The sequence below is a fragment of the Cibotium barometz genome, chromosome 2, assembly GCF_041138505.1.
Source record: "Cibotium barometz isolate CiBa-2024 chromosome 2, ASM4113850v1, whole genome shotgun sequence".
Classification (NCBI taxonomy): Eukaryota; Viridiplantae; Streptophyta; class Polypodiopsida; order Cyatheales; family Cibotiaceae; genus Cibotium; species Cibotium barometz.
This window is the reverse complement of record NC_141047.1, coordinates 15,118,741-15,262,919: the sequence shown is the minus strand read 5'-3', so window position 1 is coordinate 15,262,919 and position 144,179 is coordinate 15,118,741. Positions and strand designations below refer to the sequence as shown.

At 41.9% G+C, this 144,179-nt stretch overlaps 5 protein-coding genes across 6 annotated transcripts; 4 read left to right on the top strand and 1 right to left on the bottom strand.

Moving 5' to 3' along the window:
• The first annotated feature begins 7,308 nt into the window (after positions 1-7,308).
• On the top strand, positions 7,309-9,825 carry LOC147640700 (Thiamine pyrophosphate dependent pyruvate decarboxylase family protein). Of its 2 annotated transcripts, none has more exons than XM_086814310.1 (3): positions 7,309-7,696; positions 7,933-9,110; positions 9,190-9,825. In XM_086814310.1, the coding sequence occupies exons 1-3, from the start codon at positions 7,480-7,482 to the stop codon at positions 9,502-9,504; spliced, it is 1,710 nt and encodes a 569-aa protein (XP_086670436.1). In that variant the 5' UTR covers positions 7,309-7,479; the 3' UTR covers positions 9,505-9,825. The 2 variants fall into 2 exon arrangements, with proteins under 2 accessions (XP_086670436.1, XP_086670443.1); XM_086814317.1 differs by having other exon boundaries at positions 7,381-7,696; positions 8,137-9,110.
• Positions 9,826-70,215: 60,390 nt separating this feature from the next.
• On the top strand, positions 70,216-132,104 carry LOC147640698 (COP9 signalosome complex subunit 8-like). Its single transcript, XM_086814302.1, has 5 exons — positions 70,216-70,418; positions 91,769-91,848; positions 92,280-92,461; positions 130,985-131,092; positions 131,701-132,104. The coding sequence occupies exons 1-5, from the start codon at positions 70,275-70,277 to the stop codon at positions 131,838-131,840; spliced, it is 654 nt and encodes a 217-aa protein (XP_086670428.1). The 5' UTR covers positions 70,216-70,274; the 3' UTR covers positions 131,841-132,104.
• Positions 107,406-108,457, bottom strand: LOC147640699 (uncharacterized). The gene is made up of 2 exons (XM_086814298.1): positions 107,975-108,457; positions 107,406-107,844 (listed from the first exon to the last, which is right to left on the bottom strand). Exons 1-2 carry the CDS (start codon positions 108,367-108,369, stop codon positions 107,511-107,513), a joined length of 729 nt encoding a protein of 242 aa, XP_086670424.1. The 5' UTR covers positions 108,370-108,457; the 3' UTR covers positions 107,406-107,510.
• A 4,713-nt stretch (positions 132,105-136,817) lies between the features above and the next one.
• Positions 136,818-137,615, top strand: LOC147640697 (uncharacterized). The gene has a single exon (XM_086810867.1). The coding sequence runs from the start codon at positions 136,818-136,820 to the stop codon at positions 137,613-137,615; it is 798 nt and encodes a 265-aa protein (XP_086666993.1).
• Positions 137,616-138,163: 548 nt separating this feature from the next.
• On the top strand, positions 138,164-138,853 carry LOC147640696 (uncharacterized). Its single transcript, XM_086808766.1, has 2 exons — positions 138,164-138,269; positions 138,400-138,853. Exons 1-2 carry the CDS (start codon positions 138,181-138,183, stop codon positions 138,731-138,733), a joined length of 423 nt encoding a protein of 140 aa, XP_086664892.1. The 5' UTR covers positions 138,164-138,180; the 3' UTR covers positions 138,734-138,853.
• The last annotated feature ends 5,326 nt before the right edge of the window (positions 138,854-144,179 follow it).

Sequence of the window (144,179 nt, the reverse complement as noted above, 5' to 3'; positions counted from 1 at the left end):
CACCTCCCCAGAGAATCGTACGTGTTCTTTGAGAGATGAGCAAAATAGTGCAGTACTTGCAAAATTAGCCTTATACCTCTTTACTACAAGCTAGAGTAGTCATTTTCTTGGGTAAGAGGTGGGAAATTGTAATTTGGACATCCTTGGGGCCTACTAGAAAAAATGTGGATGATTTTTTGAAGATGAGGAAGCCTCATATATCCTCCATTGCTCATTGTAGTGCATCCGCAAGCCAATTTATTCAAGGTATATCATAATTTACCATTTCCTTGTTATTTCTCATTAAAATTTGGCAGTTTAAATCTAAATGCATTATAATTTCATAAATTTTACACAAATTCCTAATCGAGTGGCACTTAAGGACTAGCTTTCTTTTATTTGTACATTAATTTAATGCACAAACCTTATGAAATTTAATAAATTTTACACAAATTCCTAATCCAATGGCACTTAAGGTCTAGCTTTATTTTATTTCTACATTAGTTTAATGCACATACCTTTGTGAAAAACCTTAGAACAATCTTTTTATCTTAAACTTAGAAAGTAGATGTGGATACTCAAATCCTAGCCTCAGGATAAAATTCTAATGTCTCAAATTAGGAAAGAAGCCTTAGGCTAGCTTTATTTCTAAAGAGAGAAAATTGCCTAAATGCATTATTTTCATGTAAAGCCTAGCTTAGAGTTTCCCTTAGGTTTATGAGTAAGGAAATGAGATTAGTAGGTTTAGAAATTAATTGAGAATTTAAGGTTAGCTCTAGGTCTAGAGAGAGAAAGTGGAAATTAGAGTTGTAGAGAGAGTAAGAAATTATTTTAGATCAATTAGAAATTATGGTATAAATGTTTAGAATTCTTTTAAAAATTTAGTACAAACAATTCCAGAGAGAGAGGAAGAAAACAAGGATAATTCTAGAGAGATAACAAGAAAATATAGTGAGAGAAAGAGACATGACCCCCTAAACAAGTAGAGTTAAGGCCAAGATTATATTCAATCGTAAAATTTAATTTAAAAAAATCAAGATTGGTTCAATTACGATTAAGTTCAACCTAAACTCTCTCAATGAAGGTATAATTTTAGAGGGAGCAAGTCTTGGTTAACCTCTATTAGAAAGTCTTGCTGCTTAAAAAGCAAGGTTATATCAATTAAATAAATTTAGAGAACCTTGAAAACGATAAATTCAATGAATTTTTAGATGTATAGTTTTAGAGAGAGAAAGATGAGAAACTCTCTCTCTCTCTCTAAATTTATAAGATGTGAAATTTAATAAATGAAGGATCAAACCTTATTTTTTAACTCGAATAAAAAATTGTAGAATTTGTGTGAATTAGTAAGAATGTTCTCTCTAGTAGACCCATCTCGGTCGGCCGTGGGTGCATTCCTGACATGATTGGTGTGAGGGACAGGAAGCGACTCTAGGTGTGTATCAAGCAAGTATATGTGACTCCTTACATCAATGCCTAGAGTGTTCATGCTTCTGGGAGTGGTGTGGCTATCACAGAAGCGGTTCCTTTTGATGTTTTCATGGGTTTTGGATTCAGATGTGAAACTTTTTGGGCTCCTTCGGTCAACAAAGTGGTACAAGACTATTCGAGTAAAAAATAGTGGAAAAATAAATTTTATTTTTATATAATTAAAAAATTTGTAAAAGGATAAGGATCCAATTTCTCTCCCCTTTAAAAGAAAATATTTATAAGAGGACAAGGAACAAAAATTGTAAAACGATAAGGATCCAATTTCTCTCCCCTTTAAAAGAAAATATTTATAAGAGGACAGGACAAGGAACAAAAATTGAGAATCCTCTCTCTCTCTCTCTCTCTCTCTCTCTCTCTCTCTCTCTCCTAATAGAAGATATATTACCAAAATTACTTTACAAATGGACACATGGCTGCCATGTGATGTACTAGCTTTCCCTCACTAATTACTCCGAACCACAGGTGTAGCTCGGAGTACCCTCATCCAATATATAGTAGTGTCCTTCTCCACCAAATGAGCTGACCGCAAGGAAGAGACTTGCCACAATAGTAGCCCTTTTATATGACATATGTGAGCTGTAATATCAACTTTTGCATCAAATATGAAGGCATTCGTAGTTAACCAGATATGCCACAAACCTATCCATCCGAAAAAATGAAAGAAAACTGAATGTTCTGGGTTATCCAGCCGATTCCAAATCTTGCCAAAAATCCAGTCTTTAACCTTTATGGGCCTATCTATCAATAGAGTCCATACGACGCAAGTAAGGAAATCCCACACCTTCTTTGCCACCAGACATGAAATGAAAAGATATGGACATGTTTCCAAGCATGTAGTACAAAACACACAATTACCAAAAGCAATCCATCGCTTTCGCAATTGGTCCCCTAATGGTAGGCCTCCAACTAGCCTTGCGCCATAGGAACACCTTCTCTTGATATGGAATCTTAGACCACCAACCCTGTAAGATTGCTTTCTTCCACCAAGCTCTACTCTTCTTGATGTTCCATACCCTATTAGCTTGCTCAGTGATCCAGCGCTTATCTTCCATCATCATATGGTACACTTGATGTTCCATACCCTATTAGCTTACTCAGTGATCCAGCGCTTATCTTCCACCATCATATGGTACACTTGATTTGTTGTACACTTGACAATGTCCTAAGGCTTTCTAAATGCCCAATCTAACCAAGTTGCTGATGCTCCAACTCAAGAATACCACCAAACGGTGTAAGTGCTACCCTCACCTTATCCCATGATTGTACATATCCACGTGGAACCCGAAAATATTGATGGATTTTCCAAAAAGATAATAAGCAACCTCTACGGGGCAACAAAGCATCTAGAATTCTCACTAGTCCCAATTAAGTCATTTTATTGAATTTTGGTCGCTCAACAAGTTTGTCATGCCACTCTAGAAGTTGTGAAGTAGCCAACACCTCACCTGCCATAGAATTCAACTACAACCGATGATCTGAAGGCTTCCAATGTGTGCCAACACCTCCTTCCATGAGATCATCAAATGAGAAAGGAGAGGTGAAGCCACCACTCGAACTTGTTGGGAACCATTCACTACATCCCACCATTCACTACATCCCACCATGAAGCCACCACTCGAACTTGTTGGGAACCATTCACTACATCCCACCATGTATCATCAATCTTGGTATTACCATGCACAAGTGCGACGTTCTCGATGAGGGCCTTAGCCATTACCACCCATGGCTCTTGAGAGACACATATTTTGCAATAAAGGCCCTCTCCTTGCAACCATATGTAATCTGACATCTAATAGAGTTACCCCTCCACTCCTCTTCAAAGTAGTAACATGTTCCCAAGAAATCCATGTCTGCCCTGGCTTATTTCCTACTCTTTTCCATAGCATAAATCTAATTGGTTGTTGAATCTGATGAGCTTTGCTTTTCCATGGCAATAAAGGCGAGAAAAAAAATATCATGCTAATCATAATGAATTGTGCCACTTTAAGCCGAACATGTATAGGCCAACCTCGAGATTTTCAATACACAAACTTATCATTTATCCTTGTAGAAATCCATGCCAACAAAGCCTGTGAATCAACATCAACTCCAATCGGGTAACCCAAGTGGCGTGTGATGCATCCCCTTTGTATGACCTACCCATTCCATCCCAACCCAAGCAAATCTCTCTTGGTACAGCTTATCAGAGCAGATTTTGCATATTAATGCATACCTTGCAGCAAGACCAAAAGTATCCCAAATAGCCATGGTCTTCTAAACATTTGAGACTTAAGGAACATGAAAGAATCATCTGCCAATGCCTTGCCGACCATCTTTTCTCCACATGGAAGTGTAAACCCTACAACTTCACTGTCCTCCGCTAGCTTATCCAGTCAAGATAAGATTGGATGTGTAACAATTGCAAAGAGTGGGCATCCTTGCCTGACCGATCTTGTCAAATGAATGGGCTCAATCACCCCACCATTAATCATAAGCATAGCCACTGCATGTTGGCTAATAGTATAAATCAAAGAAGACATGCGAGGGCCAAATCCCATAGCCTGCATAAGGTGTGAAAGAAAATACCAACTAACGTGATCATAAGCCTTTTCAATATCCAGTTGAATCATAACCACCTCTTGCCTTGAAGCCCTTACATAATCAATTCCAATTTATACATTTAGAATATTATGCAAAATATTCCAACCTTTAATAAATCCATATTGCCTTGGATGAATCAAAGGAGGAAGAAATCATTGCAACATGTTGGCCAAGACCTTTTGCAAATATCTTATACATGGGCCCCATCAATGTGATTGGTCTCCATTGACGTAGATTAACTGGGGATGAAACTCTAGGCAATAAGCGTACAAGCCCAATCTTCCAACTTGTAGGCATGATACCTGTATTCTAAACCTCCTGTAAAATAGAAGCGAGAGGGGCCTTCAACTCATCAACATACTTCGTGAAAAACTCATTGGAGAGCCCATCCCATCCTGGACTTTTCTCTTTAGGCAAATGCTTCAACACAGCTTCCACCTCATCCTCAGAAATATCTCTTTCCATTTCATTTACAGAAACATCTGATACCTGGTGTGACGAAACAAGTGAAACAAAGACTCTCTAGCTGCAATGACATCAGGAGATATGACCTCTTGTGAACCCAACAAATGGCGATAAAAGTCCATACACACATCTAGAACACAAGCAGGATCAGTAATCAATACTCCTTGTCTATCTTGCGTCATGACAATATTCTCACGTGCATGCTTTTGCTGCAAATAAAAGCAAAGAACGTATGCGACTGGCAATTAGAATCCAGTAGGGCATCTATTCAAGACATAAGGTTATATCTCACATATTGATTATTGTGCAATGCTGCAACCTAATGGGACATAGCTATCTCAATGTCATGGCAAGAACCGTCCTCTTGAACCACCTGGTTCAAATCAACCAACAACGATTCTAGGTTCCGTAACTTCTCCTTGAAATATGATGAATTATGAATCCCATACTGGCAAGCAAGCTTTTGAATATTGAACATACAACACTCCAAGCTAACACCCCAACATAGATTACATGGTTGTAACACCTGCAACAAAAACTGATGGAAAACAGTATGCTCCAAGAAAGTTTGGTTAACCTTAAGAGGAGCCTTTCTCAATAATTTGCTATAAGCATCCACATAATGGCTATGCATCTCCAATACCAAAGGGAAATGATTTGACAAAATATGATTATATTCCACCTACATCTCCGGCAGAAACAAATCATGCTGGCAAATATACATTCGGTCTACACAAGCTCTTGTACCCATGTACTGTTGAGAGGCATATGTAAATACACTCTCATATGGGTGTAGCCATGACCACATATCTTGTTTCAAAACTTGATTGGCAAACACATTCCAGCTGAGCCTCTCTGGCCCATCCATAATAGAGTGAGGTGTAGAAGCATGCTCCGGCAATTCACATACATTAAAATCACCCAACACAAAGCCAGGCTTAGCGTTGCACAAACACAATAAATCATCCCATAAACTGACGATGCTGTGCAACACCATTAGGCGCGTACAACCCCAAAAGCCATAATGTTTCATCCATAGACTCCACTTCCACAATAATGAACCGCCCCTGGACATCCTGCATAACCAATGATGGGTTAAACTAAGATTTCATTACAATCATGACCCCTGATTGTGTAGTGGGGTGCCCACTATAAAACACATGAAATTCCTTGTAATCAAACACTTGTCTAGCCATGGAATGTTGTCCACAGCACAAAACATATCCCATTGAGCTTGACGCCACATGCAATAATTCTTGGACAGTGAACACACACTTTTTATATTCCAAAGAGCAATCTTCATAATCCATCAAAAAAACAGAAAGCCAATCAATGAGAGGTACCACCATCGGCCTCTCTTTCCTTAAAATATTGCACAAGATCCTCAATGCCTTCTCTCTCCATCTATTCCCATACTCTTCGCGCAACAAAACATCCACCCGTTCCTTCTCACCTAAAGTACGGGCATCACTAAGTGATGTATCCAATCTCTACTTAACATCCAGATACTTCTTGTCCTAGCCCGAGACCATAGCCCCTTTTCTATCAAATAGAAGAGGAAAATTTACTTGGTTTTTTTTTGTAACTCGAGGTCTCAGATTATACCGAGAGTGTGAAACCCTACCTTGGTTATCTTTCTCTGGAGTCCATCTTATGGCACCAGGACGAAATGATGAAGAGGCAACATGATCAGCACCCACATTTTGATTACCACTAGAAGTAGATGTCTGGCGAGCGCCTCTCTTCACCACCACAAGCTAAGGTCTATCTTATGTATCTGCCAAAACTTGTTTACCTTTATCTACCACTCGCTCACTTTGTTTTGAGTGTGCAAATAATAACCCTGCAAGTGTAAGACCAAGTGCTCAGCGGCGGCGGCTGACTCAAGTGACGAGGAACGCAAGAAGTCAAAAGAAATGCAAAATCCTCTCCAACATCCTAAAGGGCGTTTGCTTCTCCTCTCTCTCTCTCTCTCTCTCTCTCTCTCCATCTCTTTTTTTTTGCGAGAAAGAAATGCCATCACTTTCCACAATGTGTATGGGTAGATTCGAACCCAACACCTCCAAGGCTCAGCAAAACCATATCCCTTATAATTGAGGTGAATGTATGATGCCTTGCTCTATCACTCAATTATAGGCACTTGAAGGTTGCTAAGCCCTTCTAGAGTGATTTTAGCCTGCCATAGAAGGGGGTTAAAAATGTAACCTTGCTAAAGAAGGGCATGTAAAAAAATTGGCCTTCATAGAAAGGGCACTTGTATGATTAATTAAAGAATATTTTTATATATACACATTGTGTATATCTATATAAAGGTTTTATTCATTTTTTAAGGTAAGTATACTTGGAAATTATTGGTTCTATTTTGAAATCTATGGTTAGTTCTTATTCAAATCTTTAAAAAGAATTGTATTTATGTTTGTTGGAAAACTATAAAATACCATTAAAAGGTAATATTTGCATTATAGCCCATATATTGACGGGCATCATGCTCGTTTTTTGGCATTTTGGTTGTAAAATTACATCCACTTATTTAGAGTGACAGATCAAAAATACATCCATTTTGGTTGTAAAAATACATCCACTTATTTGACCGATCAAAAAAATACATCCACTTATTTGACCGATCAAAAAAATAAAGTAAAGAGAGAAAAAAAAAGGGCATTATTTATATTCAACCCGTCATTTTGAAGGGTGAGTCGTGATACCTTTCGCACACGTTTCTAATTCTCTCTTGTTTAAATTTAGTATTATTTATTTATTTTTATTTGTTTCAGTCTTCATGCTGTGTATTTTGGTCTACCTTTTCTAATTCTTCTCTTGTTTAAATTTAGTATTATTTATTTGTTTCTTACCTTTTGCTTCCTCTACTGCTACTCCTTCCGCGTGACATATTTCTTTTTTAACACTGCCATCCCTGTGCTCTGCGCCATAGCCAGAGCTGTGTGATCTGCTGTGTCTCCAGCCATGGTGGATGGAAACTTGATGGTGGCGCGTGCCCTGGCCAAGGTGGGCATCGAGCATATGTATGGCGTGGTGGGCATCCCCGTGACCTCCGTAGCCGCATGCGCTATGAAATCCGGCATCCGATTCATCGCCTTCCACAACGAGCAGGCCGCAGGCTATGCCGCCGGTGCGGCAGGTTACCTCACAGGAAAACCAGGGGTCTTCTTGACCGTCTCAGGCAAGTGCTCCATCTCCAATTTTTTCCCTACAAAATCAATACGCCTAATTTTACTGTATTTCAATAATGGTGTGCCTTTTTTGTTACCATTACTTTGGTGTTTTGTTTGTTTAAAGTAATATTTCTCATGCAGATCTCTAGAATTGGAATAATTTTGGGCATTGATTACAGATTTTGGAAGAAAGCCTGTATGTTGCCAGTTTGTTTTGATGTCCTAAAAGGCCTTGTTTTTGCAGGCCCCGGCTGCGTCCATGGACTGGCTGGCCTCAGCAACGCCATGATTAACACATGGCCTGTGATCATGATCTCGGGCTCCTCTGTGCAAGCAGATGTTGGCAAAGGAGACTTCCAAGAGCTCGATCAAATCGAGGCTGTGAAACCCTTTGTAAAATTTGCTGCAAAAGCAAAGGAAATCACAGACGTTCCTCGCATTATTTCAGAGGCAGTAGCTGCTGCTGTGGCTGGGCGGCCTGGTGGAGCGTACATTGACTTGCCTTCTGATGTCCTTCACGACACTGTCTCAGAAGATGAAGCAAATAAGCTTTTGGAAAGCATCGAAATGTATGTACCCACTTGGGCACAGCATCCTGGGAAGCTCAAAGAGCTTGCCGCCCCCACAGACGACATCGAAAAAGCTGTGGCCTTGCTCAGAAGTGCTAAGAAACCCTTGCTTGTTTTCGGCAAAGGAGCTGCATATGCCCATGCAGAGGGTCCTCTTCTTGAATTCATTAAGGTCACACAGATACCCTTCTTGCCGACGCCAATGGGAAAAGGGCTCGTTTCAGATGCGCACCCCCTCTGTGCTGCAGCCTCGAGATCACTAGCTATAGGGCAATGTGATGTTGCTCTTGTTGTGGGTGCCCGGCTTAATTGGGTCCTTCATTTTGGGGAAGCCCCAAGATGGTCAAAAGATGTGAAATTCATACTGATTGACATCTGCAAAGAGGAAATTGAGCTCCAGAAGCCAGTGCTTGGTCTAGTGGGTGATGCACGGGTAATCTTACAACAAATCAATGCAGAAATCAAGGATGATCCATTTACCCTTGGGGACAAGCATCCCTGGTTGGAGGCTATCAGGGAAAAGACTGTCAAGAACATGGAGAAGATGCAGGAGTCCTTAAATAGAGATGTAGTGCCTTTCAACTTCCTCACGCCCATGAGAATCATCAAAGATGCATTGTTGGAAGTGGGTTTGCCTTCTCCGGTACTTGTATCGGAGGGTGCAAATACAATGGATGTTGGGCGGTCTGTGCTGCCGCAAATAGAACCAAGGACAAGGCTGGATGCAGGCACCTGGGGTACAATGGGTGTAGGACTAGGTTATGCCATAGCTGCTGCATCAGTTTGTCCCCAGAGGCTAGTGGTGGCAGTTGAAGGAGACTCGGCATTCTGTTTCAGTGGCCTTGAAGTCGAGGTATTGCATTTCAAGTAATTATCTTTTCTGTTTTGAGAGGTTTGCTTGAGCTCTTTACTCATCACATCTTTGTTTGCAGACTTTGGTTAGATATGGCTTTCCTATTGTGGTGATCATTTTCAATAATGGTGGTGTGTATGGTGGAGATCGAAGAAATCCGGAGGACATAGTGGGTCCCCACAAGGCAGATCCGGCACCAACATCCTTTGTTCCAAATGCCCGGTATGATGTGTTAATGGAAGCCTTTGGTGGCAAGGGCTATTGTGTTGCGACACCTCAAGAGCTGCAGCATGCTGTCAAAGAGTCTTTTTCAGCAAGAAAACCAGCTGTCATCAATGTCATCTTAGATCCATATGCAGGGTCTGAAAGTGGCAGAATGCATCACAGAAATTGATCTTATACAGCAGGTGTTGCTGCCAGATTGTGGATGTGCTTAGAGCTACTTTTCTACGAGCTATGCATGCAAGAAGTTTCCAATAAATTTGGCATCAAAAAACGCTAAAGGTGTAGCTGTAAGATTTTCAAGTGTGTTGCTCAAAAGTCTTCATATCAATATTTTGTCTGCTCGTCAGGTTTACTAAGGTTTGATATCAACAGAAATGGGTGGAGGGTTGGCAGGGGAGATCTCCTGCCTATGTAGGTCATTTCTGTGGGCTTGCCTAAGTGCCTTAGGTTGTGTGTCTTTTGTACATGCTTGATAAAGTTCATCCGGGATTATTATGCTGGCCAGAGTGATCCTATCTGTTCTAACATGAAAACATGAAACCATGTGAAGTAGAACAAGCATGTAAAGACCCTCTGCATTGATCACCAAGAAGCAAACAAGACGGGGAAGGAATAACAGTCAGGCCAAGTTTAGAGGAAACCAGCTTGCGCAAGGTGGCACACGATTGCTATGGCATTAAGCAGGTGGGGGATGCAATCAATAATAAGAAGTGCATTACATATTTGAACCTTATGCATGCCTTTTATGTATTAAAGGCAAATTTTGAAAAGATGACTGAAGTATATGAAAATATTTGTCATGCTTGCGATATACTATACTATCCTGTCAAAGGCATTGAGTAAAAATATTTGCTTGCCAAGAACTATGATTCTTAATCTTATTGAGCCTAGAGTTAAGATTTTGAAACTTGTTTGTGTGTCAAATTGAGATAATATCAATCCAATGTTCTAAACTATGTTGATTGTAAATATGTGGAATAGTCCATGTGGACATGACCAATCTTTAAGTCAAGAGTTTACCTTAGTCTTGTCGAAACATGTGTCAATAGGGTCTTGCCTTAGAGCCGCAAACAACTATAACTTTCCTATGTGTGTGCAACCCATCCATCACGTCCTCACTTTGCACACCCATCCATCACGTCCTCACTTTGTTGTCACAATGGAATGTTCTTTGCCAATGGAGTGAAGGGAGAGCTCTCTCCTCTTAGATGGAGACAAATAGAGATGGTCCTTCGTGATGGTACTCCCATATAAAAGGCAAGAAAAGCAGCTATTGAAAGAGGAAAACCCACAAGCAAACTTATTCAAGCAAGCATCGAAGCGTATACAAGTAAGCAAGAGTAGAGAGGTGCTAACAAGTATTCTATTGAAAGGGAATGATTTTATTGTAAAAAATGACTTTATATACAAGTGACTAGTTTTCACACTAGGTTGACCAAACTTGTCGAGTCTCTATTGCTAGTCTTAAGCCAGTATATACACAAAGCTCGGTAGAAGAATCCGTAACCTCAATGCTCAGAATTCAACAATTGCTGACAATGAAGATAACGCAGAGCATAAAGAAAGATGTGCTAAAATAGAGAGAGAGAGAGAGAGAGAGAGAGAGAGAGAGAGAGGGGACAAGAGGACACAGTATTGGGTCGTGAATACTCTCCGTAGGGTTCCCAACACGAATGGTGTATTTGCTTTATTAGAATGATGTAAATCTGTAAATAAAGGTTGGTTCTTAACGTGCACTCTTCACCTTGGTTGGAGTACTCCCCTTGGCTGTCCTGGCTCTTGGAACATACTTGCCCTTTGTGAATTGTGAGACGCAAATTCTAGTTTACCTATTTATAGGTCTTGAATAAGCTAGTTGGCCGGCCCAAACAAGGGTCACAACTGCTTGTAAATTTTCCCACGACTAAGTCCCATAGCATGAAATGCTTATTTAGGCAGTCGCTTTCACACTAGCTTGGTTGCACATGCTTTGGCTACTGTTCTAGCCTACGCAGGGCTGTGGGATAGCCTCTATTGCTTAGCCGCTTGGTTGCGCAGGGTTGTGGGACAGCCTCTATTGCTTGGCCGCTTGGCTACGTAGGGTTGTGGGACATCCTGTATTGCTTGGCCACCTTGCTGGGTAGGGCCTCTAGGCCGGTCGACTGCTTGGCCAGGTCCTTTGGGGTGGTCGACAGCCTGCCCAACCCCTTCATGGACTAGTGGGCAACACCTAGGGCCTTCCTTAGGCCCCTTGGGGTGGCACAAGACCTACCTCTTGTCTAATCAAGGGATGTAATATCCCATTCCTGGGATAGCCCTAAGGGTTGGCCTCGTCCTACATGCAAAACTACATGCTTCTATAGACGCATGGTGTCCGGTCGCAAACCGAACGCTCAGATCATCTGACATCATTTCAGAGGGAGACTCATAGTACGGACTAGCACTGCTTCATGTATAGGACAATGCACACCTAACCTTGGACACTAGTGGAATCCTTGTTGACTCGTGCCAGACTAGGCTCACATGGGACCAATTTCTACTCCAGGTCCTACACCTTCTTGTTCAAATATGCCCACGTGGCATCCAAGTACGAGATGCACATGACATCCCCTTTTACTTAACTTGACAGAAGCATAGCCTCCAAATAGTTTGTCAATAAAGCCGGATAGTCTTCGAAGAAGTCTTTATCAAGCCAAACTGCTTCGTGGGTCGAATGGCTTATCAGAGGAAAGTTTGGGATTCCTGGCTCACATTTAATGGTCACTGGGGCTTTGGACACATTTTGGATAATCCGAAAAGTGTGCCTGTCCCAATCAATATCTAGCTGAAACTTGTGAAACCATTGAATTCCCAGAATTATGTCTACTCTTACAAGAGGGGCAACCATAAAATCTCGCACAAATTCAATGCCCTAAATCACTAATTTAGCACCTTGAGCTTCAAATTTGAGGCTCATCGTCATTCTTGTGCTAAATCCCTCGACATTCATGTCTATCGAAGTCAAGATGAAATAGGCTCACTGAGCGGCCTGTTTCATGACCACATCCTCCGTGCTGCCCCGCCATTGTCAAACAAGACGATTCTCTGGCCACCTATGTAGCTAAAGTTCTTGAAAAATTCATTGCTCATACTCCTGGTCTTGAGCGCCCTTTTGCTTATCTTTGAGCTCTCGGCTCTAACGATTGCACCAACTGAAGAACTGGGCTCTGAAGAACTAGGGATAGCTCTACTGGGGTCTCTGTGGGAGGAGCTAGCTCTCACCAGTGAAAGCCGTGGAGGCTGGGGTGGTCGTTTGTGGAGTGGTGGTATTTTTCAAAGTGCAATCTAACCATCCACTATGCGTGTGGGAGACTTTTTGGACGCTTCTGGAGATTAAAAACCAACCGTCCTTCTAGGAACAGGAGTCACACTGAAAGGAGTGGTCCTCCGGAGTCTAGAAACTAACCCCACAATCGAGAAAATTTGTTCTTTCCTTTTTTCTGGTTTTTTGGTTGAATCTTCACACTTGAAGAAGGCTCTGATACCAATGTAACATGCGGAAGCTCAGTGGAAGAGTTGGTAACTTCAATGCTCATACTTCAGCAATCATGCACGACAAAGATAACACACATCATAGAGAAAGATGTGCTGAAAAGAGAGAGAGAGAGAGAGAGAGAGAGAGAGAGAGAGAGAAGAGGACACGGTATTGGGTCCCAAATACCCTCTGTAGTAGGGCCCCCACCACAAATGGTGTATTTTCTTTATTAGAATGATGTAAATCTGCAAATAAGGATTGGTTCTTGACGTGCACTCTTCACCTTGGCTAGAGCACTTCCCTTGGCTGTCCTGGCCTTTGGAACACACTTGTGCTTTGTGAATTATGAGATGCTTGAATTGAATTCTTGTTTGCCTATTTATAGGTCTTGAATAAGCTAGTCAGTTGGCCCAAACAAGGGTCGACATGTTCTGAATTTTCCCAGGACTAGGTCTCATAGCAATAAATTCTTATTTAGGCAGTCACTTTCACACTGGCTTGGCTGCGCATGCTCTTGTTGATATCTAGACTACTGTCCCAGCCTGTATAGGGTTGTGGGACACCCTCTATTGCTTGGCCAGGCCCCTTGGGCTCTGGCCAACAGCCTGTCCATCCCCTTCTATAAGCTGGTGGGCAACACGTAGGGCCTTCCTTAAGGCCCCCTTCGAGTGGCAGCCGACCCCTTGCCCAATCAAGGGATGCAATATCCCATTCCTGGGGTAGCCCTAAGGGCTGGCCCCACCCTACATGCAAAACTACATGCTTCTACAGACACTTGGTGTTCGGTTGCAAACCCAACACTCAGATCATCTGACATCATTCCAGAGGGAGACTCACAGTACGGACAGCACTACTTCATGTGCAGGACAATGCACACTTGACCTTGGACACTTAGAGTGGAACCCTAGCTGACTCATCTTGGACTAGGCTTACATGGGACCAGTTTCCACTCCAGGTCCTCCACCTTCTTGTTCATATATGTTTGTGTGGCATCCAAGTGTGAGATGCATGTGACATGAAGTCCTTAGACTATTCCTATTTGACATTAAGCATAAGGTAAGGCTGCTTTATATGTTCCAGTGCTATCTTACCTTAGATTAGTGCTCATTTGAGTGGTAAGATGGTTACAGTAGGTTGGGTAGGTAAAACCATGTTAACCTACCGAGTGGTTAACATCCCCCCTTCTAATCGTGACCACGTTCAAACCATGTTAACCTACCGAGTGGTTAACATCCCCCCTTCTAATCGTGACCACGTTCTTGCATCACCCAAGTTGGTGTCGAACTGGCTGTCGGGGTGAAAAGGTGCGAATAGTCCAAGAGGCGTCGTGAAGTTGGCATACGAGGTGAAGTGGTATGATTTGGGATCGATACATAGTTGGACACAGGGTAGAGTGGTGAGAAGATTAGGTAGCCCTGGAGATAGGCAGCGTGTCAAGGCAACATCATGGAATGTGATTGGGGATGTAGAAGTTCTTCATGTGAGGCCTCTGGTGGTTGTGAAAGTGGCATGGATCCTTAAAATTTTGGTAGTGGGTAGAAGCGGCTCGTATCCTATGATTGTCAGAATGAGGGCTAGGACATTCATGGAATGGTTCACACTGGTCGATGACGCTTGGTATCTTCCTAGCATGACATGAGAGTATGTCTCGATCTCACATCGTGATGTTGAGAGATGAGGGCCCCACTTAAATCTCTACTCTCATGGGTAGGCTTCTAGCTAAATGATACCTTCCAAGTCTTTGCTTCGGCACCGTACTTTCCTTCTTGGCTAGTTAGGGTATTGCTTCTTCGTGACCTCCCTTAAGGGTTGTTGAGGTTGAGGTTTGGGGGGTGGTCTTCATCTTTGTCAGAGCGAGTTTTGGGATCTCCATAATGTTTTGAAGGGGTGGTCGACGTAGTGAGGCAAGAGGAGTGTTGAGTTACCTGAGGTGATAGCTTGTAAGCGTGGAGGATGAGACTTTGGATGTTGATGGGTGCAGGGTGCCCTCATCTACCTAGGGTATAATAACCATTCCAAAGGGAAGCACAAGTGTTGCGGTTCTTTTGTTCCAACTAACTATACAATCAACAATCCATCTCCTTCCAAGGATGATACACTCTTTCATTGTATCTCTGGGGATCACATAAAACTTGTAAGACAGAGGTTTAGTTCCAATATGAAATTCAACTTCAAAACAACCAACGGTCATGGATTGGGAATTGTTTGCCCCGCGATAATGGTTGTTGTGGATGGTGTAAGGTCCACATCTCCCAATACACATTGTGGCTAGCCTGCAGTGTCAACTAAGACGGGCCATGTAGCTCACCACACAAAGGAAAACTAAAGCTAGATTTTTGTTACCGATGTGAAACTTATAAATGGTTATTTTCTTCATCACATTTGTATGTGTGTTCAAGTATTTTTTCATTTGATATGTTAATCACCCAACAAATAGATAATATAGGAGACAAATTTCTATATCTAGAGAACAGGAATTCTAAGAAAGGAAAAGTGATTGTGTAGTGTGATGGATCTTGTGGAAAGGTATTTTTGTGCTTTTTGTTACACATATAAGGAGAAAAAACCTAAGAGTAGGAGAGAGAAGTTAGGAACAAGCCCTAGGAGTAAGAAATTTAGATTATAAACTTGAGATAAGAGTAGGGACTTAGGAGCATGAGTGGGAACTTGAAAGAGGAAATCACAAGAGCATGGAGCAAGAGAAAGAATGGGAGTAAGAAATCAAGAAGTAGGATTAAGAAGCTAGGCGATAGGAATACACAATTGAGATTTGCAAATCAACTTTATTTCCATAATTGTAACATGATCAAAGCTTGATGGTTGGTAAAATAATCTTAACTACTCATTATGTGGGTAACCTCATGCAAAGTTTGGTAGGATGAATTTACACAAATCTCCTAGCTGCATGCCAACCAGCCCCAAACTTTTAGGAGCTGTCCAAAATAGTGCCTAGAGATGAACCTAAATGGTGGCAACACTTTCTTTCGCAAAGTTGTTTCCCATAATAAGATCTATCTACTTATATGATCTGCATCATGGGCTAGTGAGAGATTTTCTCAATAATTCTCCCTAGTCATTTAGCAATTATAGGTAGAACCAAGTCCAATCACTTGTATGGAGGTTTATACATCTATAATGTACTTTAAAGAGCGTGCGAAAGTAATGGGTGTGTAACCATGGCTTTGTGAACTTATAAGGATTGGAAATTGACTCAATGCTCCAAAATTAGGTCTTGTAACATCTTCCACATTAATACAAGCATTACCTTTGTGTCCACAACACTTTGTCTATTATTCAATTGTTTATTTTTGTACTTGTTTCACTTGAGTTGAGCTTTCCTATCTCCCAAAAGTTGACACCCTCCTTCATCACACATCAACTTAGCTCCCACTTGCTTCCCATATCCACCTTCACACTGCACACACCCTCCTTCATCACACATCAACTTAGCTCCCACTTGCTTCCCATATCCACCTTCACACTGCACACACCCTCCTTCATCACACATCAACTTAGCTCCCCACTTGCTTCCCATACCCTCCTTCACACTAATATTTAGCCACCCATTGTGTCATTTAAGTATATACCATGCACTATAGGTTACCTCTTCCTTCGTCAACTATCTACGTGATTATGATTTTCTTATGCTCCTTTCTTTTCACACTTATCACCCCCATGGTCACATCACTTCTCCACCCCTCCCACATGGTAACCTATAGTGCATGGTATAGATATACCATGCACTATAGGTTACCTCTTCCTTCGCCAACTATCTACGTGACCATGAGTTACTTATGCTCCTTTCTTTTCACACTTATCAATCACCCCCATGGTCTCCACGCCTCCCACATAAGCAACCACATAAATAGCTATATTTTCTACTTTCTCCATCTCTAGGCTATGGGTTGAGCTTTCCTATTTCCCAAAATTCTTGCTTCCCATACCCTCCTTCACACTAATATCTAGCTGCCCACTGTGTCATTTAAGTATGTACCATGCACTATAGGGTATCTTTTCCTTTGTCAACTATCTACATGACCATGATTTTCTTATGCTCCTTTCTTTTCACACTTATCACCCCCATGGTCACGTCACTTCTCCACCCCTCCCACATGATCAACCTCACAAATAGATATATTTTCTACTTTCTCCATCCCTAGGCTATGGGTTTTAACATCCCAAGATGACATAATTCATAACCTTTATGGCTGCACTCATATGGATACACTTCACCTTATTTGACCTATGCCTTGTTCTCCACTCACTCACTCACTCTTGACCACCACATTGACACATGGGCATTGAGACTGTTGTGTGGTGGTAGCAACCTTGGACATATCCTTATAACGTGGCCTCATGTAACTTTGCCCTTGCCACTCCAAACACACTTTCGCCCATCTCCAAGTGCTGGAATAACCAAGTCTACTCCATCTTCCATGTAACTTTGTGCACCTGTGTCTCAATTCTTCCACCTACTTTTCCATGCTTGCATCTTACTTCTAATACTCACTTCTAATAACAGCACTATTATTGGTTGCATGTCCTTGTGTCCATACTCACAATTTTGCTCTTCCAACCTAGTGATCTTCACACAACACATAGCATTCACAACTAAGATTTCATGCACCCTCCTCAACTTGCTACCCCTCCACATAGTCAGTCAATGTGTTTCTAGTACATCCCACTAATAACCCCTCATATACACCTTTTTTATTTGTCCATGAGGGTGCAACCTCATAGCACAATTGTCAAACCATTACCCACACTAGCCCCTACATTACAAAACCCATCCCGATGATTTAACCAACTTGTCTAGCCCATCACTTTTAAAGGTGTGCACTATGATAGTGATTGATCTCTACTTCATAATTGGCCCTACCTTTTCTATTTCATGCTTTCATTGTTGGGTGATACTTGGGCACCTATGTTACACATTTCAAGTTCACCATCCCCTTGCCTTGTATTTTATGCCTCCATCTATGTTCACTTGGCTTGGTCTCACCTATTGAATTTGGATTCCTTTGACTCCATTGACTCGGTCAAAGTGTTGATTAGGCTAACAATATTCCATGAGCATTATCCCCTGAAGCTTGAATGTAAGGTTGAATGGGAAACTATTTGTGGTTACTTTATTTTAATGATAAGAACTTATAACCATTGTGATTCTATGCTCCCAATTGCTTTAGCTTGCTTCTAAGAATTTAATCAATAGGGTACAAAGCTATTTATAAGTGCTCTCTACTTGGCATAATGGCCATTATCTTGGAGTCAGTATGTCATCAAATTATAATTCAACTTATAATGCACCACCAAAAGTTTCATAATCAAGAGAGCACTAAATTTATTCAAAAAATAAAAATTATGATTGTCTATATCACTTCTTTAGACCTTAGCCTTGTTAGTGAAGATATTACCACACCACTATGAACAAAGCTACATGAAGTCTAGCACTAAAAATTATACCAGCATCAAGATGACTTGGCTTGCTATCCCTAAATGTCACATCCAAAGAAGTGGATGTTAGCCAAGAAGGGAATGACGTTAGCAAGGTCAATGCCTTGACTTGGTAAGTGAGAATTAATGATTAACAAAGGAAGTAGTTAATGGAAGTTCCAAGGATACAAGGATAGACTATAAGATTGATGTGTGTAATGATTAAAGCTTTAGCAGCAAAAGGATAAAACACATGAGCTACATATAACTAGTGAGATAGTGTTATAATAAACTTGGGAGGTGTGACTAGTTTTAAGTTTGCATAAATATCCGGCTAGGGGGCCTGGGAACTCTTTTCCTTGGTACCCGGGACAAAACCTAACCAAATTCCTAATTGGATCCCATCACTACAGTGATTGGGCGGTTGGCTAACCTATGGGGCTGATGGGGTTAGGCTGGACTGATGGATCCCTAAAATGAGACTCAATTCTGTTATGATACGATAGATGAAGTACATCTCGGCTAAAAATTGTTCTATGGCAACAGCTGTGCCTCTTAATGAGGAAAAAAGCGTTGGTCTCTATGATGCAAGTGCAATTTTCTTCCTTGATCTGACTGAGTGTCTTTAGAGGTTCGGTCGGATCAGTTTGGTTAGTGATGACCTTGACTACGTTAGAGTAAAAATATCCTGGAGGAATCGCCCGTGCGGGGCGAGGGAGGTTTTTCGAGTTCGGTTTTGGAAGAACTGAGGGATTAGTCTCTTGTCCATATATCCGTGGTGGGCGAGGCCCCGAGTGAGGGACCCTGCCCCGCGCAAGAAGTGCTACTTCTGCTGCTAGCACCCCAGAATTTGTTGCACGGAGGGGACATGGATTTTTCAGCTGGTATCAGAGCAAATTGGCTAAAGTGGATCAACCGAGAAGCCCAAAATGTCAAAAATTTATGAAGTAACAATAAAAGGTTGAAATTGTGTGATGAAATTCATACAAATTGATATTCAGATTGAAATTCATAAATTAGTAATCGGGTCTTCATACGGAAGTACCGCAATTGTATGGAATCCCTGATTTGCTTGAGGCCTAGACATGATGGTAGTTACCTTATAATTCCAAGGACCGTGATTACTCGTACATATCGAGGGTATAATTGTAGCTCTTTATTGGTAGTATATACGAGTAAATCTAAGACCTTGAAATTATAAGCAAAAAAATGCTATTCAGATGATGAATTCGAATGATTTTAAAACTCTGGTTGAGAACTGATGAGTTGATTTGGATTCTGATTGAAAAATGATAATTCCTGAATTTTGGTTGAGAAGTGATAAGCTGAGATGTCATAATAAACCTCAGAAAGAGCTTCAATGTAAAGGCTTTAAAAGTGGTGGTAGGTTTCTCTTTCCACACGGTGAGGCTTAGGACTGTCAAAAATGATAAGGATAGATAATTGATTAGCGAGGCTTTAGCTTCTTGGGAGGAGTGGATGTAAGAGGTGGCCAATGACCAAAGCTAGTTCTTGTTAATCGCATCATAGCAGGTTTCTTTTATAAGGAGCTCAAGCTCCACCTACATTCTTCTCATGGTATCAAAGCATCGGTTTTTGTAATGAGCTCAAGAAACGAGAAAAGGAATCGGCAAGTGGGTAAGGGTAACTCCATCTCTTTTCCTTTGATTCAGAAGTAAATTTCTTTTCCCATGATTCAAAAGAAAATCTTTGTAGATAGTTGCTAGTCAAGGAGATAGTAGCAATAGGCACATTAGGAGGAGAAACTACCATAGCTTGTGGAGCCCTCTTTGGTGAAGCAAAAGTGCAGTGTATATTTTGTGCAAGGTTTTTGTAAATGCTCTACAGAAGTGTTAATAGTGATAGTTTCTAGTTGTGTAATGTTTCTTTGCATGTTTCGCATAAATTGTTATACACAATAGTTGATTTAATATGCTTACATAGACTTTGGGATCTACACATTTATGGAAAATTTATGTTGATGTGATTGGTCCACATAACAGGTTTCTAAAAGTACCATTAGTAATTGTATATATATATGTTAGACAAATTATTAAAGATTATAGGGTCGCTATGAGTGCCAAAGTTACTACAAGTTTCTTTGTTTGCCTACAAAATACCATACATTTGGCAATATATCTCGGATTATGGCTGATAATCTAGACAAGAAAAAGTTCCAAGCATGGAAGTTCAGGATGAAAAACTTCCTCATTAAAAAAAGATATTGGGAGTTTATTACATCATGTGATGAGAAGGAGCCCGAGCTTCTAGAAGTAAATTCCACTCCACAATAGGTATATGCCTTTAAGGTATGGCATGAGAGGGCCATCAAAGTTATGTATTGGCTTTCTATTAGTGTGTCTAATTGTATGATTGGTCACATGTACAAGATGCATCAACACCTAAAGATGTGTGGGATAGCTTGGTTAAGCTGTATAGCATAAGTACCAAGGATAGAAAGATGCAGTTCAAGTAAGCTACATAATGTGCAAAGGAATAAGATATATATTAATGATTAGTAATTTAATATTAAAGGGCTATGTATGAATGATTAATCATTAAAGATTAAAGGGCTATGTATGAATAATTAATCGTTAAAGATTAAAGGGCTATGTATGAATAATTAATCGTTAAAGATTAAAGGGCTATATATGAATGATTAATTGTTATAAATTAAAGGGCTAAGAATGAATGATTAACCACTAAAGATTAAAGGGCTATATATGAATGATTAATCATTAAAGATTAAAGGGCTATGTATTAATGATTACTCATTGAAGATTAAAGGGCTATGTAGTACTAATGATTACTCTTCACATTGAAGATTAAAGAGCTATGTATGAATGATTCATTAAAGATTAAAGGGCTATGTAATAATGATTACCCTTCATTGAAGATTAAAGGGCTATGTATTAATGATTACTCATTTAAGATTAGAGGACCATGTATTAATAATTACTATTCAGTGATTACTCATTAAAGATTAAAAGGCCATGTATTAATGGATTACTCATTAAATATTAAAGAGTCATGTATTAATGGATTACTCATCAAAGATTAAAGGGCACGCATATGCCCTTGACTCTATTAATAAACTATGTATTAATGATTACTCATTGAAGATTAAAGGACTTACAAATGCACTTACCTCTACTAGAGCACCGATTGATAATAATGACTTAGTATCGGTCACTTTGAATAGGCTTAAAAAGACTACGATTAGTTTCAAACATATATCTAAACTCAAGAAAATTTCCCGATTAAAGGACTTACAAATGCACTTGCCTCTACTAGAGCACCGATTGATAATAATGACTTAGTATCGGTCACTTTGAATAGGCTTAAAAAGACTACGATTAGTTTCAAACATATATCTAAACTCAAGAAAATTTCCCAAAATTTTAAGACCTTATAGCTCTTTTGATCAGCGAGGCGACGATGATGAGGAGATAAATGGTACAAATAAATCATCCTCCATCAATATTCTATAGGGGTAGGCCTTTTGCTGCATAGACACAATTAGAGGAGATGAATGTTGGGAGTAAATCATCCTCCATTAATATTATGTAGGGGCAGGCCTTCTACATAGGCATGGTTAGAGGTAAAGGTAGACCATCATCTAGAGAATGAGATACAGGCTGATAAACAAGAATCATGGACAATAACAATAGGATTCCAATTTGCAAACAACTGAAAGAGGCCACTCTAGATGCAAGGGAGCTAGAGAGGCAGAGGTGGATGTGGCAAAGAAATTAAAGTGGAAATATCAGTGATATTACAGCAAACCAAGGCATATAGCAAAGGATTGCAATAAAAAACAGAATAACATAAAAAAGGAGAAGTGGAGCAAGAACTCTATGCATCCTTAAGTAACCAGGCTGAAGATAGAAGTGAGAAACCTTTTATGATGTAAAATATGCTTAGTTCTATGACTATAGATATAATAAGTTCAATAGATCTATGATATATTGATTTGAGTGCCTCTAACTAGTCATGGTGAATGAGTGGCTTAGATAATTAAAGGATTAGGAGAAAAATTTGGTTTTGTAGAAACAAGTGATGATATAGCACACCCTATTATGCATGTTGGAAACTCCCTTTATCTCTACACATGATGGAAAAATGAAGTATCTTACTTATGTGCTTCATGTGTTAAGTATAACAAATAACCTACTCTATGTTAGGTAGTAACAAATGATTGAGCAGAGTAAGGTTTAACCCTCATGGATGTTATGTGGAAGGTTTTAATAACTAATGCCACTTGGCAAAAGGGAAATAAGGCTACCTAAAAAAGTGAAGGGCTGCAATGTTTGCACATAGTAGAGGTGTGATTGTAGGCATTGATATTTGGCATAAATACATTAGACATGTTAAAATTTAACAGCATGGTTGAAGAATATGCAGGCCTAAACTATTATTAAAGGTTTGCCAAAATAATTAAGCAAGCACGCTAAGCACACATTTATATATATAAGCATGTAAGCATGTGAGTCAAAGACCTCTAGACGTGGTGCATTCTAATGTTTAGCAAAGTTTAAAGTGGATGGAATACACACAGCATGCTAATTAGGCAAGTAAGCTAAGCATGTAAGCATGTAAGACCTTTAGATATGGTGCATTTTGATGTTTGGCAAAGTTTAAAGTGGATGGAATACACACAACATGCTAATTAGGCAAGCAAGCTAAGCACACATTTTTGCACGTAAGCATGTAAACATGTGAGTCAAATACCTTCGAATGTGGTACATTCTGATGTTTGGGGACCAACAAAGACAAAGTATCAATTAGAGGATGACATTATTATGGATCTTTTATTGGTGATCACACTAGGAAAGTGTGGTGGGGTATTTCATGAAAGGGAAAAGTGAAGCGTTAACTCACATAAAATCTTCAAAGTTATGTTAGAAAGACAAAGGAATGCACATAAAATCCCTGAGGTCAAATGGTGGAGGATAATATTTCATCTTCTCTTAGATGACACTACTATGTATAAGCGTATAATAGGTAGTTTGATTTACAAGACTATCATATTAGGCCAGATTTGAGTTATTCGATTAGATTGATGAGTTGGATATGAACTATTCAATTAAATTGGTGAGTTAGATTTGAGCTATTCAATTAGATTGGTGAGTTATATTTGAGATATTAAATTGGATTAGTGAGTTTGTTTGGTGAGTTAGTTTATGTAGGACCAAGGAAGCCACATTTAGATGCGACTAGGAGGATACACAGGTACATAAACTCCACAACACATTATGGATTTTTTTATGAGGTTGGGATACACGTACTACAGATACATGGTAACACCAATGCAAATAGGGTTGATAGAGTCTCAAAGATAGGAGATCTACAAGCAACTTTATGCCCTCTTTTTGGGAGTGCTACGAGTAGAAAAAAACAATCCACTAATGTTGCTTTATAGAGTACAAAGGCTAAGTACAGGGGACACTGCTATGGTGACATGTGAGGTACATTGGTTGCTTTATAAAGTACAAAATGTTGAGTACAAGGGGAAGAAAGGCTTACAGGAAGGCTGAGTACAAGGGGCATTGCTATAGTGACATGTGAGGTAACTTGGTTACTTTGTAGAGTACAAAGGTTGAGTATAGGGGGCACTACTATGGTGATATTTAATGTAGCTTGGTTGTAGAAGATGCTTGTAGATATGGGCGAGTCCAATATGGATATGGCTTTAGCCATATATATAATTTATTGTACAACATAAGCATATATGGGTGAACCCATGGATAGTGCAATTATCATTTATTATGAAAACATAAGCAACATACAATCTATTTACTAGTCTATCATGCTAGGACAAAGCACATTGAGGTGCATTATCATTTTAATGAGAGAGAAGTTTTTAGCAAGTGATGTGAATTTAGTTTATATCAGCACAAAGAATCAGTGTGTGAAGGCACAAAGAAGCTTTGCAAGTTTTTAGAAGCTTACTTGGAGTGCAAGGTACGAAGTTGAGTTTAAGGGAAAGTATTAAGGTATTGAGCTCATCTAACGTAAATATGAATGTCATGTCAACATGACACCTTTGCACTTTTACCATTTGCATGATTGGTGAATTTAGGGTTGATATACCACTAGGATCACACCAAAGTCATTAGGTATAGAGAAGCTTCACAAGTTTAGAATCTTACTTGGAGTGCAGGATATGGAGTTAAGCTCAAGGGGAAGTGTTAAGAGATATCGAGATCGACTAATGTAGATATGGATGACACACCAAGATGACACCTCTGCACTTATGTCACTGGCATGGTTAGTGAGATTATGGTTGATATACCACTAACAAGATGTCACCAACCATGCCATTGGGCTAGTTGGTGAGATTATGATTGATATACTACTAGTGGTTTTTAGGCTATATAATAGCCACTTTAGTTTACTAGCATTAAGGCATAATCATAGTACTAGCTCATATAGTCGAGTTCACACTATGGACCTTTTATGTTTTAGTAGTAGAGTGCTCTCATACATAGTATGTAGCCTTATCTTTATGTTATGGTTTTAGAGGAGTGAAGAACATAGAAGGAAATCGAACCATCCATCTCTCTCGTGTACTTGTATACTCTTATGTATGTGTGTGAAGAAGTTTTCTTGTAAGGAGCTCAAGCTCACCCTCTCCCCTGCATTCTTCTTAGGTAACACACTCAGGGTGTTCAATAATACAATTGCATCAAGTCTTTTATGGTTTGAATCCACAAGTTGAGTGCGGAAAATTTTGGTAGTGTTCATGGGCATTATTCATAGGAATTAAATTATTGCTAATATATACATCTAATTCTTTGCATCGTCATCTTAAAAGCTCTTTATCTCAATCACCCTTTAACTATTTGTTGTTGCAAGTGTGACAAATATTAATGGATGATGTCCTATTCGTAGTCTTCAATTCTTTTGATAATAGATCATTGTCCATGGGATGTGATTTCCATGTGTGGAGATTGACCTTTTATGTTTGGTCTTGGTTTCTTAAGAAAATGTGCTTATTGCTCTCGTCCATAACAATTAAGACTCTCATGTAGGGACACCCTAGGATGATGTCATACACACAAGGCTATTTGTGAGAATTCATTACGAGTAGGTGTGCTTGAAAGTCAAACAAAAGGTCTTAATCCTTAGGTCTTATAATACTCTTATAGGTCATGTTATAGTTCCATCTTCTAACTTAATCCATCAAGGTGCTACTTCCAAGAGTTCATTGTTCCTATGGGACTTTTCTCAACATCTCCATCCAAAATTACTCACATTGCTCCTACCAAAATGCTTAGTGGGGATGCATATCCCAAAACCACCATCCAAAACTACTTTTATTTCTTATCCTTTATAAACCATGGGCAAGATTGCATTTCACCAAACACTCTAGAAAGAAACACGTGTTGGCCCATTGGAAAATACATTAGACTCTTCCAAGAAATCCATTTTGATTACCTCTACTATATCTAGGGCTAATGGGTATCACATTTAGATAGGTTGTAATTATCCCCTTGCTTTGTGTTTAAGAAAATAGCTTACCTTAGCCTATGCCAAATCAAGTGTCATTTAGCCTTGCCATAGAGCCACAAATGCAACTTCCTGATGTGGTTTTTCCACCATCCATCATGTCCTCACTCCATTTTCACATGGAATTCTTCCATGGTGATGAGGGTGAAGGAAGAGCTCATTCTTGCCTTGATGGAGGTAAGAAGAGAATAGCCTTCGGAATGGTTTTCTCTCATAAAAGGTGGAAGCTCAAGCAAGAAAAACCTACACTCAAGCCTATCTATGCAATCAAACCATCAATCTATATGTATAGATCTATGAGAACACAAGCAAACAAGATAGTATAGAAGAGGGAGGGCACTCAGTCAAATTTGACATTAAGCAATACACATTCGTTCCCTTTTGTATTAGTAGCTTGGTGTGAAGGCTGGTCATTTGAGTCAATTTTGACATTAATCAATACATGTTCATTCGCTTTTGTATTAGAATACTTGTGAGCCCTCCCTCTTCTATACTGTCTTGTTTGCTTGTGTTCTCATAGATCTATACATATAGATTGATGGTTTGATTGCATAGATAGGCTTGAGTGTAGGTTTTTCTTGCTTGAGCTTCCACCTTTTATGAGAGAAAACCATTCCGAAGGCTATTCTCTTCTTACCTCCATCAAGGCAAGAATGAGCTCTTCCTTCACCCTCATCACCATGGAAGCATTCCATGTGAAAATGGAGTGAGGACATGATGGATGGTGGAAAAACCACATCAGGAAGTTGCATTTGTGGCTCTATGGCAAGGCTAAATGACACTTGATTTGGCATAGGCTAAGGTAAGCTATTTTCTTAAACACAAAGCAAGGGGATAATTACAACCTATCTAAATGTGATACCCATTAGCCCTAGATATAGTAGAGGTAATCAAAATGGATTTCTTGGAAGAGTCTAATGTATTTTCCAATGGGCCAACACGTGTTTCTTTCTAGAGTGTTTGGTGAATTGCAATCTTGCCCATGGTTTATAAAGGATAAGAAATAAAAGTAGTTTTGGATGGTGGTTTTGGGATATGCATCCCCACTAAGCATTTTGGTAGGAGCAATGTGAGTAATTTTGGATGGAGATGTTGAGAAAAGTCCCATAGGAACAATGAACTCTTGGAAGTAGCACCTTGATGGATTAAGTTAGAAGTCAAAATTGCTTAATGTCAAAATTGACTCAAATGACCAGCCTTCACACCAAGCTACTAATACAAAAGGGAACGAATGTGTATTGCTTAATGTCAAATTTGACTGACTAGCCTTCACATCATGCTACTAGTTCTAACCTTAAGCAAGTATATACACGATGTTTGTCACTTCCCCATTTATCATTAAGCAGGGTAAGGCCAATTTACAAACCGAACATCATCTTTAAAAAGATGGGATTTCAAGGTAAGATGGCAAAGCACCTTACGATAGGACCTAAACCATGTTAGCATACCCCCATTCCTACCATCATCTCACGATACCCCCATTCCTACCATAGTCACCAAGCTTGGGTGGTGAAGATGGATGTTTCTGGTTCCAAAGAGATGTGGATGGTCAAAGATGTAGTCAATGTAGAGACCAATCTTTGTGCTTTAAGGCCAAGGCCTATTGGGGTGAAGATAAAGTTTGGTTGTTAGCCCTTAAGTTAGGAAGCATGTCAAGGAAGCATGTCAAGGTAGCATGTGATGGAATGTGGGTGTAAAAATGCCTTGTGGGAGGCCTTGTCTCTTTGGGGTTATGATTGGGTGTAATGTGGGCATAAAAATGCTTAATCTAAGGGCCTCATCTCTGGGGTTGTGAGAGGTTTGGGATTATAAAGAAAGGGGGACCATGGCTTTGTTTTGTTGATTCATGCACCAAGACTATAGCAAGCTATGATTTCTAGTTCTCATGGTGGAGGAACTAGAGATTCAAATGATTCCTTATTTCTTGTCGCTCTTTGGTTGAACCCCCTTCCTAGTAGTGAACCACATCACCAAGGTTGGCAATGAAGATGTTGTCAATTCAAGAGAGGTGTGAGAAGTCAAAGATGTAGTCAATGAAGAGACCAATCTACATGAAGTCAGTGAGATGAAGAGACCAATCTACATGCTTCTCAGGGTCTATTTGTGGAGATAGAGTTGACCCTTGAGTTAGGAAGCATGTCAAGGTAGTATGTGGTGTAATGTGGGCATAAAAATGCCTGATGTGGGGCCTTAGCTCCGAGGTTGTGAGTAGGCTTGGGTCCATACAAAGACGGAGGGCCTATGGCTTTTTTTTGCTTTTTTTGATCAGCAAAATGACTGATGGTGGTCTAGGATTGTTTAGCACACAACAACGTATGATTCCTAGATCTCATGGTAGAACTAGCTTCATTATTGCTTATTGCTCTTTGGTGGTGAGGTTCTTGTAACAGTGAAGGCAGTTAAAAAAGAGGCAAATGGTCCAATGGAGACCACAAGCTTTTTTTTTTTATAGACACCTGGATGGCTATTGATGATGATGAGGCTTAGTGAAAGTGCTAGCTATTGTGAATGCCTATGCATGCAAGATGTGCTTGTAAAGTGAAAAGCCCTTGTGAGAATGTAGGTGATATGCAGGGGCTATAAGGTCGAAGGTGTGTACATGTGTGTTCTCCTCCATGTGAAAAGTCTTACTTGTTTCTTTCTTAAATTCATATATCTGCTTTTGTCAATTGGGGAATCAAGGTCACAAAGATTTTGTGGCATCCCTTTTTGATTTGGCGAGAGCTTTATATATCAACATGCCCATAAACAAAAGGAAAGTATTAGATTGGGCCCGATACGATCAATGAGACTTATGATGCCCTTTTGATGTGTACACATTGTCAAGATAATTACAACATAGCTAAGATCCTTTATAATACAATGATGATGTGACTAGACTTCGTTATAAAAATTGGACAATGTGAATGGATTATTGATGGTTGCATAGATCAAAGCTCATGGAGTGCTCCATGTTAATCAAAGAAATTTAATAGTAGTCCCTCCAACCCTTACCATCCTTCACTAATTGTAGTCCTTCCAAGCTACCTTACCATCCTTCACTAATTACTTGAATCTTGACTGATTGGTGAGACCAACCTTATCTGGCCCTTATTAATAGTCCTTCCAATCCACCTTACCATCCTTCACTAATTACTTGAACCTTGATTGATTGGTGAGACCAACCTTAACTAATCCATCATTGACTAATCAACATTTAACTAGTTTAACTTGATCAACCCCTATACCCCTACATTTATGGTCAAAGAACTTAGATAATGGATGCATGATTACATGGCTATGACTTGAGGAAAATAATTTTAAATAGGGCTTGGATAAGGGATGCGTGATTATAAGACTATGGCTTGAGGAAAATAATTTTAAATAGGGCTTGGATAATAAGACTATGGCTTGAGTAAAACAATTTCAAGTAGGGTTTCTTTTTTGCTTTAATTTTATTATCTATTTTCTTTTCTTTATTTTCAATTTTAGATTAAAATTTCTTTGATTAATCTTAGATTAATGGATAGATTTTTGCATTAGTTAGTTCATTAGATATCTCTTAGTGTTTTAAAATTAGCTCATTAGATAGCTCTTAGTGCTTAGAATCAATTTAAGTTTGAAATTTCTAAATAAGGAGGGAGAAAAACCCTAATTTGGGACTCAAATGTGCAAAAATGTGTGAGAACTTGCTCTTCCACATGACTTACATTTTCCACGTGCATTTCACATCTGGAAATTCATATACACTCCATTAAATTCATAACTACACATTATAGAGCATGTTCTTACTAACATATGTAGTTAAAACTAAAGATTTTAGTACAGTCAAGGTGGCCCTGGTCATAAATTAGCATATAGTTTCTTCCATGAACATTATAAGTGGCCAAATCAATCAATAGAACACACGTTTCACATATCCATCCATGCATTCAAGATCCTCTTCCATGTATGTACAAATGCATTCAAGATGCTGATAATGCATTCTTTATCATCTAATACCATTTCAAAAGCCTCTTTCATGTATTTTTCAACTCTTGTATGCACGGTTCTTCCTTGCATTTTTTTTACTCTTGTATGCATGGTCATGATGTTCTTCCTTGCATTTTTTTAATCTCAAATGCACAGTCACAATGCTCAGATTGCACAAATTCACAATCTTTATCCGTGTATTTTTTAAATCATATTCAATATTCACAATCTTTATCCATGTATATTTAAATCATGCATGCAATTTCATGACACTTATTCATGTTTACACATTGTGCAATTTTGACAATGTGATCTGAATGTCATCACTATCATTCCCTTTGCATTCATAATGATCTTTCACACATACTTTCCTAATCATTTGGAAGGCATTCTTGATCGCCTTCAATGTGTTCATAATCATAACCCATATACATCTTGAGCATTTAGGATGCATTCCCTTGTGGTTATGGTTGTGGTTGTGTAGAGGGTGTTCTCTCTGAGACAATATGAGTTTCTAAAGTCATCACCGGGTCAATTCCCTTGAGTTTTAACTCTTTTTTTCTGCCTTTGGCTTCAATTGAGTTTTTTGTAGTGGTTTACATTCTCTTTCGCTCTTAGCTTCTTTACATGTGGGGGAGTTGGCCTTGATGAGTCAGCTTCTTTCCTATGGTGCTTCTATGGAGTTTCAGTGGAGATCTCTCTTTAACTGGCCTCTCCATGGGCTCTGTTGACGACTATTGGAGGGCTTTGAGAACTAAGTAGATAATCCTCATGCATAGCAGTCCTACACCAAGGTACTGCTCTCCCAATGTCAAGAACTTTTCTAGCTCCCTAAAAACATATTCTACAAATTTATGAACTGCAGCCTTGGCATCTTGTTCTCTATAAGCCATGTATAGTCTTAGGAGTACCTCAAAGTCAACTTTAATAAAATTATCTAGATTGGAGAAGGAGAAGCAAGTGCATATGGCCTTGCCAAGTGTGACGAGGTTTGGCGTTACACATTAATCCAATGGGGCTTTATGATTTTGGTGGGACCAAACATCACCATTCTCTCTGCTTCAAATGCATTATGCTTGACCCATGCCTCGTTGACTCTTGGCAATCTAAGGGCATTTTTCATGGCTTCCATAGTGAGTCTGAGGGATGACTCTTTATCCCCCTTGGCCTTGCATGGAGTCTAACTCGAAGGCCTTTGTTGTTTGATTGTATGAGTTCATCACCTCTGGAAGTACCTTAAGTAGTCCATGCCCAATGGTGGCAAGATAGTCTCAAAAAGTATAATAGTCCTACTTTCTATAAAAGCTGATTGGGGTCTACATCTTTCAAAATTAGATGGTGGCATTCTATTGACTTGATGATTACATAATAAATCTTGTTTGTGTGACCGTCCTTACGTGGAACTTCAGCATGCATCCCCCTACGCTCTATTTCTTCTGAGCGGAAGTACCCCAGCCTATCGGCTGTTACCTTCGGCTGTTACCTAGTATGGGATGTAAGGGGAGGCATCCTCCTTGGTCGATGTTACAACTTTTACCTTTCTTGTCCTACTGAACTCATCAATGCCGCCTACTCCAGTTGTGCCTAAACAACTTGTTGCACTCTGTTATATGGAATATGTTGTGTGTGAGCTTCACAACCTTTGCAAAATAATTACTGATCGACAATGTAAGTGGTAATCACTGCTCTTCTGGCATGTATAAATTTTGGTATATTTTTGGCTGTGGGACTAACCCCGTTTCAATCCCGTAGAATGAAATCATAACTTACATAACCCTTGGCCTACATGACAAAATCTCCAACCATGCTATTCATGTGATCTATGCCAAAGTATCAATTTGCAAAGTGATGTTGTGTAGGTGCATACCTCTTCGGGTTTGCATATGGGAGATGAGTGGAATGTCAGAATGCTCCTATCCCCATGAAGCAGGACATGATGAAGAACACCATCAACAATCGTGAAAGTGTCTTGCCTCCAATCAGGAAAGGGTGCATACTCCCTAAACCACTGAATGCCAAGAATCATATCACAACGCAAAAAAGGTGAGATAATGAAGTCTCACTCAAATGTGGCCTTTTGAACCTTGAATTCAAATTGCCAAGCCTTATGGAATATAATCACATAAACACACATCCATCAAATAACGTGTAAATCTCATATTCTTTGCACAAACTATCTTACAACCAAATTTATGTTGCAACTTTGCACATAACTAAAATTTTGGCATACCTCTTACCCCATCTTCACAAGTGAGCTCTAAATGTTTAAGGACCAATGCATGGTACTTACCCTTTGAACATATGTATGACATCCAATGACAAAATGTTAGCAAGGCCCAAAACTGTGTGTGTGTGTGTGTGTGTGTGTGTGTGTGTGTGAGAGAGAGAGAGAGAGAGAGAGAGAGGTACCTTCTATGTTTGTAGGGAAGGGGGTGGCCAAGGTGAAGGGGGCTAAGAAGCCGATGATGCCATGAACAACCATGAAGAGGTCATGGGTTGTAGTCGATGGAAATGTAGTTGTTGCATGATGAGCTTGTGGGGGTGGTGTTGCTATCAATGAGCCATTGAGGAAGGAAGGGATATAGAAAGCAAGGTGCAAGGGGGCGAGGTAGTCCAAAGGCAGGTGGAAAGGTACCACGTGGTAGTGCAAAAGGTAGAGGTTGAAAGGTACCACCTGGTAGTGCAAAAGGTAGAGGTTGAAAGGGGAGAGCGACATCTCACGCCTCTCTTCTGCATCTCACTCCTCTCCTCTTCCACACCCTTTTTTACTTCACGTCTCTCCCTCTCTGTAGCTCTCTATGTGTTTGCTCTCATTAGATTGAGCCCATATTTCACTGTCTGCAACTGTAAGATTCCTCCCCCAGCCTCTCAGGATGTCCAGTATCTTCCCCTGTAATCAAATCCCTCTTTAGAAATATAAAAGATCTTGTTTCTACCAGTTTTGGCCTAGAGAGAGAAAATATTCTAGAAAGAGAATATTCAAATTTTAAATATTTTTGGATAGAAAGATACTTTACTCCTTTTGGATCAAGGTTTTCAGGGCAGGGAAATCAGGGGTCAAGATTCCAGACTCCAGCCCCTTCCGTCCAGAGTAATCAGGGTTCTTTCCACCAAAATCAGGGAAATCCCCAGAGGTAGACCCTCTATCCAACCTACAGTTTCAACCCAAAGTAATGCAAGACCTCCAACTCAGAATAGGGGAAGTCAAAGAGAGTTGTTCCCAAATCGGTCGTCCACTTCCAAGGCAGTAACGCTGGAAGTGATTGAAGAAGAAGAAGAAGATGAAAGAGATCATACTCCACCTGCGAGATGAGAACATCTCGCGTTTTTTAAGTGGGGTAGAATGTAAGATTCCTCCCCCAGCCTCTCAGGATGTCCAGTATCTTCCCCTGTAATCAAATCCCTCTTCAAAAATATAAAAGATCTTGTTTCTACCAGTTTTGGCCTAGAGAGAGAAAATATTCTAGAAAGAGAATATTCTGATTTTAAATATTTTTGGATAGAAAGATACCTCATCTTATTAAAATAAGTTCCCCTGAAACAGAAGTTCAAAAAGATTTTCAGAAGGTGCATTAGAAATTAAGTATAATCTATTCAAGAGACATTATCCTGGGGATGAAGATTTTTTTGAAATTTTAAATTAAGGTTCCTATGGACCAATAAGATTCATCCAAATGTAGGGAGGAGATAAATGAAGAAATAAAAGAAAAATCCCCCAAAAATGAGTAAATACTCACATAAGATGAAGAGTTGACTAAGGACAAGATTAATAGTTAAAAAAGGGAGATATTTAGAAGTAATGATACATTTTTGACACCTCTGCATAGGAGAATTTCCCTCGTGAAGAGGGCGCCTATTTCACATGCTTGAATGAGTTTTAAACTCCCAAATAATGAGATATTTTTATCTCTCCTCTCTCCTGTTTCAACTAGATCCTAAAAGTGAGCAAAACTGACCTAAAAATGCTCAAAAATTGACCAAATTGATCTGGAAAATTCTAGAATCAGTTTGCTTAGTTAGAGGCTCACTTTTTCCTATAAATAGAAGCCCTCCCCTTTGTTGAAACTTAATAGTGTTTTTGCACTGTTACCCTACCTCTCCCAAGTGCCAAAAACAATGAATTTTACTCATAATTCATTAGTTTTTGACCTTCCCTCTTCCAAAAGATTGGTGGCCACTCTTGTCTCAAACAAGAGTTGAACCTTTCCATTTATTTTATGGTTTTTATGGTTTTTTATGCTTTATGTCTTCTCTAAAATTGCAAATAATGTTATGCCTCATTGCAAAAGGCATTCCCCTCTCTTCTCTAGTAAATCCAACCATTCTCTATCCTAGGTGAATGATTAATGAAAAATCAAGTTTATTCATAATGTTTCTCTTAATAAATAAGTAGAAAAATGTTACTTTAGAATGATTTAAATACTCTTGATGCATTTCTAATTAAATTTAGAGACTTAAAATTGAAAAATGGTCAGCCATACAAAGGAGGTTATGGTGAAATTTTTCAAAAATTTGGAAATAAGTATTATCTTTCATTATTCTAAAAGAGTAATCCTTATGATTTCTATATTCTAAAGTGTCATTTTCATGCATAGAAGATGTATTTTGATTATTTGTATAAAAGAAATTTAGTTTTATTATAAAAGTATTACTTTCATTATATTTGATTTTTATGCATAGAAGTATGCATAAAAGATAAATTTTTTTATTATAAAAGTGTTACTTTTATCATATTTGATTTTTATGCATAGAAGTATGCATAAAAGATAATTTTTTTAATTATAAAAGTGTTACTTTTATCATATTTGATTTTCATGCATAGAGGTATGCATAAAAGATTATTATTTTATTGTAAAAGTGTTACTTTTATCATATTTGATTTTCATGCATAGAGGTATGCATAAAAGATAATTTTTATTATTATAAAAGTGTTACTTTTATCATATTTGATTTTCATGCATAGAGGTATGCATAAAAGATTATTATTTTATTATAAAAGTGTTACTTTTATCATATTTGATTTTCATGCATAGAGGTACGCATAAAAGATTATTATTTTATTGTAAAAGTGTTACTTTTATCATATTTGATTTTCATGCATAGAGGTACACATAAAAGATTATTATTTTATTGTAAAAGTGTTACTTTTATCATATTTGATTTTCATGCATAGAGGTACGCATAAAAGATTATTATTTTATTGTAAAAGTGTTACTTTTATCATATTTGATTTTCATGCATAGAGGTATACATAAAAGATTATTATTTTATTGTCAAAGTGTTACTTTTATCATATTTGATTTTTATGCATAAATGGGTGCATAAAAGATATTTTTATATTAAAAGTGTGATTTTCATCATCATAAATGATTTTATGCTTAAATTAGATGCATAAGAGAAATTCTTTTATTCTAAAAGTGTAATTCGTACTAAATTGGATTTATGAATGGAAAGATGCATAAAGAATTTATTTTAATCCAACAGTGTTATTCTCATCAATTTTAATTTTATGCATAGAAAGATGCATAAAGAAATCTATTTTTAGTTAAAGAGTTATTTTCGTCAATTTTGATTTTATGCATAGGAAGATGCATAAAAGATTGATTTTTAATTCAAAAATGTCATTCTTATTTAAAATGGATTTATGCATAGGAAGATGCATAAAAGATTGATTTTTATTTCGAAAGTGTTAGTCTCCTTAAAATGGAATTTATGCATAAATAGATGCGTAAAGAAATCTTATATCAAAAATAAGAATTCTCTGTATGTGAAAGAATGGATGTAGTTATACGTATGTGAAAGAAATGATGTAGATGTGGAATGTGGGTATGGATGTATGGATGTGAATGTGGATGTATGTGAATGTGAATGTGGATGTGTAAATGGGGATATGGATGTAGATATGGAATGTGGATGTAAATGTATGTGAATGTGAATGAGGATATGGAATGTGGATATGGATGTATGGATGTGAATGTGAATGTGGATATGGATGTATGGATGTGAATGTGAATGTGGATGTATGAATTGGAATGTGGATGTGGATGTAGATGTGGATGTATGAATGTGACTGTGGATGTGAATGTATGAATGTGAATGGGAATGTGAATGTATGAATGTGAATTTATGAAGGTGGATGTGGAAATGGTTGTATGGATGTGGAAGTGGATGTGGATGTATGAATGTGAATGTGGATGTGAATGTATGAATGTGGATGTGAAAATGGATGTATGGATGTGGATGTGGAAATGGATGTATGGATGTGGATGTGGATGTATGAATGTGGATGTGGATGTGGATATAAGAAAATGCGAATATGTATGTGAATGGATATGAAGTCGATATAAGCGAATGGATGAGATGAGATGTCATGTGAATCAGAATGTGAATGAATAATATAAGATCTGAACGAATGAGATATAATGAGAAATGGATGTGATAAGACGTAAGGTAAATTAAGAAAGATAGGAATGGATGTTATGTGAAGTGAATGAATCTGATGTGATGGGATGGAAAATGATGTATCTGGTGAAGAATGGATACACATATGAATTGATATTGGATTAAGTAATATGGATTGATGTGGAACAATTTGGAAAGATGTGAGTTCATTATAGAAACTGTAATTGTGAACTGTTTGTAAATGACTGTTTTATGTCAAGAATGTTGGGGAAGCATTTTGACTATCTTGAGAATGTGGTCGTGAAGACCTACCTGATAAAGTTGCAACTGCTGAACGGAGAGTCACTGGAGGACGTCTCGCGTAGCAAGGTCGACTGAGGTCTTGACCAGCCTCGGTTCGATTTAAATGGTGAGCTTCCGGTACGGTGGATGAGGGACCAAGGAAGCGGCCTATGAGTGAAGCTAGGGGTGACCTGCGAAGGATCCTAGAGGGTGCTGACCATACGGTGCTCGGGCTCTGGGTCGTCGAAGATACCCACACGTGTGTCGTGGAAGATATTGTAATAAGGAGTAAGAGTTGTTTTCTGAAACCGAGCATGGATTTGGTTGATTGACCTTGCTGGTCCTCAACGGATGAGTCCATGGCTCTTTTATATGGATCTGTTGGTTGATCTTGCTGATCTTCCACGGAGATTCCATTCTGTTATGTATATATATTGCCAGTTACTATGAGCTAAGAACTATCGAAAAGGCCCCTGAGTGAACAGGTGGTGAGCGTTCTGGTTACCAATGATGCCATAAGTACACCGATGAATGAATGATTGAAAATATGGATTCAACCACAGATTTTGAGGATAGTGATCAGTGACATAATGGTTTCATTAAAGGATTATTTTAAAGTTAGCTGATGTTGAGAAAAAGGCAATTTCATATTGGGTGTGTAAGTGGTGTGACTAGTTTATGTTTGCTTGAACTTCCGGCTAGGGGGCCTGGGAACTCTTTTCCCTAGTACCCGGGACAAAACCTAACCAAATTCTAAATTAGATCCCATCACTACAATGGTTGGGCGGTTGGCTAACCCATGGGACTGGATGGGGTTAGGCTGGACTGATGGATCCATAAATCGAGACTCAATTTCTGTTTAGTTCGATAGATGAAGTAAATCCGGGACAAAAATTGTTCTATGGAAAAGAATCAACGGCTGTGCCTCTCAATGAGAAAAAAAGCAGCGTTGATCTCTATGATCCAAGTATAGTCTTTTTCCCTCATCTGACTATGGGACTTACGGGTTTGGTCAGATGAGCTCAGTTAGTTAAGGCTTTTGACTACGTTAGGGAAAAGTTATCCTGGTGGAATCGCCCATGCTTTCCGAGCAAGAGAAGTTTTTCCGAGTTCGGTTTGACAGAATCGAGGAATTAGTCACCTGTCCAGATATCCGTGGTGGACGAGGCCCCGAGTGTGGGACCCTGCCCCGCGCAAGATGTGCTACTTCCGCTGCTAGCACCCCGAATCCGTTGCGCGGTGGGGACCGGGATCTCACAGTTGGTATCAGAGCTATTTGGCTAATGAGGATCTACTGAGAAGCCAAATATGTCAAAAATTTATCAAGAAGCACTAAAAGGTTTTAATTGTGTGATAAAATTCATACAATTTGATATTCAAACTGAAATTCGTAATTTGGTAATTCGGTCTTCAGATGGAAGTACCGTAATTGTATGGAATCCCTGACTTGCTTGAGGCCTAGACTGGATAGAAAGATACCTCATCTTATTAAAATAAGTTTCCCTAAAACAGAAGTTCAAAAAGATTTTCAGAAGGTGCATTAGAAATTAAGTATAATCTATTCAAGAGGCATTATCCTGGGGGTGAAGATTTTTTTGAAATTTTAAATTAAGGTTCCTATGGACTAATAAAATTCATCCAAATGTAGGGAGGAGATAAATGAAGAAATAAAAGAAAAATCCCCCAAAAATGAGTAAATACTCACATAAGATGAAGAGTTGACTAAGGACAAGGTTAATAGTTAAAAAAGGGAGATATTTAGAAGTAATGATGCATTTTTGACACCTCTGCATGGGGGAATTCCCCTCATGAAGAGGGCACCTATTTCACATGCTTGAATGAGTTTTAAACTCCCAAATAATGAGATATTTTCATCTCTCCTCTCTCCTGTTTCAACTAGATCCAAAAAGTGAGCAAAACTGACCTAAAAATGGTCAAAATTTGACCAAACTGATCTGGAAAATTCTAGAATCAGTTTGCTTGGTTAGAGGCTCACTTTTTCCTATAAATAGAAGCCCTCCCCTTTGTTGAAACTTAATAGTGTTTTTGCACTGTTACCCTACCTCTCCCAAGTGCCAAAAACAATGAATTTTACTCATAATTCATTAGTTTTTGACCTTCCCTCTTCCAAAAGATTGGTGGCCACTCTTGTCTCAAATAAGAGTTGAACCTTTCCATTTATTTTATGGTTTTTATGGTTTTTTATGCTTTATGTCTTCTCTAAAATTGCAAATAATGTTATGCCTCATTGCAAAAGGCATTCCCCTCTCTTCTCTAGTAAATCCAACCATTCTCTATCCTAGGTGAATGATTAATGAAAAATCAAGTTTATTCATAATGTTTCTCTTAATAAATAAGTAGAAAAATGTTACTTTAGAATGATTTAAATACTCTTGATGCATTTCTAATTAAATTTAGAGACTTAAAATTGAAAAATGGTCAGCCATACAAAGGAGGTTATGGCGAAATTTTTCAAAAATTTGGAAATAAGTATTATCTTTCATTATTCTAAAAGAGTAATCCTTATGATTTCTATATTCTAAAGTGTCATTTTCATGCATAGAAGATGCATTTTAATTATTTGTATAAAAGAAATTTAGTTTTATTATAAAAGTATTACTTTCATTATATTTGATTTTTATGCATATAAGTATGCATAAAAGATAAATTTTTTTATTATAAAAGTGTTACTTTTATCATATTTGATTTTTATGCATAGAAGTATGCATAAAAGATAAATTTTTTTATTATAAAAGTGTTACTTTTATCATATTTGATTTTCATGCATAGAGGTACGCATAAAAGATTATTATTTTATTGTAAAAGTGTTACTTTTATCATATTTGATTTTCATGCATAGAGGTACGCATAAAAGATTATTATTTTATTGTAAAAGTGTTACTTTTATCATATTTGATTTTCATGCATAGAGGTACGCATAAAAGATTATTATTTTATTGTAAAAGTGTTACTTTTATCATATTTGATTTTCATGCATAGAGGTACGCATAAAAGATTATTATTTTATTGTAAAAGTGTTACTTTTATCATATTTGATTTTCATGCATAGAGGTATGCATAAAAGATTATTATTTTATTGTAAAAGTGTTACTTTTATCATATTTGATTTTTATGCATAAATGGATGCATAAAAGATATTTATTAAAAGTGTGATTTTCATCATAAATGATTTTATGCTTAAATTAGATGCATAAGAGAAATTCTTTTATTCTAAAAGTGTAATTCCTACTAAATTGGATTTATGAATGGAAAGATGCATAAAGAATTTATTTTAATCCAAAAGTGTTATTCTCATCAATTTTAATTTTATGCATAGAAAGATGCATAAAGAAATCTATTTTTAGTTCAAAAGAGTTATATGTATGTGAAAGAAATGATGTAGATGTGGAATGTGGGTATGGATGTATGGATGTGAATGTGAATGTGAATGTGGATGTATGTGAATGTGAATGTGGATGTGTGAATGGGGATATGGATGTAGATATGGAATGTGGATGTGGATGTATGTGAATGTGAATGAGGATATGGAATGTGGATATGGATGTATGGATATGAATGTGAATGTGGATATGGATGTATGGATGTGAATGTGAATGTGGATGTATGAATTGGAATGTGGATGTGGATGTATGAATTGGAATGTGGATGTGGATGTATGAATGTGGATGTAGATGTGAATGTATGAATTTGAATGGGAATGTGAATGTATGAATGTGAATGGGAATGTGAATGTATGAAGGTGGATGTGGAAATGGATGTATGGATGTGGAAGTGGATGTGGATGTATGAATGTGAATGTGGATGTGAATGTATGAATGTGGATGTGAAAATGGATGTATGGATGTGGATGTGAAAATGGATGTATGGATGTGGATGTGGATGTGGATGTGTGGATGTATGAATGTGGATGTGGATGTGGATATAAGAATACGAATATGTATGTGAATGGATAGGAAGTCGATATAAGCGAATGGATGAGATGAGATGTCATGTGAATCAGAATGTGAATGAATAATATAAGATCTGAAACGAATGAGATATAATGAGAAATGGATGTGATGAGACGTAAGGTAAATTAAGAAAGATAGGAATGGATGTTATGTGAAGTGAATGAATCTGATATGATGGGATGGAAAATGATATATCTGGTGAAGAATGGATACACATATGAATTGGAATTGGATTAAGTAATATGGATTGATGTGGAACAATTTGGAAAGATGTGAGTTCATTATAGAAACTGTAATTGTGAACTGTTTGTAAATGACTGTTTTATGTCAAGAATGCTGGGGATGCATTTTGACTATCTTGAGAATGTGGTCGTGAAGACCTACCTGATAAAGTTGAAACTGCTGAACGGAGAGTCATTGGAGGACGTCTCGCGTAGCAAGGTCGACCGAGGTCTTCACCAACCTCGGTTCGATTTAAATGGTGAGCTTCCAGTACGGTGGATGAGGGACCAAGGAAGCGGCCTATGAGTGAAGCGCTAGGTGACCTATGAAGGATCCTAGAGGGTGCTGACCATACGGTGCTCGGGCTCTGGGTCGCCGACGATACCCACACGTGCGTCGTGGAAGATATTGGAATAAGGAGTAAGAGTTGTTTTCTGAAACCGGGCATGGATCTGGTTGATTAACGTTGCTGGTCAACGGATGAGTACATGGCTCTTTTATATGGATCTGTTGGTTGATCTTGCTGATCTTCCACGGAGATTCCATTCTGTTATGTGAATATATTGTCGGTTACTATGAGCAAGGAACTATCGAAAAGGCCCCTGTGAGTGAACAGGTGGTGAGCGTTCTGGTTACCAATGATACCATAAGTACACCGATGAATGAATGATTGAAAATATGGATTCAACCACAGATTTTGAGGATAGTGATCAGTGACATAATGGTTTCATTAAAGGATTGTTTTAAAGTTAGCTGATGCTGAGAAAAAGGCAATTTCATATTGGGTGTGTAAGTGGTGTGACTAGTTTATGTTTGCTTGAACTTCCGGCTAGGGGGCTTGGGAACTCTTTTCCCTAGTACCCGGGACAAAACCTAACCAAATTCTAAATTGGATCCCATCACTACAGTGGTTAGGCGGTTGGCTAACCCATGGGACTGGATGGGGTTAGGCTGGACTGATGGATCCGTAAATGGAGACTCAATTTCTGTTTAGTTTGATAGATGAAGTAAATCCCGGATAAAAATTGTTCTATGGAAAAGAATCAACAGCTGTGCCTCTCAATGAGGAAAAAAGCGTTGATCTCTATGATCCAAGTACAGTCTTTTTCCCTGATCTGACTATGGGACTTACGGGTTCGGTCAGATGAGCTCAGTTAGTTAAGGCTTTTGACTACGTTAGGGAAAAGTTATCCTGGTGGAATCGCCCGTGCTTTCCGGGCAAGAGAAGTTTTTCCGAGTTCGGTTTGGAAGAATCGAGGAATTAGTCACCTGTCCGGATATCCGTGGGGGCGAGGCCCTGAGTGTGGGACCCTGCCCCGCGCAAGATGTGCTACTTCCGCTGCTAGCACCCCGAATCTATTGCGCGGTGGGGACCTGGATCTCACAATTTGGGGAGAGATATCTGTGGGCGAGGCCTCGAGTGTGGGACCCTGCCCTCTCAAGATGTGCTACTTCCGCTGCTAGCACCCCGAATCCGTTGCGCGGTGGGGACGGAGATCTCACAGTTGGTATCAGAGCTATTTGGCTAATGAGGATCTACCGAGAAGCCAAATATGTCAAAAATTTATCAAGAAGCACTAAAAGGTTTTAATTGTGTGATAAAATTCATACAATTTGATATTCAAACTGAAATTCGTAATTTGGTAATTCGGTCTTCAGATGGAAGTACCGCAATTGTATGGAATCCCTGACTTGCTTGAGGCGTATACATGATGGTATTTACCTTATAGTTCCAAGGACCATGATTACCCGTATATACCGAGGGTATAACTATAGCTCTTTACTGGCAGTATATACGAGTAAATCTAAGACTTGAAATTATAAGCATTAATGCTATCCAGATGATGAATTCGAATGTGGTTGATATGATTTTTAAATTTTGGTTGAGAACTGATGAGTTGATTTGGATTTTGATTGAAAAATGATGATCCCTGAAATTTGGTTGAAATGTACTAAGCTCAGCAAAACTGCAATGAGGATGAATGGGGCGAGTCCCTATGATGATGTTCTTAACTAAAATGACGTTAATGACTTCAGCCAATCGCTATGAGACTAGTGAATTGTGCTGGCAGATTATTACTGTTAACTTTTGATCAGTAGATCAAGTTATGGGTTGATAAATTAAAAATCTGAAAATTTAAAATCCCCATGGAGGATTGTTTAGATAGAAAAATTCAGTCTGATGAACCATTATTGTATTAAAGATATGAATGAGATAATTCTGAATGAATTGTTAACTAATAATGCGTTCTATATGAGCATCTTTACCCCTTGACTCTGTGGGGAGCCGAGCTATTTAGAGAACCCCGGAATCAGTTGAATCAAAATTCGGATTGAATCATAAATAAAGAGACTTAACAAGAATTTTCGTATTGATAGGAACATGGACCGAGGTCATCGTGGTAGAAATGTTAACCCCCAACTCGATGAAGAAGAACTCGACCTGGATGTTCGTAAAACTCTTCATAGTTCGCTGCCTGGACCTTTCAAGGGTGAATCAGAATGTGAATGGATATGAAGTCGATATAAGCGAATGGATGAGATGAGATGTCATGTGAATCAGAATGTGAATGAATAATATAAGATCTGAACGAATGAGATATAATGAGAAATGGATGTGATGAGATGTAAGGTAAATTAAGAAAGATAGGAATGGATGTTATGTGAAGTGAATGAATTTGATGTGATGGGATGGAAAATGATGTATCTGGTGAAGAATGGATACACATATGAATTGGAATTGGATTAAGTAATATGGATTGATATGGAACAATTTGAAAAGATGTGAGTTCATTATAGAAACTGTAATTGTGAACTGTTTGAAAATGACTGTTTTATGTCAAGAATGCTAGGGAAGCATTTTGACTATCTTGAGAATGTGGTCGTGAAGACCGACCTGATAAAGTTGCAACTGCTGAACAGAGAGTCACTGGAGGACGTCTCGCGTAGCAAGGTCGACCGAGGTCTTGACCAGCCTCGGTTCGATTTAAATGGTGAGCTTCCGGTACGGTGGATAAGGGACCAAGGAAGTGGCCTATGAGTGAAGCGCTAGGTGACCTGCGAAGGATCCTAGAGGGTACTGACCATATGGTGCTCGGGCTCTGGGTCGCCGAAGATACCCACATGTGCGTCGTGGAAGATATTGAAATAAGGAGTAAGAGTTGTTTTCTGAAACCGGGCATGGATCTGGTTGATTGACCTTGCTGGTCCTCAACGGATGAGTCCATGGCTCTTTTATATGGATCTGTTGGTTGATCTTGCTGATCTTCCACGGAGATTCCATTCTGTTATGTGAATATATTGCTGGTTACTATGAGCTAGGAACTATCGAAAAGGCCCCTGAGTGAACAGGTGAGTGAACAGGTGGTGAGCGTTCTGGTTACCAATGATACCATAAGTACACCGATGAGAATGAATGATTGAAAATATGGATTCAATCACAGATTTTGAGGATAGTGATCAGTGACATAATGGTTTCATTAAAGGATTGTTTTAAAGTTAGCTGATGCTGAGAAAAAGGCAATTTCATATTGGGTGTGTAAGTGGTGTGACTAGTTTATGTTTGCTTGAACTTCGGCTAGGGGGCCTGGGAACTCTTTTCCCTGGTACCCGGGACAAAACCTAACCAAATTCTAAATTGGATCCCATCACTACAGTGGTTGGGCAGTTGGCTAACCCATGGGACTGGGATGGGGTTAGGCTGGACTGATGGATCCGTAAATCGAGACTCAATTTCTGTTTAGTTCGATAGATGAAGTAAATCCCGGACAAAAATTGTTCTATGGAAAAGAATCAACGGCTATGCCTCTCAATGAGGAAAAAAGCGTTGATCTCTATGATCCAAGTACAATCTTTTTCCCTGATCTGACTATGGGACCTATGGGTTCGGTTAGATGAGCTCAGTTAGTTAAGGCTTTTGACTACGTTAGGGAAAAGTTATCTTGGTGGAATCACCCGTGCTTTCCGGGCAAGAGAAGTTTTTCCGAGTTCGGTTTGGAAGAATCGAGGAATTAGTCACCTGTCCGGATATCCGTGGTGGTGGGCGAGGCCCCGAGTGTGAGACCCTGCCCCGTGCAAGATGTGCTACTTTCGCTGCTAGCACCCCGAATCCGTTGCGCGGTGGGGATCGGGATCTCACAGTTTGGGAAGGGATATCCGTGGGCGAGGCCCCGTGTGTGGGACCCTGCCCCGCGCAAGCTGTGCTACTTCCTGCTAGCACCCCGAATCCGTTGTGTGGTGGGGACCGGGATCTCACAGTTGGTATCAGAGTTATTTGGCTAATGAGGATATACCGAAGGCCAAATACGTCAAAACTTTATCAAGAAGCACTAAAAGGTTTTAATTGTGTGATAAAATTCATACAATTTGATATTGAAACTGAAATTCGTAATTTGGTAATTCGGTCTTCAGATGGAAGTACCGCAATTGTATGGAATCCCTGACTTGCTTGAGGCCTAGACATGATGGTATTTACCTTATAGTTCCAAGGACCATGACTACCCGTATATACCAAGGGTATAACTGCAACTCTTTACTGGCAGTATATACGAGTAAATCTAAGACTTGAAATTATAAGCATTAATGATATCCAGATGATGAATTCGAATGTGGTTGATATGATTTTTAAATTCTGGTTGAGAACTGATGAGTTGATTTGGATTCTGACTGAAAAATGATGATCCCTGAAATTTGGTTGAAATGTACTAAAGCTGAGTGAAACTGCAATGAGGATGAATGGGACGAGTCCCTGTGATGGTGTTCTTAACTAGAATGACGTTAATGACTTCAGCCAATCACTATGAGATTAGTGAATTGTGCTGGTAGATTATTACTGATCAGTAGATCAAGTTATGGGTTGATAAGGTAAAAATCTGAAAATTTGAAATCCCCATGGAGGATTGTTTAGATAGAAAAATTCAGTCTGATGAACCATTATTGTGTTAAAGATATGAATGAGATAATTCTGAATGAATTGTTAACTAATAATGCGTTCTATATGAGCATCTTTACCCCTTGACTCTGTGGGGAGCCGACCTATTTAGAGAACCCCGAAATCAGTTGAATCAAAATTCGGATTGAATCATAAATAAAGAGACTTAACAAGAATTTTCGTATTGATAGGAACATGGACCGAGGTCGTCTCGTGGTAGAAATGTTAACCCCCAACTCGATGAAGAAGAACTCGACCTGGATGTTCGTAAAACTCTTCATAGTTCGCTGCCTGGACCTTTCAAGGGTGAAGGGGAAAACTTGGGCGAGGCTGTGGAGAAGTGGATCGAATCAATGGAAGAATACTTTGATGTCACCGGGTGCAATGAGAAGAGCAAAATGGCTCTTGCAAGGCTGAAGATAGTGGAGACAGCTAGAGTGGCATGGAGAAACCATTGCGAGACAAACCGTCTCGACCGAAATACCCAAACCTGGACCGATCTCAAGGCTTACCTCAAACAGAGGTTTTGTCCCCCACGCTTTCTTGAAACTAAGATGAATGAGTTCTTGGAACTAAAGCAGGAAAACCGGACAATTGAAGAGTACCATCAGGCTTTTGCCCTTCTCCTTAAATATTCCCCTGAATTGGATGAAGAGCAGCTGATGGCCAGGTTAATTCGGGGAATGAACGAGCCATTGGATACTTTAGTCAAGAATGCAAAACCTATCTCAATGGCCGAAGCAATAAGAATGGCAAAGGATTTCGCCAAAGCCTTTGGTGTCAAAGCCCCTCCAAACCCAGCACCATCACCTTTCAAAAGGTTTTTATTCCCAGAAAGTGATTCCAACCTTCCTCCGCCTAAGAGATATCAAGGTCAAACCCAGGATATGGAAAATTCCAAAATGGAAGAAATATCCTTTTCCCGAAACTCAATCCCCTGGAATTCAACTTCAGAAGTTCCACCCTTGAACAAGAGAGTGAAATGCTATAACTGTCAAGGATTTGGACATCGCAGTATGGATTGCCCAACTCCTTTTGGATCAAGGTTTTCAGGGCAGGGAAATCAGGGGTCAAGATTCCTAGACCAGCCCCTTCCGTCCAGAGTAATCAGGGTTCTTTCCACCAAAATTAGGGAAATCCCAGAGGTAGATCCTCTATCCAACCTGCAGTTTCAACCCAAAGTAATGCAAGACCTCCAACTCAGAATAGGGGAAGTCAAAGAGAGTTGTTCCCAAATCGGCCGTCCACTTCCAAGGCAGAAACGCTGGAAGTGATTGAAGAAGAAGAAGAAGATGAAAGAGATCATACTCCACCTGCGAGATGAGGACATGTCGCGTTTTTTAAGTGGGGTAGAATGTAAGATTCCTCCCCCAGCCTCTCAGGATGTCCAGTATCTTCCCTTGTAATCAAATCCCTCTTCTGAAATATAAAAGATCTTGTTTCTACCAGTTTTGGCCTAGAGAGAGAAAATATTCTAAAAAGAGAATATTCAGATTTTAAATATTTTTGGATAGAAAGATACCTCATCTTATTAAAATAAGTTTCCTTGAAATAGAAGTTCAAAAAGATTTTCAGAAGGTGCATTAGAAATCAAGTATAATCTGTTCAAGAGGCATTATCCTGGGGGTGAAGATTTTTTCGAAATTTTAAATTAAGGTTCCTATGGACCAATAAGATTCATCCAAATGTAGGGAGGAGATAAATGAAGAAATAAAAGAAAAATCTCCCAAAAATGAGTAAATACTCACATAAGATGAAGAGTTGACTAAGGACAAGGTTAATAGTTAAAAAAGGGAGATAATTAGAAGTAATGATGCTTTTTTGATACCTCTGCATGGGGGAATTCCCCTCATGAAGAGGGTGCCTATTTCACATGCTTGAATGAGTTTTAAACTCCCAAATAATGAGATATTTTCATCTCTCCTCTCTCTTGTTTCAACTAGATCCAAAAAGTGAGCAAAATTGACCTAAAAATGGTCAAAGATTGACCAAACTGATCTGGAAAATTCTAGAATCACTTTGCTTGTAGAGGCTCACTTTTTCATATAAATAGAAGCCCTCCCTTTTGTTGAAACTTAATAGTGTTTTTGCACTGTTACCCTGCCTCTCCCAAGTGCCAAAAACAATGAATTTTACTCATAATTCATTAGTGTTTGACCTTCCCTCTTCCAAAAGATTGGTGGCCACTCTTGTCTCAAACAAGAGTTGAACCCTCAAACCATCAAGCCAAAGGAAAGCTCTCAATTTCATTAGTAAGCTAGTGATTCTTCTCTTTTTCATTTATTTTATGATTTTTTATGGTTTTTTATGCTTTATGTCTTCTCTAAAATTACAAATAATGTTATGCCTCATTGCAAAAGGCATTCCCCTCTCTTCTCTAGTAAATCCAACCATTCTCTATCCTAGGTGAATGATTAATGAAAAATCAAGTTTATTCATAATGTTTCTCTTAATAAATAAGGAGAAAAATGTTACTTTAGAATGATTTAAATACTCTTGATGCATTTCTAATTAAATTTAGAGACTTAAATTTGAAAAATGATCAGCCATACAAAGGAGGTTATGGTAAAATTCTTCAAAAATTTAGAAATAAGTATTATCTTTCATTATTCTAAAAGAGTAATCCTTATGATTTCTATATTCTAAAGTGTCATTTTCATGCATAGAAGATGCATTTTGATTATTTGTATAAAAGAAATTTAGTTTTATTATAAAAGTATTACTTTCATTATATTTGATTTTTATGCATAGAAGTGTGCATAAAAGATAAAAAAGTTTATTATAAAAGTGTTACTTTTATCATATTTGATTTTTATGCATAGAAGTATGCATAAAAGATCATTTTTTAAATTATAAAAGTGTTACTTTTATCATATTTGATTTTCATGCATAGAGGTATGCATAAAAGATTATTATTTTATTGTAAAAGTGTTACTTTTATCATATTTGATTTTCATGCATAGAGGTAGGCATAAAAGATTATTATTTTATTGTAAAAGTGTTACTTTTATCATATTTGATTTTCATGCATAGAGGTATGCATAAAAGATTATTATTTTATTGTAAAAGTGTTACTTTTATCCTATTTGATTTTCATGCATAGAGGTATGCATAAAAGATTATTATTTTATTGTAAAAATGTTACTTTTATCATATTTGATTTTCATGCATAGAGGTATGCATAAAAGATATTTTTTTATTGTAAAAGTATTACTTTTATCATATTTGATTTTCATGCATAGACGTATGCATAAAAGATTATTATTTTATTGTAAAAGTGTTACTTTTATCATATTTGATTTTCATGCATAAAGGTATGCATAAAAGATTATTATTTTATTGTAAAGTGTTACTTTTATCATATTTGATTTTCATACATAGAGGTATGCATAAAAGATTATTATTTTATTATAAAAGTCTAACTTTTATCATATTTGATTTTCATGCATAGAGGTATGCATAAAAGATTATTATTTTATTGTAAAAGTGTTACTTTTATCATATTTGATTTTTATGCATAAATGGGTGCATAAAAGATATTTTATATTAAAAGTGTGATTTTCATCATAAACGATTTTATGCATAAATTAGATGCATAAGACAAATTCTTTTATTCTAAAAGTGTAATTTCGAATGTGGATGTGAAAATGGATGTATGGATGTGGATGTGGAAATGGATGTATGGATGTGGATGTGGATGTATGAATGTGGATGTGGATGTGGATGTGGATATAAGAATGCGAATATGTATGTGAATGGATACGAACTCAATATAAGCGAATGGATGAGATGAGATGTCATGTGAATCAGAATGTGAATGAATAATATAAGATTTGAACGAATGAGATATAATGAGAAATGGATGTGATGAGACGTAAGGTAAATTAAGAAAGATAGGAATGGATGTTATGTGAAGTGAATGAATCTGATATGATGGGATGGAAAATGATGTATCTGGTGAAGAATGGATACACATATGAATTGGAATTGGATTAAGTAATATGGATTGATGTGGAACAATTTGGAAAGATGTGAGTTCATTATAGAAACTGTAATTGTGAACTGTTTGTAAATGACTGTTTTATGTCAAGAATGCCGGGGAAGCATTTTGACTATCTTGAGAATGTGGTCTCGCGTAGCAAGGTCGACCGAGGTCTTGACCAACCTCAATTCGATTTAAATGGTGAGCTTCCGGTACGGTGGATGAGGGACCAAGGAAGCGGCCTATGCGTGAAGCGCTAGGTGACCTGCGAAGGATCCTAGAAGGTGCTGACCATACGGTGCTCGGGCTCTGGGTCGCCGAAGATACCCACACGTGCGTCGTGGAAGATATTGGAATAAGGAGTAAGAGTTGTTTTCTGAAACCGGGCACTGATCTGGTTGATTGACCTTGTTGGTCCTCAACGGATGAGTACATGGCTCTTTTATATGGATCTGTTGGTTGATCTTGCTGATCTTCCACGGAGATTCCATTCTGTTATGTGAATATATTGCCGGTTACTATAAGCTAGGAACTATCGAAAAGGCCCCTGAGTGAACAGGTGGTGAGCGTTCTGGTTACCAATGATGCCATAAGTACACCGATGAATGAATGATTGAAAATATGGATTCAACCACAGATTTTGAGGATAGTGATCAGTGACCTAATGGTTTCATTAAAGGATTGTTTTAAAGTTAGCTGATGCTGAGAAAAAGGCAATTTCATATTGGGTGTGTAAGTGGTGTGACTAGTTTATGTTTGCTTGAACTTCCGGCTAGGGGGCCTGGGAACTCTTTTCCCTGGTACCCGGGACAAAACCTAACCAAATTCTAAATTGGATCCCATCACTACAGTGGTTGGGTGGTTGGCTAACCCATGGGACTGGATGGGGTTAGGCTGGACTGATGGATCCGTAAATCGAGACTCAATTTCTATTTAGTTCGATAGATGAAGTAAATCCCGGACAAAAATTGTTCTATGGAAAAGAATCAACGGCTGTGCCTCTCAATGAGAAAAAAAGCAGCGTTGATCTCTATGATCCAAGTACAGTCTTTTTCCCTGATCTGACTATGGACTTACGGGTTCGGTCAGATGAGCTCAGTTAGTTAAGGCTTTTGACTACGTTAGGGAAAAGTTATCTTGGTGGAATCGCCCGTGCTTTCCGGGCAAGAGAAGTTTTTCCGAGTTCGGTTTGGAAGAATCGAGGAATCAGTCACCTGTCCGGATATCCATGGGCGAGGCCCCGAGTGTGGGACCCTGCCCCGCGCAAGATGTGCTACTTCCGCTGCTAGCACCCCGAATCTATTGCGCGGTAGGGACCGAGATCTCACAGTTTGGGAAGGGATATCTGTGGGCGAGGCCCCAAGTGTGGGACCCTGCCCCGCGCAAGATGTGCTACTTCCGCTGCTAGCACCCCGAATCCGTTGCGCGGTGGGGACCGAGATCTCACAGTTGGTATCAGAACGATTTGGCTAATGAGGATCTACTGAGAAGCCAAATATGTCAAAAATTTATCAAGAAGCACTAAAAGGTTTTAATTGTGTGATAAAATTTATACAATTTGATATTCAAACTAAAATTCGTAATTTGGTAATTCGGTCTTCAAATGGAAGTACCGCAATTGTATGGAATCCCTGACTTGCTTGAGGCCTAGACATGATGGTATTTACCTTATAGTTCCAAGGACCATGACTACCCGTATATACCGAGGGTATAACTGCAGCTCTTTACTGGCAGTATATACGAGTAAATCTAAGACTTGAAATTATAAGCATTAATGCTATCCAGATGATGAATTCGAATGTGGTTGATATGATTTTTAAATTTTGGTTGAGAACTAATGAGTTGATTTGGATTCTGATTGAAAAATGATGATCCCTGAAATTTGGTTGAAATGTACTAAGCTGAGCAAAACTGCAATGAGGATGAATGGGACGAGTCCCTGTGATGATGTTCTTAACTAGAATGACGTTAATGACTTCAGCCAATCACTATGAGATTAGTGAATTGTGCTGGCAGATTATTACTGTTAACTTTTAATCAGTAGATCAAGTTATGGGTTGATAATTTAAAAATCTGAAAATTTGAAATCCCCATGGAGGATTGTTTAGATAGAAAAATTCAGTCTGATGAACCATTATTGTGTTAAAGATATGAATGAGATAATTCTGAATGAATTGTTAACTAATACTGCGTTCTATATGAGCATCTTTACCCCTTGACTCTGTGGGGAGCCGACCTATTTAGAGAACCCCGGAATCAGTTGAATCAAAATTCGAATTGAATCATAAATAAAGAGACAACAAGAATTTTCATATTGATAGGAACATGGACCGAGGTCGTCGTGGTAGAAATGTTAACCCCCAACTCGATGAAGAAGATCTTGACCTGGATGTTCGTAAAACTCTTTATAGTTCGCAGCTTGGACCTTTCAAGGGTAAAGAGGAAAACTTGGGCGAGGCTATGGAGAAGTGGATTGAATCAATGGAAGAATACTTCGATGTCACCAGGTATAATGAGAAGAGCAAAATGGCTCTTGCAAGGCTGAAGATAGTGGAGACAACTAGAGTGGCATGGAGAAACCATTGCGAGACAAACCGTCTCGATCGAAATACCCAAACCTGGACCGATCTCAAGGCTTACCTCAAAAAGATGTTTTGTCCCCCAGGCTTTCTTGAAACTAATATGAATGAGTTCTTGGAACTAAAGCAGGAAAACCGGACAATTGAAGAGTACCATCAGGCTTTTGCCCTTCTCCTTAAATATTCCCCTGAATTGGATGAAGAGTAGCTGATGGCCAGGTTAATTCGGGGAATGAACGAGCCATTGGATACTTTAGTCAAGAATGCAAAACCTATCTCAATGGCCGAAGCAGTAAGAATGGCAAAGGATTTCGCCAAAGCCTTTGATGTTAAAGCCCCTCCAAACCCAGCACCATCACCTTTCAAAAGTTTTCTATTCCCAGAAAGTGATTCCAACCTTCCTCCGCCTAAGAGATATCAAGGTCAAACCCAGGATATGGGAAATTCCAAAATGGAAGAAATGTCCTTTTCCCGAAACTCAATCCCCTGGAATTCAACTTCAGAAGTTCCACCCTTGAACAAGAGAGTGAAATGCTATAACTATCAAGGATTTGGACATCGCAGTATGGATTGCCCAACTCCTTTTGGATCAAGTTTTTCAGGGCAGGGAAATCAGGGGTCAAGATTCCAGACTCCAGCCCCTTCCGTCCAGAGTAATCAGGGTTCTTTCCATCAAAATCAGGGAAATCCCAGAGGTAGACCCTCTATCCAACGTGCAGTTTCAACCCAAAGTAATGCAAGATCTCCAACTCAGAATAGGGGAAGTCAAAGAGAGTTGTTCCCAAATCGGCCGTCCACTTCCAAGGCAGTAACGCTGGAAGTGATTGAAGAAGAAGAAGAAGATGAAAGAGATCATACTCCACCTGCGAGATGAGGACATCTCGCATTTTTTAAGTGGGGTAGAATGTAAGATTCCTCCCCCAGCCTCTCAGGATGTCTAGTATCTTCCCCTGTAATCAAATCCCTCTTCAGAAATATAAAAGATCTTGTTTCTACCAGTTTTGGCCTAGAGAGAGAAAATATTCTAGAAAGAGAATATTTTGATTTTAAATATTTTTAGATAGAAAGATATCTCATCTTATTAAAATAAGTTCCCCTGAAATAGAAGTTTAAAAAGATTTTCAAAAGGTGCATAGAAAATTAAGTATAATCTGTTCAAGAGGCATTATCCTGGGGGTGAAGATTTTTTCGAAATTTTAAATTAAGGTTCCTATGGACCAATAAGATTCATCCAAATGTAGGAAGGAGATAAATGAAGAAATAAAAGAAAAATCCCCCAAAAATGAGTAAATACTCACATAAGATGAAGAGTTGACTAAGGACAAGGTTAATAGTTAAAAAAGGGAGATATTTAGAAGTAATGATGCATTTTTGACACCTCTGCATGGGGGAATTTTCCTCATAAAGAGGGCACCTATTTCACATGCTTGAATGAGTTAAAAACTCCCAAATAATGAGATATTTTCATTTCTCCTCTCTCCTATTTCAACTAGATCCAAAAAGTGAGCAAAACTGACCTAAAAATGGTCAAAAATTGACCAAACTTATCTGAAAAATTCTAGAATCAGTTTGCTTGGTTAGAGTCTCACTTTTTCCTATAAATAGAAGCCCTCCCCTTTGTTGAAACTTAATAGTATTTTTGCACTGTTACCCTACCTCTCCCAAGTGCCAAAAACAATGAATTTTACTCATAATTCATTAGTTTTTGACCTTCCCTCTTCCAAAAGATTGGTGGCTACTCTTGTCTCAAACAAGAATTGAACCCTCAAACCATTAAGCCAAAGGAATGCTCTCAATTTCATTAGTAAGTTGGTGATTCTTCTCTTTTTCATTTATTTTATGGTTTTTATGGTTTTTTATGCTTTATGTCTTCTCTAAAATTGCAAATAATGTTATGCCTCATTGCAAAAGGCATTCCCCTCTCTTCTCTAGTAAATCCAACCATTCTCTATCCTAGGTGAATGATTAATGAAAAATCAAGTTTATTCATAATGTTTCTCTTAATAAATAAATAGAAAAATGTTACTTTAGAATGATTTAAATACTCTTGATGCATTTCTAATTAAATTTAGAGACTTAAAATTAAAAAATGGTCAGCCATACAAAGGAGGTTACGGTAAAAATTTTCAAAAATTTGAAAATAAGTATTATCTTTCATTATTCTAAAAGAGTAATCCTTATGATTTCTATATTCTAAAGTGTCATTTTCATGCATAGAACATGCATTTTGATTATTTATATAAAAGAAATTTAGTTTTATTATAAAAGTATTACTTTCATTATATTTGATTTTTATGCATAAAAGATAAATTTCTTTATTATAAAAGTGTTACTTTTATCATATTTGATTTTCATGCATAGAGGTTTGCAGAAAAGATAATTTTTTTTAATATAAAAGTGTTACTTTTATCATATTTGATTATCATGCATAGAGGTATGCATAAAAGATTATTATTTTATTGTAAAAGTGTTACTTTTATCATATTTGATTTTCATGCATAGAGGTATGCATAAAAGATTATTATTTTATTGTAAAAGTGTTACTTTTATCATATTTGATTTTCATGCATAGAGGTATGCATAAAAGATTATTATTTTATTGTAAAAGTGTTACTTTTATCATATTTGATTTTCATGCATAGAGGTATGCATAAAAGATTCTTATTTTATTGTAAAAGTGTTACTTTTATCATATTTGATTTTCATGCATAGAGGTATGCATAAAAGATTATTATTTTATTGTAAAAGTGTTACTTTTATCATATTTGATTTTCATGCATAGAGGTATGCATAAAAGATTATTATTTTATTATAAAAGTGTTACTTTTATCATATTTGATTTTTATGCATAAATGGGTGCATAAAAGATATTTTTATATTAAAAGTGTGATTTTCATCATAAATGATTTTATACTTAAATTAGATGCATAAGAGAAATTCTTTTATTCTAAAAGTGTAATTCCTACTAAATTGGATTTATGAATGGAAAGATGCATAAAGAATTTATTTTAATCCAAAAGTGTTATTCTCATCAATTTTAATTTTATGCATAGAAAGATGCATAAAGAAATCTATATTAAGTTCAAAAGAGTTATTTTTGTCAATTTTGATTTTATGCATAGGAAGATGCATAAAAGATTAATTTTTAATTCAAAAATATCATTCTCATTTAAAATGAATTGATGCATAGGAAGATGCATAATAGATTGATTTTTATTTCGAAAGTGTTAGTCCCCTAAAATGGAATTTATGCAAAAATAAATGCGTAAAGAAATCTTATATCAAAAATAAGAATTCTCTTGTATTCTATAAATAGATATGAGGATGTGAAACGAATCAAATAGATGAAAATGAACGTGGAATAGATGGCGATGTATGTATGTGAAAGAATGGATGTAGTTATATGTATGTGAAAGAAATGATGTAGATGTGGAATGTGGGTATGGATGTATGGATGTGAATGTGAATGTGAATGTGGATATATGTGAATGTGAATGTGAATGTGGATGTGTGAATGGGAAAATGGATGTAGATATGGAATGTGGATGTAGATGTATGTGAATGTGAATGAGGATATAGAATGTGGATATGGATGTGAATGTGAATGTGGATATGGATGTATGGATGTGAATGTGAATGTGGATGTATGAATTGGAATGTGGATGTGAATGTATGAATGTGAATGGGAATGTGAATGTATGAATGTGAATGGGAATGTGAATGTATGAAGGTGGATGTGGAAATGGATGTATGGATGCGGAAGTGGATGTGGATGTATGAATGTGAATGTGGATGTGAATGTATGAATGTGGATGTGAAAATGGATGTATGGATGTGGATGTGAAAATGGATGTATGGATGTGGATGTGGATGTGGATGTATGAATGTGGATGTGGATGTGGATATAAGAATGCGAATATGTATGTGAATGGATATGAAGTCGATATAAGCGAATGGATGAGATAAGATGTCATGTGAATCAGAATGTGAATGAATAATATAAGATCTGAACGAATGAGATATAATGAGAAATGGATGTGATGAGACGTAAGGTAAATTAAGAAAGATAGGAATGGATGTTATGTGAAGTGAATGAATCTGATATGATGGGATGGAAAATGATGTATGTGGTGAAGAATGGATACACATATGAATTGGAATAGGATTAGGTAAAATGGATTGATGTGGAATAATGTGGAAAGATGTGAGTTCATTATAGAAACTGTAATTGTGAACTGTTTGTAAATGACTGTTTTATGTCAAGAATGCTGGGGAAGCATTTTGACTATCTTGAGAATGTGGTCGTGAAGACCTACCTGATAAAGTTGCAACTGCTGAACGGAGAGTCACTGGAGGACGTCTCGCGTAGCAAGGTCGACCGAGGTCTTGACCAGCCTCGGTTCGATTTAAATGGTGAGCCATAAGTACACCGATGAATGAATGATTGAAAATATGGATTCAACCACAGATTTTGAGGATAGTGATCAGTGACATAATGGTTTCATTAAAGGATTATTTTAAAGTTAGCTGATGCTGAGAAAAAGGCAATTTCATATTGGGTGTGTAAGTGGTGTGACTAGTTTATGTTTGCTTGAACTTCCGGCTAGGGGACCTGGGAACTCTTTTCCCTGCTGGTACCCGGGACAAAACCTAACCAAATTCTAAATTGGATCCCATCACTACAGTGGTTGGGCGGTTGGGCGGTTGGCTAACCGATGGGACTGGATGGGGTTAGGTTGGACTGATGGATCCGTAAATCGAGACTCAATTTCAGTTTAGTTCGATAGATGAAGTAAATCTCGGACAAAAATTGTTCTATGGAAAAGAATCAACGGTTGTGCCTCTCAATGAGGAAAAAAGCGTTGATCTCTATGATCCAAGTACAGTCTTTTTCCCTGATCTGACTATGGGACTTACAGGTTCGGTCAGATGAGCTCAGTTAGTTAAGGCTTTTGACTACGTTAGGGAAAAGTTATCCTGATGGAATCACCCGTGCTTTCCGGGCAAGAGAAGTTTTTCCGAGTTCGGTTTGGAAGAATCGAGGAATTAGTCACCTGTCCGGATATCCGTGGGCGAGGCCCCGAGTGTGGGACCCTGCCCCGCGCAAGATGTGCTACTTCCGCTGTGCTAGCACCCCGAATCCGTTGCACGGTGGGGACTGGGATCTCACAGTTTGGGGAGGGATATCCGTGGGCGAGGCCCCAAGTGTGGGACCCTGCCCCGCGCAAGATGTGCTACTTCCGCTGCTAGCACCCCGAATCCATTGCGCGGTGGGGACCGGGATCTCACAGTTGGTATCAGAGCTATTTGGCTAATGAGGATCTACCAAGAAGCCAAATATGTCAAAAATTTATCAAGAAGCACTAAAAGGTTTTAATTGTGTGATAAAATTCATACAATTTGATATTCAAACTGAAATTCGTAATTTGGTAATTCGGTCTTCAGATGGAAGTACCGCAATTGTATGGAATCCCTGACTTGCTTGAGGCCTAGACATGATGGTATTTACCTTATAAAACCAAGGACCATGACTACCCGTATATACCGAGGCGTATATACCGAGGGTATAACTGCAGCTCTTTACTGGCAGTATATACGAGTAAATCTAAGACTTGAAATTATAAGCATTAATGCTATCCAGATGATGAATTCGAATATAGTTGATATGATTTTTAAATTCTGGTTGAGAACTGATGAGTTGATTTGGATTCTGATTGAAAAATGATGATCCCTGAAATTTGGTTGAAATGTACTAAGCTGAGCGAAACTGCAATGAGGATGAATGGGACGAGTCCCTATGATGATGTTCTTAACTAGAATGACGTTAATGACTTCAGCCAATCACTATGAGATTAGTGAATTGTGCTGGCAGATTATTACTGTTAACTTTTGATCAGTAGATCAAGTTATGGGTTGATAAATTAAAAATCTGAAAATTTGAAATCCCCATGGAGGATTGTTTAGATAGAAAAATTCAGTCTGATGAACCATTATTGTGTTAAAGATATGAATGAGATAATTCTGAATGAATTGTTAACTAATAATGTGTTCTATATGAGCATCTTTACCCCTTGACTATGTGGGGAGCCGACCTATTTAGAGAACCCCGGAATCAGTTGAATCAAAATTCGGATTGAATCATAAATAAAGAGACTTAACAAGAATTTTCATATTGATAGGAACATGGACCGAGGTCGTCGTGGTAGAAATGTTAACCCCCAACTCGATGAAGAAGAACTTGACCTAGATGTTCGTAAAACTCTTCATAGTTTGCAGCCTGCACCTTTCAAGGGTGAAGGGGAAAACTTGGGCGAGGCTGTGGAGAAGTGGATCGAATCAATGGAAGAATACTTCGATGTCACCGGGTACAATGAGAAGAGCAAAATGGCTCTTGCAAGGCTGAAGATACTGGAGACAGCTAGAGTGGCATGGAGAAACCATTGCGAGACAAACCGTCTCAATCAAAATACCCAAACCTGGACCGATCTCAAGGCTTACCTCAGAAAGAGGTTTTGTCCCCCAGGCTTTCTTGAAACTAAGATGAATGAGTTCTTGGAACTAAAGCAGGAAAACCGGACAATTGAAGAGTACCATCAGGCTTTTGCCCTTCTCCTTAAATATTCCCCTGAATGGGATGAAGAGCAGCTGATGTGGCTAGGTTAATTCCGGGAATGAACGAGCCATTGGATACTTTAGTCAAGAATGCAAAACCTATCTCAATAGCCGAAGCAGTAAGAATGGCAAAAGATTTCGCCAAAGCCTTTGATGTCAAAGCCCCTCCAAACCCAGCACCATCACCTTTCAAAAGGTTTTTATTCCCAGAAAGTGATTCCAACCTTCCTCCGCCTAAGAGATATCAAGGTCAAACCCAAGATATGGGAAATTCCAAAATGGAAGAAATGTCCTTTTCCCGAAACTCAATCCCCTGGAATTCAACTTCAGAAGTTCCACCCTTGAACAAGAGAGTGAAATGCTATAACTATCAAGGATTTGGACATCGCAGTATGGATTGCCCAACTCCTTTTGGATCAAGGTTTTCAGGGCAGGGAATCAGGGGTCAAGATTCCAGACTCCAGTCCCTTCCGTCCAGAGTAATCAGGGTTCTTTCCACCAAAATCAGGGAAATCCCAGAGGTAGACCCTCTATCCAACCTACAGTTTCAACCCAAAGTAATGTAAGACCTCCAACTCAGAATAGGGGAAGTCAAAGAGAGTTGTTCCCAAATCGGCCGTCCACTTCCAAGGCAGTAACGCTGGAAGTGATTGAAGAAGAAGAAGATGATGAAAGAGATCATACTCCACCTGCGAGATGAGGACATCTCGCGTTTTTTAAGTGGGGTAGAATGTAAGATTCCTCCCCCAGCCTCTCAGGATGTCTAGTATCTTCCCCTATAATCAAATCCCTCTTCAGAAATATAAAAGATCTTGTTTCTACCAGTTTTGGCCTAGAGAGAGAAAATATTCTAGAAAGAGAATATTCTGATTTTAAATATTTTTGGATACAAAGATATCTCATCTTATTAAAATAAGTTCCCCTGAAACAGAAGTTCAAAAAGATTTTTAGAAAGTACATTAGAAATTAAGTATAATCTGTTCAAGAGGCATTATCCTGGGAGTGAAGATTTTTTCGAAATTTTAAATTAAGGTTCCTATGGACCAATAAGATTCATCCAAATGTAGGGAGGAGATAAATGAAGAAATAAAAGAAAAATCTCCCAAAAATGAGTAAATACTCACATAAGATGAAGAGTTGACTAAGGACAAGGTTAATAGTTAAAAAAGGGAGATATTTAGAAGTAATGATGCATTTTTGACACCTCTGCATGGGGGAATTCCCCTCACGAAGAGGGCGCCTATTTCACATGCTTGAATGAGTTTTAAACTCCCAAATAATGAGATATTTTCATTTCTCCTCTCTCCTGTTTCAACTAGATCCAAAAAGTGAGCAAAACTGACCTAAAAATGGTCAAAAATTGACCAAACTGATCTGAAAAATTCTAGAATCAGTTTGCTTGGTTAGAGGCTCACTTTTTCCTATAAATAGAAGCCCTCCCCTTTGTTGAAACTTAATAGTGTTTTTGCACTGTTACCCTACCTCTCCCAAGTGCCAAAAACAATGAATTTTACTCATAATTCATTAGTTTTTGGCCTTCCCTCTTCCAAAAGATTGGTGGCCACTCTTGTCTCAAACAAGAGTTGAACCCTCAAACCATCAAGCCAAAGGAAAGCTCTCAATTTCATTAGTAAGTTGGTGATTCTTCTCTTTTCCATTTATTTTATGGTTTTTATGATTTTTTATGGTTTTTTATGCTTTATGTCTTCTCTAAAATTGCAAATAATGTTATGCCTCATTGCAAAAGGCATTCCCCTCTCTTCTTTAGTAAATCCAACCATTCTCTATCCTAGGTGAATGATTAATAAAAAATCAAGTTTATTCATACTGTTTCTCTTAATAAATAAGTAGAAAAATGTTATTTTAGAATGATTTAAATCCTCTTGATGCATTTTTAATTAAATTTAGAGTTTTAAAATTGAAAAATGGTCAGCCATACAAAGGAGGTTATGGCAAAATTTTTCAAAAATTTGGAAATAAGTATTATCTTTCATTATTCTAAAAGAGTAATCCTTATGATTTCTATATTCTAAAATGTCATTTTCATGCATAGAAGATGCATTTTGATTATTTGTATAAAAGAAAATTAGTTTTATTATAAAAGTATTACTTTCATTATATTTGATTTTTATGCATAAAAGTATGCATAAAAGATAACTTTTTTTATTATAAAAGTGTTACTTTTATAATATTTGATTTTTATGCATAGAAGTATGCATAAAAGATAATTTTTTTTATTATAAAAGTGTTACTTTTATCATATTTGATTTTTATGCATAGAAGTATGCATAAAAGATAAATTTTTTTATTATAAAAGTGTTACTTTTATCATATTTGATTTTCATGCATAGAGGTATGCATAAAAGATTATTATTTTATTGTAAAAGTGTTACTTTTATCATATTTGATTTTCATGCATAGAGGTATACATAAAAGATAACTTTTTTTATTATAAAAGTGTTACTTTTATCATATTTGATTTTCATGCATAGAGGTATGCATAAAAGATTATTATTTTATTGTAAAAGTGTTACTTTTATCATATTTGATTTTCATGCATAGAGGTATGCATAAAAGATTATTATTTTATTGTAAAAGTGTTACTTTTATCATATTTGATTTTCATGCATAGAGGTATGCATAAAAGATTATTATTTTATTGTAAAAGTGTTACTTTTATCATATTTGATTTTTATGCATAAATGGGTGCATAAAAGATATTTTTATATTAAAAGTGTGATTTTCATCATAAATGATTTTATGCTTAAATTAGATGCATAAGAGAAATTCTTTTATTCTAAAAGTGTAATTCCTACTAAATTGGATTTATGAATGGAAAGATGCATAAAGAATTTATTTTAATCCAAAAGTGTTATTCTCATCAATTTTAATTTTATGCATAGAAAGATGCATAAAGAAATCTATTTTTAGTTCAAAAGAGTTATTTTCGTCAATTTTGATTTTATGCATAAAAGATTGATTTTTAATTTAAAAATGTCATTCTCATTTAAAATGACTTTATAGGAAGATGCATAAAAGATTGATTTTTATTTCAAAAGTGTTAGTCTCCTTAAAATGGAATTTATGCATAAATAGATGCGTAAAGAAATCTTATATCAAAAATAAGAATTCTCTTATAGAATAGATATGAGGATGTGAAACGAATCAAATAGATGAAAATGAACGTGGAATAGATGGAGATGTATGTATGTGAAAGAATGGATGTAGTTATATGTATGTTAAAGAAATGATGTAGATGTGGAATGTGGGTATGGATGTATGGATGTGAATGTGAATGTGAATGTGGATGTATGTGAATGTGAATGTGGATGTGTGAATGGGGATATGGATGTAGATATGGAATGTGGATGTGGATGTATGTGAATGTGAATGAGGATATGGAATGTGGATATGGATGTATGGATGTGAATGTGAATGTGAATATGGATGTATGGATGTGAATGTGAATGTGGATGTATGAATTGGAATGTGGATGTGGATGTAGATGTGGATGTATGAATGTGAATGTGGAAGTGAATGTATGAATGTGAATGGAAATATGAATGTATGAATGTGAATGGGAATGTGAATGGGAATGTGAATGTATGAAGGTGGATGTGGAAATGGATGTATGGATGTGGAAGTGGATGTGGATGTATGAATGTGAATGTGAATGTGGATGTGAATGTATGAATGTGGATGTGAATGTATGAATGTGAATGTGAATGTGGATGTGAATGTATGAATGTGGATGTGAATGTATGAATGTGGATGTGAAAATGGATGTATGGATGTGGATGTGGAAATGGATGTATGGATGTGGATGTGGATGTATGAATGTGGATGTGGATGTGGATATAAGAATGCGAATATGTATGTGAATGGATATGAAATCGATATAAGCGAATGGATGAGATGAGATGTCATGTGAATCAGAATGTGAATGAATAATATAGGATCTAAACGAATGAGATATAATGAGAAATGGATGTGATGAGACGTAAGGTAAATTAAGAAAGATAGGAATGGATGTTATGTGAAGTGAATGAATCTGATGTGATAGGATGGAAAATGATGTATCTGGTGAAGAATGAATACACATATGAATTGGAATTGGATTAAGTAATATGGATTGATGTGGAACAATTTGGAAAGATGTGAGTTCATTATAGAAACTGTAATTGTGAACTGTTTGTAAATGACTGTTTTATGTCAAGAATGCTGGGGAAGCATTTTGACTATCTTGAGAATGTGGTCGTGAAGACCTACCTGATAAAGTTGCAACTGCTGAACGGAGAGTCACTAGGGGACGTCTCGCGTAGCAAGGTCGACCGAGGTCTTGAATAGCCTCGGTTCGATTCAAATGGTGAGCTTCCGGTACAGTGGATGAGGGACCAAGGAAGCGGCCTATGAGTGAAGCGCTAGGTGACCTGCGAAGGATCCTAGAGGGTGCTGACCATACGGTGCTCGGGCTCTGGGTCGCCGAAGATACCCACACGTGCGTCGTGGAAGATATTGGAATAAGGAGTAAGAGTTGTTTTCTGAAACCGGGCATGGATCTGGTTGATTGACCTTGCTGGTCCTCAACGGATGAGTCCATGGCTCTTTTATATGGATCTGTTGGTTGATCTTGCTGATCTTCCACGGAGATTCCATTCTGTTATGTGAATATATTGTCGGTTATTACTATGAGCTAGGAACTATCGAAAAGGCCCCTGAGTAAACAGGTGGTGAGCGTTCTGGTTACCAATGATGCCATAAGTACACCGATGAATGAATGATTGAAAATATGGATTTAACCACAGATTTTGAGGATAGTGATCAGTGACATAACGGTTTCATTAAAGGATTGTTTTAAAGTTAGCTGATGCTGAGAAAAAGGTAATTTTATATTGGGTGTGTAAGTGGTGTGACTAGTTTATGTTTGCTTGAACTTCCGGCTAGGGGGCCTGGGAACTCTTTTCCCTGGTACCCGAGACAAAACCTAACCAAATTCTAAATTGGATCCCATCACTACAGTGGTTGGGCGGTTGGCTAACCCATGGGGCTGGATGGGGTTAGGCTGGACTGATGGATCCGTAAATTGAGACTCAATTTCTGTTTAGTTCGATAGATGAAGTAAATCCTGGACAAAAATTGTTCTATGGAAAAGAATCAACGGCTATGCCTCTCAATGAGGAAAAAAGCGTTGATCTCTATGATCTAAGTACAGTCTTTTTCCCTGATCTGACTATGGGACTTACGGGTTCGGTCAAATGAGCTCAGTTAGTTAAGGCTTTTGACTACGTTAGGGAAAAGTTATCCTGGTGGAATCGCCCGTGCTTTCTGGGCAAGAGAAGTTTTTTCCGAGTTCGGTTTGGAAGAATCGAGGAATTAGTCACCTGTCCGGATATCCGTGGGCGAGGCCCCGAGTGTGGGACCCTGCTCCGCGCAAGATGTGCTACTTCCGTTGCTAGCACCCCGAATCCGTTGCGCTGTGGGGACCGGGATCTCACAGTTTGGGGAGGGATATCCGTGGGCGAGGCCCCGAGTGTGGGACCCTGCTTCACGCAAGATGTGCTACTTCTGCTGCTAGCACCCCGAATCCGTTGCACGGTGGGGACCGGGATCTCACAGTTGGTATCAGAGCAATTAGTTCCTCTGAAACAGAAGTTCAAAAAGATTTTCAGAAGGTGGATTAGAAATTAAGTATAATCTGTTTAAGAGGCATTATCCTCGGGGTGAAGATTTTTTTGAAATTTTAAATTAAGGTTCCTATGGACCAATAAGATTCATCCAAATGTAGGGAGGAGATAAATGAAGAAATAAAAGAAAAATCTCCCAAAAATGAGTAAATACTCACATAAGATGAAGAGTTGACTAAGGACAAGGTTAATAGTTAGAAGTAATGATGTATTTTTGACACCTCTGCATGGGGGAATTTACCTCATGAAGAGGGTACCTATTTCACATGCTTGAATGAGTTTTAAACTCCCAAATAATGAGATATTTTCATCTCTCCTCTCTCCTGTTTCAACTAGATCCAAAAAGTGAGCAAAACTGACCTAAAAATGGTCAAAAATTGATCAAACTGATCTGGAAAATTCTAGAATCAGTTTGCTTGGTTAGAGGCTCACTTTTTCCTATAAATAGAAGCCCTCCCCTTTGTTGAAACTTAATAGTGTTTTTGCACTGTTACCCTGCCTCTCCCAAGTGCCAAAAACAATGAATTTTACTCATAATTCATTAGTTTTTGACCTTCCCTCTTCCAAAAGATTGGTGGCCACTCTTGTCTCAAACAAGAGTTGAACCCTCAAACCATCAAGCCAAAGGAAAGCTCTCAATTTCATTAGGAAGTTGGTGATTCTTCTCTTTTCCATTTATTTTATGGTTTTTATGGTTTTTTATGCTTTATGTCTTCTCTAAAATTGCAAATAATGTTATGCCTCATTGCAAAAGGCATTCCCCTCTCTTCTCTAGTAAATCCAACCATTCTCTATCCTAGGTGAATGATTAATGAAAAATCAAGTTTATTCATAATGTTTCTCTTAATAAATAAGTAGAAAAATGTTACTTTAGAATGATTTAAATACTCTTGATGCATTTCTAATTAAATTTAGAGACTTAAATTTGAAAAATGGTCAACCATACAAAGGAGGATATGGCAAAATTTTTTAAAAATTTAAAAATAAGTATTATCTTTCATTATTCTAAAAGAGTAATCCTTATGATTTCTATATTCTAAAGTGTCATTTTCATGCATAGAAGATGCATTTTGATTATTTGTATAAAGGAAATTTAGTTTTACTATAAAAGTATTACTTTCAGTATATTTGATTTTTATGCATAGAAGTATGCATAAAAGATAAATTTTTTTTATTATAAAAGTGCTACTTTTATCATATTTGATTTTTATGCATAGAAGTATGCATAAAGATCATTATTTTATTGTAAAAGTGTTACTTTTATCATATTTGATTTTCATGCATAGAGGTATGCATAAAAGATAATTATTTTATTGTAAAAGTGTTACTTTTATCATATTTGATTTTCATGCATAGAGGTAGGCATAAAAGAATATTATTTTATTGTAAAAGTGTTACTTTTATCATATTTGATTTTCATGCATAGAGGTATGCATAAAAGATTATTATTTTATTGTAAAAGTGTTACTTTTATCATATTTGATTTTCATGCATAGAGGTATGCATAAAAGATTATTATTTTATTGTAAAAGTGTTACTTTTATCATATTTGATTTTCATGCATAGAGGTATGCATAAAAGATTATTATTTTATTGTAAAAGTGTTACTTTTATCATATTTGATTTTTATGCATAAATGGGTGCATAAAAGATATTTTTATATTAAAAGTGTGATTTTCATCATAAATGATTTTATGCTTAAATTAGATGCATAAGAGAAATTCTTTTATTCTAAAAGTGTAATTCCTACTAAATTGGATTTATGAATGGAAAGATGCATAAAGAATTTATTTTAATCCAAAAGTGTTATTCTCATCAATTTTAATTTTATGCATAGAAAGATGCAAAAAGAAATCTATTTTTAGTTCAAAAGAGTTATTTTCGTCAATTTTGATTTTATGCATAGGAAGATGCATAAAAGATTGATTTTTAATTCAAAAATGTCATTCTCATTTAAAATGAATTTATGCATAGGAAGATGCATAAAAGATTGATTTTTATTTCAAAAGTGTTAGTCTCCTTAAAATGGAATTTATGTATAAATAGATGCGTAAAGAAATCTTATATCAAAAATAAGAATTCTCTTGTATTCTATAAATAGATATGAGGATGTGAAACGAATCAAATAGATGAAAATGAACGTGGAATAGATGGCGATGTATGTATGTGAAAGAATGGATGTAGTTATATGTATGTGAAAGAAATGATGTAGATGTGGAATGTGGATATGGATGTATGGATGTGAATGTGAATGTGAATGTGGATGTAAATGTGGATGTGTGAATGGGGATATGGATGTAGATATGAAATGTGGATGTGGATGTATGTGAATGTGAATGAGGATATGGAATGTGGATATGGATGTATGGATGTGAATGTGAATGTGGATATGGATGTATGGATGTGAATGTGAATGTAGATGTATGAATTGGAATGTGGATGTGGATGTATGAATGTGGATGTAGATGTGGATGTATGAATGTGAATGTGGATGTGAATGTATGAATGTGAATGGGAATGCGAATGTATGAAGGTGGATGTGGAAATGGATGTATGGATGTGGAAGTGGATGTGGATGTATGAATGTGAATGTGGATGTGAAAATGGATGTATGGGTGTGGATGTGGATGTATGGATGTGGATGTGGAAATGGATGTATGGGTGTGGATGTGGATGTGGATGTGGATATAAGAATGCGAATATGTATGTGAATGGATATGAAGTCGATATAAGCGAATGGATGAGATGAGATGTCATGTGAATCAGAATGTGAATGAATAATATAAGATCTGAACGAATGAGATATAATGAGAAATGGATGTGATGAGACGTAAGGTAAATTAAGAAAGATAGGAATGGATGTTATGTGAAGTGAATGAATCTGATGTGATGGGATGGAAAATGATGTATCTGGTGAAGAATGGATACACATATGAATTGGAATTCGATTAAGTAATATGGATTGATGTGGAACAATTTGGAAAGATGTGAGTTCATTATAGAAACTGTAATTGTGAACTATTTGTAAATGACTGTTTTATGTCAAGAATGCTGGGGAAGCATTTTGACTATCTTGAGAATGTGGTCGTGAAGACCTACCTGATAAAGTTGCAACTGCTGAACGGAGAGTCACTAGGGGACGTCTCGCGTAGCAAGGTCGACCGAGGTCTTGACTAGCCTCGATTCGATTCAAATGGTGAGCTTCCGGTACGGTGGATGAGGGACCAAGGAAGCGGCCTATGAGTGAAGCGCTAGGTGACCTGCGAAGGATCCTAGAGGGTGCTGACCATACGGTGCTCGGGCTCTGGGTTGCCGAAGATACCCACACGTGCGTCATGGAAGATATTGGAATAAGGAGTAAGAGTTGTTTTCTGAAACCGGGCATGGATCTGGTTGATTGACCTTGCTGGTCCTCAACGGATGAGTACATGGCTCTTTTATATGGATCTGTTGGTTGATCTTGCTGATCTTCCACGGAGATTCCATTCTGTTATGTGAATATATTGCCGGTTACTATGAGCTAGGAACTATCGAAAAGGCTCCTGAGTGAACAGGTGGTGAGCGTTCTGGTTACCAATGATGCCATAAGTACACCGATGAATGAATGATTAAAAATATGGATTCAACCACAGATTTTGAGGATAGTGATCAGTGACATAATGGTTTCATTAAAGGATTGTTTTAAAGTTAGCTGATGCTGAGAAAAAGGCAATTTCATATTGGGTGTGTAAGTGGTGTGACTAGTTTATGTTTGCTTGAACTTCCGGCTAGGGGGCGTGGGAACTCTTTTCCCTGGTACCCGGGACAAAACCTAACCAAATTCTAAATTGGATCCCATCACTACAGTGGTGGTTGGGCGGTTGGTTAACCCATGGGACTGGATGGGGTTAGGCTGGACTGATGGATCCGTAAATCGAGACTCAATTTCTGTTTAGTTCGATAGATGAAGTAAATCCCGGACAAAAATTGTTCTATGGAAAAGAATCAACGGCTGTGCCTCTCAATGAGGAAAAAAGCGTTGATCTCTATGATCCAAGTACAGTCTTTTTGCTTGATCTGACTATGGGACTTACGGGTTCGGTCAGATGAGCTCATTTAGTTAAGGCTTTTGACTACGTTAGGGAAAAGTTATCCTGGTGGAATCGCCCGTGCTTTCCGGGCAAGAGAAGTTTTTTCGAGTTCGGTTTGGAAGAATCGAGGAATTAGTCACCTGTCCAGATATCCGTGGGGCGAGGCCCCGAGTGTGGGACCCTGCCCCGCACAAGATGTGCTACTTCCGCTGCTATAGCACCCCGAATCTATTGCGCGGTGGGAACCGGGATCTCACAGTTTGGGGAGGGATATCTGTGGGCGAGGCCCCGAGTGTGGGACCCTGCCCCACGCAAGATGTGCTACTTCCGCTGCTAGCACCCCGAATCCGTTGCGTGGTGGGGACCGGGATCTCACAGTTTGGGGAGGGATATCCGTGGGCGAGGCCCCGAGTTTGGGACCCTGCCCCGCGCAAGATGTTCTACTTCCGCTGCTAGCACCCCGAATCCGTTGCGCGGTGGGGACCGGGATCTCACAGCAACATATGCAAAGGTGGAGAGGGAATCTAGCTCAGAGAGGCAAATACATTGAAAAGCAGCCAAAGTGAAAGGTTAGAAGAGGATGCAAAGGCCAATATTACCTCTATTTTTTCTTCTGCAAGTGTACCATTAGATAACTCGTGGTTCAGTTGGATGAAGGGGCTGAATGATATTGGTAAAACATGGGTGGAAAGCAAACTAAGAGAGGAAGGCTTTGCCCTCTTCGAGCCAGCTAGCAAGTAGAGAAACTCTCCTAGCCCTCTTTTGCTGAGCTTGCCACCACTGCCAGAGGTGACTCATAGCTTGAGCTCTTGTCTCTCAGAGACAACAATATTGTAGCAGTCAATGAGAACTCCATGTTTGCTCCCTCACGTGGCTATTGATGCTGTTAGAGTTGTGTCTATGGGTTGTATCAAAAGCAAAGGCATGCTGTAAGCTCCCGGAGGAGCGTGAGCCTCACGCTCCTCTCGGAACTGGCCACATGGCCTTAGGGACAGCTGGCCACGTGGGGGAGCATGAGAGTCTATCCCTCTTGCCACATGTAAAGGGTGTTAAGTGAAAATCAATTCTTTATTAAACATAACTCACTCCCTCTCTACATGGTCAAAAGCGAAGGAGACAAGGGTTAGGGGAAAATGAGGAATTGAATTTGAAATGAGGGCATGATTTTTATGGGTTAGGAAAATAGCAAATGTAATGGATTAATTTATTAATGCCGGCTCGAATTTGGCATTAGTAAATTGACACCTTAGCGTAGATTAAGGTGCTGCTTGCACCTTAGCGGCTGTCTCGTTCAACACAGCAGATGCAACAGTTTGGGAGAGACACAAACATGCGACGCCCACCTTTGCACTTCCTTGTCTAAGCCACACGTCTCCCCTCTCCCAGCCTGGTATGCCCTACATGACCAACACACGCCTACCCTACACGCGGTCTCTCTCCTCTCCCAGCCTCAAGAAGCCTGGTCTGCCCCCTACACGACCAACACATGCATACCATACACATGATCGCGACAAACAGACCCACCCTTGTCCTACACACGAGCACTTAAAGGCCATGGAAAACTCTCGAACCCTTGAAGGCAGTTGAAATTTTGATTAAAAAAAAAACCTTCCCTAAGGTTTTCGAACGACTTGTTTCCTAAGGCTCCACATGATTGCAAACCTTCCCTCACTAATCAATACAAAAATGAAATTGGGCACCCATATTAGATTATTAGATTAATAGGTGCTCTTTTACCACGATTGCTCTATCTCAAATTCAAAAGGTTTTATTCACTATTATTATTTGTCAGAAATAGTAAAATAGAGGAGCCCCCATGACCATGGCTCTGACGGTAGATTGTGCATCCATGCCTGATCAACAGCAACGGGTTGATAAGAAGTTTGGTTCACTGCAGGAGGCCATCAATTCTGGCCGTTTTGGGGAGATCGGAAGCCTATGCGAAGCCCTCGAACTCGAGGTAGGCTTTGTAGAAAGTCTATGTTTTCTGTTTTCATCTTTTGAGTGATTTTTTATGGTTGAAGATATGGAGATGACGGACTTAGGGTTAGTACATATCTTTGCTGTTTGTAGTCATGGAGACGTTAGGGTTTCTAATCAGGTCCATAATTTAGGGTTTGTAATCTGCTTGAAGTCATGGAGATGATGAAGCCAGGGTTTCCATATTTTTTTGCTTGACGGCATAGAGATGATGAAGTTAGGGTTTTCATATTTGCTAAAGCGCTTGAAGTCATGGATATGATAATAAGGTCCTATATTTGCTGCTTGCAATCATGGAGGTGGTGAAGCTAGGGTAGAAACACCCGAACTTTATCATCTCCATGAATTCAAGCATCAAAAATATGGACCTGATTAGAAACCCTAACTTCGTCATCTCCATCACTTCAAGCAGCAAATATATGACCTTATCATGTCTATATTTTTCTGCTTGAAGTCATGGAGATGATGAAGTTGGGGTTTCCAATTAGGTCATTTATTTGCTACTTGAAGTCATGGAGATGACCAAGAAGTGTCTAATCAGGTCTATATTTTGCTGCTTGAAGACATGGAGTGTCGGAATGTGCAGCGGAAATGAGACAGAAAATTGAGAGCAGACTATGTAGAAGTGCTGTAAAACTCTGCTATATACACTGAAATCCGGAACAATAATGTGGGGGGGGGGGGGGGGGGGGGGGGGGGTTGGGGCGCTTTTTGCTGCCGTTTTTTTTTCGCTGTTTTCTCTGCCACTTCTGCCCGTTGGTGGCTGGCAGCTGTGCCCGTTTCCTCCCGTTGGCACTGTGGCCTGCCGTCACCTGTGACCCGCACAATGCACGAGCCTTGAGGCTTGGAGCCCTCAGCCGCCTATAAGGCTTGAGCTCTCCTCTCTCTCTCCCACTCTCTCACTCTTGGCCAGCCGCCCCACTCCCTCTCCCCACTCTTGAGCTTAAGCAGCAAGCGCTCTCTCTCTCTCTCTCTCCCACTCCCTCACTCTCTCACTCTCTCTCTGTCTCCCACTCCCTCTCCCATGGGCCACTCTCTGCCTGTACCTCTGCGCCCCTTTCTCTTCGCTTCTCTCTTCCCACCCGCCTTCTCTCTCTTCGCCCCCTTTCTCTTCACTTCTCTCTCTCTCTGCTTGCATTTCGCTTGCCTGTACCTCTGCGCCCCTTTCTCTTCGCTTCTCTCTTCCCACCCGCCTTCTCTCTCTTCGCCCCCTTTCTCTTCGCTTCTCTCTCTCTCTCTGACTGCATTTCGCCCGCCTGTACCTCTGCGCCCCTTTCCCCACCCACCCTTGCTCAGGCCCCCAAGGCAGCAACATAACTCTCCCCTGCACCTGTAGCTGAGCGTCTTGTAGGTCGCATTTTCTGAGTCTCCCCCAAAGGGGAGAGGGTACCCTTGAGGGGGCACTCGTTCCACCAACAGCCCTCTCCTTTATCAGCAGCAACACATGGAAAGTAAGAAGTCTTTTGCCTCAGTCACCGCTTCACGATTACCGCCCATTCCTCCACCCGTGAGCAAGCCGACACCATGGGAAGCCTACCTCATGCAAGAACTGAAGAAACTCCAGGGAGAATTAGCAGCACTGAAACACGAGACTATCAAGAAAGATGAACAAATCAACGAACTAAAAGTGCAAGTGCAAGCCATGAAGACGAAGCAAGAGGAAGCACGAGAAGGACCCATACCTACAACACTATAAACAGAAACGACAAACCATGTTTCAAAGGTAAATTCAGTTAACTCACAAGATTTTGTTAAAGAAGTCATATCAGCGGTCAAAGAAAAGGAACGAATGGAAAGTAACAAAAAGGTAATCAGAGTCGGTGGTCTTTCTCAAGGCTGGGATAGGGCAGACATAGCTCAAGAGCTTCAAGAAGACTACATATTAGATATAGATGTACTTATAGCACAACTGAGCAAAGTAGTCCCCTTCGTGGACTTAGGAGACCCTATCTCTATTATAGTAAAGGGTACGCAGGCAAAAGTCTCCTATATGGACAACAATGAGAAAATAGCAGTGATGAAGCAAACAAGGTCTCTCCAAGGGACAAAGGTATGGATAGCTGATGAACTCACCCCGCTACAACTCAAGAACAAATCGGCAGAGCTGAATAAAGTTAAAGAAGCAAGAAAGAATGGCAAATGGGCAATATACAGAGGAGGACAAGCAATCATTAAAGAATTCCGTACCCCACCCCCTCAAGAGTAAATCCATCCATGGATGAAATATAGCTATTTTTATTTTGAACCTCAATTTCGAACTAGATGCAATAGAACCCATTGTAACTTAAACTCTTAGGAGTTTTAAGAGTTCATTTTGAGTTATTTTTTTTCAGTTTTATGCCTCTTTGGCATCGATACCCAGAGTGGAATGTAAATGGATGTACCTGATCTGTCCCATAGGTCGGACTCGGCCTCCCGTGGACGTTAATATAACTTTCTTTCTTTCTTTCTTTCTCACTCTCTCACTCTCTCTCTCTCTCTCCCACTCCCTCCCTCTCTCACTCTCTCTCTCTCTCTCTCTCTCTCTCTCTCTCTCTCGTCTCAACCCGCAAGCTTTCTCTAGGCTCTAGCCTTTTAACTTTTAAGCCTTAAGCCTTAAGAGCTCTCGAGTCTCTCTCTCTCTCTCTCTCTTCTCTCTCTCTCAACTTTCACCCTCTCTCATGGCATCTTCTTCACAAGCAACCTTTGGCTCCGCACGTCGTGGTGGTGCTAGAAGAACCGATGGTTGGTCATGGTGGGAAGAGGTTAATGCTAACCACCCTCGAAGTGGAGGAGGTTCACGCACGTGGTCTTGCAAGCTTTGCCCCTATAGGCGGACGAGTGGGTCAGAAAAAGTAAGAGCCCACCTTATGCATGAGTCCGGGCACGAGGTTCGATTTTGCACGGGAATCACATCGGAGAAGAGAAGGGAGCTTCTTGAGCGCATTGCCCGGCATGAGGCTCTGAGGGCTGCAACTTGCAAGGCTGGCATGTGTGGCTGTGGATCCTGCAGCATTTGTGAGACCACCTGAGGGGTCTGTTTCAGGGTCAGGGGGTGCATCTACCACAGCTACACCACGGCCACATGGTGTAGGTTCCTATACGATGCCCACACCCGCGTGGCGACAGAGTACACTAGAGGGAAGTTGGGATCCTAAGAAGAAGGAAGAGGTTGATACAGCTGTGGCTCGTTTCTTCTTCCATGACCATATTGCTTTCCATACTGCTAGGTAAGCCTTGACTCTTCCCTCTTAACATGATTTTTCTAAGTTTCATTCTTGAAAGTTCACTTGTTTCTTTTTGTAATCAGATCCGAGTACTTCAAGGCTGTGGTGAAGAGGATTGGGGAGTATGGTCCAAACTACACCCCCCCATCATCGGAGTCTCTGCGCACCACATTGCTCGACAAGGAGAAGCGCCTTGTCGAGCAAGCTGCAGAGAACACAAAGCGGCTATGGGCAAAGAATGGAGTGTCACTCATTGCAGATGGATGGAGTGACCCGAAAGCGGTCCATCCATGGTCTTGTTGCATATTCCCGTGGCGAAATGTACTTTATTGCTTCACATGCTGCCTCAGGGACAGGGAAGAGTGCAGACATGCTTGTAGCAGAGTGGGCAAGTGGCATTGAGGTCATGGGCCCGGAATGTGTGGTGGGTTTTGTTGCAGATGCCAAGGCTGCAAATAGGGCAGCTGGAGCTATTATTGAGGGCATGTATCCACACATGACTGTGTCATATTGTATGGCACATTGTTTGAACAATCTTTTAAAGGATATTGGAAAGATGTCATGGATTGAGCCAATCATTCAGGAGGCCAATCAAATGGTCACATTTGTCTTGAACCACCAGTTCCTCCGCCACGAGTTTTCCAAGAAATCAAGGCTCTCACTTCTCAAATACTCAGACACCCGATTTGTCTTCAACTTCTTGATGCTGGCCCGCTTGAGGGAGTGCAGTGGTGCATTGAGGCAGCTCCTTATCAGCGACAAGTTCACCACCTCTACATTGGCTTCGACAGCCATAGGCATATTATGCAGGGAGCATGCAGAGAGCACTTCCTTTTGGGAGGATGTGAAACACATTGATGCTATGGTGAGGCCTATTGTCCACTTGTTAAGGCTTGTAGATGCTATGCAGCCATGCATCGGGAAGGTGTATGAGGCAATGGATAGAATGAAAGAGAAGTTGCAAGAGTTAGAGCCTGATGAGGACAGATACGAGGAGATTCGTTCCTTATGTGTGACGAGGTGGAACTCCTATGCCTCTCCTATGCATGCAGCTGCATATATGGTGGACCCTGAGTTTCAGGGTAATGGACAGGAGAGTGACTGAGAGGTCAGTTGTCAATACCCCATAGGATCTCCTCGTAGAACGTTCCTGGTACGAGACTCGAAACCTGCTAACAAACCAAACAAACAAGAAGGGGGTGTAGGCCTGACTCACCTCCCAACCATGACAGCCGTGGGTAAGCCCACAAGACTTGGCTGTCCCCACCAAGCCACGAGCTGAGCTAACTAGATGGATGTACCGACCAATCTCTACCTCGTGACGTCCCATACTGCCACGAAGCTACCCTTGCGGGCTTCGAGACTGTTGCTGGTCTCAGTTGCATGAAGCAGGTGCACGTCTGCACTAGATCCAGGCTCTTGACCATAGAGCTCTCACAAGTCACGCGAGACTCTATATGACTAATGACTAACCTTGGCCACCCTTTTATAGGCTCTTGGCCCGTCCACACTTGGGCGCCCGCCCGTCCATGCTTGGGTGCCTGCCCGTTAGTCTATCCCTAACTTAGCTCGCCAATCAGCTTGCCTAGCTCCAAGCTTCCCCAAACCTCGAAGCTAGTCTTGCATGCGTGTAGCACACGGTAGATACACACTGTGCACATGACATCAGTGATGGTTGGAGGTGCATCTTGGATCCTCTAGCGCCAGATGGAGGCATTAGGCGCAAAGTCAGAGACCAGCTTACTGCAAACAGGTCCTTTCGTGGTGCTTTTGGTTGTGCGGATGCACAGGAGGATAGGTTGAAGGTTGGGGTTGCTTTGTGGTGGGAAGACTATGGTTCCGATGGACCTGAGCTGCAACACTTGGCTATCCGCATTCTCAGCCAAGCTTTAAGCTCCTCTTGTTTGGAGCAGCTTTGGAGTTCTTACAGCCATATTGCATCAAAGAAGAGGAACCGCCTTGGTGTAGAAAAGGCCAATGATCTTGTCTTTGTAAGCGCAAACTTGCGAATGCTTTGCAGGGTGCGGCTGCAAAGGCAGATCCCTTTACTCAGTGGGAGATGAAGCAGGAGGAGGGAGATGAGCAGGTGGAGACACAACAGAGCACAGAGGACGATGCCACTACCTTTCAGACTGGTCATGTAGGCAGCCATGATCATGACGCCAGTACTTCTCACGCTCCAGCCTCTGATTGAGCATTGCAGGCTCTATGATTTATCATTTAGCTATGTTTCATTGTTTTTACTTTTGAGTCTTGACTCAGCACTTTATGTGCATTGTAGACACTAGTCTTTTGTCATTTGATGGTGTTTATCATTCCATGCTTATGTATTGGTTTGAACTTTGTCGGTGTACTTATTAGCGCCTGTTCGGTGTTTGCGCCACGTATTGTACATTTAAAGTGATGCCTTGAAAGTTCAGTGTAAAAACATAAATGTTATTTTATTTAGTGTGCTTTGTAGTCAATAAATTGCATATTCCATATGCCGTCCCCGTTCCCTGCCTTTTGCCGTTCCCCGTCGTCGTCCCCGTTCCCCGTCCCATGTTACTATGTTGGGGCAGCCAGTTGTACAAACAGGGCCAACAGCCCCAATATGGACCCACTGACTAGGCATGGCGTGGTCGGCCGGCCTCTAGTCGGGCCCCGCCGCCTCCTACAGGCCGACCAGAGAAAGCAAAAAATAGCCCCCCACTACACGACTACAAAACTGGGAAAAATGGACAAAATCGGGGACTCCTCCCACGGGCGGGCACACCCACATCATAGGCCTGCACTCCCTATGGTATAGTATGGTACAGACAGGAGATGGATGCTAACACTCCCTCTTAGCTCCTGGATGTGGAACCAATCCTAGTGAGCTGGGATTGGTGCTTCTGCTGACAAAGAGGCTTCGTGAAGAGGATTGCTGCATTGTCCTCCGTCGAACAAAAGGCTAGCAAGATGTCACCATCCAAAATCTTCTCTTGAACAAAGTGATATTGTATCTCTATATGTTTGGTCCGGGCATGGAAGACCGGGTTCCAAGCAATAGCTATACAGCTCTGGTTGTCACACTGGATGACTATGGGTTCCTTCTGTGGAAACCCGATCTCACCAAGTAACCCGATCTCACCAAGTAACCTCTTCAGCCACACCACCTCGCTAGCAGCCCGATACTCTGCCTTAGTGGAAGACAAGGTAACAGTTGGCTGTTTCTTGCTCCCCAAGAAATCGCTCCCGAGCTAAGGGTAAAGCCGTATCCTGAAGTAGATCTCCTCGTGCTTGGATCTCCTCCCCAATCAGAGTCACTCCAACCTCGGAGATTGACTCGGTCCTTCAATCCCCCCTCCAGTGATATAAAAGAGTCCAAGATCCTTTGTACCCTGCAGATACCGCAAGATCCACAAGCCTGTGTCCCAATGAGTCTTCAAAGGTGTCTACATAAAGGAGCTCAACAGTCCTACTAGAAAACTCAAGTCCAATCTGGTGTTCAGCAACCAAATCAATGAACTAACAAGTTTCCGATATAAAGAGGCATCAACCTGCTCACAAGGATCATGTACAATAAGTTTGGTATTTGGTTCCTCGGAGCTGAAATAGGCTTGCAGTTCTCCATCCCAAAGGCCTCTAGCAACTCATGAACATACCGTCGTCGTTGAGAAATAAAGAACCCTCTTTGGGTCTGTCAAATTTCCAATCCCAAAAAGAAATTGAGTAAGCTTAAATCCGTCATCTCAAACTCATTTGACAAGGCAGCCTTCGTCATGGCTATGTGCTTCACATGACTGCTAATGAGGACAAGATTATCCACATAGAGGATAATCAACGTGACCATACCGCGTTCTCGAAAGAGAGACAAGTTCGGATCTGCAACTGATCTCTGGAAACCTTGTCTCTGAAAGAAAGCATCAATCTTTTGGTTCCAAGTCCTGGGAGCCTGTTTAAGACCATACAAGGCCTTCTGCAACCTGTAAACCATAGAACCTCAAAGCTTGGAGGTTGCTCAATATACACCTCCTCCTACAAGTCACCATTCAGGAATGGAGATTTAACATCCATCTGATACACCGACCACTGTTGATGAGAGGCAAGGGTAAGAACTAGCCGAATCGTGGCCATCCTAGCAGTCAGTGCAAAAGTGTCCTCAGAGTCGATGCCTGTTTGTTGAGCATAGGCCTTAGCCACAAGTCTGGTCTTGTGCTTGTCCACGGACTCATTGGACTTATACTTGGTCTTGTAGACCCACTTGACACCAACGAGAGACCATTTTGACGGCCTTGGAACCAACGCCCAAGTCCCATTCTTCTCTATGGCCTCAAGTTCCACTTGCATGGCTTTCCTCCAAGTCTCCTGGGAAAGAGCTTCCTTAACTGAAGTAGGCTCTTTGTCCCAAATGATATGAGACATCAAGGCATAATTTACTTGTAAATACTCCTCTAACTGACTTTTGTCACGAACTCTGTACGATCTTTGAGGTCCATCCTCCGTGGTCCACTTGGAGGGATACTCCCTCACACCAGACTCTCGAATGGTATCCAACAACCATTTTGGTACCTGAATAGAACATGGAGCAGCCTGCTGTTGCCGTGGCAAATCTCCAACCTTGGGATCAACCTCTTCTATTGATTGAGGTTGGCTAGCTGGAACAATAGCCTGGGACTCATTTTCATACTCTCTGGTTCTCTAAGAAGCGGTAGCTCCTCAACAATGGAAGCTGGAACATGCTCATCAAAGACAACATCTCTGTTGACAACAACCTCATTCCGCTCCGGGTCATATAACTTGTAGCCTTTGGAAAGAGAGTTATATCCCACAAAAATAAGCTTCTGGGACTTGGAGTCAAGCTTCCCCCTCTGCTTCTTCAGAATGTGAACCCATCACTCCCAAAAACACGAAAATGGGACACATCTGGTTTCTTGCCAAAATAACCCTCAAATGGAGTCACCTTAGGCACTGCAGTTGTCGGAGATCGGTTGATGATATGGACAGCCGTAGCCACAGCCTCTCCCCAAAGTGGACGAGGAAGGTCACGATGCCCCAACATCGTCCTCACCATCTCCACCACAATCCGGCTCTTTCGCTCAACCACTCCATTCTTTGAAGGAGACCCAGTATTGGCCAGCTCCGGCTTGATGCCATTCTCCGCACAAAACCGCACAAAAGCATTGGAAGAGAAGTTCCCTCCTTTGTCAGCCTGAATAGTCTTCACCTGTAATCCAGACTCCTTTTCCACCGAAGCATACCAGTCCTTGAACCAAGCAAAGGCTTGGTCCTTATGTGGCAGAAAGTACACCCATGTGAACCTGCTACAATCATCCACTATCAGCATGAAATACAAGGCTCCTTCCAAAGATGGGGATTGCATAGGCCCACATAAGTCAACGTGACCCAACTCCAGTGTTTTCGTAGCCCGACTGGTAGCATGCTTTAGAAAAGACTCCCTATGTTGCTTCCCACGAATGTAGAAACTGCAATGTCCCTGCTTGTTGCTATCATCTGGCAAGCCATCCACCATCTGGTCCCGGAAAGTCCACTGCAATGCGTCCACATTCAAGTGGCCAAAATGAAAATGCCACAAATTACCGAGCCAAGGACCCATAAGCGAAGAGAGTGCTGAGAGATTGTAAATCCCATTCTCCACTTCGCCTTCCCAAACAACTTGGCCTGTTGCTTTGTCCCGGATAGCAACTGAATGCTCATCAAACTCCACGCGCATGCCAGTCTTGCAAACCTCATGCACTGACAAAAGATGAAAGCCAAGAGATGGGACATAAAGAACCGGGGAGGAATGCTTCCCCCCTCTGCCATTGAGAACGATCTCGAACCTGTCCTCATTGTGAATCGAGATAGTGAACTTGTCACTAATAAAGATGTGACCTGTTTGCCTCGGAAGGTCCTATAACAACTCTCGGGAAGGAGTCATGTGCCTGGAAGCACCACTGTCCAGAATCCTCTCTCGAGTATCCCCAACGGTGAGACCAGCCGCCTTCCTGCTCGAAGAAGATAAAGCTTTGGTGTACATAATCTCCAAGTGCACAAAAGTTGGAGTCTCTGCGGCTGCAACTGAGGAATCTGCACCTTTCTCAGTGCTCCGTCGAGGACATTTCCTCGAGTAGTGACCCTTCTGGCCACAATGGTTATAGGTTCGCTCGGCCTTCAAAGCATCACGATCCGAGTCGGGCTTCTTCTCAGAAGACTTCGACTGTGAAGTGCTCAACAAGGCGCTTCTCCTTGTCGAGCAATGTGGTGCGCAGAGACTTCAATGATGGGGGGGTGTAGTTTGGACCATACTCCCCAATCCTCTTCACCATAGCCTTGAAGTACTCGGATCTGATTACAAAAAGAAACAAGTGAACTTTCAAGAATGAAACTTAGAAAAATCATGTCAAGAGGGAAGAGTCAAGGCTTACCTAGCAGTATGGAAAGCAATATGGTCATGGAAGAAGAAACGATCCAGAGCTGTATCAACCTCTTCCTTCTTCTTAGGATCCCAACTTCCCTCTAGTGTACTCTGTCGCCGCGCGGGTGTGGGCATCACAAAGGAACCTACACCATGTGGCCGTGGTGTAGATGTGGTAGATGCACCCCCTGACCCTGAAACAGACCCCTCAGGTGGTCTCACAAATGCTATAGGATCCACAGCCACACGTGCCGGCCTTGCAGCCCTCAAAGCCTCATGCCGGGCAATGCGCTCAAGAAGCTCCCTTCTCTTCTCCGATGTGATTCCCGTGCAAAATTGAACTCGTGCCCGGACTCATGCATAAGGTGGGCTCACACTTTGTCTGACCCACTCGTCCGCCTATAGAGGCAAAGCTTGCAAGACCACGGGCATGAACCTCCTCCACTTCCAGGGCGGTTGGCATTAACCTCTTCCCACCATGACCAACCATCGGTTCTTCTAGCACCACCACGACGTGCGGAGCCGAAGGTTGCTTGCGAAGAAGATGCCATGAGAGAGGGTGAAAGTTGAGAGAGAGAGAGAGAGAGAGAGAGAGAGAGAGAGAGAGAGAGGCTAGAGCCTAGAGAAAGCTTGCGGGTTGAGACTCGAGAGAGAGAGAGTGAGGGAGTGGGAGAGAGAGAGAGAGAGAGTGGGAGAGAGAGAGAGAGAGAGAGAGAGAGAGAGAGAGAGAGAGTGGCCCGTGGGAGAGGGAGTGGGAGAGAGAGGCTAGAGCGCTTGTTGCTTAAGCCTTAAGCTCTAGAGTGGGGCGGCTGGCCAAGAGAGAGAGTGAGAGAGAGAGAGAGGGGAGCACAAGCCTTATAGGCTCATGGCGGTGCAGCCTTGCAGGTCACGAGTGATGGCAGCCAGGCCAACGTGAGGAAAGCAACGGGCAGTTGCAACGGGCATAAGCGAAAAAAAACGACGAAAAAACAAGGGGAAAAAAAGCGAAAAAGATGACGGAAAAAAAGCAAAAAAACGGCGCAAAAAAACAACGAAAAAAAAGGTGCGTGCGGCCGTCTCGTTCCAGTCCCATCCCCGACATGCGCAGCCCGTTCCGGCGTTCCCGGGATGGCGTCCCCTTGTGATGCATCTGCCCGAGGTGTCCCCTCCGTCCCCAGCCCGTGCCGGAACGATTCGCTGATTCGGGATGGCGTTTTCGCGTCCCAGCCCTCCGTCCCCTCCGTCCCTCGTTACTATGGGACTCCAGCAGTGACGCCCGCCTTCTACCCGCTCCTCCACGGGAAACCGGCCTTCAGAAATTTGACGGGCGACGAAACAAACACTTGCACACACAACACTTCAACACCCATGGGGACCTAGAAAAGGAAAATAAACAGGGGGAGCTAGAGTGCTCCTGCAAATAGTACAAGGACACCGATTGGCCCCAAATCGCAGTGGCGTCCCTTGCGGTATTTCTTTACTTGATCAAATTTGAGTACAAAGTACAACTTGTAGAATCCTCCACCAATAGGATTCCTTATAGTTTCACCCAGGTCTTCCGAAAGAGAACTGTCATTATTACAGCACAACATACCATAGAGAAGGCATACTTGTACAACACCTCCTTGCTTGAAAAGGTCTTCTCCATCTCTACCATGGATCCCTCAAACCCTTTCCCAAACAGCAGTAGGGCTGTACCAAACCATATGTCCTTCCCTATAGTCACAGCTTGCATGTAACCTCGAGAAGACTACAACCTGTTCACATGAATCCAAAGACATGCTTTCCACATGAAACCAAAGACCTGTATCCGATAAACCAAAGACCTGTATCCCATAAACCATTGGCCTGTTTCCTGGAAACCAAAGTCCTGTTTCCTCTCGAAAACCAATGTCTTGTTTCCATGAGAAATCCACAGATACACCATCCAAGCACAGTCCCAAAACCAGGGTTGTTTTCCATAGCAATACCCAGTGCTTTTCCATAACCCAGAGAGAGAAAGATAGAGGACGTGTCAAGCAACCCCTGAATACACATAAGTTCAAGATGAAGAGGAACAACACATCTCTTCCATGAACATCCTCCCGTGCATCTTAGCTTGATCTTCTGTATCCAAGTCTCTACAACAAGGGCCGCCACAGCTTGTGAGGTGACGGTGCTGGAGATGCCACCGGCCATAGCTCCAGACATGCCATCAACCAGGCCTTGATCATGGACCCCGGTTCCTTTGTAGAGCACCCCCGGTCCTTCGACTGAGCTCTCTGCAGAAACTCGGTAAGAACTTGCACCATAGCTCTCTGCAGAAGGTCGCCCGCCTGGCTGCTTCCACACACGCAGCCACCACGTGCATGTGGACTGCTCCACGCTGCAGAGGGTCGCCCGCCTGGCTGCTTCCACACACGCAGCTGCCACGTGCGCTTCTTGTCCTGCCGACCTGTACGCCACCTGCTCAGCCCACGTGTCTACAACAGGCTATAGTCCTACGCCTCCTCCCAAGTGAGAGAGAAAGAGAGAGCAAGCGCAGTCCAGCCCACGTGGCAATGCCGAGAGAGAAACTTGCAGCCGCCGGCTCGTTGGCTGTCCTCCTGTCCTGCAGACCTGCGCAAGCCTGCTCAGCATGTAGCGCCAGTGCGCCTGAGAATGAGAGAGAGAGAGAGAGTCAGCCTGTGATCGCCATGGTGATGCGCCATATCACACGACACCACACCCCACCACGACTCCTGTAGCCAGCCCACGTGAGAGAGATATTCAGGCTGCGATCCAAAGTGATGCGCCACCCTTCGCTTTTATATCCAAAGATGCGATTCAGCCTGCTTTTCTCCAAAGAAAAAAAAACTAAAAGCAATAGCAAAAGCGCATACTTCCAAAAATAATATTTTCTTTATCATCCAAGGTTTTAAAACCTTATAAATTTAAATCCTTTTGTTCTCTTCACACATGGGGCTGTCCACACATGGGTTCCCTTTTCAACTCCAAACGGATGCCATTCACACTGTCCATCCCATGCCCGTGCCTACCTCCTTTCTGTCTAGAGAAAAACTCAGGGTCGTAACATACCCCCCTCTTGAAAAATAGCAAGCGTCCTCGATTGCACTCAATAACACAGTAAGGCATCGTATGAGCAAAGATTCCCCATATGACAAAAGCAATGCCCCTCCAGTGCATCTGGGTGATGAAACAATCATCCTGGACAATAAGGCCACATTGTCACATCAAAGTGACAAACAACTCTTGCTTGTTCCTTGAGAATCTGCAGCAAAAGTCTAAAACCAAGTGGAAACATGTAACCGATGTTAGCCAAAAACAAAACCATGTATCATTCTACATATGACACATATGCATGACATATATGCATTCACAAACAATATGCTCCTCAAGATGCTCTACCTACTCCAAAATAACCGTCTCAGGGCTGCTCGCAAGCCTTACACCCATGGGCATCCCGCAGGACCCATGACTGATGGTACAACATGAGCATATGGAAGCACTCAATGCATCCAAACAATACATCCATTAAGTACTTCCCACATATGTCTCATGGCTATCCTGCAGGAGTCACACTCAGTGATGCATCCATGAACATAATAAAGTACTTGATGTATCATACCAATATACATGCATCACACCACTCAATCTAGAGTATTACCCAATGTATTCTCAAGGGTACCAGGATCCAATGGCACCAGGATATAATAATATCTCAAAAAGTGTATGCATAGAGTTCGATCCATATATCCATGAACCAAACCAACTCTAGGACTGCTCGCAAGACTTATGCCCTTCATAGAGTCTCGAAGTGTTAGCTTAGGTTGCTCGCAGACTTTGAGCTCAACCAAACCATGCCATTCCAAAGGAGACCAACTCCACAAATAGCATCATCTCAATATCCAATTGACCGATCCTGTGGTCAAGAACAGCCAGAACCATATGACAAAGATCAATGTCCCAATCTTTTTCAGTCATACCTTAGTTCCAAAGGCAAAAACCATCTCTGTTAACCAGAAGTTTAGACAGAGTTTTCCATAGTTGCAGTTATAGTTCATGGTGCGGCCGATTGTGAACCATCTCATGTGATTAGTACACAATATCATAGAAGTCCCATAAGCAGATGTACTGTCAGCTATCAGTACCTTCGGGTGAATACAAAGATGTCACCAAGCGACTCCTAGATGACAACTGAGCCTGTCTGTAACAAGGGAGGGGAGGTGCTACCCCCCTCTTGAGCATTTGGCAATGCTCCAAACCCATGCACTGCTGAACGTGAATGAGCTGTAACAAGAGTCGGCTCCAAGTTCCAACTCAAAATGCATCAAGATAAAGCTGCAATACCTTAGGTGAATCTACTAAGTCACCCTCCTCCATCCACTTCGCATCCATCGGTGAACAGTTCTTGAACTTCACAAGATAGCGACGGGAAACTATACCCTGTACCTTTCTTTCCTTATGTGCCAGTATCTGCGCGGGAATAAGAACCGCATCAAGTTCCTCCACTTCCGACTGAGCTTCATCTGATACATCTTCAGGCACCCAAAACCTGCTTGCACTCCACCCAAGTGGTAAGCACAAGTCCCCAATGAAGCATAGTAGATCACCACTGCTAAACATAGAAAGAAGCTGTCTTCCGAACCCATGAAGTCTCCGTGAAGATACCACTGGTGACAAAGTGTCGAAAGCCATAGCTTGATTGGCCCCAAATTGCAGTGGCGCCCCTTGCGGTATTTCTTTACTTAATCAAATTTGAGTACAAAGTACTTCTTGTAGAATCCTCCACCAATAGGATCCCTTATAGTTTCACCCAGGACTTCCAAAAGAGAACTCTCGTTATTACAGCACAACATACCATAGAGAAGGCATACCTGTACAACACCTCCCTGCTTGAAAAGGTCTTCTCCATCTCTACCATGGATCCCTCAAACCCTTTCCCAAACAGCAGTAGGCTGTACCAAACCATATGTCCTTCCCTATAGTCACAGCTTGCATGTAACCTCGAGAAGACTACAACTTGTTCACATGAATCCAAAGACATGCTTTCCACATGAAACCAAAGACCTGTATTCGATAAACCAAAGACCTGTATCCCATAAACCATAGGCCTGTTTCTTCTCGAAAACCAATGTCCTGTTTCCATGAGAAATCCACAGATACACCATGCAAGCACGGTGCCAAAACCAAGGTTGTTTTCCATAGCAATACCCTACGCTTTTCCATAACCCAGAGAGAGAAAGATAGAGGACGTGTCAAGCAACCCCTGAATACACATAAGTTCAAGATGAAGAGGAACAACACATCTCTTCCATGAACATCCTCCCGTGCATCTTAGCTTGATCATTTGTATCCAAGTCTCTACGACAAGGGCCGCCACAGCTTGTGAGGTGACGGTGCTGGAGATGCCACCGGCCACAGCTCCAGACATGCCATCAACCAGGCCCTGATCATGGACCCCGGTTCCTTTGTAGAGCACCCCCGGTCCTTCGACTGAGCTCTCTGCAGAAACTCGGTAAGAACCTGCACCATAGCTCTCTGCAGAAGGTTGCCCGCCTGGCTGCTTCCACACACGCAGCCGCCACGTGCATGTGGACTGCTCCACGCTGCAGAGGGTTGCCCGCCTGGCTGCTTCCACACACGCAGCCACCACGTGCGCTTCTTGTCCTGCCGACCTGTACGCCACCTGCCCAGCCCACGTGTCTACAACAGGCTATAGTCCTACGCCTCCTCCCAAGTGAGAGATAAAGAGAGAGCAAGCGCAGTCCAGCCGACGTGGCAGTGCCAAGAGAGAAACTTGCAGCCGCCGGCTCGTTGCTGTCCTCCTGTCCTGCAGACCTGCGCAAGCCTGCTCAACATGTAGCGCCTGTTCGCCTGAGAACGAGAGAGAGAGAGAGAGAGAGAGAGAGAGAGAGAGAGAGAGAGAGAGAGAGAGTCAGCCTGTGATCGCCATGGTGATGCGCCATATCACATGACACCACACCCCATGACGACTCCTGTAGCCAGCCCACGTGAGAGAGAGATATTCAGGCTGTGATCCAAAGTGATGCGCCACCCTTCGCTTTTATATCCAAAGATGCGATTCAGCCTGCTTTTCTCCAAAGAAAAAAAAACTAAAAGCAATAGCAAAAGCGCATACTTCCAAAAATAATATTTTCTTTATCAGCCAAGGTTTTAAAACCTTATAAATTTAAATCCTTTCACACATGGGGCTGTCCACACATGGGTTCCCTTTTCAACTCCAAACGGATGCCATTCACACTGTCCACGTGCCCACCTGCTTTCTGTCCAGAGAAAAACTCAGGGTTGTAACACCATGTCCCATACGGCCTGATCACTCTCTAATCAGCACCAAACACAACAGCCCCGCAAGCTCTCACCGTCTCCAAAGCTTCAAGCATTCTTGAGCTCTGATACCATGTTGGAATGTGCAGCAGAAATGAGACAGAAAACTGAGAGCAGAATATGCAGAAGTGCTGGAGAAGAGAAGTGCTGTAAAACTCTGCTATATATACTGAAATCCGGTACAATAATGTGGGGGGGCAAGGTGCCCATCTATATATGGGCTGGGGCAGCCAGTCGGCCTTTATAAACAGGGCTGACAGCCCCAATATGGGCCCACTGACTAGGCCATTGTGGAATTGCATGATACCTAAACCAAGTTCTTAAATCCAATCTCAAAATTTTCCAACCTGGTTGGCCAGCCTCTAGCTGGGCCCCCCATGGCCAGCCGCCTCCTACAGGCCGACCAGAGAAAGCAAAAAATAGCCCCCCACTACACGACTAGAGAACTGGGAAAAATGGACAAAATCGGGGACTCCTTGTGAGGGCAAAAGGACGGAAGGACCACATATACGAGAGATCAGAGTAAAACCACACAACAATATATATAAAAAGGTGAGTGCAGATATGTACAAGAGCCCTCATATGAGAGGTGACTGTGAGCAAAAAGAAAGTGCCTTTGCTTGTAGGCGGCCAAATGGTACCTGATATGGCGATGAAGTGGTACACTGATGATGAGGTATGGGCAATGCTATATATAGTAAAGGGGGGTGCTGGTCGGTCACCATAAAGGTGTAGGCCAGCAGCCAAGACAAAAACCCCAAAAATATAAAATATAAAATAACCAGAAAGTTCCTTTTTAGGGCTGGAAAAGTGCTGTTTCTTTACCCCCCCCCTCTGGCCAAAAAAGGGACCATGAGAGAAGATGAAAGAAGATGAAGTATGCCAGGGTTCCACACAAACACAATGGCAGAAGGAATGTTTCCCCCTTTGGAAACAAGATCTGATAAAGTCGGAGGGGGCGATTGTCATGTGCATCCCGCACTTGGATGCCACGTAGACATAAGTACAGAATGTGCAGGACCTGGGATGGTGAACTGGTCCCATGTGAGCCCAGTTCGGGACAAGTCAGCCAGGGATCCATCTCAGTCGTCCAAGGTCAGGTGTGCATTGTCCTGCACATGAGTCCAAGGTCAGGTGTGCACTGTCCTGCACATGAAACAATGCCAGTCCGCACTGTAAGTCTCCCTTTGGAATGATGTCAATGATTCTGTGTATCTGGTATGGTACTGGATACGAGATCATTGTGTAGATAGTTAGGGTTTGCTTTCAGAACAAGGGGCCAGCCCATAGGGCTACCCCGGGTCTTTGTGTGGACATGGGGATAGTGTGGAACCACCCCCATGAGGGCCAGGAAGGCGCTGAACCCAGCAGCCATGGAGGGGCCTTAGGACAGCCCTAGGAGCAGGCTAAGGGCAAACACTCTGGAGATATAGTCTTTGTATGGCTGTAGGGCAGGTATGGGGCAGTCCATACAGGCTGCCCAGCCCCCAAACTGTTTGCAAAACAGTGTCCAGCCCATCCTGAATAAGGCGCATGATGCCCAGCCATATATGGAACAATGCGCAGCATTTTATGGGATTTTCCTAGCATTTAATGCTATTATCCAGTCGTGGGACATGATTATTGCTGGCTGCCTGGACTTCAGCTGGCCGACTGCTATTGGTGGAGTAGTATAAATAGGGGAGCCCACAATCCCATTATTGCATCTCATTTTTCACCAAGAGCTCAAGCATACAAGGGCTAGACAAGCCAAGAAGGTGCTAAGCAAAGGGGTGAAGGACTGCAGGTCAAGGGCAGAGTTTTCTCAGCCAAGAAAGGTCAAGATTTCTATATTTTCTTTTCAGATTTACATCATTCTAATAAAACAAATACACCATCCGTGGTGGGGGCCCTACAGAGGGTATTTGGGAACCAATACTGTGTTCTCTCCATCTCTCCCTCTCTCTCTCTCTCTCTCTCTATTTTCTACACATCTTCATTCAGTTTGTGGGTTAATTCCGTCGCGAAAAGAGTGCTGATTTCTGAGCATTGAAGTTACCGATCCTCTCCGAAGCTTCTGCATGTTACAGCGATCGTGATGGCAAAGGTGGTGTGGATGAGGTGATGTGCATGGGTTGATCGTCTCCCAAAGTATGATCTTGAACAGGATTCTCCACTGAGTAAGAAATCCTGTTCCCTATGTAGTCCAGATCAGAGTTTGGAGAAGCATCTTCTTGTGAGAAGAATCGGTCCTCTGGGAGTGCGGGTAGACGATCCATACTGTGTGCTCTCGAGGTCTTCAATCCCTTTGCTCACGATAGCTTTGATACCATGTGAGGGCAAAAGGACGGAAGGACCACATATACGAGAGATCAGAGTAAAACCACACAGCATGAAATATGTGAGTGAATATATATAAAAAGGTGAGTGCAGATATGTACAAGAGCCCTCATATGAGAGGTGACTCTGAGCAAAAAGAAGACCAGTGCTGAAGCAGAGAAGGACGTCGGAGCTGAAGCACGGTCGAAGACGAAGGCTCACGTCGATGTGTGGCAAAGCACTCTGAGGTGATAGTGGCAGCGGAAAAAGGTAACGTTGATGACAATGATGGTGGTGCAGTCTCTGATGACACGGGTGTTGCGTACCCAAAGTAGCAGAGAGGGCTGCCATCCCAAGTGGTGCAAGCTCTGGTGACACGGGTGCTGCATATCTGAAGTAGAGAAGGCTGCCGTCCCGAAGTAGCAGAGAGGGCTGCCGTCCCGATGTAGCAGAGAGGGCTGCTGTCCCAAGGGCTGTGCCAAAACGCACAAGATATGCTGGATGTGAGCCCTGATGTATGCGCTGAAGAAGGTTGAGATAAACGCTGATATAAACTCTGATGTAAGCCTGATGTAAGCACAAAGGTGGGCTGATGTAAAGTGCTGATGTGAGCTGCAGCAAAACGCAGATGTCTGCTGAAGCAAAACGCTGATGTAAGCTGATGTATAAACACTAATATATGCTCTGATGTAGGCGCTGACATATGCTGAGGTGAAATGCAGATGTGAGCAGAAGAAGGCCTGATGTAAGCGCCAGAATACAGCCTGATGTTGGATGATGTGAGCCTTGAAGTAGGCAGCCTGGACCAGCAGAGGAAAATGCAGATGAGAGCCTCTGCTTGTAGGCGGCCAGATGGTACCTGATATGGCGATGAAGTGGTACACTGATGATGAGGTATGGGCAATGCTATATATAGTAAAGGGGGGTGCTGGTCGGTCACCATAAAGGTGTAGGCCAGCAGCCAAGACAAAAAACCCAAAAATATAAAATATAAAATAACCAGAACGTCCCTTTTTAGGGCTGGAAAAGTGCTGTTTCTTCACACTCCTCCCGCGGGCGGGCACACCCACATCACAGGCCCTCACTCCCTATGGTATAGTATGGTACATACTGACAGCAGATGATTGCTAACATGGAGATGATAAAGTTAGTGTCACGACCCTGTGTTTTTCTCTGGACAAGATGCAGGTGTGCACGGGGACATGGTGGACAGTGTGAATGGCATCAGGTTGGAGTCAAAAAGGGAGCCCATGTGTGGACAACCCCAAGTGTGAAGGGGGGCAAAGAAATTTTAGCTTAAAAGGTTTAAAAACCTTTAAAATCATTTTTAAAGCCCTTCATTAAAGAAAGACGTGGCCCTTATGCTATTTGGGGGCCACGTGTGCTTTTTGGGGAAGAGGAGGGCTGTCAGGTAAAAGAGGCGCCTACCCCTAGATGAGGCGCATGTGCTTTTTGGGGTGGCTGCGTAGAACTGGACTGTATGCTGGCTGCGCACAGGGGATTGCTTGCAGGTCTGTACGACTGTACGGACAGCTGTACGGACAGGACAGAAAACATGCGCATACAGGCTGCTGTGCGTGGGGAGTTTTCTGAAAAAGAGGCGCATACAGGCAGGGGCTGCAGGGCTGCGTTTCTTGCAGGCGGCTGCAAGACAGCAGGCGCACAGAGCTGGGCGTGCTCTCTCTCTCTTTTCCTTGCCAACAGGTGGGCTGGATTTCAGGCGCAGCATACAGGAGGTTGGATTGTTTGTTGCTTGGGCAGTTTTCAGGGCACCTTTTGATAGGAGAAAAAGCGCATGGCTGCAGGCGCTTTTCTATCTTTTTCTTGGTGCAAAAGCGGAGGACTGGACTGAACAGGGAGCTGGTTATTCATGAACATAGACATCATGTCGATGGCGTTCAACTGATGGAACTTTCAGCTTATCTTTGCTTTGGATTTGGGACTGTTTTGGGACAATTTATGGGCTGTTTTTGTTTGGTTGCAAATTCAGCTATGTGCTTGGGTTTTTGGCTGCAAGTACAGGTCAATTGGTTATGTTTCTTGGCATGGGAGTGATGCAAGCTCGCATGGTTGCGTGCTCATGGAGCAGATTGTTTTCTTCCTGCTAGAAAGGAACAGTGGGACCTATAGTATGGGAATCTCTATGTTGCCAGATGTTTCATGAGGGAACAGGTAACTAGATGTATGGAAACAGGACAGAAGTTTCAAAGGGAAACAGGCCTAAGGGTTTCATGTGGAAACAGGTCGTAGGTTTTCTTGAAGAGACATGTTTTTGGGTTTCTCCAGGAGATAGGTCACATGCAGGCAGAAGGTACAGGAGTGGACACATGTTTGGTACAGCCTTGCTACTGATAGGACAAGGGACCGGGAATCCATGACAGAGATGGATAGTACCCTTGGAAGGTAGAGAGGGTTTGTACAGGTGTGTCGACTGTATGGTATGCTGTGCTGTGATACTCTTCTGAGAGACAGTTTGGGAGTCTGTGTTGTGATACAGGAGCACTGGATGTGTCAGGGTGTGATGCTGTTCATAGTGTGAGAGGCTATGGATGGTTGTGGCAGCCTTGATCATGGGAGAAAGCTTCTGTATGCGGACTCAATGTGAGAGAGTCTTTCGATGTGAACAATGGCTGGACTCGTTTGTGGATGCCGAGTGGACAAGAAGCCAGATGCAGGTTCTTTGCAGGCTTCAGGAGTTCTATTGGGACGGCTGAGTTCCCAGCCTTATAATGTAATCAAAGCTCTTATAATCAATTAAAGAAATACCGCAAGGGGCGCCATTGCGATTTGGGGCCAATCGGTGTCCGTGTACTTTTTGCAGGAGCACTCTAGCTCCCCTTGTTTGTTTTCCTTTTCTAGGTCCTCAATGGTGTTGAAGTGTTTTATGTGCGAGTGTTTGTTTCACCGCCCTTTGTTTTCTGAAGGCTGGTTTACAGTTAGGGTGTTCTTATCAGGTCCATGTTTTTCTGCTTAAAGTTATGGAGATGATGAAGTTAGAGTTTCTAACCAGGCCTTATATTTGCTGCTCTAAGTCATGGAGATAATGAAGCAGCGTGTCTAATCTTATCATGTTTTGCTGCTTGCAGCTTGAAATCATGGATATGATGAATTGAGGTTTCTAATCAGTTTCGTGTTCTGCAGTTTGCTGCCAAGGGATTGGAAAAGCCAGCTGACTGGCCTTATGCTATCCATTTGCTTGGACATATCTATGTTTCTGATCTGTAAGTTTAAACAAACAAAGTGTCTTTTTTCTTCTGGTTAAGGGCTAGGGTATAGGGGATTTAGGGATAAAGTTTTAGTATTTCGGGTTTAAAGTGGGGGGTTATGGGATTTAAGCAATTTTCGTTTGCCTAGGCTAAGTGCTTAAGGTATGACGGAGTGAGGGTCTGGAGACTTCTTGTTTGGTTCAAGGAAGGTTTAAGGTATGGCGGGGCCATGGTTTGTAGTCTGAAGTTTAAGTCTAGGGTAAGGCTTAAGGCTGGTATTATGTGATTTAGGGTTAGAGTAAGGATCCATTTACTACATGATAGGGTTAAATAAATATTGTGATCATTACAGAAATACCGCAAGGTTTTTCCAAGTTAAAGTATGTGCAAAGGTATCATTGTGTTAAGTATGTGCAAAGGTATCATAAATATTGTAATCATTACAGGAATACCGCAAGGTTTTTGTGGAAGCGTATACCTGTGACTGTCAAACAAAGCCACCCTGAAGTAGTTGCTGCATGGAAGATTGGACAATGCTTGTGGACCCATGACTATGCTGGTGTTCACGATGCTCTCCGAAGCTACACTTGGAGCCCAGCCATCCAACAAGTAGTGACTGCCTTTCAAGGTTAGTTAAGGATGTGTTTGATACAAGTAAGACAACATGGAGATTTCATGTGCATTCAGTTTACTTAGACGTGTAAATTTATTCCTTCATCCTTTATCTAGACAAAGAGAGACATGAATCTTTAATACCTAGTCACCATTTTCTTCAAAAATTCTTATCAAAATTTACCTTAATGGAGGCATGACTTGTTTCCAAGAATGAGACCGGAAATGAGCCTGGTGTCAAGCTTCAACATGATCAAAATTGATCTCTAGGCTTACGATCATTTTCAACCTTCGGCAACTAGAGCACTAAAATGTTCAAGCTTTAATTTGGATTCAGGAATTAATCTAATCGTAGTGTATGACAGTAGGAAAAGTTCAACTTAGAGATGGCACCGGTGCTTGTGTAGAAGCTTCAAAAAAAGTTGCAAGACATATCTCAAAAGCATCCCAAACATGTATTTCAGCAAAATCTGTGGTGACATGTCACGGGCATCCCGCACTTGGATGCCATGTAGACATATTTGAACAAGAAGGTGCAGGACGTGGAGTGGAAACTGGTCCCATGTGAGCCCATGTGCGTCCGAGGTCAGGTGTGGATAGTCTCCCTTTGGAATGATGTCAGGTGATTTGAGTATTTGGTTTGCGATGACCGGGTGCTGACATTTGTAGATGCGTGTAGAGAAGGAGCCAGCCCATAGGGCTACCCCAGAGCAGAGCCTAAGGCTCTTGTTGTGGGCATGGTGGAGGTGTAGAACCATCCCCAAGGGGCCAGGAGGGCCCCAGGCTGTGCCCACCAGCCTTGGCTTGGTCTGGGAGGGCTGTCGGCCAGCCCTAGGGGCCCTAGCCAGGCAGCCAACAGGGCCCAGGGCCCTGGCCAGCCTGTCGGCCAGGTGTGGGGCAGCCCACACAGCTAGCACAGAGACTGCCCAGCAGCCATCAGGTGTGCTTGGGTGGCCAGCCAATACTAGGCGTGAAAACAATGGGTATCATAAGCATTTAATGCTTATTAATCAGGTCGTGAGGATTTATTTAGGTCGCCGACTTGAAGCCTGAGAGGGTATATAAAGCCCAGCCTTAAATCAAGTCTAGGATCTCAGTTTTCACAAAGGGTTGCCGCGTTCCAAGGGCCATGATAGCCAAGGGGAGGGCTCCAACCAAGGTGAACATTGCAGGTCAAGATTCAGTCTTCATTTTCTGATTTGTATCATTCTAATAAAGCAAATACACCATTTGTGGTGGGGGCCCTACAGAGGGTATTTGGGATCCAATACTGTGTCCTCTTCTCCCCCCCCCCCCCCCCCCCCCTCTCTCTCTCTCTCTATATATATATATATATATCTATTTTTCGCACATCTACTTCAGTTTTGTGCATTATATTCGTCGTGAAAGATTGCTGAATTTTGAGCATTGAAGTTACCGATTCGACCATGAAGCTTTCGCATGTTAGATTGGTATTAGAGCCTTCTTCAAGTGTGAAGATCCAGCGAGAAAAACCAGAAAAAAAGAAAGAACTTTTTTTCTCGCTTGTGTGGTTGGTTTCTAGACTCCAGTACCACCCCCTTTCGGTGTGACTCCTATGCCTCAAAGGACATTTGGTTTTCAGGCTCCGGAAGCCTCCAGAAGTCTCCCACTTGCATAGTGGATGGTTAGATATGGTCCGGAAAGGAAGTGCATTTTCCTACTATGGTGAGCTACAATGAAGAGAAAGAATGATAAACTTCGGAACAGTGTGCACCAGGTAGTCCTTCGAGGGCGGCAAACTTGAGTGTACAGGAGATGTTCCAGCGATGATGCGAGCAATCGTAGAATAGGGTACCAAGTTGGAAGAACAGAAGGTACAGATCTTGGCCCCGGAAGAGTGCATCTGTTCTCTAGTCTCTCTTTTTCCGTCTCCTCCCTCTCCTTCTGTTTCCCAAATCCTAGATCCTCTACAAAATGACCCTTTTTAAGGATTACGACCGCAGTCGAGTTCGATGCTCGAGTTGCAGATGCGAGCAATGGAAATTTGACGGATGAAAGACCATGCGGCAGCATCCCGTGCTGCTGCACAAGAAGACGGCAGGCGATACGTGGAACACAAAAGATACCTTGCGGCTTTGGATGCTAGAATGACACTAGCGGATTCATTGAGTCATTTTCCTGAGAAAATAAAGTTCAGTAAGTCTAATGGTAAAATCGACCCCACTACTCTTTATTCCTGGTTACATCAGTTTGAAGCTATTTTGCCGCAATTAGAAAAAGTGATACTAACAGAGTGATCTTGGCTAGTTGGTACTTGGAAGGTGAGGCCATTTCTTGGTGGACCTAGTGGGCTCATGTCCATGCCAGATTAGATATGGCGGCTTATGTTTGGGACCAGTTTGTCCTCGACCTTAAGCGGTGGTTTCCACTGCTCCATTACCTTGAGCGACTCGAAGACGAGTTTAGGGAAGCGCGTCAAAACGTGCAACCAGTCCTCCAGTTTGCCAATAAAATTTCAAACTTATGTTTGCAATTGGGCTTATTTGACAAGGACAAGAAAGGATAGTTTCGTTATGGCCTGAACACGCAAATCTAGTGGGAGGTGCATATGTTTAGGCCAGCCACCTTCGAAGAGGCACCAGTCTCCAGTTTGTCAATAAAATTTCAAACTTATGTTTGCAATTGGGCTTATTTGACAAGGACAAGAAAGGGCAGTTTCGTTATGGCCTGAACACGCAAATCCAGCGGGAGGTGCATATGTTTAGGCCAGCCACCTTCGAATAGGCACTCTCGCTTGCGTAGAGTGTTGAAATGAAGCATAATGGCAGAAAGTCCAAGACTTCCCAGCTTGCCACTCCCAAAGCAACTGCGTCGGGGGGAAAAGGCCAAAACCAGATGGGGTTTTTCCCAGGACAGAGTATGGGAGTCTCTGGCTCCAAGAACTCGACCAATGCGCCCAAGCTTACTCCAAACCAGAAAGCTTAGGTAGGCAAGACCGGTGGCAAATTGAGTGTTGAGGAGACAAGTCAGTACAAGGAGGAGGGTAGGGATTTCTTTTGTCATACAAAAGGACTCACTTCTAGGGAGTGCCCTAAGAAGACTACCAATCCACAAACAACCACCCAAGCCTGCATGGCTTCCGTGGTGAGCCTAGCTCCGACATAGACCCCAACGGTTGTCCCTAGTTCTTCGGATCCCAGTACTTCGGTTAGTGCAATCGTTAGCCGGGAGCTTGAAGATAAGTAGAAGGGCACCCATGACTAGGAGTATGAGTGCAATGAATTGCTCAAGACCTTTGGCTACATAGGTGGCCAAAGAGTCGTTGTCTTGTTTGACAATGGCAGCACGGAGGATGTAGTCACGGAACAGGCCGCTCGGCGAGCCCGTTTCGTCCTGACTTTGGTGGACAAGAAAGTAGAGGGTTCTAGCACAGGCATGATGCTCGATGACGAGCATCAAGTTTGAAGCTCGGAGTGCTAAGTTAGTCATTCAGGGCATAGAGTTTGTGCGCGATTTTATGGTTGTTCCTCTTGTAAGAACAGACATAATTTTGGAAATTCAGTGGTTTCACAAGTTCCAGCCAGATATCGACTGGGACAAGCACACTTTTGAGATTAGCCGGAATGTGTCCAAAGTCCCAGTGACCATTAAATGCGAGCCAAGAATCGTGAACTTTCCTCTCATAAGCCATTTACAGGCTAAACAAGAAATGAGGAAAGGTGCACAGTGTGTGATGATATACATCTAGACTACCTAGACGATGGCCAGTGCTTCAGAGAAGTAGCGGGCTCTCCATCACAAGTTCCAGAAGATTTTTTTTTTGGGACAATCTTTCTCCCCAGCTCCCCTCGTCTAGACCGGAGGACCATAGAATAGACCTCCTCCCAGGCTCACAGTTATTGGAGTTGGCAGTCCAACTCCGATTCCATTGCCTTGGAAACTTGCTCGGTATATGGAAACTTGCTCGGGGTCTGGCTTCTTACTACTAGTGTGTCGCCATTTGCAGTACCAATCCTGAACTTTCCTCTCATAAGCCATTTACAGGCAAGAAATGGTGCAATGATATACATCCAGACTACCTAGACGGTGGCCAGTAGGTAGCAACATCTTCAAGAGCACATAGGACAAGAGAAATACTACACAGGGCGGCTAAACAAGGAGTCTTGCCCTTCTACTGAATAAGTAATGACAACACATTGTCCAATTAGCTTACTAGTCTTCATAGAAGTTGTTGCAAGCGGAAGCCTTCGCGTTGGAAGCTTTAGAAGTGTTGATATCTTCGATTTGCTGCAATCCTTCGCGACAAAAGTCTTCAAGAGGATGAAGGGAACCCTGGGAAAGCTTCCCCTATGGTTCAATTTGAGAAAGGAAGGCTGAAATTAGGGTTTTCAGCAAAAAGACCAGAAATTACAGCAAAAATGAGAGTTGTTTTGCTGAATTTCAGTCATTGGGAGTGAGTAGGAGAGTGATTAGTACTTGGAAACACTCTTGGAAGCTTGGAAAACACCCTAGCAAGTTGGGTATGGCTATGGAGAGCTTGGAAATGGAGAAAAATGGTGGAAAAACAGAGTTTTCAGCCTCCAAAAATCCTCATGAAGAGAAAACACGAATTTTCTCTTAATAAGTAAGTGAATTGGGGTCCAATCAGGTGAAGGGACATGGGGAGATGCCCATTTATGAGTAAAAAGGGAGGATCAGGTCCTAGACATTGGGTCTTGTCCGCCCTCGGGACTTCAATGAGTGTGAACTTGGAAGCGGTCATAATTTATAAGTGACTTTTGGACGCCCAAACTTTAATGAAGTGGGAACGCACTCACTTATAAATATTGGCTAAGTCCTAAGGGCTATTTGAGCCTAGATTGGGTAATACTTACCACCTGTTCACATGCCACACAACCATGTCAGCAGACAGTTTCACACGCACGGTTCACGGGCGGGCGTCCCCTTACCCGGAACTACACATTGGTCAAGCAAGCATGAAAACAGCATGCAATTTCAATTGCAAGCAAGCACATAAAGATGCTATGCAATGCAGCATTGGCATGAGCAATTTTCGTTCATGAAACTATATAAGACCAGGCGTTTCCAGGCAAGTATATGTGATACCAGACCCAGTGGAAAGCCAATCCTCCAGGCGTTTCCGGGCATGTACACAAAGGCACAAGTCCCAGCGGAAAGCCAAGTCCTCCAGATATTCCGGGCATGATAAACGTCAAGTCCCAGCGGAATATCATATCCAATTACACAGCATGACACGTGTCAATCACATGCATAGGCACATTCCATAAGCCATGGACACCAATCCAATATGTACATAGTGTGAAAGCAAGAGTGAACCATTCGGGTGGCCAAATGGTGACATCCCCCCCCCGCTTCTAAACAGTTGTCCGCAACTGAAATGCATCCAAATATGTCTGAAGCACATGTGGGCAATCTTTGAAGAACTCTTCATCTACCCATTTAGCATCAATGGGAAGATAGTTCTTAAACTTCACAAGGTAACGCCTCACAACGTTGCTTGCAGCAAGCTTGCGTTCCTTGTGATACACAATCTGCTCTGGTTGCAAGATCTCCTCAAGCTTATCCACTTGTGGTGGACCCTCAATGACCATTTCACTGGGCTGCGGCCCTACGTACTTGCGAAGGAGACTCACATGAAAAGCATTGTGTATGTGCCAATGAGTAGGTAATGCCAATCTGAAAGCCACTTCATTGATCTTCTCGATCACTCGAAAAGGCCCATAGTACCTGGTTACAAGCTTAGGATATGCACCCTCTTTGCCAGGCCTCTTTGCAAGTCTTGCTTTCTCAAATTTCAGCAATACACAATCATTCTCTTTAACATCCAATTGCCTTCTATGCTTGTCGGAAGCCTTTTTATGCTTGTCTTGTGACCTTGCAATGGCTGTCCGCACCTGAGCAAAAGCAATATCCAAGTCTCTTACATACTCATTAGCTGCAAATATCTCATCCTTTGTGCGAAGGATGGGTGGCAAAACCACCTTACCATAAACAATCTCAAACGGGGCCTTTCCTGTAGATGCATGTATTGTGTTGTTGTATGCAAATTCCACAAGTGGTAAGTACTTCTCCCAAGAAGACTTCTGATCTGCCACATAACATTTCAAGAGATCCAACACGGCTGAATTTGCAGCCTCACTTTGCCCATCCGTTTGAGGGTGATAAGCTTCCAATTTGGTGCCCAAATTATCAAATAAGGCCCGCCAAAAGAGACTTGTAGTCCTGGGATCTCTATCCGGACTTCGGCATTCCATGATGTTTGAACACTTGTGCAAGATATATTTTAACCATATGCTTAGCTTTGATGGTCTTTTTGACCGGCAAGAAATGAGCTTGCTTGCTAAACCTGTCCACAATTGTCCAAATTGCATCATTACCCTGTTGGGTACGTGGCAAGTCCATAATGAAATCCATTGTAATACTTTCCCATGGGTGCGTGGGAATAGGCAATGGCTGAAGCAAACCTGGTGCCTTTTGCCTATCAAATTTGACCTTTTGACAGGTGATACATGCACGTACATGTGCCTCTATGTCCTTCCGCATACCTGGCCAAAAGAAATACCGCTCAATCATGTGCGTAGTAGGCATTATGTCTCTATGACCAGCATATGGAGGAGCATGGCACTCATCCAAAACCTTTTGCCTCATGTCAGACACCACACATAGGCAATTATCTTTCATGAGATAGCCCTCTTTGATCACATATGAGGCATGTGCATGACCAGCCATCAAATCAGCCCAAATAGTGGCAAAATCAGCATCCGTATAATACAAATCACGCATGGTAGACAAGTCCCCATGAGAGGCAACCGAGATAGCTGCTACATACGGCTTTTGTGACAATGCATCGGCCACTACATTCTTCTTTCCCGGGGTGTGCAAGATCTAAAAATGAAACATAGAGAGGAAATTGGCCATCCTCATATGCTTCTCTGATAACTTAGTTTGAGTAAGAAAATACCTCAAACTCTGGTGATCTGTCTTCACAGTGAAATCAGCCGTCCTTCATCTAATACATGCATTTGCCTCTTCCAATCAAGCTCTCAAGCTTTCCATTAAAGCTTGCAAAAAAACCAGAATTTTCACTTACTTCTTTGGGCAACTCAAATCCTGCTTTGCTTGTGTTAAATCACCTGCAATCTGCTCAAGGGTGTTTAGCTTTGCTTACCCGTGGTCCTTAGCTTTCAGATCTATTGAGTAGGCGTGTGCTCCTAGCTGCACTTTGCTCCAAGTTCCAAGCTCCAAGCTCCAATGGATAGCTCTAAAACAGAAATTTTCCCTCTTCTTTACTCACTCACAAAACCCTAATAGAGAGCACCAGGCTCTAATACCACGATAAAAGACTAATAAAGAGAGAGCACACACACGAGAGCAAACCCTAATCCATTAGTGTAACCCTAACCAAAAAGACCATATAGTAAGTGCATAAATTACAGCCAAGAGCTCTTTCTCATATATGCCAAGAGATAGCTCCGCATCATGCAACCTACGGCTTTCATAAGCCACGGCGTGTCCCTCTTGATTAAGGACAGCTCCTATGCAATTTCCAGATGCATCACATTCCACACAAAAAGGCTTTTGCAAATCCGGAACGATCAACACTGGACCATGAGTAGTTGCATCTTTCAATTTGAGGAATGCATCTCTCTCTACATTAGTCCATTTGAACACGGCCTTCTTCTTTGTCAAATCATGTAAAGGAGAAGCAATCCATGCAAAGTGCCGAATGAACCTGCGGTAGTAAGAGCATAATCCAAGAAAACTACGGATCTCATGCACCGAACTCAATTCGGGCCAATTCCGAATTGCATCAATCTTTGCAGGATCCATCCGCACTCCATCTTTGGACACAATATGTCCAAGATAATGTATCTCGGACAAGAAGAACTCACTCTTCTTTGCATTTATGAAGAGTTTATGCTTATGGAGCTCTTCAAAAACAATAGCCAAATGAGCTTTATGCTCTTCTTCGGTCTTCGAGAAGACTAGGATGTCATCAAAGAAGACACCTGTAAATTTCCTGTACCCACGGAATATGCGATCCATCATTCTATTGAATGTAGCCGGGGCATTTGTAAGACCAAAAGGCATAACAAGATACTCATAAAGCCCAAATGCTGTCTTGAAAGCAGTTTTGTGTACATCCTGAGAGGCACTAATATCCACTCTTGAGATCAATTCGGCTAAAGCATGCCGATCCATCCAACTTGTCAAGGATGTCGTCTATGCGTAGAATCGGAAACCGATTCTTGATGGTAAGCTTATTCAAAGCTCTATAATCCACACACATACGAAAGGATCCATCCTTCTTTTGAACTAAGAGGACGGGTGAACAATATAGGGAAGAGCTTGGCTGAACCAAACCCTTCTCAAGAAGCTCATTTACTTGCTTCATGATCTCCTCTTTTTGGGATGCACTTACACGATAGGCTGGCCTATTAGGTGGTGAGCTACCCGGCACAAGATCAATGCGATGATCCTCCGGTCGTACAGGTGGTAACTCATCAGCAAAACAATCATTGTGCTCTTGCAAAAATTTCAGCCTATCATTACAAAGAGTGTTTACATGTACATCAGCAATCATTGTCATTGCATGATCCATATAAGATTCAGCTTTCTTGGCCTTCAAACGGTCATGTACAAATGGATCCTCGCGGCGATAGAGATTCAATTCTTCTTGTTGTGCATAAAGAAGAGCCTGCATACGAGTAAGTTCAGCCCTGAAGACTATGGACTCTTCTTCTTGCATCTTCTCTTTGCCACGGGACGGCTGTCCCACATATTCATGTTCCCTATTGTGCACCACATGAGTTTGCTCATCCTGTAAAGCATTGGAGGCATGCATTTCATTGTCCCTGCCTCTTGTATTAGCATCTCCAACATTCATTGTATGGCTGTCCGTAATGTTCTAAGTGTAGAGATAGCTAGTGTTCACGGTGATCGTCTCTCACGATAGAAGTGAAAGAGAACCGTATGCTCTGATACCAATGAAACTTGGTTGAACACAATGCTAATCAATACACTTAAATACACTAAGATTTGAAGGACACTTGCTCATATACAAGAAGTAAATTGCTGAATTGACAAGAGACACACAATGAGCCGGAACGACCGACCCCTCCCTTGAGTAAATTGTATTACTATTGGAGAAATTCAATACATAGCTTCACGGGCATCCATTGCCAAATCCTCCATGCCAATGCATATGAAATTCAGCATTTAGAAAACAATGGTATGTCGATGTAGATCACCAAGGAGCTGCCTTGATGCCCGGCCCGAGTTCAGTGCCCATATTCTCTACCATTGGCTCTATGTTCTACCAAGCAAAGTAGCAACATCTTCAAGAGCACATAGGACAAGAGAAATACTACATAGGGCGGCTAAACAAGGAGTCCTGCCCTTCTACTGAATAAGTAATGACAACACATTGTCCAATTAGCTTATCAGTCTTCATAGAAGTTGTTGCAAGCGGAAGCCTTCGCGTTGGAAGCTTTAGAAGTGTTGATATCTTCGATTTGCTGCAATCCTTCGCGACAAAAGTCTTCAAGAGGATGAAGGGAACCCTGGGAAAGCTTCCCCTATGGTTCAATTTGAGAAAGGAAGGCTGAAATTAGGGTTTTCAGCAAAAAGACCAGAAATTACAGCAAAAATGAGAGCTGTTTTGCTGAATTTCAGTCATTGGGAGTGAGTAGGAGAGTGATTAGCACTTGGAAACACTCTTGGAAGCTTGGAAAACACCCTAGCAAGTTGGGTATGGCTATGGAGAGCTTGGAAATGGAGAAAAATGGTGGAAAAACAGAGTTTTCAGCCTCCAAAAATCCTCATGAAGAGAAAACACGAATTTTCTCTTAATAAGTAAGTGAATTGGGGTCCAATCAGGTGAAGGGACATGGGGAGATGTCCATTTATGAGTAAAAAGGGAGGATCAGGTCCTAAACATTGAGTCTTGTCCGCCTCGGGACTTCAGTGAGTGTGAACTTGGAAGCGGTCATAATTTATAAGTGACTTTTGGGCGCCCAAACTGCAAGCAAGCACATAAAGATGCTATGCAATGCAGCATTGGCATGAGCAATTTCCGTTCATGAAACCATATAAGACCAGGCGTTTCCAGGCAAGTATATGCGATACCAGACCCAGTGGAAAGTCGATCCTCCAGGCGTTTCCGGGCATGTACACAGGCACAAGTCCCAGCGGAAAGCCAAGTCCTCCAGATATTTCGGGCATGATAACGTCAAGTCCCAGCGGAATATCATATCCAACTATACAACATGACACGTGTCAATCACATGCATAGGCACATTCCATAAGCCATGGACACCAATCCAATATGTACATAGTGTGAAAGCAAGAGTGAACCATTCGGGTGGTCAAATGGTGACACTCATGATCAAGGTAGCCCTGGATATGTATGCGCAACTTCCCTATTAGTGGGGTAACCTGCACCTCTTCACCAATAAAGGCAGCTTTTTCTTCAATCTGAGGTCCCATGTTCTCAACCTCAGTACCCAACGCAGCTGCCATCTGAATAGAGATGAAGTTATCGGTTGCACAATCATCAAACATGCATAAGGCGGGCTGATCCTTGATTTGACCCCATGCTTTGCATACCATCCGTTCTTTTGCATCATGTTTTGTGTTTTCCTGCACATCGGGAACTGCATGCACATTAGTCTTGGTTTGCTTGTCCTCATGCTTTGGTTTGCGGTCAGGGCATTGTCGAAACATGTGCTCTTTGCTGCCACAAGAAAAACATTTCCCCTCCTTGGCATATTGCTCCCTTTGCTCGGGGGTCAAGCCAAATTTGTTCTTCTTTGGCCCATGATCTTTAGATGAGGTATTTTCAGCTTTACCTCCCTTCTGGGTCTCTCGGAAGTTCTTTTTAGGTGGCTGTCCACCTTTTTGCAGATTTGGGACAGTCTTATCTTTGCCCTTTGAACCGCCTTGATCTTGCTTAATTTTGAGCACCAATTGCTCCGTAGCAAGAGCAGAGGCTATAAGCTGTTGCAAAGTATGTTTCGGGTGCAATTCAATGCCCGAACGATAACCTGGTTGCAATCCGGAGTGAAACTTCCTCTTTCTTTCATCCTCAGTGATTTGCATAAAAGGAGTTACCTCAAGCAACACTTTCCAAAACTTATTGACATACTGTTGCACACTTTCATTATCTCTTTGCTCAAGTCTATCCCACTTTTGGGTGAGAGTTTGCTCTGCATCAGGTGGCAAGAACTAAGCATAAAATCTGTTCTTAAACTCTTTCCAGGTGCAAATGGGGTCTTTGGTGATCTTTTCAGTGATCCACCAATGAGCAACGGTCCCCTTCAAGAACATGCTAGCATGACGTACTTTAGATTTCTCAATGTGCAAATGGGGTCTTTGGTGATCTTTTCAGTGATCCACCAATGAGCAGCGGTCCCCTTAAAGAACATGCTAGCATGACGTACTTTAGATTTCTCAATGAAGTCCTCATCGCTAAAAGCAATGTCAAACTGTGCCACAAATGCTAACACTTTGGAAGCATCATGCTCTCCATGAAAAACGTCAAACTTAACGGACTTGTCACCTGCTTTAAATTCCTTGAGCTTTCTGGCATGAGGCTCATGGTCCTCTCTTTTTCTTTTCCCCTTTTCCAATAGGGCAGCCCTATCTGCATGGGCTCCATAGGCCATCATGGAAGTTTCATGAAGCACGGTGGCATGTGCTCCACGGACCTGAGAATCAGATGCATGTGACCTTCCTGCATAAGGCAATGTCTCTCCATGAGACAACTCAGTAGGCAACTCTTCTAGTGGCAGACCTGTCACCCCCTCCATGGGATACATGTCTTGAATGCATGTGACCATCATGCCCTCCATGAGCACTAGCATACATATACCTGTCAGCCTTTGTGCCTTGTGGAGAAGATGCATGACGAGAGGTGACTGTCACCTCTTCCCTTTGCATAAAAGACCTTAACCTTTGAGATGTGGGATCTCCATGTTTCAAGCGAGGTGGATTTTTGAATTTCAGCTCTCCATCTTCCCCCTCTTTGATGTCATCTTTGCGGAGGAGGTAGGAAAGTGCCAACTCCCTTGGCTTCTTGCCCACTTCTCGTACCATGGACTCAAAAGTCACGTCTACCATTGCATCGGCTTTCCTTGCTTCAATAGCACTTTGCACATGGGGATCTAAAACATGAATGCATGTGCAAACAGTATCATGGACATATCTCCTATTCATGGAACAAGTACTAAACATCTGTCGGGCACAATGATGGCACGACAGAAAACATAAATCCCAGTCTTCCTATGGAGTGAGAGTCCCATAGGTTCTTCCATGGCGTGACAATCCCATGGATAGAACACAGTCGAGGTCATGCACGGGTGGCACCAGTCTGGCTCCCGTCCATACGACACCATCCTGCTAACACACGGGTGGCACCAATCTGGCTCCCGTCCATGTTATGCAAAAATACTGGCCAAATGGTCGGCCAATTGGTGACAAAGATAATGGGGGTTCTAAGGGCAAAGAGAGGGCTGTCCCAAACCTGCAAAAAGGTGGACAGCCACCTAAAAAGAATTTTCGGGAAGCCCAAAAGGGAGGTAAAGTAGAAATACCTCATCTAAGGGAAATGGACCAAAGAAGAACAAGTTTGGCTCGACTCCCGAGCAAAGGGAACAATATGCAAAAGAGGGGAAATGCTTTTCTTGTGGTAGTAAAGAGCACATGTTTAGGCAATGCCCTACCCGCAAGCAAAAGCAAGAGGATAAGCAACCTAAGGTCAATGTGCATGCCGTTCCCGATGTGCAAGGTAGCATTGAGCATGATGGCAAAGAGGGGGTGGTGTGCAAAGCTTGGGGGCAAATCAAGGATCAGCGTGCCTTGTTTATGTTTGATGATTGTGCGACGGATAACTTTATCTCTACACAGATGGCAGTCGCCTTGGGCATAGAGATTGGGGACATGGGACCGCACATTGAGGCAGAGGCCGTCTTTGTTGGCAAAGAGGTGTAGATTACTCCTCTTATTGGGAATTTGCGTATACATATACAAGGTTATTTGGATCATGAGCACTTCTTGATTGCTCCTCTGAATGCATGTGATGTATTGCTTGGTAAGCCTTGGCATCATAGACTTGAGCCCCGCAAAGAGTACAAAACGAACAGGATCACTTTTATGCATAAAGGCTGCATGCATGTCATTGATGTTGGCAAAGAGGGGGATTCCATCCCAGTTGTATCACACATCCAAATTAATAAGGCAATGAAAAAGAGTCTTTTTGCGTACTTGGTTTTTGTTCGTGATAAGATTGAACAAAGTAATGTGAATGTGGATGTATTGACTCAAGATAGGCTGAATTTTCTTAATGCATATAGAGATTGTTTTGTCAATGCATTGCCAGGAGAGCTACTTGCTGAGAGGCCCGAAAATCATCGCATGGATCTTGTGCCAGGAAGCTCCCCACCTAACAAACTTGCATACCATGTGAGTGCCGCACTTCAAGAGGAAATCATGAAGCAGGTTAATGAGCTTTTGGAGAAGGGTTTGGTTCAGCCAAGCTCCTCACCTTTTTGCTCTCCCGTGCTTCTTGTACAAAAGAAAGATGGCTCATTCCGTATGTGCGTGGATTATCGAGCTCTAAACAAGCTCACCATCAAGAATCGTTTCTCGATTCTGTGCATAGATGATATCTTGGATAAACTTGATGGTTCGGCTTGTTTTAGCCGTATTGATTTGAATAGTGCCTCCTTCAAGAGAGGTTCCAACCTTTTTATACTTGAAGGAGTCCTTGCTTTTTGCCAAAAGATTAGCTTTTGCTTTTGATTTTGCCTTTTACTCTTTGCTTTTACCTCTTGCTTTTTAATAATAAAATATTACTCAATTTTTTTGTCAAAGTTCTTTTGGTCTTGGAGCTTCTTTTTGAAAAAGTGGCTTTTAGCTTTTTGGTCCAACTCAGTCTCTTGAGTCCTCTTGCCAGTGGTGCTCCTGGCTCGCGGTCAACCTAATTTGACTTTTTGCTTTTTCTTGCTTTTTAACCAAGACTGGTGCTTTGTCTTGAGAAAACCTTACAATTCTTGCCCCCATGCCTTCTTCCACTTGTATGGTGTCTGGGCAAGGGTTCCATCATGTGAAATAGAGCTCGGAAGCATAGTTTCCACGAGTTTCGGAAACGGGGGTGCGGAGCACGGCGGGAAACGGAGTTTCGGAGTTTCGGCCTTCGGGAAGAAACGGGGAAACGGAGTTTCGGTTTTAGGGTTTAATACATACATATATAATTAATAAAAACATTACAAAAGCTTGAAAAATACATCTTTGCTCAAGTTCAATGTCAAAGACTCAAATGATAGATGAAAATTCAGCAAATGACAACTGTAGGCTCAAGGCTCAAGCCTCAAAAGAGTCAATACAAAACAAGATCCATCATCCATCATCCATCATCCATAATCCATATGTATAGACTATAGTAAATACAAAACATGATCAAAAAATATCCATGTGGCTGGCAGGCTGGCAGCAGCTGTTGGCATGACAAAATCCTAGAGCTTAGTGCTCCAAAAATCACTCATCAAGATCATCCATGGAGGAGTCATCCTCCGACTCATGAGAGTCAGGCTCAGATGAAGAAATGGTAGGATCGTGGTCCTCTGCCTCTGCTGAAGTGGAAGCGATGGATCCCCCCCTCTGCCTCTGAGAATGGGTGGTGCAGCGGGTGTTGTGGCTCGGCACTGTCAGCTCCTCATAAAGTAAGGTGTACATATCACGCTCATTCCGTGGGATCTCTGGGATGAACCTCTCCCTCCCGATGTCGATCTTATCCACATTCACCTGCGAAGGCTCCGGATGTTGGGCATTCCTCTCAAGGAGCTGGAGGTTGCAATGACAAAACACCAACCGCTCTAGCTGAGCGGTACTGAGCCTATTCCTCTTCTTTGTATGGAAGAGGGCCCAAGTGCTCCAATTCCTCTCACATGGACCCGAATTGCAATCCTGTGAGAGCACTCGAATGGCGATGCGTTTCTGTTATTGAAATGCACATACAATTAGAAATTAGAACTAAGTGGAAACAAGAAAGATGCACATTGTACAGTGTACTATGTAAACTGTAGTTAAGGGTAGTGAATTACCAGCGTGGGAGCACAATTTCCATACTTCTCCCACCATGAGACAGGCTGTAGCTGAGTCTCTCGAAGCTTTGCAGTCTCTCGACCAAAGCTTCCTGTCTGGTTGCGAAAGGCCAAGAGATCATCCTCTATACATTTCAGCATGTGCACATTACCAGATGTCAAGTTCCTCATGTATGTCATGAAGCCTTCTTCTAGCTCCTCGTTCTCGTATTGCTCCTCATCTCGCCACAAAGGATGCAATACATGTGCTACTGCATGAATCGGCCTGTGAAACCAATCCCATCGCCGATTCCACACAGCCTTGATTTCATCAACCCTTTAGAGATCAAACCATAAGATAAAAAAGGACAAAAAACAAGAGTCAGGAGTCGACACAAATGTAAAGACTCAAGAGTAAAATAAAGATAAGAAGTAAAGCAAGGGTAGCCATGACTGAGGAGACTTACTGCTCTGCTCTCAAGTAGTCTTGCTTGTTGAGAGCCTCCCCAATCTTGTCCATGTACTCGTATAAAAGGCCTAGAGTACTGCCCTCCATGTCTGTAATGCGTAACACTGTGTAGATGGGGTTGAGAGTTTTGATCAACCCCTCAACCTCTACCCACCACTCCTCTCTCACGACATCACGCACAAAAGCTCTTGCCTTGGGGCTCTCTCTCTCATCCCACTCTAGCCATTCATTTGAGTAGACAGTGCGTACCAACTCTCTGCGGACTCGCAGGAGTCTCTCAAGCACAATGAACATGTATGCAAATCTGGTGGCTGCAGGCTGCAATAGCTCAAGAGTGCTGTAGGCCCGATACATGCTCAAGACTTTTGGCCTCTTCTTCACAAACTTCACCATGCTTCGTGCGGTGCAAAAGATGGCTTCAACCCATTGTATTTGACCTATGTCCTCAATCAATAAGTCGAGGCTATGTGATGCACAAGGGGTCCACATAATGGCTGGAAATTCATCCTCTAGCATAGAGCCCATAGACTTACAATTACTTCCATTATCTGTCACCACCTGCACAACATTCTCAGGCCCAACTTGCACTATAGCCTCCCTTATGTGTGTCCAAATAAATGCACCTGTAACTGTGAGACTTGGGAGGGAGGCATCAATGGCTTTCAAAAACATTAGTGCCTTTGCAGCATGACACCAAAACATTGTATACATTTCTCCTGCGTACATCTGACCACCCATCACACAATACAGTGCAGCCATACTTTTTCCATGTTTCCTTCAAGGGCTCTAGCTGCACTTCTATGCATGATTTTTCCCGCTTTAGCTCTCGTGTCCGTAGAGCCTCAGATGTAGGGCCATCCCACTCGCATCCAATGCGGCTGATGGCCCTCATGGTCTTCCTCCATTGATTTGTCTTGGCCACATGAAAGGGAATGGCACACCGTATGAACATCCGGGTGAGCTCCCTAGTTGCCTCTGCAATTGCTTGCTTTTGAAATCCTGCTTGGATGCTAGCCCTTTGTACAGTATTTATTGGAGGGGTGTCTTGTGAATGTGATACATCACCTGGCAAAGGAGTCCTCCTTGCATGCACACCCGACACTGAGGTAGAGGAGAAATCTGATCCTGTGTCTCTGCCTCTGGCCCTCTTTGCTGCTGCTGCTTGACTTGAACCAGCTTCATGCTCTTGACCACCCATTGCTGTAGATACTTCCTCTTCGAGAATGGCCAAACGCTTTCGCCTCCACATTTCAAGGCTTTTCCGAACATCTAGAGGAACAGAGGGGCATGGCCCTACATCTTTGTTTGGAACTTGAGCAAGATGGTCCTTCACACGGGTGACACTCCCCGTTTTGACCAACCCACAATATTTACATCTCCATTTCCTGGAGCCACCAGATCCTGCATAACCCCCCACTTGCTTCACATGCTGCCAAAAAGGATCCGGAGTCCGAGCCATGTTACTTAACTTACTTGTGCGGTTCGAGGTCGGAAGACTCGGAGAGATTCGAGAAGTGGAGGCTGTTTTTCTGGTCCTGCAGGCTGCGAGCAAGGTGCGACTCCTTCTTGCTTGGTAGAGCTTAGATGGCAAAGGTGGAGGCCCCAAGTAGAGAGGTAGAGGGCGTGGTAGAGGGCTGATGTGGAGGTAGAGGAGTAGAGGGCAAGGTAGATGGGTAGAGCAGCTCCAAACAGGCGGCGGAAACAAGGCGCAAAATGCTGGCGAAAGAGAGCACGCGGATTTCTAAACCCTGGAAAAAATAACACCTTGGAAACGCCGTTTCCGTTTCTGGAAACGTTTCCGAAACGTTTCCACGTTTCGGTGGGCCAGAAACGGCGTTTCTGGAAACTATGCTCGGAAGGCCAAATAGATACATTCCCTTCCTCTTAAAGCGCAGCTATCCTCAACTACGGAATACAAGTGTTCCAAGTACATCAAGTGCATCCATATGTTTCAAATATTTCCTAGTACTAGCCTTGTCGGTGGTGAGTTTGTGCATCTGGTCTTTCCCCATATCTGTAGTGTCTAGTGCTCATCTGGCAACATCTCTATGCCTTATCTTTGACCAATGTCTTTGTTGTTGATGGTACGTCTTCATGGCCTGTCACATGTGTTAGATGAAATAAATGCATACTTACCTTCTGCAAAAACTAGACAGAAGCTAGTCAACAAACAAGTATGCATCATTCGCGTCTACTAGGTATTCTAGGTACTGGCCAGGTAGTCTAGAGCCCAGTGCACAAGTAATGATCCTCCTGTTCATGGATTTTTCTATCTGGTTTCATCGAAAACCATACTAAGCTATTTGGCTCCCGAGGAAAACCGCTCAGACTATCCCTCAAGGCCATCTGGTCACTAGGACCGCTCGAGAATTCATCAATAGTCATCTGGGCCATTTGAATGCATTGACCGCCCGACTATGAAATCCAATAGTCATCTCGGCCATATACTCACTAGAACCGCCCGACTGTGAAGTCCAAGAAATCTGGCATCGTTGTTGTTCAATGGGTCATCTGGCATTGTTACCTCCTATATACAAATCTTGCTCCTTCAGCTATCGGGCATTGTTGCCACCCAAACTAGAGCATGTCCAGGTAACCATTATATAAGCAAAATAATGATCAATTCTAGTCCAATATATATACAATGAAGAGAACTAGAGGTACAATCCCTCCCTCTTAAATCTATCTTGATCACAAGTGTCACCATTTGGCCACCCATTTGGTCCATCTCCATTTTTGGTGCCACTTCTATGGAATTGTCACTCCAAAGAGCGGCCAAATTTGTGCCATGTTCCTATGAGGCGAGGTTGGTGTCTCATGTGAAAGGGCCAGCTACTTTGTGTCACATGGATGGGAGCTAGTCTTGTGCCACCCATGTGTGACCAGGATTGTGTCATATGGATGGGAGCCTGTATCGTGCCACCCGTGTATGACCAGGACGGTATCGATTGTCACTCCATGGAAGGACCTGTGTTTGTACCGCATCTTGCCTATGGGATTGGCACTCCATAGGAAGGCCAGGGTTTACATTCTGTCACGCCAGATTCGTGTCCGACGAGAATATCTTGTACAAGTTTCATGAAAGGGAGATTTTGTCCATTACATGTGCACGTGCATCTATCTTTGCATGTCTGAAACTGTTTTCGCGTGACTTGTATTTGTGTATTTGCGTGCTATAATGTGCCACTTATTGGGCGGGGATGCCTGCCAGTGAGCCGTGAAGCTTGCCTTGTCTTCTGACATGTTTCGTTGCATGTGAACAGGTGGTAAGTATGGCGTATTCATTTATTTTAAATGTTGCTATTCTAACGTTTGTATTTATAAGGCTATGTGTTCACACTCATTAAAACTATTAACCAGGGACAATAATAGATGTGGGTGCCAAAAATCCAATTGAAGTAAGCCGTGTACTTGCCATGAAGAACACACAAATTTGACTGGATGGAGGCCACATAAGGTGAAGACATGAAGGCAAGAGCCTTGGCCAGCCCGAAACTCTCTATCTACTGCCAACGTGCTGAAGCAAAAAGTCTGACGCTCTTCCTCGTGGCCGGCGTGCAAAAACGGAACTCGTACACTATCTCTCTCTTCCAACTGACTAAAGGAAGGGGGACTAAAGCCTTCTCTCTCTTCCAGCCGATTGAAGGAAGGTCCTCGATTCCCTCTTCATCCAGTGAACTCAAGCATTCAACTTGCTCTCTCTCTCTCTCTCTCTCTCTCTCTCTCTCTCTCTCTCTACGGTGGACTACACCAAGACCCGACTTTCTCTCTCTCTCTCTCTCTCTCAGCCCTTGTGCAACAGGGTTACTACTCCGTACATGTACCTGCCCGAATTTGACTGTACCTAATCTGTACCAGCTTGTAGGCTGCACTGTAGTACTCTCCACGTGGAATCACAACAGTTCACACCGTAGAATATCTAGCAAGATTTATTTGGTGCAAATTAAATCTCTCTACTCTCTTTTATAGAGCTTCTTTTGCAAATGTTTCTTCTCTCTCTCTCTCTCTCTAGGATTCTGTGAGATTCTATGTCCCTGTGCCCATAGATTCATAGAGCACATGTCACCGTGCCTCGTGAAACACCTTTGGTTGCTCATGAAGCTCGTGCAGAGAGGGTTGTCCGGTTGGATAAAGGGAAGAGGAAGAGGGAAGAGACATTGCATCATTCAGGGAGGTCACATGCCAAAAAATCTCAAGGAGTTTAAGGCAGGTGATAAGTTTGTCAAGTTTGATGCCTTTCATGGAGAATATGATGCATCTAAGGTGCTAGCATTTGTGGCACAATTTGACATTGCTTTTAGTGATGAGGACTTCACCGAGAAGTCTAAAGTCTGCCATGCAAGCATGTTCTTGAAGGGGACAGCCGCACAATGGTGGATCACCAAAAAGACCACCAAAGATCCCATTTGCACTTAAAAAAAGTTCAAGGACAGGTTTTATGCCCAATTTTTGCCTCCAAATGCGGAGCAAACTCTCACACAAAAGTGGGATAGACTTGAGTAGAAAGACAATGAGAATGTGCAACAATATGTGAACAAGTACTGGAAGGTATCGCTTGAGGTTACTTCCTTTATGCATCTTTCCGAAGATGAGAAGAAAAGGAAGTTTCGCTCCGGTTTGCGACCAACCTACCATTCGGGCATTGAATTGCACCTGAAACACACCCTTCAGTAGCTCATAGCATCTGATCTTGCTACGGAGCAATTGGTGCTTACAATTAAGCAAGATAATGGGGGTTCTAAGGGCAAAGAGAGGGCTGCCTCAATCTGCAAAAAGGTGGACAGCCACCTAAAAAGAACTTTTGGGAAGCCCAAAAGGGAGGTAAAGCAAAAAATACCTCATCTAAGGACAATGGGCCAAAGAAGAACAAGTTTGGCTTGACTCCAAAGCAAAGGGAGCAATATGCAAAAGACGGGAAATGCTTTTCTTGTGGTAGCAAAGAGCACATGTTTAGGCAATGCCCAAACCGCAAGCAAGAGCAAGAGGCCAAGCAACCTAAGGTTAATGTGTATGTTGTTCCCGATGTGCAAGGTACCACTTAGCATGATGGCAAAGAGAGGGTGCTATATAAAGCTTGGGGGCAAATCAAGGATCAGCCCCCCGCGTTGTTTATGTTTGATGATTGTGCAATAGATAACTTTATCTCTACACAAATGGCAGCCGCCTTGGGCATAGAGATTGGGGACATGGGACCCTTGTCACGTACACGCCTTTGCCATGGCTAATCCTGTGCAGGAACTATCTTAATCCGTGACTAATCAGTAGTTTAGTCCGTCATGAGTCATCAGTATCTTAGTTAGAAGCATCAGTAGTGTCACATCAGCATGGTCAACATGATCACCATCAGCAGCAGTGGCCGTACATCATTATGCATCACCATCCAGCATGGAAGGTCACAAGGACATGTTGGCTGGCAGCAAACAACTGTCGGCTGGCTGCATGGGCCTTGTGATAGTAGTCGGTCAAGGGGCTACAGGTTGGCAGCACGTGTGGGCAGGAACAGACAAAAGCACAGCAAAGAAGGCATTATTTTCAGCATTCTCTCCCACGACTTGCTGGCCGACAGCATGCATTTTGGCCGACTGGACCCTCAGTATCATATATAAGCAATGTAGTCATTTTCGGCAGAAGACAAGTTAGTTCATCATCATTTTCATCATGACAAGTAGTAGAGCATAAGCAAAAGTGTAAGGGCTGACCACAAGCCCTAAATCATGTACAAGCCTCAGTAACCTTTTTGTACCATAGTAATACAAGAAAAGCACTAATCTCTCTCTTCTTCTCTCTCCTCTCTATCTTAATCTAAGTGAATTAGCATTAATGTTCTTAAGTATGCTTAGGGTTGTGGATCAATGCAGCAAGGCTTCCGCGCATGCAACATTGGTATCATAGCATTTAGGCTCAGCCCACTAAGCTTTGTCCCAAGGAAGGTGTACAATTCTAGCAGAAAGGATGCAACAGGGTAGTAGATGGAGTGGTCTGCAAAACAGGCAAAGCTAGAGGATGCAATCCCTAAGGGTAGGTACGCAGACCCAGTACCTCAATAAGCTCTCAGATCAGTTCCGAAGGCCTAGCAATAGGCATGATCAATTCCGGCAGGTGGCCCACCGCTGTGTCAAGGTTAAGGGAAAGCAAGCATGGGGACAGCAGTGAACAGATGCTCAGTTCTTCATCAAAGACTTGGAAGGCGAGATCAGGAGTGATGTTGTTTAGACCAAAAATATCAGTCAGTAGCAGCCAAAGTCAGCAGTAGTCAAAGTCAGTAAGCAGTAGTAGTTTAAAGTTCAGTAGAAGTCCAGGGAGGAAGGAGAACAGGGTCTCCACCTCGTCATCAAGTTTAGCAGAAGTGAATGTCACGTGCATGCTTGTGCCATGGCTAATCCTGTGCAGGAACTGTCTTAATCCCTGACTAATCAGTAGTTCAATCCTTCATCAGCCATCAGTATCTTAGTTAGAAGCATCAGGAGTATCACATCAGCATGGTCAACATGATCATCATCAATAGCAACGGCAGTACATCATTATGCATTATCATCTAGCATGAGAGGTCACAAGGACTTGTCGGCTGGCAACAAACATCTGTCAGCTGGCTGCAGGGGCCTTGTGATAGCAGTCGGTCAAGGGGCTACAGGTTGGCAGCACATGTGGGCAGGACAATACAAAAGCGCAGCAAAGAAGGCATTATTTTCAGCATTTTTTCCCATGACTTGCTGGCCGACAGCATATAAGCAATGCAGTCATTTTTAGCAGAAGACAAGTTAGTTCATCATTGTTTTCATCATGACAAGTAGTAGAGCATAAGCAAAAGGGCCAAGGGTCAGCCCATTGGTTGACCACAGGCCCTAAAACATGTACAAGCCTCAGTAACCTTTTTGTACCATAGTAATACAAGAAAAGCTAAGCACTAATCTCTCTCCTCTCTATCTTAATCTAAGTTAATTAGCATTAATGTTCTTAAGTATGCTTAGGGCTGTGGATTAGTACAGCAAGGCTTCCACACATGCAACAACCCTACCTAGATTGAGGGAGAGGCCGCCTTTGTTGGCAAGGAGGTGCAAGTTACTGCTCTTATTGGGAAGTTGTGCATACATATACAGGGTTATCTAGATCATGAGCACTTCTTGATTGTTGCTTTGAATGGATGTGATGTACTGCTTAGTAAGCCATGGCATCATCGCCTTGAGCCTCGCAAAGAGTACAAAACAAACAGGATCACTTTTATGCATAAAGGCCGCATGTATGTCATTGATGCTAGCAAAGAGGGGGATTCCATTCAAGCTTTGGAAATGGGGGATTATCCTAGAATACAAAGGACCACACTCCTAAAATTTAGGAGAGTTGCTATTTTTGGCCCGCCTCCGATGGAAATTCTATTCACGTTATTACATCTAGAATTGAGCAGATACCAAGAGTCGGCAAAGTGCCTATGACAGAATGTCTACTAGTTGGGATATTTTTAGAGGTAAAGATTATGGGAGAACCCATCTCTTAGATTGGGACATGTGGCAAGAAAGTGGATCAAAGTGAGACAAGTGGCCTCACACTTGTCAAAAAGTGGATCAAAGTGAGACAAGTGGCCTCACACTTGTCACTCCAGCTATTGTGTGGCTCTCCACTTGTCATCATAGCCTTCTCTTTCCATTTTCACTCATGGGAGTCCCAAATCTATAAATTGGCCCTCTCTCTTCATTAATGGAGGCTCTCACTAGCCTCTACCACCGTTATAGGCTGCCCTAATGATGGCTACTCTCTTTCTCTCTCTCTTGAAGGCTGCCCATGAAGAATACCGGTTGTTGGGGAGTGTTTTGGAGGCTTCCATTGTGAAGAAATACTAAAGGCAAGGATATCTAATCATTTATTATGATTTCTAGCCATTGTACTTGTTGTACCAGCCCTTGTACTTGCTGTACCAACCACTACTGGCTGTACAAGTCCTTGTACCTGCTGTACCAGCCACTGTACTGGTTGTACCAAGCCTTGTACTTCTTGTACCTGCTGTACGAGTCCCTGTAACGGTTGTACCAGCCCTTGTATTGGCTGTACCAGCTACTGTACCTATTGTACTGGCTGAATGGAGAGCTGAACTTGTTGTACTAGCTCTATTGTATGAAGACTCGTGGTTTTTTGGGACGAATCAGTACCCACACGGAGGTATATGGATTATATTATTGGCTGGGCATTTCTACAGCCTATGTTCCGGCTTGGTTGCCTCGTGTTGGGCTATGTTATGGCATTTGTATATGGATAATTCGGCATCTCCCGTGGGGAGAGTAAGGCCCTCAAAGCTTGTACATGATATTATTCTCCTTGGTGATAAAATACTCCAAGGGGGGGGGGGGGGGGGGGGGGGGGTCGGCCCATTCCGGCCTCTATGTGGTGTCACATGTGCAAGCTCCATTTTCAGCATTTGTGGATGTTTTGTCCAGCTTTTATGTTTCATGCAAAGTGATGATGGATATGTGTTAAGGCTGTGGCCATGTTTAAATGTTTTAATATGCATTTTGATGGTATCAACAAGTGTGTCAAAGGCCCTAGTCCCCCGGGCACCGTCGCGAGTTACATGGGTATCAGAGCATAGGCTTTCTTGGAAGCGGAGGCTTCCTTCTATCAATAAGGAAGAGAAAAGATCTCAAGTGGGGACCACACTTACGATCATTGCTATTAAGCATAGCCAGCCACTTCATAGCCTATGAAGCAAGAGCATGAGCAAAATAGACAGCTTGGTCTAAGGATTTATGAATTCACAAAATTTATCTTGGAAGTATGGAGTTGGCTTTATGTGCACACATTTAGCACTCTTTCCATATGGATATTGTGGATTATATTATCAAGCCTACATGCAAGCTATATGGAGATATATCTCAGGATATCTTAAGGATATGGTGATGAGATATTTCTTTTGGCTTCATGACCAACTTGGCAAAGAAAAGCTAAGTATACTTTAAGTTTGCAAAGTTGGTGCTTTGGCTATTTACTATGAAGTGCTTTTGATGTTTTCTAACCCTTGTATAGCCGTGCAAAGAGAAAGGTGTTATTGGTTGCCTTGAGATGGTTTCAAGGAAACATTGTTTATTGCTCCCTTTATTGGGATGGATTATATCTATGGCGATTTCTTTCTTGGACAAGATTTATATAGATGTTGGGCTTCACAAGCAATTTCTATGGACGAATCTGTCCGAGTTTATAGAGAAGAAATCTTTGGATATCTCATGGATATGATGCTTTTATGGATAAAGTCCACCTCTACTCCAAGGTGTGTGGTTAGCACGGAGTATGTGGTAAGAGTTATGGTATACAAGGATTATGGTGTACAGGTCCATGGATTCCTGGACTTCTTTTCTAGGGATTTGGATCTATCCTCACGTTTATGGATTATTCTTTTTGGCTCCTTTTATTTGGGATGCATTGGACTTGTGAAACTCATGGCTCACATACCCTGTGTAGTACTCTTGAGAGGGTAGTGTCGAGCACAACATACCGTGTGTAGTGTTCTCTTGTCCTACGTGCTCTCTTGAAGATTGTTTCTACCAGATCTGGGTGGAACAATAGAGAGCAAATGGAAGGGAACATGGGCACTTGAGAGGGTAGTGTCGAGCACAACATACCGTGTAGTGTTCTCTTGTCCTACGTGCTCTCTTGAAGATTGTTTCTACCATATCTGGGTGGAATAATAGAGAGCAGATGGAAGAGAACATGGGCACTTGAGAGAGAAGTGTGAGTTGGTGGCGGAAATGCCTACAAACTATTGGTGGCCGAAATGCCTATAAACTATGTATAGTAGAAATTCTTATGGAACACGAGGCTATCTATGCCTGCGAGTGATTGTTTTATCTTGTTACTTGAGCCTACCTCTCATCCTAGGTGTGTGGTCAGAGTACCAACACGGAGTGCAAGTGGTAAAGTGGACATGACGCCTAGTTGGCACGGGACTTATGTCTATGCTAAGGGTCATGTGGACCGATGCCTTGTTGGCAGGAGACTTATTTTGTCTCGTCCATTTACTTGGGACATGGATTATGATATCTGGACTTATGGGACTGTTTTGTCTTGTCCATTTATTTGGGACATGGATTTATTTATTTTTAAGCCATATTAGAATCACTATCTCCCCATACAGAGGCCAAGAGGTTTATTGTTCATCTCACCATGCATGTGGATTCATGTTGGGATTGTGAGAGGGCAATTCAATGAACACCATACACGTGGATTTGTGTTGTGATTGTGGAGTGAGTGTTTCATTGTTTCGACACCATGCTTGTTGATCAGAGTTGGGATTGTATGGGAGAACATAGGAACTGTTGGGATTGGGAGAAAGGATTGCCAGACTATGGAGAACCAGCTTTTCTGTCACCATGGTTTGTGCTCTTGAATGGCACTAGCTTGTGTGCATAGCACATGTTTTTGTGTGAGGCACTAGTTTCTTCTGCAGGGCACTTATTTAAGTGTCTTAGCACTTGGTTGGTGATGATTTTCATTGGCATATGATTATCTCATTGATATTGGTGATTGAGACACAATTGGCTCTTGTGCCTATGTCTAGCATATCTTCCATGGAATTCTTGCCCATTTATTTTGGGACATGATTTTGATATTGGTATTATGGAGACTTATTTAGTCTCACCCATTTCTTTGGGACATGGATTCTTCAGTTATATTGGATTTTTGAGACCGTCTTGTCTCGCCCACTTATGGGACATGATTATATCTTGAATATATGGCTTGAAGCTTAAAGTTGCGGACAACTTTTAAGAAGCTGAGGAGGATGTCACCAGCCTGGACATTTCCCAGTATGAAAGGGGTCTGGTGCACTTCAGAATGTCTAAATATTTGGAAAGTACAAGCTTTGGCAATGGGGGATTATCCTAGAATACAAAGGACCACACTCCCAAAATTTAGGAGAGCTGCTATTTTTGGCCCGTCTCCGATGGAAATTCTGTTCGCGTCATTACATCTGGAATTGAGTAGATACCAAGAGTTGGCAAAGTGCCTATGATAGAATGTCTACTAGTTTGGATATTTTTAGAGGTAAAGATTATGGGAGAACCCATCTCTTAGATTGGGACATGTGGCAAGAAAGTGGATCAAAGTGAGACAAGTGGCCTCACACTTGCCAGAAAGTGGATCAAAGTGAGACAAGTGGCCTCACACTTGTCACTTCAGCTATTGTGTGGCTCTCCACTTGTCATCATAGTCTTCTCTTTCCATTTTCACTCATGGGAGCCCCAAATCTATAAATTGGAGCCCTCTCTCTTCATTAATGGAGCCTCTCTTGTTGCACACTAGCCTCTACCACCGTTACAGGCTGCCCTAATGATGGCTACTCTCTTTCTCTCTCTTCAAGGTTGCCCATGAAGAATACCGGCTGTTGGGGACTGTTTTGGAGGCTTCCATCGCGAAGAAATACTGAAGGCAAGGGTATGTTGTACCAGACCTTGTACTTGCTGTACCAGCCACTACTGGCTGTACAAGTCCTTGTACTTGTTGTACCAGCCACTGTACTGGCTGTACCAGTCCTTGTACTTGTTGTACTAGCCACTGTACTAGCTGTACCAGCCCCTGTTCTAGCTGTACCAGCCACTGTACCTATTGTACTGGCTGAATGGAGAGGTGAACCTGTTGTACTAGCTATATTATTGGCTCGACGTTTCTACAGCCTATGTTCCGGCTTGGTTGCCTCGTGTTGGGCTGTGTTATGGCATTTGTATATGGATAATCCGGCATCTCCCGTGGGGAGAGTAAGGCCCTCAAAGCTTGTACATGATATTATTCTCCTTGGGTAATAAAATACTCCAAGGGGGGGGGGCGGGGGGGTCGGCCCATTCCAGCCTCTATGTGGTGTCACATGTGCAAGCTCCATTTTCAGCATTTGTGGATGTTTTGTCCAGCGTTTATGTTTCATGCAAAGTGATGATGGATATGTGTTAAGGCTATGGCCATGTTTAAATGTTTTAATATGCATTGATGGTATCAACAAGTGTGTCAAAGGCCCTAGTCCCTCGGGCACTACCGCGAGTTACACAGATGTTTGTCCAGGAGGCCATATGTGGCTGCTGTTTCAGTATCCTCACATGGGGATTCGACTGCCATGCGTGACTTGTACCATTTGGATGCTGATTTTTGTCATATTTGAGCTGATTTGATGGCTGGTCACACACGTGCCTCTTATGTGATCAAAGAGTGTTATCTCATGAAGGATAATTGCTTGTGTGGTGAAGCATATGTATCCAAAGGTTATGGAGGAGTGTCACGCTTCACCTTATGCTAGTCATAGAGGTATTCTACCTACGACATGCATGATAGAGGGATACTTCTTTTGGCCAAACATGCGTAAAGACATTGAGGCTTATATACGCGCATGTATTACTTGCGAAAAGGTGAAATTTGATAGGCAAAAGCTTCCAGGTTTGCTTCAGCCTTTGCCTATTCCCTTGCAGCAATAGGAAAGCATTAATATGAACTTCATTATGGACTTGCCTAAATCCCTGCAAGGGAATGATGCTATTTGGACCATTGTGGACAGGTTTAGCAAGCAAGCTCACTTCTTGCCAGTCAAGAAAACCATTAAAGCTGATCATATGGTGAAGCTTTTTCTTCCTCAGATATTTAAGCATCATGGTATGCCAAAGTCCATGGTTGGGGATAGAGATCCCAGGACTACGAGCCTCTTTTAGAAGGCTCTATTTGACAACATGGGCACTAAGCTTGAGTTCTCATCTGCCTATCACCCGCAAACGGATGGTCAGAGTGAGGTTGCAAATTCTGCTATGTTTAAATGTTGTTATTCTAACCTTTGTATTTATAAGGCTATGTGTTCACACTCATTAAAACTATCAACCATGGGCAATAATAGATGTGGGTGCCAAAAATCCATTTGAAGTAAGCCGTGTGCTTACCATAAATTACACACAAATTTGACTGGATGGAGGCCACGTAAGGTGAAGACGTGGAGGCAAGAGCCTTGGCCAGCCCGACGCTCTCCCTCTACTGCGGACGTACTGAAGCAAAAAGTCTGACGCTATCCCTCATGGCCGGCGTGCAGAAACGGAACCCGTACACTCTCTCTTCCAACCGACTAACGGAAGGTGGACTGAAGCACCCGAATCCTTCTCTCTTCCAGCAGACTGAAGGAAGGTACCTGATTCCCTCTTCATCCAGTGGACTGAAGCATTCAACTTGCATTCTTGTATACCCTGCGCATATAGGTTGCATACTGAGCCTCTAGCAGTAGTGCTCCATCCATCACACCCCCCCACTAGCTCAGTACTTTCATAGTTTATTTCATGTTCATTTTGTCCTTTTTTTTTCCTGGACATCTAGAAGACATTGACAGTTGTACATTGATTTGTCTCATAGGTCGAGTTCGGCCTCTAGTAGACGTTAATACAGCTCTCTCTCTCTCTCTCTCTCTCTCTCTCTCTCTCTCTCTATGGTGGACTGCAACAACAAGACCCGACTTACTCTCTCTCAACCCTTGTGTAATAGGATTACCGCTCCGTACAACATGTACTTGCCCGAATCTAACTGTACCTGATTTGTACCAGCCTATAGGTTGCACTGTACTACTCCACGTGGGATGGCCACAGTTCACACCGTAGAAACGGGTTTTTCTACTCTTATCTAGCAAAATTTTTTTGATGCAAATTAAATCTCTCTACTCTCTTTTATAGATCTTCTTTTGCAAATGTTTCTTCTCTCTCTCTCTAGGATTCTATCATATCCTATGTCCCTGTGCTTGCCCTGACCGTGCTCTCAAGTTTTGAGAGCCAGTGAAGATCAGTGGACCTGGGAATTCGGAAGCAAAGCTTTCATTGGTAGTATCAGGTTTTCCTCCCTCCGCGGTGAAGCCCCCTGCCAGGAGTTAGTACAAACGTGTTTGTTGGTGCATTGTCCCGGAAGACCAGTGTAGTGCAATTGCTTAGCCCAGTGAAGGTGGGAGACAGCCTGTGACATGATCTTCATCAACAAATGGTTTTGCCACCGACAACATCTATGGTATTCGATTCATTTGTATTCACTACATATATGGATGAATTTGGCTGAAGCGCCCGTGAAACTTGTAATCATCAAATACTCCAAGAAATACAACTTGTATTGAGGGGGGGCCGGCCCTTTCTGGCCCCCAATGGTGGTGTCAAGATGTGTTTTGTTATTTTCAGATTTGTGGATGATTATGTTGTACATTAATTATCAAGGTTAAGTTATCGAAGCTTGTACACTTGTTTTCGGATTGTGGTTGGTGCAACTGCTCCTCCCTGGAGACCAACCACAATCGAAAAACAAATGCACAAACTTAGATCACTTAACCTTGATAAATAATGAATAACATAAGCGTCCACAAATCTGAAAATGTCAATGCACAACTTGACACCACCACTGGGGCTGGAAAGGGCTGACCCCCTCAATACAATATGTATTTCTTGGAATATTTGATGATTACAAATTTCAAGGGCTTATAAGCTAGACTCCTCCATTCATGGAGTGAATACAAATGAATCAAATATTATAGATGTTGTCGGTGTCGAAACCATTTGTTGATGAAGACCATGTCACAGACAGTCTCCCACAGTCACTGGGTTAAGCACCCGCACTACACTGGTCTACTGGTCTTCCGGGACCGTGCACCAACAGGCACGCCCGTACTAGCACTTGGCAGGGTTATTTACTGCGAAGGGAGGAAAACTTGGAACTCCCAATGAAAGCTTTGCTCCCTAATTCCCAGGCCCATTGACCTTCACTAGCTCTCAAAACTTGAGAGCATGGTCAGGGCAAGCACAAGGACAATAAAATCTCATAGAATCCTAGTGAGAGAGATAGTAGGTACTCTATTCACAATTCAAGGAAGAAAAATAATAATAGTAATCCACTGTATCAAACTATATGCAGCCCTTGCCTACTGGAAAAGATAGGATGTCATGACCAGCAGTTTCCCTCTCCTCTAAGACACAACCTTCACTCAAATAGGTACATATGGAGCCGGTTCACAGCATGTACATCTGGTGCAGCAGGTACTACTGTAAGCACAGTAGGTACAATAGGGTTTTCAGCAAGAGCAGCCAGTACAGTAGGCTTTACAGCAGGGCTTGCAGCAGGTACAGAAGACTGTATAGAAGGGTTTCCAACAAGTACAGCACGTATAGTAGGATTTCCAGAAAGTCCCGCGGTAATAGATAGTATTGTACCACAGCTAGGAGCTGCACGACAGTTTGAAGAGCTATGGAATGGTAGTTGACTTGCAGATGAGAAGGGATGCGCCAGCCTTACTCAAGTTCGCTTTAGCATGGCAAGTCCAAGCTAGAGAGAGAGAGAGAGAGAGAGAGAGAGAGAGAGAGAGAGAGAAAGGGAGTCGGGGTCTCGTACACCGAGAGGGAGGGAGAGAGAGAGTTTCAGCACGCCAGCAAGGAGAAAGTAAGGTTGGCGAAGTCTCATACTTCCACGTCTAAGCCTTACGTGCCCCTTCCAGCATAATTTGTGCACGACTTTTTTTTTCAAATGGGTTTTGGGCACCCACATTACTGTCCATGGCCAATAATTTAATGAATGTGAACACTTAGCCTTATAAATACAAAGGTTAGAATAACACATTAAAATAAATGAATACACTATATTTACCACCTGTTCACACGCAACAGAACATGTTAGAAAATAGGGCAAGCTTTACAGCTCACTGGCAGGCGTCCCCGCTCAGTAAGTGACACATCATAGCAGGCAAATACACAAATACAAGTCACGCGAAAATAATTTTAGACATGCAAAGATGGATGCACGTGCACATGTAATGGACAAAATCTCCCTTTCATGAAACTTGTACAAGACATTCTAGTCGGGCACAAATCTGGAACGACAGAATGTGAAAACCTTGGCCTTCCTATGGAGTAACAGTCCCATAGGCAAGATGCGATACAAACACGGATCATTCCATGGAGTGACAATCCCATGGACAAGATATCGTCTTGGTCACACATGGGTGGCACGAAATTGGTTCGCGTCCATGTGACGCCTCATGTGAACATGGCACAAATCTTGCCGCGCTATGGAGTGACAGTCCCATAGAAGTGACACCAGAAATGGAGATGAACTAAATGGGTGGCCAAATGGTGACATCCCCCTCGGCTTCTAAACAATTGACCTCAACTGAAAAGCCTTAAGATATGCCTGCAAAAGTTGAAGGTAATCAACGAAGTAATCCTCGTCAACCCACTTTGCATCAATGGGTAAATAATTTTTAAACTTCACAAGGTAACTCCTAGAAAGCTTTCTAGCTGTTAGCCTTCTCTCCTTGTGAAACAAAATTTGCTCTGGCTAGAGGATCTCCTCAAGCTCATCAACCTGTGGTGGATCTTCTGTGATAGGCTCGTTCGGATGTGGCCCCACATACTTCCGCAGAAGACTCACGTGAAAGGCATTGTGAATCTTCCAATGACTGGGTAAAGCAAGTCTGTAAGCCACTTCATTGATCTTCTCAATCACCTTGAAGAGTCCATAATACCAAGTAGAAATCTTAGGGTATGATCCCTCTCGTCTTGGTCTCTTCCGAAGCCTAGCTTTCTTTTGATCTGCCACATAACACACTAACAAATCTAACACAACGGAATTTGCAACCTCACTCTGACCATCTGTTTGCAGGTGATAGACGGATGAGAACTCAAGCTTAGTGCCCATGTTGTCAAATAGAGCCCTCCAAAAGAGGCTCATAGTCAAGGGATCTCTGTCCCCAACAATGGACTTAGGCATACCATGGTCCATGATGCTTAAATATCTGAGCAAGGAAAAGCTTCACCATATGATCGGCTTTAATGGTTTTCTAGACTGGCAAGAAGTGAGCTTGCTTGCTAAACCTATCCACAATGGTCCAAATAGCATCATTTTCATGCGGGGATCTAGGCAAATCCATAATGAAGTCCATAGTAATGCTCTCCCATGGTTGCGAGGGAATAAGCAAAGGCTGAAGCAAACCTGAAAGCTTTTGCCTATCAAATTTCACCTTCTGGCAAGTAATACATGCGTGTACGCAAACCTCAATGTCTTTACGCATGCTTGGCCAAAATAAATCTCTCTCTATCATGCGTGTCGTAGATAAAATACCTCTATGACCAGCATAAGGTGAAGCGTGACATTCCTCCATAACCTTTGGACGCATATCCTTCACCACACATAAGTAGTTATCCTTCATGCGATAACCCTCTTTGATCACATAAGCGGCATGTGTGACCAGCCATCAAATCAGCCCAAATATGGTAAAAATCAGCATCCAAATGGTATAAATCACGCATGGCAGTCAAGTCGCCATGTGAGGCTACTGAAACGGTAGCCACATATGGCCTCCTGCACAAGGCATCTGCCACTACATTCTTCTTTCCCGGAGTATGTACAATTTGAAAATGGAACATAGAAAGGAAATTTGTCATTCTCATTTGCTTCTCTGAGAGCTTTGTTTGAGATAAAAAATATCTCAAACTTTGGTGATCGGTTTTGACTATAAATTCAACCCCAAGAAGATAATGCTTCCATATTTTCAAGGCATGAATTACAGCCAAGAGCTCTTTTTCATAAATGTCCATATGGGTCTCTGTCATGTGCACAGTGTGTATCTACTGTGTGCTACACGCACGCAAGACTAGTTTCGAGGCTTGGGGAAGCTTGGAACTAGGCAGGCTGATTGACGAGTTGAGTTAGGGAAATACTAACGGGCGGGCACCCAAGTATGGACGGGCGGGCGCCCAAGTATGGACGCCCAATGACCGGCCAAGAGCCTATAAAAGGGTGGCCAAGGTTAGTTATTGGGATATAGAGAATCTCGTGAGTTTGTGAGAGCTCTATGGTCTTGGAGCCTGGATCTAGTGCAGACACGCACCTGCTTTATGCAGCCGAGGTCGGCAGCGATCTCGAGGTCCGCGAGAGCAGCTTCGTGGCGGTATGGGACGTCGCGAGGAGGAGATTGGTCGGTACGTCATCCTAGTTAGCTCAGCTCGTGGCTTGGTGGGGACAACCAAGACTGTGGGCTTGCCTACGGCTGTCATGGTTGGGAGGTGAGTTAGGTCTGCACCCCCATGTTGTTTGTTTGTTCGTTTGTTTACAGGATTCGAGTCTCGAACCAAGAACGATCACGAGGAGATCCGTGGGGATTTGACAGTGGTATTAGAGCATACCTCGTGAACGAGCAAGTCGGTAGGTAGAGAAGATGAGGTCGAAGAAAGGTATGTGTTAAAAAGCTTGTTGTTTTTTCTGTACATACTGCTGTTTTTAGATTCAGTATGTGTTGTTTTCTTCATCAAAGACACCCATGTTGATGGGAGATGGTAGATGGTAGGGTCGTTTGCTTTGCAAGGAAGAGGAGAGTTGCTTGTGTAGTCGTACGGATGAGCAAGTCGGGTGAGAAGCAGAAGACAGAAAAAGCACGATGCTTTTCTTGTTCGAACGAGAGAGAGCGCGAGAGAAGTGCTGGATCGCATATTCGCTGGCAGGTTGTGCGGTGGCGGGTGATGGTGGTTGACGTGTTGTAGGCGACACTGCAGGCGGGCGCACAGGCCTGCCAAGTCAGGCGGCCAGGCATGCGTACCCAGCCCAGGTAGCGCAGCAGCGCCTACGCCAGGCAGCCAGGCCTGCGCAGCCAGCCCAGGCAGCGCCTACGCTAGGCGGGCAGGTACCCCAGCCAGGCCAGGCAGCGTAGGCAGCCAGGCAACGCCCAGGCCAGTCCTGCGTAGCCAGCCCAGGCCCACGTGGCCTCATGGCCAGGCCTATGAGAGGATGGCGCAGACGTTGGACAGCAAGCGCAGGCAGTTCCAGCGACGGCAGCCAGCACGCCGACGGCGCTAATCTAGGAGGAAAAAAAAAAGCAAGGAAAGCACGTTTTTTTTTTTAAAGCTTTCATTTTTTTTTAGTTTAATTTTTTTTTAAAGTTTAAAAGTCATCTCCTCCAAGGTTTCAAAGGTGTTTTATTTTTTTAAAAGAAAATTGAATATATATTTCCATATATATATATATATATATATATATATATATTCAAGAAAAAAAAACACAAAAGCAAAGCAAAAGCTAAGCCTAGCTTTTGGAGATTTTTAGCTTTTGGGAAACCTTTATAAACCCCCTCTAGTGGGCTTCTTGCCACACATCTCTCAAGTTTTCAAGCTCTCAAGCTCTCAAGTTCCCTTGCACTTTCCTTGTGCAAAGATCGAATTTTCTCTCCACGTCCCCACTTCACGATGTCGACCCAAGAATCGGAGTTGGAGCCCCTTGTGGAACGCGAAGGCTTGCCGGCTACGGAAGGTACCGATGCCGATCTTTTTGACGATTCTGTGTCAAAATCAGATTTCCAAGAGTTCAAAGTAGCTCTCGAAGCTTCTTCGACGGAACGTCAGGCACAAATCGCAGCCCAGATGCAAGCTTTGCAGAACTCCATTGCTCTATTGACCACTACCCTCTCTACTTTCTCGGGTATGGATACCTTGGCTTCAGCTTTAGGCCCCAACATTACTCTGGAACCGTTCGGGAGCGAGCAAAAGTAACGCACCAAGGAGATCGTGGACACGTGGCTACACAAGTGGCAAGTTCACTTTCAGTTTCATCCATATGATGACGGAAAGAAGATCCAGTTAGCAGCAGGTTTCCTGTCCGGCAAAGCTTTGCTTTGGTGGAAGGAACTCAACCCTAAGCCAACGACTTGGGCACAATTTGAAGACGTCTTCAAGAAAGAATTCCTCAAGAAAGAGGATGATTATGATGTTGTTGTCCGGTTTTCAGCTTTGACCATGACCTCGCAGCACCTCACTTATGAGGTCTCCCTCCAGAAGTTTCGTGACTTGCAGATGAAAGCTACAAAGATGGATCTCACTACTCTTTTGGGCCATTCATTCAGCTCGTATCTATGATGAAACAATGGTCTCTTCCAAGTCGAAACCCGTTACCGAGCAGGGAAACAAGCATAAACGAAAGTTGTCTGCACCTATGGCTAACACGACAGAAGGAAAGTCTTCGGACCAACCTTCGAAGAATTCAAGTTTGACACCAGCGAAGAAAAAATGACTCCTTAGGGCTTTAAAGCTCAAGAAGGAAGGACGTTGTTTTATTTGCGAAGAAAAAGGACACATGCGTAACGAGTGCCCAAAGCAAAAGGGTACCAAGTCAAACGCAGGACCCAAGCCAAAGGCAGCTAACCAGTTGTCTTTGACAGGTACGTCAATTACTGTACTTTCTCGCCCTAGTACTTGTTCTGATTGTCTGTTCAATTCTAAAGTATTTGGCTTGCATGATCTTCTCCGAGTTTATGGAGAAGTGAATGGCCATAAAATTCACATTCTTTTAGACCCTGGCAGTTTACATAACTTTGTTAACTACAAACTTGTGCAGAAATTGAGTCTTGATACGACACTCAGCGACCATATCTATGAGGTACGCCTACCTGCGGGAAGGCAAGTTTGGGATCGCAAGGTGGAGATGCTTCCAATCCAGATTCAGGACTTAAGAGGAAGGGGAGTATGTCATGTGCACAGTGTGTATCTATCGTGTGCTACACGCACGCAAGACTAGTTCCGAGGCTTGGGGAAGCTTGGAACTAGGCAAGCTGATTGACGAGCTGAGTTAGGAAAATACTAACGGGCGGGCACCCAAGTATGGATGGGCGGGCGCCCAAGTATGGACGCCCAATGACCGGCCAAGAGCCTATAAAAGGGTGGCCAAGGTTAGTTATTGGGATATAGAGAATCTCGCGAGTTTGTGAGAGCTCTATGGTCTTGGAGCCTGGATCTAGTGCAGACACGCACCTGCTTTATGCAGCCGAGGCCGGCAGCGATCTCGAGGCCCGCGAGGGCAGCTTCGTGGCGGTATGGGACATCGCGAGGAGGAGATTGGTCGGTACGTCATCCTAGTTAGCTCAGCTCGTGGCTCGGTGGGGACAACCAAGACTGTGGGCTTGCCTACGGCTGTCATGGTTGGGAGGTGAGTTAGGTCTGCACCCCCATGTTGTTTGTTTGTTCGTTTGTTTACAGGATTCGAGTCTCGAACCAAGAACGATCACGAGGAGATCCGTGGGGATTTGACAGTCTCTGCATCATGTAATCTACGACTTTCATAGGCCACTGCATGACCCTCTTAATTTAGGACAGTCCCTATGCAATTCCCACAAGCATCACATTCCACCTTGAATGGCTTTTGTAAGTCCGGAATGATCGATACAGGCCCACATATGATAGCATCCTTGAGTTGGTAAAAGGCATCCTGCTCATCCTGGGTCCATTTAAAAGTGGCTTTCTTCTTTGTAAGATCATGTAATGGCGAGACAATCTTGGCAAAATGCCTTATGAACCTCCTATAATATGAGCATAATCCAAGGAAGCTACAAATCTCATGCATAGTATGTAACTCTGGCCATTTCCGAATGGTTTCAACCTTAGCATGATTCATTCTCACACCCTCTTTGGATACAATGTGCCCCAAATAGTGTATCTCTGAGAGAGAGAACTCACTTTTTTTGGCATTTCTAAAGAGTTTATGCTTTCGCAACTCTTCAAACACTGTGGCCAAGTGAATCCTATGCTCTTGCTCATTCTTGGAGAAAACCAAGATGGCATCAAAGAATACACCTGTGAATTTACGCGTGGCCTGAAATATCCTGTCCATCATACGGTTAAATGTTGCCGGGGCATTGGTAAGACCAAAAGGCATCACCAAAAACTCATACAATCCAAAAGCTGTCCTAAATGCGGTCTTATGGACATCTTGGGGTACCACACGAATCTGGTGATAACAGGAGCAAGACGATTGAAAGAGCTTGGAGATTATCCTCACCTTCATCAACATCATCATCAAGTGTAAGGTAATCATCATCAACATCATCTTCATCTCTTGTTGCCGCCACCGTTGGACAGTTGACCAGTGCCGCCTCTGTGCCACTATGCGCTACCCTGATCCACTGGCCACCGCCCAGCTTCTGTGCGCTAGCGTTGCCCAGCTCCATCGCCGACGCCCATAGCCACCAGCGTTGCCAGCGTTTTCCTCCAGAATCTTAGCAGGGGGAATTGGCTATTAGACTCATATATCCACCACCTTGGTGTTTGCTTTTTCGAGAAGCTTCGTGAGGATTTTCTTGAAGATTGGGTTTAGAGTTCACTGGGATTTGGACTTGGATCTGGATCTGGATTTGGTCTTGTACTTAGATTTGGACTTCGACTTGGACTTGGATATTGGATCTGGTACTAGCCCGGTGAGAGATTGTTGTGGGTCATCCCTGTGGAGTGATCGACATTAGAGATCTTGTGCCTTGACATTGACATCGACTTGGATATACCACATCGGCATATTTGTTTGCTTTTGTATTCATTGATGTATTGATCCTGGCCAGCGTGCCTGTGGATTGTTCCTGAATAAATTCCTGAAAGGGGGCGGGGCCTGTTCCCAGCTCAATGTGGTGTACAATGCAAAGTTCCCCAATCCCTTCTCTCTTTGCCCCTCTCTCTATAACTTTCTCTCTTGGACGCATGGTAGAATCTGTCACAGCACGCCCTGCTGGGCTTACATGATGTGGCTGACGGTGACCTCTCAGCCATAGTCATTAGCCCCATGCTTGATATTTTGGAGAGTGGTATACCATCTGTTGGGGGCTGACTCATGTTTCATGTTCCTGGTATTCCATGATGAGATTTCCATGGACAGTTTTGTATCACTCTAGTTTTGTTTTGTTTCTATTTTATTTTCCATTCCATGATGAGATATGCCATGGACATTATTGTATCACTTTGGTCTCATAGGCCCATTGGGTCTTTAGTAGACGTTTAATATACCTTTCTTTCTACTCTTCTCTCGTATTTTGTGTATCACATCCATCTGAAATGTTTCTAAGGGCATCACTATGGCTGCATAATGCTAGTGCTCAAGGTCCTGGCAAATCAGGGCCAGTTTGCCTGGTTTTACTGAGCTGTCTCTGTATTTATACAGCCATGTGGTCTAGGATTGGTTATTATGCTCTTTACAGAATTTTTGGAGTATTGTCTAATATCATTATGTTGTGGGATTGCAGAGGATTATCTGAGGAAAAATATGAAGTTGCTATCTACGGCTTACTCAACTATCAGTGTTAATGATGCTGCTAAATTTTTGGGGTTAACAGAGGGCGAGACCATCAAATGTAAGTTTTCATTTCTATGGATTGCCTTTTACATGTCAACATACAAAAGGTGGGGTGTTTAATGGCCTGCCTGAAAAGCCACAAGCTCCTTGGTAGAACCTAACCTTCTTAAGCTAGTTTATTCTTCCTGTCTTCTCTATATAGATAGTCGGGGTCTTTGAATGATGACTACATGTCAGTGAAGACCAACTTGATAATTAGAAAGTAGAGCACTGCTTGTGGATCCAGATCCAGATTGCCCGAAAGAGGAGCCCACTGCCCCATGGTTTAACACAAGTCAGCAGCCTCTGAGGGTGCATTCCTCATAGAGCTTGCCCACGTCAATGCCATTGACTTGTTCAGAAGGTAGCTTCTCGAGCTGCTCTATGTGGATGGTTCTCTAACCATGCATTGTTAGGGGATGACCTAGTTAGTAGTAGGGTATTATTGATGTTAACTTCATCATAGATGTTGTAACTGATGGAGGAGGGACCGGAACATGCTTTAAGAATATACTAGTGAAGTTTCTGCCATGATGTTTCTTGATTGCTTCTGGAATAATTTCATGGTTAAGGAAAATATTTGCTGTAGGTAATGTCCTGATGTTCTCCCCTTTTTTTTCCCTCCAGGCACTGCCCAAGAAGGATGGATGTTGGATCCCACTTCAAACATGCTTACTGTTCAACCTGCAATAACTGTGGCAGCCCAAAAGCTAGATTCTAGCAAGCTACAAGATTTGACAGAGTATGTCTTTCATCTTGAACATTGAAAATATGACTCTGGAAGATGGGTTCTGTTTTCCTCCCTGCTAGTAATTTTCAGATCTCCAGCATATTTAATGCAGAAATAGGCAAAGATTACTTTGTAGACTCAATATCAGCAGCAGTTATCTTGGATTTTTACTTTAAATGCTGATGGCTTGGAGAAATCTTTTATGGGCCATCAGACAGCTGACAGAGTAGGCCCTAGTTTCCAGCCTTCGCTGTTTGCTACTTAAGGCCCAATGCCATTTTTTATATTTGATGATGTTGGCTTTTGGCTGTGTCTTGACAGTGGACTAGCCAGATGGTTGTTGAATATGCATAACACTATTAGCAAGCTGGACAAATTGCATTTTTTTTTTCCCAACTAGCCTTAGGCCCAAGATCCTTGCATAGTTATCATTTTTCACTGCCCGTAGTAGGTTCTTTTTTTATCCATCCGTAAGCACTTGGTGAGGTTTTGAACCCAAGATGACCTACAAACACCTTTACCTTGTGCAATTGCATGCAGCTATTGTATCTAAGTGTGCCTGACGTAGACTATGTATGCTGTGCATGGAGTGACGATTTGAAGCTTTGTGAGTGGACTCGTGGAGTCAAGGTAGCAGTTTGTGTTAAGTTTGGGATAACATTGCTAGATACCTCCTTCAAGCCCTTGAACGGCAATTGTTCGCTACAATGTGCTTTTGTACAGTCTTTTTAGCTTGAATGCTTGTTTCTAAGTATTTGTCCTCATATAGATTCTGTTTTCTTTTTTCTTTGAGCTCTCAATGAGCTGTTCTGAATGTTTTGTAGACGGTACACCTGCATTTTTAAAAGTTTTTATGTTAATTATTTCTGGGTAATGAATCATGGGAGGCTCTAGTGAGTGAATTAAGGACAAATAGAGAGTTTGGGGTTAAAGAATAAAGTACTGGAGGATGGATGAGACTATAGCACACTTGCTGACTTCCAGACAAAGCCTAGGGATGTAGATGTGATAATTATGCAGAATGAAGTACTTGTATCTTGTTAACCTTTATTAGGATGAGACAATGGCACACTTGCTGCAAAAATTGGTTGGCTTGACGAATTGAAGTTGTAGAATGGCTAGACTAGCAAATACAAAGTGCAAGAAATATAATCATACGAATAGGTTGTGTCAAAAGTTGAGCAAGGACATACACATTTGTTCCCATAGCAACGATTGAGGTATGCTTTTTTGCTGAATTGCGTATTTTACTCTTCTCAAAGAAGACCTAAACATGTGTGAAGGGGGCTTGACTTATTTGAGAGGCTAAATAATACACGAGATCTGTGGAGTTTGAGTATGAAGAGATGTGGGGTACGGCTAGAAAAATTGGGAAGAACCTTAAACAACATTAAAAGTAGATTTTTTGGTGATTTGCATGCAATTGAAGCCCAAGAAGCTTAGATTTCATTGCTTTGATCTAAGAATTAGCTTAGCAATTGTGATTAGGAGTGAAATTCACTTTGAAAACATGAGCATTGAGTTTCATTAGGTTAAATTAGAAAGAAGTTATCAATTTTAGTTCATGCACTTCATAATTTTTCATAGTTTGCTTATGTATTATGGAATTGATAGAGCAAAAGCATACTAAATGATCTAAAAACAATAAAAAATATTTAATTAGTTATATCACAACCTTTAATTAGAATTAGGAATAATACTAAACACGTTTCATCAAGTCTAAAAAATCATAAAATCATAAAAAACCAAGCCAAATCAGCTCTTGGGTAGGAGACGTAAGCCCACAGTCCCACACAAGAAGACGTGAATCTGGATATGAGAGTTGTGAGGTGTGAGTTTGGAGTTGTGAGTCGTGAGCCCGAACATGTGAACTTGTGGATGTGATTTTGCAGACGCGAGGTATACCTAATATAGTACGGGTCAATTATTACAGGCATAAAAATCCATACAGACACACCTATTCATGCCTTTAGAAGATTTTCTTATCATAGAACCTGTATCAGTTAACAAATTCTAAGGAAAAATCTTGTCCTTTATAATTATTGGAGAATTACGTACACTTATTGTCTAATAAGTGCACACCAACCTTGTCATAGGCCTTGTTCTTAGATTTCATGTCCTAGATAGGTCCTTTTCACACGAGGGAAGTACGTGAGCCGCGAGTTCATATAAAAAAGATGCGAGTCTACATATGTAAGCCTGGACACATGAACCTCCATATGTGAGCCTTCATACGTAAGCCTCAACACGTGAACCTACAGATGTAAGCTTGTAGACGTAAGTCTAGAGGCGTGAACTTGAACACGTGAGTCTAGCAACCAAAAAAAAAAAAACTCAGCAAATTAAAAAAAACATGTTTAAAACTATTCTCAAAACTAATTCAAAAGCACTCAAGGTCTTTGATGCGAATCAATATGGCCTAATTGTTAGAAACGACAATACAGTTAATTATAGCACATCAAATCACATCTCAAACCCACCAAGCCTTCGGTCCTAGCAAACCACTAGCACTCAGCACAGTGCTTCCATGTTAAGAAGGCTACACCCCTTCAGATCCACCTTAAGCAAGAAACTTTGGGAAGAAATGAGCCAAGCACATCTACTAACCTCCCAGACTCCCTACTACGTCGTCGTCATGGTGAAGATGGACGTGAGGGAGCGGAGGTGGGACTAGTCGAGGTAGGTGGTGTAGGCGTATCACAGTCATACCGTCATGGGCCTGCACCACTCAGCTCCAAAGGAAGAAACCATGCAGGATTACATTGCTAAAATCAAGTATATCCATGTGAAATGTAGCACCTGCCCGCGGAAGACTGGATGACTAATTGCTCACATTGATTAATTTATGATCGGTATTAGGAGCAAGAAGCTGTATCACCATCTCTACAGGTCTAGGCACTACATCTTCGATGAGTGCTACCGCGAGGCAATAGACCTAGTAGACAACTTGCAAGGCAAGGATGTAGAATTCATCCACTCGAACTGAGAGATAAGGAACAAGTCATCCAAAGCCTCATCGTCGACCAAGGAAACCCAACCAGCACACCAGCTAGAGTCCTAGTCAAGGACACGAGCATGGATGAATTGGTAGAGAATCTATTAAACTATTTTAGGCTAGCAATGGCAAGGACAACCCCAACCTCAAGGCCAACCCCAGCCAACACCTCAAGCAGGCCGACCCCAGCCAACACCTCAAGCAAGACACCCACATCTATTCTCATGGAGAGAGATGTTTTAATATTGTGCAATCTGTCGTTGAAATCATACAAGCATAGAGTGTTCGATGCTAAGGCCTAGACAACGTGTTCATTACCACTGCCATGAGAACCATGACACATCTCATTTTTGGTACCAAGGAAACCCAACAAGGTGGACTTTAGCACCACGACCATTGGCCTCACCAATTACTCCTCAATAGGCACAAGCTCCAGCGCCTACATATCAAAATCCTTTACCCGCAAGATATATATAGATTTCCCCAATTGCCATATCCATCTCTAATACGACCACCCAGCCGATTCCTCCAAGAACCACACTAGTACGATAGTACTTGGTGACCCTATCCACAAAAACAGAAACCCAAGAACAAGAGAGCTGAGAGTTTTCTGACTCATATGAGCAACAACAATGATACGATCCCTATGTGACCAGGGTTCACCCATAGACCACACCTCTCTATTTGAGGCCATGGTGTAACAAAGAGCAAAAGACCTCAATAATATGATATGCAAGAGATGCTATGTTTTAAATGTAAAGGCCAACCCCATATTTCGGAGTGTCCTCACAAAGACCCTACACCAAATTTCCCTAGTGATCCTAGCACTCTAAATCCCGTGCCCAATCCCAACGCAATTCCTTATGGAGGCACATGCTATAAATGCTGATTCGATCATACTTACAAAGATTGTCCCAATAGAGTGACAATCGCTCCCGTGGTGGTAGAAGCATATGCCTCCACTTCGACGAGCCTTAACCCCTTAAAGTGTACATGGAGAACTCATTCACACAATCTTCCTTTGGCTACCGCCCTCGTCTTGGCTTGGAGCCTTAATCACAAGGCTCCAAGCCAAGACGACCAGCTCAATCCGAATCAATGAAAGTGTGCAATTGAACATCACCCCTCTTAAGCATAGAATAAGCCAAAGGACTGAGTGCCCTATAAGTATCTCAATACTTACTTGGCAGCCTGCCAATGCTTACTTCCACGACTCTACCTAAACTTTTTCAACTAGGAGACTCCAAACTCAATGTCTAGCCTTGTATTACATAAATAGATAAGGCATCCCCAATAGCCTGCTAATATGCATCAAATGATTCACTTGCATCCTGGAGACTAAGCCTAGCACCTATCTAGCAATAGGTTTATAGTCTTTAAGACCAAACTGTGTAATCAACCTCTATATATACTTTGACTGTGCAACATCACATTGCATAAACTGTATGCCCAAATAATAATGCAAGGAGCCCATATCTGTCATCTCAAATGACACATGTAATTCAATCTTGAAGGCTGAAATCTTCTCCTCATTAGGGCTTGTGAGAAGCATGTCATCAACATATAAAACAATGACCGAAAAACAATCTTTACTTCTCTTCACCTAGAGGATACTCTCAATTAGATGGTTGCAAACATAGTTTCCAGAAACGCCGTTTCTGGCCCACCGAAACGTTTCGGAAACGTTTCCAGAAACGGAAACGGTGTTTCCAAGGTGTTATTTTTTCCAGGGTTTAGAAACCCGCGTGCTCTCTTTCGCCAGCATTTTGCGCCTTGTTTCCGCCGCCTGTTTGGAGCTGCTCTACCCATCTACCTTACCCTCTACTCCTCTACCTCCACATCAGCCCTCTACCACGCCCTCTACCTCTCTACTTGGGGCCTCCACCTTTGCCATCTAAGCTCTACCAAGCAAGAAGGAGTCGCACCTTGCTCGCAGCCTGTAGGACCAGAAAAACAGCCTCCACTTCTCGAATCTCTCCGAGTCTTCCGACCTCGAACCGCACAAGTAAGTTAAGTAACATGGCTCGGACTCCGGATCCTTTTTGGCAGCATGTGAAGCAAGTGGGGGGTTATGCAGGATCTGGTGGCTCCAGGAAATGGAGATGTAAATATTGTGGGTTGGTCAAAACGGGGAGTGTCACCCGTGTGAAGGACCATCTTGCTCATGTTCCAAACAAAGATGTAGGGCCATGCCCCTCTGTTCCTCTAGATGTTCGGAAAAGCCTTGAAATGTGGAGGCGAAAGCGTTTGGCCATTCCCGAAGCGGAAGTATCTACAGCAATGGGTGGTCAAGAGCATGAAGCTGGTTCAAGTCAAGCAGCAGCAGCAAAGAGGGCCAGAGGCAGAGACACAGGATCAGATTTCTCCTCTACCTCAGTGTCGGCAAGGAGGACTCCTTTGCCAGGTGATGTATCACATTCACAAGACACCCCTCCAATAAATACTGTACAAAGGGCTAGCATCCAAGCAGGATTTCAAAAGCAAGCAATTGCAGAGGCAACTAGGGAGCTCACCCGGATGTTCATACGGTGTGCCATTCCCTTTCATGTGGCCAAGACAAATCAATGGAGGAAGACCATGAGGGCCATCAGCCGCATTGGATGCGAGTGGGATGGCCCTACATCTGAGGCTCTGCGGACACGAGAGCTAAAGCGGGAAAAATCATGCATAGAAGTGCAGCTAGAGCCCTTGAAGGAAACATGGAAAAAGTATGGCTGCACTGTATTGTGTGATGGGTGGTCAGATGTACGCAGGAGAAATGTATACAATGTTTTGGTGTCATGCTGCAAAGGCACTAATGTTTTTGAAAGCCATTGATGCCTCCCTCCCAAGTCTCACAGTTACAGGTGCATTTATTTGGACACACATAAGGGAGGCTATAGTGCAAGTTGGGCCTGAGAATGTTGTGCAGGTGGTGACAGATAATGGAAGTAATTGTAAGTCTATGGGCTCTATGCTAGAGGATGAATTTCCAGCCATTGTGTGGACCCCTTGTGCATCACATAGCCTCGACTTATTGATTGAGGACATAGGTCAAATACAATGGGTTGAAGCCATCTTTTGCACCGCACGAAGCATGGTGAAGTTTGTGAAGAAGAGGCCAAAAGTCTTGAGCATGTATCGGGCCTACAGCACTCTTGAGCTATTGCAGCCTGCAGCCACCAGATTTGCATACATGTTCATTGTGCTTGAGAGACTCCTGCGAGTCCGCAGAGAGTTGGTACACACTGTCTACTCAAATGAATGGCTAGAGTGGGATGAGAGAGAGAGCCCCAAGGCAAGAGCTTTTGTGCGTGATGTCGTGAGAGAGGAGTGGTGGGTAGAGGTTGAGGGGTTGATCAAAACTCTCAACCCCATATACACAGTGTTACGCATTACAGACATGGAGGGCAGTACTCTAGGCCTTTTATACGAGTACATGGACAAGATTGGGGAGGCTCTCAACAAGCAAGACTACTTGAGAGCAGAGCAGTAAGTCTCCTCAGTCATGGCTACCCTTGCTTTACTTCTTATCTTTATTTTACTCTTGAGTCTTTACATTTGTGTCGACTCCTGACTCTTGTTTTTTGTCCTTTTTTATCTTATGGTTTGATCTCTAAAGGGTTGATGAAATCAAGGCTGTGTGGAATCGGCGATGGGATTGGTTTCACAGGCCGATTCATGCAGTAGCACATGTATTGCATCCTTTGTGGCGAGATGAGGAGCAATACGAGAACGAGGAGCTAGAAGAAGGCTTCATGACATACATGAGGAACTTGACATCTGGTAATGTGCACATGCTGAAATGTATAGAGGATGATCTCTTGGCCTTTCGCAACCAGACAGGGAGCTTTGGTCGAGAGACTGCAAAGCTTCGAGAGACTCAGCTACAGCCTGTCTCATGGTGGGAGAAGTATGGAAATTGTGCTCCCACGCTGGTAATTCACTACCCTTAACTACAGTTTACATAGTACACTGTACAATGTGCATCTTTCTTGTTTCCACTTAGTTCTAATTTCTAATTGTATGTGCATTTCAATAACAGAAACACATCGCCATTCGAGTGCTCTCACAGGATTGCAGTTCGGGTCCATGTGAGAGGAATTGGAGCACTTGGGCCCTCTTCCATACAAAGAAGAGGAATAGGCTCAGTACCGCTCAGCTAGAGCGGTTGGTGTTTTGTCATTGCAACCTCCAGCTCCTTGAGAGGAATGCCCAACATCCGGAGCCTTCGCAGGTGAATGTGGATAAGATCGACATCGGGAGGGAGAGGTTCATCCCAGAGATCCCACGGAATGAGCGTGATATGTACACCTTACTTTATGAGGAGCTGACAGTGCCGAGCCACAACACCCGCTGCACCACCCATTCTCAGAGGCAGAGGGGGGATCCATCGCTTCCACTTTAGCAGAGGCAGAGGACCACGATCCTACCATTTCTTCATCTGAGCCTGACTCTCATGAGTCGGAGGATGACTCCTCCATGGATGATCTTGATGAGTGATTTTTGGAGCACTTAGCTCTAGGATTTTGTCATGCCAACAGCTGCTGCCAGCCTGCCAGCCACATGGATATTTTTTGATCATGTTTTGTATTTACTATAGTCTATACATATGGATTATGGATGATGGATGATGGATGATGGATCTTGTTTTGTATTGACTCTTTTGAGGCTTGAGCCTTGAGCCTACAGTTGTCATTTCTGAATTTTCATCTATCATTTGAGTCTTTGACATTGAACTTGAGCAAAGATGTATTTTTCAAGCTTTTGTAATGTTTTTATTAATTATATATGTATGTATTAAACCCTAAAACCGAAACTCCGTTTCCCCGTTTCTTCCCGAAGGCCGAAACTCCGAAACTCCGTTTCCCGCCGTGCTCCGCACCCCCGTTTCCGAAACTCGTGGAAACTATGGTTGCAAAAACCATTTGTAACCACGTATGTGTTTATCTTCTCATACCATGCTATGGTAACCTATTTAAGGCCATATAAAGCTTTTTTTAACATGCATACTTTAGATTCATGTCCCTTGTCAACAAAATCATAAGGCTGAGATACATAAACCTCCTCATGCAGCAAAGGTCTCATCATAATCTATGCATAACCTTCTCTTGAGCATAGCCCTTTGCAACAAGCCTTTCCTTGTAGCGAATGCTATCTTTATGCTTTAGCTTATAAACCCACTTTGTACCAATGGCCTTTTTACCAACAAATTTGCTAAATACCAAGTGTCATTTTTGAGGATTCATACTCATCCTGCATGGCCTGCATTCAATGATTATTTACTTGTTCTTTCTCAAAGGAAACAAGTTCCTCTTCATTGCATGTATTGGCAAAAATGAGAGCATGATCCACAAAAGAATAAGATGCATGATGAGAAATACCAAGTGTCATTTTTGAGGATTCATACTCATCTTGCATGGCCTGCATTCAATGATTATTTACTTGTTCTTCCTCAAAGGAAACAAGTTCCTCTTCATTGCATGTATTGGCAAAAATGAGAGCATGATCCACAAAAGAATTAGATGAGAACCTGCAGTTGTCTTACTAGGTAAAGGAATAGCTAATTTGCAATGCCACCATGTCTGTACCAACCATTTTGGCATTCTTTTGGATGCTTGTATGGCTACCCTTTCCTCATCCACTACATCATCCATAATTACCTCATCAATAGGCTGATCTGTGGGCTGAGCTGATTTTTAGCCAGTATGTGCTAATTTGCAGCACCTTTTTGAGCATTCATTTGCTCCACATATGGTAGCCCAATAGCAAAGATGTCATGTGAGCATACATTTAGCTATTTTTGACATAAAAGATAGACTGAACCGAGTTCTCAACAAAGACTACATCTCTACTCACCAAAATCTGCTTTGTGGTCGGATGGTGGAGTCTACACCCTTTGCTTTCTGAGGTGTATCACACAAAAATAAATTTTACCTCCTTATCATCCATCTTACGACGGCGTTACTTAGGTACAAAAACATAAGCAAGACAACCAAAAACACGTAAATGAGCCACAGAGAGCTTCATACCATTCTAAGCTTCATAAGGGGTAATTGTCTGCATGGCCTTGGTGGGACGTTTGGTTAGTACATAAGTGGCACACATAACTGCCTCTAACCAAAAAACACTAGCCTTTAACCATTGCAATGTACCATCTATATGAAAGATATGTTCTTTCTCTTAGCCACACCATTTTGCGGAGGTGTAAAGGCACTGTGCATTGATATTTTATGCCTCTTTCAGTTATATATACATGAAACTTCGTTGACATATACTCCTCCCCTCGATTTGTATGAAGGGTGCCAACTTTACATGCACACATTTTCAGGCATAGAAACAAAGTGTCTAAAGCATGTAAAAACCTTAGAGCTTGTCTTCAGTGGGGATACACTGAAGGCAAAGTGTCTAAAGCATGTAAAAACCTTTGACTTTGCCTTCAGTGTGGATACACCTAGGTGTGCTTGGAGTAGTCATCAATAAAAGTCACAAAGTAGAGATATCGATGGTGTCCTCATGGGACCTCATACATCACTATGTAGTTGTAATTTCTAGACAAACTTAACTGATCCATCTTTTGGGAATAATGTTCAATGCATGCCCATAAATGCACCCCTCACATACGTGTTTTTGGAGAGCTCTATTTGATCCATCTTCTGGCATAATGCTCAATGCATACCCAAAATGCACCCCTCACATACTGTTTGACCGAGGTCTCAAGCTTTGGCAACTCTGACACCATCTCTTGCCTTTTAAGACGCAACAAACTACCAAAATTCAAGTGACTAAAGCCGGCATGCCATAGCTCTATGTCACTCATAAGACGTGTGGTAGTAACTGAACAACTGATTCTATTTAATTCATACAAATGTTTGAACAAAGATGCGAAGTCTTTGGAAATAGAAAATGCCCCACCAAGGTACATGCGTTGAACCTATGCTTAGTGGGAAAATCTAGTCGATGGTTCATCACATTGATGCCATCGCAAGGCTAGTCGATGGTTCATCACATTGATGCCAGTGATGGCATCAATGTGATGAACCATCGACCAGCCTTTCCCACTAAGCATAGGCTTAACGCATGTACCTTGGTGGGGAAGTTTGGATTTCCAAATTCTTCGCATCTTTGTTCAAACATTTGTATGAATTAAACAGGATCAGTTGTTCCATCCTACTTGCCCATGATTTTGGAAATCTTTACGGCCGTGTTGTTGGATGAGGCACTGAGGCCCTGTGTGGGTACTAATGTGGGCAGGACCTCATTTAGTCCTTGGGCACTGAGGCCCTGTGTGGGTACTAATGTGGGTAGGACCTCATTTCGTCCTTGGGCAACCCCCCTTCCTAGATTAGTCAATATGTCCAAGGTGTGGGCATCTAGGGGTTGCAAAGGGTTGGTACCTAGAATGTCTAAAGGTTTAGGATTTGTGGTAGTGTTAGGCAAGGGCCCAAATCTCACAAAGGGATTAATGTAACAGGGGATGTAAAACGCAATGACACGCTTGTTGTCGGCAGGCAAATGGTATTGGTTGATGCATGGATCTCAATGGCTCGAAGATTTTAGCCACTGGGTTTAGTCTAGGTGTGAGCCCACGTAATCCCTCTATCGTTGCTATATCTTGACGTTACCAAGTGCTCCTTAATGAGCAAGCACACGTGGTCTTTTTTTTGCTTTTTAGTTTTTCTTACCGTCTGTTAACAGCCTCAGGAGGCCTGGCGCACCCTTCTTTGGGTCAAACGAGTGTTGGTTTGCCCTAATTAGCTTAGGTGCTATGCACGTGAACGACCTTTTTTTGAAAAAAGTGTGTGCCACTAGTGTTCCAAATGGAAGCTGAGGGCTCAAAAGTGCCTATGAACATCCTTAGGATGAACTTTTTCGAGAAAAAAAAGTGCATGCCAGTTAGAAGAGGTCTCAAGATGAAAATTTTTTCGAAAAGATTTTCCCTATTTTGCAACCAGTTTTTGAAGGTGTTCCAAAAGAAATTTGGAAAAACTCTGTATAAGAGAATTGTAGTATTTTTGGAATACTACAACTTTGTCTCAGTGAATTTTTCGTGATTTTGTCGTTTAGATACTTAAAAAGTAGCCCGAATATGGTATGCAATCTTTTTCGGGGCTATTTTGGGCGGGTCGAATTTTGAGGCTGCTAGTCGGAGGCCAAAATGATGGATTTTGCCCTCGGACACTCAAGACCAATTTCGAAGAGCTCGATGCCGGCTTTCCGATGAGTACTAGAACGCGTTCATTGGATTTACGCTTTAGTATATTTGAGCCTCCAAATAGGACTATTTTCTAGACTTTTTTTTTAAACCGACGGACCTCTTTCATTGTTATGGCTCACCCTAACCCCCCTTAAAACACATCCAACAAGAGAATACTTGCTGAACCGCAACTGTCGTGAGGATCTTCCAATGGCCAAGATCGTAACCCTTGAGGTCTCCAAGCTCCACAACTCCTTGAGAAGCAATTCCACCACGCCTTCCACGAGCATTGTCACACCGCCGTGTTGCACTACGGCTACTCGTTCCTCCTCTCACCTCACTTCACTCACACACACTCACTAGCATGCATTAGAGAGAGAGATTAGTAAGAGGATTAGCAAGAGCAAGACTCAATTGCACAATGGGAGAGTCCCTTGTATTATGAGAGATATTCACTTATATACATGGCTAAGCATTCACACTTACTTAAATTGTGGCTAACCGGGCACTTTAGGCTCATAAGAGGCCTAATGCTATTGCAATGTCTACTCTCATAATATATCCATGAAATACATCACTTAGAACTTCATCCTAACTTGCTACCACACGCTCTTGAAGCGAGAATCGCCATAAATACTCTGTCACACCATTATGAACACCAGTCCAAGTTATAGCTTTGGACACTATTGCTTCATATCCTAAATGTATGACCCTTTGGTATATCTATCGTGACTCCTTGATGTAAGATAATGGCGGTAGATCTTGCAATTGGGTTAACATCCCCCCCTTCCTGATGGCGATCGCATCCTAGTGATCGCGTTGAAGACCTTTGTGTGGGGAGAATGGACAAGATTTGTCGATGGCTTTAATGTTGATTGACGCTCAATGGTCTTTGTCCCTCCGGAAGGAATAAGAAAAGCTAGTTAGTTAATGAAAAGGTTAGAGGTTTACTGGGAATTCCTTACGGGGTGGGGGGTGGGGTTTTTTGCAAATGATTGCATTTTTATATTTGTGTAAGCCGTCTTTTTTTTAAAAGGGTTTGTTGCTCACATTGTTTTTGGCAATCATAAGCAATGTTACATGTGATTTGTGTTAGTAGGGATTCTAAGAGATGTTAATAATGGGAGAGAAGAGAGGGAAGGATCCGGAGAAATGTAAACTTAATCATGCGAACGAGATGATGATTCTCAGTTCCTCATTTGATT

What these genes read in the sequence shown, in the direction of transcription:
- LOC147640700 (XM_086814310.1), top strand. Translation starts at nt 7,480, where the DNA reads ATGGTGGATGGAAACTTGATGGTGGCGCGTGCCCTGGCCAAGGTGGGC. An exon ending in GGTCTTCTTGACCGTCTCAG is followed by an intron (nt 7,697 to 7,932) that starts GCAAGTGCTCCA and finishes TTGTTTTTGCAG; the next exon opens with GCCCCGGCTGCGTCCATGGA. An exon ending in TCAGTGGCCTTGAAGTCGAG is followed by an intron (nt 9,111 to 9,189) that starts GTATTGCATTTC and finishes CTTTGTTTGCAG; the next exon opens with ACTTTGGTTAGATATGGCTT.
- LOC147640698 (XM_086814302.1), top strand. Translation starts at nt 70,275, where the DNA reads ATGACCATGGCTCTGACGGTAGATTGTGCATCCATGCCTGATCAACAG. An exon ending in AGTAGTGACTGCCTTTCAAG is followed by an intron (nt 92,462 to 130,984) that starts GTTAGTTAAGGA and finishes GTGGGATTGCAG; the next exon opens with AGGATTATCTGAGGAAAAAT. An exon ending in AGAGGGCGAGACCATCAAAT is followed by an intron (nt 131,093 to 131,700) that starts GTAAGTTTTCAT and finishes TTTTCCCTCCAG; the next exon opens with GCACTGCCCAAGAAGGATGG.
- LOC147640699 (XM_086814298.1), bottom strand. Translation starts at nt 108,369, where the DNA reads ATGGTGAAGTTTGTGAAGAAGAGGCCAAAAGTCTTGAGCATGTATCGG. An exon ending in GACTACTTGAGAGCAGAGCA is followed by an intron (nt 107,845 to 107,974) that starts GTAAGTCTCCTC and finishes TGATCTCTAAAG; the next exon opens with GGTTGATGAAATCAAGGCTG.
- LOC147640697 (XM_086810867.1), top strand. Translation starts at nt 136,818, where the DNA reads ATGGCTCGGACTCCGGATCCTTTTTGGCAGCATGTGAAGCAAGTGGGG.
- LOC147640696 (XM_086808766.1), top strand. Translation starts at nt 138,181, where the DNA reads ATGGAGGGCAGTACTCTAGGCCTTTTATACGAGTACATGGACAAGATT. An exon ending in GACTACTTGAGAGCAGAGCA is followed by an intron (nt 138,270 to 138,399) that starts GTAAGTCTCCTC and finishes TGATCTCTAAAG; the next exon opens with GGTTGATGAAATCAAGGCTG.